This window comes from Gigantopelta aegis, chromosome 14 (assembly GCF_016097555.1).
Source record: "Gigantopelta aegis isolate Gae_Host chromosome 14, Gae_host_genome, whole genome shotgun sequence".
NCBI classification, from domain to species: domain Eukaryota; kingdom Metazoa; phylum Mollusca; class Gastropoda; order Neomphalida; family Peltospiridae; genus Gigantopelta; species Gigantopelta aegis.
The window spans coordinates 7,695,668-7,839,846 of record NC_054712.1 but is presented as its reverse complement, the minus strand read 5'-3'; the positions used below and the strand labels follow the sequence as shown (position 1 = coordinate 7,839,846).

The 144,179-nt window shown below is 37.1% G+C and overlaps 1 protein-coding gene and 1 long non-coding RNA gene across 2 annotated transcripts; one reads left to right on the top strand and one right to left on the bottom strand.

Annotated features, from left to right (window-relative positions):
• Window positions 1-34,037: 34,037 nt before the first annotated feature.
• Window positions 34,038-54,024, bottom strand: LOC121388786. The gene is made up of 3 exons (XR_005960009.1): window positions 53,906-54,024; window positions 36,941-36,991; window positions 34,038-34,721 (listed from the first exon to the last, which is right to left on the bottom strand). It is a non-coding gene; the product is annotated as an uncharacterized LOC121388786 (long non-coding RNA).
• A 6,870-nt stretch (window positions 54,025-60,894) lies between these two features.
• LOC121389463 lies at window positions 60,895-134,954 on the top strand. The gene is made up of 6 exons (XM_041521100.1): window positions 60,895-61,060; window positions 80,429-80,499; window positions 94,214-94,275; window positions 119,417-121,465; window positions 129,719-129,751; window positions 133,315-134,954. The coding sequence occupies exons 4-5, from the start codon at window positions 119,434-119,436 to the stop codon at window positions 129,748-129,750; spliced, it is 2,064 nt and encodes a 687-aa protein (XP_041377034.1). The 5' UTR covers window positions 60,895-61,060; window positions 80,429-80,499; window positions 94,214-94,275; window positions 119,417-119,433; the 3' UTR covers window position 129,751; window positions 133,315-134,954.
• Window positions 134,955-144,179: the final 9,225 nt, after the last annotated feature.

The window sequence follows — 144,179 nt, the reverse complement described above, 5'->3', positions numbered from 1 at the left end:
AATCACGCCGAGGACGAAGTTGCCAGGCAGTACAAAGAGAAGTAAAAACCAATGACGTTAATAAATTAATTAAATGCAGGTCAAGCAGTTATAATTATACAGTACAAACCAGAGCTTGCCTTGAATAAAACAAAAATTTAAAAAGGAGGGGAGCTAATTGTTCCCCTAATGGGAGATTGTGGGGAGCTATTTATGATACTACCATATTGATACCATATAAATTGACATGGTAAGAGAAGCTGAATTTACTCTGCTTGAGTTCGTTTCAGGGGAGCGATGGGGAGTGAGTGATAGCTCCCCTTAAATGGCGAAGTCTGACAGAACTGTTGAAATCATGCATAGACGCAAACATATACACACATGCAGGCACACACACACGCACACAAGCATACAGAAGCAAACACACACGCAAACACAGACACACACACACACACACACACACACACACAGGCACACACACATGCATACAGACAAAAACACATATACATGCACACACAAACACACACACACAGACACTCTCACTGTGTGTGTGTGTGTGTCTCTCTCTCTCTCTCTCTCTCTGTGTCTGTGTCGCTGTGTGTGTCTCTCTTTCTTCTCTCTTTCTTTCTCTCCCTCTTTCTCTCTGTGTGTCTCTCTCTTACACACAAATATGCATATTCACACACATATATATTTTATAAAGAGGAATAATCTTTAAATTTCATATATTAACCATCCTGTTACAAAGAGGAGCACCCTCCATCCCCCCACCCCCACCCCTCCCCATCATACACATCATCATCAATGAAATATCACAGGCAATTAATGTTCAATTTCTTTAAGGGCTGTTCCAGAACTTGGGAAAGGTGGGAGCAGGTCTGCTGCAATTTGTCTCTATGCATACTTTTATACTTTCATACTAGAATTTTATTTTTTGGTTGGTGGGTATATTAAAAAACATATGCCCTAACCCCCGATGCTGTGTTCGGTGAATAATATATATATATATATATATCCCCAATCAATTCTGGACCAGCCTGTGGAATGTGGGTACATATCTTCTTTTTGTTTGTGTTAAATCTCCCCACCCCACCCCTCCCCAATCAATTATGGACCAGCCCTTACAGGTACAAAATTAAATTGAATGTCTTCGACATGTCACGGTGTGTTTTGAGAAGCACAGGAGAAACACAAAGCCATGATCAGACAGACACACACAGGAGCACAGCCATGTGCCAGTGTTTACCAAAACCTTGATGCCAACAGTGTGTACGACAAACCACTTGTACCAGGTTCAACATAGACATAGCACTATACCAAACAGCATCTCAACTCAACATTAATACTGTTGGGGTGGGGTGAGGGTAGGGGAGTGATAGCTCCCCTTAAACAGCAAGAGTGGAGGGTGTATCTCATGCATCCCGCAGATCACTTGAACAATGTGAACACATACAACTCTAGAGCTAGCACTATACCAAACAGTATCTCAACTCAACAGAACATCAATACTGCTGGGGTGGGGTGGGGTGAGGTAGGGGAGTGATAGCTCCCCTTAAACAGCAAGAGTGGAGGGTGTATCTCAGGCATCCCGCAGATCACTTGAACAATGTGAACACATATAACTCTAGAGCTAGCACTATACCAAACAGTATCTCAACTCAACAGAACATCAATACTGCTGGGGTGGGGGGGGGGGGGGTAGGGGAGTGATAGCTCCCCTTAAACAGCAAGAGTGGAGGGTGTATCTCAGGCATCCCGCAGATCACTTGAACAATGTGAACACATACAACTCTAGAGCTAGCACTATACCAAACAGTATCTCAACTCAACAGAACATCAATACTGCTGGGGTGGGGTGGGGTAGGGGAGTGATAGCTCCCCTTAAACAGCAAGAGTGGAGGGTGTATCTCAGGCATCCCGCAGATCACTTGAACAATGTGAACACATACAACTCTAGAGCTAGCACTATACCAAACAGTATCTCAACTCAACAGAACATCAATACTGCTGGGGTGGGGTGGGGTAGGGGAGTGATAGCTCCCCTTAAACAGCAAGAGTGGAGGGTGTATCTCAGGCATCCCGCAGATCACTTGAACAATGTGAACACATACAACTCTAGAGCTAGCACTATACCAAACAGTATCTCAACTCAACAGAACATCAATACTGCTGGGGTGGGGTGGGGTAGGGGAGTGATAGCTCCCCTTAAACAGCAAGAGTGGAGGGTGTATCTCAGGCATCCCGCAGATCACTTGAACAATGTGAACACATACGACTCTAGAGCTAGCACTATACCAAACAGTATCTCAACTCAACATCAATACTGCTAGGGTGGGGTGAGGGTAGGGGAGTGATAGCTCCCTTTAAATGGCAGGGGGGCAGAGTGTAGCTCAGGCGTCCCACAGACGAATTGTACAAAGTTAACAGATTCAATCCTGGAGTAGCACTATACCAAACAGTATCTCAACTCAACAGAACATAAATACTGCTAGGGTGGGGTGGGGTAGGGGAGTGATAGCTCCCTTTAAATGGCAGGGGGGCAGAGTGTAGCTCAGGCGTCCCACAGACGAATTGTACAAAGTTAACAGATTAAATCCAGGAGTAGCACTATACCAAACAGCATCTCAACTCAACAGAACATCAATACTGTTGGTTGGGCCTGGGTAGGGTCAGGTAGGATGGGGTGAGGGTAGGGGAGTTACAGCTCCCCTTAAACGACAAGTGGGTAGGGTATAGCTCAGGTGCCACACAGACAAACTGTAAACAATTAACACATTCAATCATAGAGCAGCATTATACCAAACAGCATCTCACCTCAACAGCACATTAATACTGTCGGGGGTGGGGTGGGGGGTCGAGGTAGGGGAAGGGGAAGGGGAAGAGGGCAGGGTGTAGCTCAGTGGTAGAGTACTCACCTGTCTCACAGACCACTTGTACAATGTTAACACATTCAATCCTAGAGTATCTGGGTTTTTTTAAACCAAATGTCTTACTTAAACAGCACAATGACACTGTCAGGGGGTTGGAGTGGAGAGGTGTTGAGTGGGGCAATTTGTAACTCAGTGACAGAATATACAGCTGTCCCACACAACACTTATAAAACGTGAACACATTCAATTCCAGACAGTCTATTTGTTCTATTCAAACATTAGGGCTGTGAATAGCGCTAGTATTACCATTAAGTTTTAAGATTTAGAACAAACATTCTGTAGTATCTTATATTCATGGATATAACATGCGGTGGCATAAATATTTCCAGGTACACTTAGTTATACTATGACATTTCCCGGCATCTAGAAAGTGAAATGATGCTTAACTTTGGTTCAGGTTTAACAAGTAGCACTCTTTAAACCAGTGGGGGTTGGGGAATGGGAGTATTTAAACAGGTCGGTACAACATTTGTCTGACATGCTTGGGTCATACCCTGATCAAACCTCCTCAATAGACTCACTGGGTCTTTTTCCCATGCCAACCAATGTCCCACAACTGGTATATTAAAGATCAAAAGCTGTGGTATGTGCTGTCCTGTCTTTCGAAAAGTGCATATAAAAATTATTTTGCTACCAAATTGGAAAATAATTCCATGAAATTAAATGCTCGCCTATCATAAACCTTTTTCAGTGATGAACATCCACAGGTGCTAACTATAAACTAAGTTTCATTGAAATAGGACATTCAGTTTGAAAGAAACCAGGAATTTGGGGGAAATTAGCACAAATAAATCATACTTTTTTCTCTTTTTTTCAGGCCACTGAATGATGCAGAACACAACTGCTAAATTAATTTATTAGAACAGACATAATGAAATATATATACATGTGTATTGAGAAGTTTTATCATAGAAATGGGTAAATTTCAGTACCACTTTCTTTTGGGAAGAGGCCTATGTTTGGACCCACAGAACTCTTGGATAAATCACTGGAAACAGATCTAAATCCAAAACATTAACGTTAACCCCACCACCGTTTCCACCATTGCCATTATTGAAAAATTAATACCTATATCTTGCCGCCTTTTTTTGTAAAGGAGAGACACAAATGCTCTAAGTTTCGTTTTAAAACCATGTGTTTCAGAATTACCCAATGTCTGACATCCAACAGCCGATGATTACCTTAATCAATATGCTCTAGGGGTGTCATTAAAACAAACTTGTTTTTTCTTTAATCCAGTGTTAAGTCTACCTCAGACCTGCAAACCCTTTGATGTACAAGTCTGGCAGTGGGCTCTGTCGAGATTTTCTTTTAATAAACATAAATTATGGTGATACTGTTCAGATAACCGTATGGAATTTAGGCAATAAAACACAATCAAAAAATAGTTTATTCCAGCACTACATTGCTACAGGAGCTTAGATTGCCTACCTCTGTGTAACTCCTGGTGCTGTACAATGGTACCACCCATGTTGGGAAAGGAAGGAAAAGAGAGGAATGTTTGTTTAACGACACCTCAGCACATTTTGGAGTACAGCTATTTAGAGCTATTTTATTTTATAGCTCTTTTTATAGTTGGCGGCTCGGAGTGAGAGAAAAGTCAGTGTAGTGGGCCATACACCACTAAACCATTAACACTCGCACTGGATTGAAAAGTCAGTGTAGTGGGCCATACACCACTAAACCATTAACACTCGCACTGGATTGGAACTAGTACTGGGATGTGAGTGAGAGAAAAGTCAGTGTAGTGGGCCATACACCACTAAACCATTAACACTCGCACTGGATTGAAAAGTCAGTGTAGTGGGCCATACACCACTAAACCATTAACACTCGCACTGGATTGAAAAGTCAGTGTAGTGGGCCATACACCACTAAACCATTAACACTCGCACTGGATTGAAAAGTCAGTGTAGTGGGCCATATACCACTAAACCATTAACACTCGCACTGGATTGAAAAGTCAGTGTAGTGGGCCATACACCACTAAACCATTAACACTCGCACTGGATTGAAACTGCTACTGGGATGTGAACCCAGAACCTACTGGTCTCTATTTACGACCAGTAGAAAAGTGCAGTCAATCTAGGATTGATCCCCATCAGTGGATCCATTGGCCTATTTCTTGTTCGAGCCAGTGCTACACAAATTGTTTAACAAAGGTTGTGGTATGTACTATCCTGTCTGTGGGATGCTGCATAAAAAGTTCCTCTTCCTGCTAAATGAATAGAGACTGCTGAGCAGTCCATTGCGTGATAGCAGTGTGTCTACTCTCTGTTACATGTATCTGTGTGGTGTCCTCAGCTATGTCTGATACCATATAACCAACCATAATATAAAAATGTGTTGAGCTCATCATTAAATAAAACCTTTAATTCAACCACTACCTTACTTGGGATGGTGTATACGGAAAAGTTATTTTAAGTGATATATTAGAAAAGAAGAATGTCTATCCTGATTAATTAAAGTGCTGATCATAACTGGATATTTCCATAAAAAAATTAAATAATAAGACTATTTCTGCCATTAAATAAAAACAAAGTATAGGAGAAGTGAAGTTCATTAGGTGTGTTGTGTGTGTGTATGCATGCATGTGTATGTGTGTGCATGCATGCGTATGTGTGTGCATGCATGCAGATGTGTCTGTGTGTGTGCTTGCATGCAGGTGTGTCTGTGTGTGTGTGTGTATGTGCGTGCGTGTACATGCATATCTGTGTGTGTGTGTGTGTGTGTATGTTTGTATGTTGTGTGTGTGTGTGCATGTGTGTTTGTGTGTATGGCAGTATGAAGTTTTGTTTATTCAATATCCCTATTTAACTAACAACACCCCCCCCCCCCCCCCCCCCCCCCCCCCCCCCCCCCGATCCAAACCACACATCCTACATTACCACTCACACATATTCACAACAGTGCTAATATATCAAAGTAATTTTATGTACATAATCTATAAGCCGAAATTTATATACAGTAAAATGAGAAAATATTAAATAACATTGAGAACAAAACTATGGCTATCCTCCATTGAGAATTCATAATGAACCATACACGAACTATGGCAGGTTATTCCAGATTGTAAAAGTAATAAAGTTCAATGGCGTGTGACTTAAGAAGAAATGTGTTGTATTGTCAGTCATGCTCGGTGGTGGACAAAACACCTGTCTAATTACACACGAGGGAACGTCGTCAACAGGTAGGTAAAAGGTGTGCTGCAGTCACCTGAACAGTAACAACAATAGCAGAATGGCCACACTGACAACAGACACACACAAAAAAAAATACCCTCTCTCAGCAATCAGCTTCTCTCGCAGCCCATTTGCTGTTTACAATCAACAGCATAGCGAAACTCCGTTGTGGTGAAGTGAAACAAGCAAATAGCCCAAGCACACTCAAAAGTTTGAATAAAGCAAAGCATTCAACAAGTGTTGAGAGCAAAGAAACAACAGCAAAATGAAACAAAAGTCAGTGAGATAAATCGACACGTCACAGATAGACAGAAGAAAGAAAAGAGAGAGTGATGGTGAGAAAGAGAAAGAAAGAGACTAAGACAGATAAAAGAGAGAGAGAGAGAGAGAGAGAGAGAGAGAGAGAGAGAGAGAGAGAGAGAGAGAGAGAGAGAGAGAGAGAGAGAGAGAGATGGTAAGAGAGGGAAAGAGGGAGACAGGGAGAGGGAGAGACAGAGGAGAGAGAGAGAGAGACAGAGAGAGAGAGAGAGAGAGAGAGAGAGAGAGAGAGAGAGAGAGAGAGAGAGAGAGAGAGAGAGAGAGGGGGAGAGGGAGAGGGAAAGAGACAGAGACAGAGAGAGAGACAAACAAGTATAAGAGAACTGACCGGCTAGACTCATTCACCATGTGATGACTCTGGCAACAGCTTGCGTAACTGGCTCCCGACTGACAAAGTTAATTGTAATGAAATGCACGTCACCTTATCAGAGCGGTGGATCCACCGTTTAATCAAATAGGTCAGACAAACGGTTGACTGGCATCTCATCTGCATATATTAGAAGCTGGTTGTTTGCTGTGGCCAGTGGGAGTCACGGAGAGTGATTGGGAAACACAGAAGCCGTCTTTGTTTTCTCCCATACAATTCTTTTCTATGTGAAAAGAGAAAGTGTTTGGGATCGCCTTTCATCTTTTTTTTCTCTTGCCTGTTAATAATTGTTCTCCCAATTGGACAACAGGGTCTGCTCCTATCTGGGAAATCCTACTGTCAACTAATAAGCATTTATAGCATAGGCTACAATTCGGCATGAGGTGGGACACGATGAATTAATTTCTAACTTAATTTCTTGGGACATTTTTTTCCCCCTTTTTCTTTTTCTCTCCCTCTCTCTGTCTCGAACAATAAGGCGTCAATTCTTAAAGTAATGGAATGTTGCAGGACGTGTCAGCTTATGAGCACCGAGCTGCTATATTTCATATGCATCTGGAAATGCTTAGTTTTCCTAAGGAAGCCCAAAGATTGAAAAACATTGTTAGAAGGATGTGAAGGAAAAAAAGGTCAGAAATGCAGGCATGGGGATATTTTCACGGCTAATGTAATTAATTCCATTTGGATCGAGATGGAAAATCATGTTTCACATTTGAATAAACAGTTGCCCGTCCTTCATGGCAACAATTACCGAGGCATTGTGTTTGGAGGTGAGCTTAGCCTCCCTATCAAATTGCATTTATTATTTACAATTGGTAATGTGTGTGTCGGGAAACAATAATGGTGCATCAATGACGCCAATCCAGTGCCGAAGACGCCGGCCAAATTATATACGACGCATCCGTAATTATGGACATGACACGTTTGCTAATGAAAAAGAGACATGATGGAGAACACTTTTTTCTCTCTCCCCCCCCCCACCCCCATTCCACATCATTATGCAAGCGACAACTAACAAGCAGAAAACTACCCACTTTCTGCCTTTTTAATGTGCATGTAAATATTCCGTCTAAGCTACTTAGGCTGCCATTAATGAAAACTGTGCCAATCGAAAGTTGGGGAGTTTTTTTGGCTAGCAGGTTTTATTAAAGATAATACACCATGGGTGTCATCAGCAAAAGACGAGGCAACTAATAAAAGTGTTATCGCAGATGAAGCAGCCCAAGGGAAATGCTAATAATTAATACACAACAGATAAAAAACACCACCACTGCTCAGAAAGTACTGATAAAAAATTCAAATTTAGCATCGAAAATGTCACTTAATACTTTGGTGATTTCTGGAAGCATTTAGTTTTCACAAATAAGCCAGAGTGCAGATTAGTGGTGGTGTGCTTGCTGTGCTCATATCAACAATATTAGAATGCTATTCTTGGCTAACATTTATGTAATCGGAGAATGACTTAAGAAAGATATACGTTTAAAATTGCAGTTTTTCTGGGGTTTTTTTTTTTTTTTTTAATGACAGCTCTAGTAGATTTAAGTTAGTTTTGTGATCATATGGATATAAATTAAACAATTTTCTTCATGGATATACGTTTAAAATTGTATACAGGTATATATCTTTTTTAAATCATAGCTTGAGTAGATTTAAGTTAGTTTTGTGATCATGAGGATATATGTGTAAAATTGTATACCAGTATATATTTTTTAAAAATCACAGCTCTAGTAGATTTAAGTTAGTTTTGTGATCAAATGGATATAGGTTTAAAATTGTAGACCGGTATATATATATATACATAGAGCTTATTACCAGTGTTTTTCGGTATCGTCAATATCATATATTAGGAATAAAAACTGTATTATGTGAGCCTCTGGCGAGCATAATACATTATTTTTATTCCTAATATATGATATTGATGATACCGAAATACACGAGGGTAATAATCTCTTTATCATATAAGCTCAAGCTTAATATGTGTTTTTGTAAACTGTACACGAAACTTTAATTCCAGTCCGCCATTACTAGATATTTAAATGACGTAAGAATATGTGGCGCGGTGTATTTTTTAATGGAAATGACGTCAAACTCAAATGACGTCATTTTGGATTTCCTTACATCAAAATAAAGTTATGCCTAACGTTTTTTGTTTTCTGAACACTGGACAGCATGCACTGAAAATGTAAGATATTGTATTATGATTATTATTATTTTTTTTTTAAATCGAAGCTCTAGAAGAGTTAAGTTAGTTTCGACTGGTATATCAAAGGCTGTAGTATATGCTATTCTGTCTGTGGGATGGTGCATATAAAAGATCCCTTGCTGCTAATCAGAAAAGAGTAGCCCATGAAGTGGCGACAACAGGTTTCCTCTCTCAAACTCTGTGTGGTCCTTAACCCTATGTTTGATGCCATATAACCATAAATAAAATGTGTTGAGTGTGTCGTTAAATAAAACATGTCCTTCCTGATCATATGTACAGCTGCAATGGACAGAGAAGGAGTTTTTGTTTCAACTACTCAGTACTGGTATATATAGTGACAAACAAAAGAAACACATACACTGTATATTAATTTACTTTTCTTTAATTTATTTTAAATTATTCACTTTGAATCCCTTTAGTTTTTGTGTCCATTAAAAAGAAAAAAAAGTGTTTTATTTAAAGATGCACAAATACATTTTATTTATGGTTAAATAGTATCACATGTGTCGTGTTAAAATTAAATGTCTAGTTGACATTTTAGACCCATTCAGAAAGTCAGTTTACCAAATTAATTGTATCATGAAAAAAATTCAACCCAAATAAAACAAACATATTTTAACATTTTTGCATTTCTTTTGGTTGTTCAGTGTGTTAAACTACTGCTGTTTGCTGTAACATATTATGATTACTTTCATATTTAGTCTATAGATAGTAAAAGAAAAAAACAATACCACCATTTAGGCTACACATATACCAAACAGCAACAAGAGATCTTTTATATATGCACTTTCCCAGACAGGACAGCACATGCCATGACCTTTGGTATGAGGCATGGGTTGAAATGGAATAAACACCTGAAAAGATCCACCAACACTGCACCTCAGGTAAATAATAACGGGTTTCCTCTCTGAGACTGTATGTCTGCATTTCCAAATTTATTTTAAAATTTTCAATTTAACTGGTAGTTGGTTGAGGTAAGTTTCAACAAGGTAACCAAATGCTCGATTACGTCAATTATATTTGCATATCCATTGAGTTACCTAACCCTAACACACTTGTACAATGTTTCTGTAATATATTCACATTTACGTTCCATATTTACATTTCAAATTAACTGAATTATGTTTTTTCAATGACAGTGTTTTGATATAAGCTATTCATCAAATGTCAGGGCTATCTCTGGGTGATCAGAAAAATTCGCCAAATTATCTATTAAACTTTAAAAATTTCAGAAACCATTATTTAAAATTACTTTGTCAAATTAAAGTAAAATTTGCCAGTTATTTGTAAAATTTACCAATTGTGAATTTGGCATGTGTCAGAGGCAGCCCCCTGACTGTCTAAAAATCAGTCAAGAATTATTTGCAGCTTTTATTTATATATTGATGGAAATAAATAAAAGATCACACAGATAACAACAAGAAATAATGACAGCATCAAAAATCAATTCATATTGTCAGAAGTTGACTGGGAACATATAGGCAGCACATTCAACACTACAGACATTCAATCCCATATTACAACTTGGTATGAAATACAGACATTACTACGCTAGTAGTGAATTAAATTTGAATTTGGTCTACAATTCGATGTGTTCCCTTATTTCTTTCTATCAGTATAGAACACAAAAATTCACCATGTAACCATTTGGCGGTTTATATGATTTAAATGTTGTATAACCGACACACAAACAGAACAACAATTGATGTAAAATATTGTGCACCAAGGGGCAGAATGTAGCCCAGTAGTAAAAACACTCACTTGATGTGCGGTCGCTCTAAGATCGATCCCCGTCGGTGGGCCCATTTGGAATATTTCTTTTCCTAGCCAGTACACCACAACTGGTATATCAAAGGGCATGGTATGTGCTATCCTGTGTGGGGAAAATGCATATAAAAGATCCCTTGCTACTAATGAAACATGTACTGGGTTTCCTCTATAAGACGTCTGAATTTCCAAATGTTTGACATCCAATAGCTGATGATTAATAAATCAATGTGCTCTAGTGGTGTCATTAAACAAAATCAAACTTACTGTACCCCAAGATAGCACGATCAGTAAGCCATATTCTAGTCTTACCTACATACATGCAGGCTGTGAATTTAGCATGATGCCAGGTTTCAAGTCAGAAGCATAAGATTATAAACCCTAATTATCTATATATTAAATTATGTTTACAATTATAGTGGAATCCTAAAACCAAATCCTCAGATTCAATACCTGTACATGTACATGTATATGTACAGTGAACTCTGTCTAAACCGGATTTCTGTGTTAACCAGCACAGTTTTAAAGTCCCACCTAGCTACCGTTAATTTATTATGAATAAAACTGCCTAAACTGGATGCCGTCTATTCCAGATTTTGGATTTCTGGATGAAATCTGTCTCCACCAACATTCTGTCTAAAACCAGCATATTTCATCAGTCCCAAGTGAATCTGATTTAGATAGTCCACTGTATATGTATTTGCAAAAATCTTAAAACTCATTAAATACCATGTGTACCTGTTTGTAAAGAACTCGACGTGACGTTAATTACAGCATGAAAAAAAGAGGAACGTTCTGATACTTTTTTTTTCTCTATTGCACAACGGAATATTTCATGAATATATACCAACCAACAGGTGCTATATACTACGTCACTTTGATTTGATAGCCCATTAATGGTGCTTTAGATTAAATGGAGGAAACAAAGCCACAGAAATGAAGTCAAGTGACATGGACTACTGATAACATACTGTCAACTTTTAATGAAATATTTAGGACTGTTCCAAAAATAACCACATGGGGGTGTGGTTGGTGTGGGATAGTTTATTTTGTATTCAATATTTACATGTGTTCAGTAAAATAAACTAGTACCATTTGAAATTATCTAATAATACCTACTTTCCCCCCACTTTAAAAACAAAACAAAAAAAACAACAAGATTTTTAATGTTTTAATTTCATCACCTGCCATCCTATCCCACATCCATGTTCAGACAAAGCCATTATCTATGTTACCGGTGGTAATATACTGTGCAGACAGATGGCAACAGATTACATAAATGCTTATATATGCATTCACAAAAGGCATGCATTACATTAATGCTTGTTCTGTTTAACACCACCATTAGAGCACTTCTGATTTCTCGATCATCAGCTACTGCATGTCACATATTTGATAAATTTCATATAGTCTTACAAAAAACTTACATCTTTCCATTAACAGAAAAGGATCTATTATATGCACTTTCTCATACAGGACAGCACATACAATGACCTTGATACACCATGTCAAACATTTGTTAATTTTGACACATAATAACCAGGGATCTTTTATGTACAAAATCCCACAGACAGAATAGCACATACCATGGCCTTTGATATACCAGTCGTGGTGCACTGGTTAAAACTAAAAGATACCAATGTGCACACTAATGGGGATAATTTGTTTTCCCCAACCAGTGCACCACAATTGGTCAAAGGTCGTGGTATGTGCTTTCCTGTCTGTGGGAAAGTGTATATAAAATATTAAAAGATCCATTGCTGCATTAGGACAAATGTAGTGGGTTTCCTCTGATGACTACATGTCAGAATTACCAAATGTTTGACATCTAATAGCCGATGATTAATTAATCAAAGTGCTCTAGTGGTGGCGTTAAACAAAACAAAAGTTTAAACTTTAACCAACAGGGATCAATTCCAGACAAGCTGTACATCAGGGCCTGGTAACATAAAGCACTCATAACAGTTACATCAGACATAGACCATACTTAGAAAATTAGTTATTTATACTTACCTAGTACTAGCACAACAAATATGTTATACAACCTGAGTCATCTCCTCGACTGCAGAATTGTCTTCCCTTGCTGGATGTATATCCATATCCACGCATGGGCAGACCATCGTTCTCGATTCACTGGATATGGATATACATCTAACAAGGGAAGACAATTCTGCAGTGGAAGAGATGACTCAGGTTGTATAACATAGTTGTTGTGCTAGTACTAGGTAAGTATGAATAATAATGAAAATTAGAAAGTAATTATATAGCATGGTTGTTATGCTAGTACAGTAAGTTGTATAAGACTAATAATGTGTAGTGTACATCTGATGTAAGTGTTATGAGTGCTTGTGTTACCAGGCCCAGACAAGTTCTTTACCACTGAACTACATCCCACCCTTTCTTTTAAGTAAGTAACACAGCACCATCTTCGCCTGGAAAACCTGTGTGTTGTTGTGCCAATGTTAGTTTGGACATCAAGGAAAGGAAGATAATGCATGTTTAATTACACCTCACCATTGTTTAATCAGGGTTTAGTAGGTGTCGAACATGCGGCAACTCCAACACCTGGCCTGGAGCTTTAATAAGAAAAACTTGTCACCACACAGCCTCGGTGGTGTAGTGGTTAAACCATCAGATTAAAGGCTGGTTGGTATTGGGTTCGCATCCCGGTACGGTCCAACCCCTGCAATTCCCACGGCACTTTTTTGCCTTGAATCATATTCAGGTGTTTTTTTAACATGTTTTTTTAAGCCGTGGACATTTTCTTAATTACAGGGGTTGACGGTCTCCCACCCAGAGTGAGTTTAATGACTCAGTGGGTAGGTGTAAGGCCACTATACCGACTTCTCTCTCATTAGCCACTGATCACTAACCCACTGTCCTGGATAGACAGCCCAGCTACACTGAGGTGTGTGCCCAGGACAGCATGCTTGAACCTTAAAAATAAACATGAAGATAACATCTTTGTTCGGTGGCTTCTACATGTTCCCTATAGGGCCTAAATAATTTTCTTATCTCCTAAGTTAAGGGACACAACTCTGTAAAAAATGGGTAAATTACAATGAAAGTCAAACTTGATGTGTATCAGAACATGATAAAGCTATATTTAAGGCTCACAGCATATGTTTATTTACACTTAAATAACATCAGACATATGGTTAAGTTGTGGAGCACTGACTGGAACGAGAAATAGTAGTGGGAAAAATATGTTTTCCATAAATGCCAGTATCATGTTTTTATTGGTGAAAGTGATGAAAAGTTGACAATATTCTGAGGTTCAGACATAAACTTAGCAATTAGTATTAGTACAGTCAAACCTGCTCTAACGGCCACCTGTATAAAGTAACCACCTATGTTAAGAGGCCACATTTTATTGTCCCACAATTATCTAATATAATTTAAACTTTTACATTGATTGGGCATCAAGTGAGTGGTTTACCAGTGGGCCATGTCCTGACATTAGCACATTGTCCATTAATAGCAAGGGATCTTTTATATGCACCATCCCAAAGACAGGATAGCACATACACCATTTGTGGTGCACTGGCTGGAATGAAAGGACCCATTGACAGGGATTGATCTCAGACTGACCACACATCAGGTGAGCACTTTACCACTGGGCTACAACCCGCTCCTAATCTTTCATGAAGTCAGAACAATTTATTGTAAAGAGTTTCCAGCACCAATGAAAGAGCTCTGACTGTGAGCCTATTTTGAGACAATTCCACCTGCAAAACATATAAACACAAATAATTGTTTCTCTCCATTAAAATGGTAAGTAAAACAACTGTTTAACCAGCTCATCAACGGCACAAGTGGCCAACCAATCGGAGGCGATGTCAAACCGTGTCAAGACAAACGTCGAAAACGATTCACCTTATCGCCGGTCAAATTTGCACACAGCGACTGTCCACAGCGGGCGCTTTGAAGAGGCCGTTGGCGATGTTGACAATCATTGTTTTCCCCCAGGTCTCAATAAATAACAAAGTGTAAGGTGTTCGTGTCGTATTTGTCTTTCCTTGGCCAAATCACAAACACTGGTATCCAAGTCTTAACAGACAGCAGAGCTAATCCCGTGTTAAGATGTAAACACTGCTTACCAAAGCCCGCGTGGCTACGACCATTCTGATAACAGCCCGGCCACGGCGGTCCACTTCGGTGTTGATTCAGCTATGTGGGGGATGGGTGTAGTTATTAAAGTTTCCGAATGTCTCAGACTCGGTTGAGGCACGGTGCGATCACGGGGGGGATTTGGCGGATTCCGATGTCCTACAACTGGAGTATTAAGAGACAATGCGAGCAAACAAGCCGGCTGTTGTATAACTTTGCGATGGGACATAAATCGCAACCTTCATGGTGGCTTCGGTAAAGCCAGAGGATTTTGAGTTTAATAATGAAATCTGAAATAAAATTCTGACAAGTTTATGCACCGAGATCTGGCTCCTCGTCAACAAACATTGATCATGGAAGAAGAAACCAAACTCAGATGAGCCATGGGGCCACGTCATCTGCTTTGACACTTGACAGGTACTAATTTTCTAACCAGGCTTCAGTGACGTGGTGGTTAAGCCATCAGCTTTAAAGACAGTAGGTGCCGTGTTCACATCTTGGTGCTGGCTCCAAACCACAGTACATTTGTAACAGCTCTTTTGGGGAAGGAAGGAAGGAAATGTTTTATTTAACAACTCACTCAACACATTTTATTTACGGTTATATGGCGTCAGACATATGGTTAAGGACCACACAGATATAGAAAGGAAACCCACTGTCGCCACTTCATGGGCTACTCTTTTCGATTAGCAGAAAGGATTTTTTATATGCACCATTCTACAAACAGGATAACACATACCACAGCCGTTGATATACCAGTCGTGGTGCACTGGCTGGAACGAGAAATAGCCCACCAACGGGGATCGATCCCAGACTGACCGCACATCAAGCGAATGCTTTACCACTGGGCTACGTTCTTTTGGGGAAATGTAAGACCACTAGAGTGTGGTCATAACAGCTGTTGGTGCAAGGTTCTGTGCTCTGTTAAGAGTGTGCCTTGTGGTCCAATACCTCCCGACTTAAGATTCACGTTTTTTTTGTTTGACTCCCCAATAGCCGTTGTGTATTTCTGTGCTGGGGTGTCGTTAAACATTCATCCATTCACTATAGGTTTGTGTTGGGTTACCTCACCTTTGGTCCATATCAGTCTAGACTCTAGCCATTGACCAATGCAGTTTGGGTGTCCCTAACAAAAGGCGAAGATCCTCGTAAAATAGGTCTCTAAGACATACAAGCAAGCCCATCCACCATGTCAAGGAATGGACCAGGAAGGGGAGGCCACTGCAATAATCTCAAGCAATGAATCATTAAACCATCCATTGAGATAGCCGAGGTGTGCGCCCATGACAGTATGCTTGAGCTCCGTAGCCAGTCAAAAGTTTGTTTTGTTTAATGACACCAATAAAGCACATTCATTTATTAATCATCAGCTATTGGATAAAAAACATTTGGTAATTCTGAGTCTTAAAGTGAGAGAGAGGAAACCTGCTACAAATTTGTCATTAGTAGCAAGCGCTATTTTATATGCACCATCCCACAGACAGGATAGCACATACCACAGCCTTTGATATAACAGTCGTGGTGCAGTCGTGACGTCAATGAAATTTATGTAGTGACGTCAACAAAACATAAATTTTTGACTGGTGATGAGTCACACCATTTTGTTCGCAAATTAAAGATCAACCACTTGCAGGCAACATTAATTAGCCGATCTTGACAGTGGCTTTCATGAAAAAAAACTTCCATTTATCATGAAAATCAAGTAGCTTAGTATGTAGAGATTTGAACTAGTATCACATCATATCATACATGTTATCAAAATGATAGTTAGTTTGCTATAAGATAAAGAAAAAAAAGAAAAGAAAGGTTGAAAGCGACTATACCGTCAGAAAATATTTTGAGGGTATGTAATAAAAACAATGATAAATACCCCTACTATGTAGTTATGGGTTTGATATCATTTGAAATTCAATACTGCATTTCATGTACTATGACAAATTTTAAACAGCCGTTCTCTTACTATAAATTTTGAAGTACATAATTTAACCCACTAACCACCAACCCGGACACACAGCCATTAATTATATAGTGTTCCCAATCCAATGTGCATAAACCTAAATATGGAAACAATTAAGCACAAAAATAATTAAAATGAACAAATCATTTACATTCAGTGCAGCATGAGAAGTCACCCAGTAAGATAATAATTACATCTAACGATCTCGTCTCATAAAATATAGAAATTATTTGCTGAACAAAAAACATGTCCAGATTATCAGACAGATGGATCGACGGACCATAATATAATGCATCTTATCCTATTACTTACGCATAATGTCCATATCATAAACCCATTTGATATTTTGCATTATTAACTCAGTTAATTATGTTTTGCAGTAAATGGGTCATTTGTTTATATATATATATATATATATATATATATATATATATAAAGCCAAGAAGACCTGTATATTCTTGAGCATAATGTTTTCATAAGATTTAGTTAAAAAGTATTCGATGTGAAACTGCATTTGTGCTAATCATGATGACATCATTGGGGTGTGTACCCAGGATAGCATGCTTGAACCATAACTGGATATACCGGTAAGCACGAAAATAAATTTAAATGAATAAAATGAATGAATATATTTTAGCTGAAGCCAATGACTTCTGCCTGAGCCTTTTATTTTTGCAGAAAAATGATCTTGTGAACCACAATGGGATCGATCCTCGTCAGTGGGCCCATTGGGCTATTTCTCATTCCAGCCAGTGCACCACGACTGGTATATCTAAGGCCATGGTATGTACCACCCTGTCTGTGAGATGGTGCATATAAAAGATCCCTTGCTGTTAATCAAAAAGAGTACCCCTTGAAGTGGCGACAGCGGGTTACTCTCTCAATATCTGTGTGGTCCTAAACCATCTGTCCGACGCCATATAACCGTAAATAAAATGTGTTGAGTGTGTTGTTAAATAAAACATTTCTTTTTTATGAACCACAAGTACTGCAAATGCATGCATTAAGCTCAATAATGCTTTTTTTCTTTTCTTAATGACATCAGCAATAAACTATGCCGCACGTAACAAAAGCTGATCCCACATGGACAAAAGACCCTGATCCCTCAGCAAACAAACACACACACGTATTCACACAGTGGAGGTTAATAACTTGATTGTAAGTATTAATGACCACGGCTTTGCGTAAGTGTTTCAATTATGGAAAAAGAAAACGAAGGAACAACTCTTCATCAGAACCGCATAGAGCTTTCGCCCGAGACGAACTAAATCAATTCATTGCCAGGAACATAAATCTGCTAAAGACTATCAAAATTTGGCCAACTCACCCTGTTGCTGGCGACTTTTCATCAACAAGCTAATACCACACTGCCAAGAATGATTTCAAATATTACGACTCATCACCAGCGCACATTAGACCCCAATACCGGAAAACGGTCAGTCAGTTGTTTCAGCTTGTAAAACGTTTAATGAGAAACGTCATTTTAACAAAATCGTTGTGCCAACGACATGCATTTTCACCAGAAAACGTCATAAAAGCAAATTAGGATGTTAATGGCAAAGCTTTATTGGAGTCAGAGGTAATCAGTTTCACGGAATAATCCATACGGACTGAAAAATTAATTAGTTGCACACAACTGTTGTCAGGTCAAACGAAGATGCACTAGTGACATGTTTTTCACTACTTAGAATATGTGCAGTTCTTGGTAGTTTTCGGCTACGCTGGTCCATCTTTTACAAAAATATGGTGGAATGCATAGCACCACATAACTGGTATGTACTGTTCTGTTTTTTGGAAGGTGCATATATAACATTTCTCGCTGGAATGTCAAAGATTGTGATGTAATCCACAGAAGTAAATGTCTTGCCTAACATAAACATTTTCAGTACACTGTCTAGAAAGGTGTAACTATAAACCCAGTTTTCTTGTCCAGTAAGAAACTGATGTAAACAAGAAACTTTAATGTTAAACTTTAACACAAACGTTGATGCCATCATCACCGCCGCCACCACTGTTGCAAAAGTAATACCTACATCTCGCCTTTTATAACTTTTAACTTCATAAAGCCAACACAATAAAATACAAAAAACACAGTGACTAGTAAAAAAGATGGAAATAAATTTAAAATATTGTAAGAGTTACTTACAATAATCTTTCTGCAGCAGCAGATGGCTGTTTTCAGTAACATTGATTTCTCAGTCATTTCACAAACCTTGACTTATTAATACAACAAAAAACTTGTATATATACTCTTCAAAAGAAGAAACGCAAAACCACATTGTCGTAACATTTGGAGAATTGATTTAATTATTGAATGGTGAGTCCGATAATTACCAAATGTTGCAGGATTGTTCACAATTCACTCTAGTCCATTGTGAGTAAGTGATAGGACACACCACCAAGGTCAAGGTCATCTGGAGTCAATACCGGGTGTGGCCTCCGCGTGTGTTGACAACTGCCTGGCACCACCTGCCCATTGAAGCAACCAGAGTACGGATGACGTCCCGGGGGATGGTGGCCCACTCGGCCTGCAAGGCTGCTGCCAGCTCGGGCAGGGTCTGGGGCTGTGGTTGTCGCTGTCGGAGGCGTCGGTCCAACTCGTCCCATAGATGCTCAATTGGGTTCAAATCCGGGGATATCGATGGCCAAGGAAGGACATTAATGTTGTTGTTCTGTAGGAAAGCCGTTGTGAGACGTGCTGTGTGAGGCCTGGCGTTGTCATGTTGGAACACTGCGTTGGCGTTGGCCATAACTGGAACGATGTGTGGCCGGAGGATCTGGTCAATGTAGCCCTGTGCATTCAGGTTGCCCTGCACGTGGACCAGGTCAGTTCTGCCAGTGTGTGAGATGGCTGCCCACACCATGACACTACCCCTGCCGAATCTGTCCACTTCCTGCACGCAGTTTGCCGCATAACGTTCACCATGACGCCTATACACGCGACATCTTCCATCATGACGTCGGAGCAGAAATCGGGACTCGTCACTGAACCACACCTGTCTCCATCGCAGTTGAGGCCATTGTCGATGAATCTGGCACCACTGCAGTCAGAGTCGACGGTGTTGTGGTGTTAAGATGACACCTCGAACTGGACGTCTGGCACGAATTCCTACCTCACGTAGGCGGTTCCGTACGGTCTGGTCGGATATCCTGCGCAAACCTGGTATTGCTGCGGCTGTGGAGGTGGCAGTAGTCAATCGTTCCCGAAGGTGGTGTACCCGGATGTAGCGGTCCTGCCCGGGGGTAGTGACCCGTGGTCGACCGGATCTAGGGAGGTCACGTGTTGATCCATGTTGCTGGTAACGGTCCCACAATCTGGAGATGGTGCTTGGGGACACATGGAATGCCCTGGCAACGGCCGTTCTGGATTCGCCTGCGTCTAGTCGGCCGATGGCATTGTTTCTCTGCAGTTCACTGAGACGTGGCATGTCCTGGATTGTCAACTGTCGGCCAGATACAGAGGCCAGGCAAGCGAACACCCTGCACTTTTATACTGTCGGTGTTCATGTTGCACGTGCAGACAACGCACGTGCAGTGGTGACATGGTTTGCACGTGGCTGCGTTTTTGCGAATATTCACATTTTGGAACTTTATTGTACAGTAGCTGCGTTTTATCGAATGTAACCGTGGGAATGTGTTTGGGACATGCAATGACCTTATATTCACAAAGCATGAACCGGTAGGAAACATAAAATCGGAGTTATAACCCATTTGTACCCTTTTGCGTTTCTTTTTTTGAAGAGTATATATAATTTTAAAATAAACCACTTTAATACACATACCCAGGCCTTCAGATCTTCTCACTAATTTGGGAATAATGTTGGTATTTTTGGTCTATTCATAGCACAGTGAGATCTTTTCATGGCACCATAATAATATTATTAACAGCTGCTGAAGGGTTGTGGACATTCAGAAATGCACTGCAAGTTATTTTAATGTAATTAAAGCTAAACATTTCAGTTGTTTTGAGGTGAAATGTTTCACGGTCAACTTGTTTGTACTTAATTTGGGTACACATATTTTGTGCATACTTATTTTGAGCAGAGTGTTTATCACCTTGACTTTGGTACAGTGAAACCCCTCTAAACCGGACACCCTCTGGGCCAAGTAAAATGTCCGGTTTCAAGAAGTATCTAATTTAGACAGGTTAAGTTCTGTACTGATTTTTTTAAAAGTACTGTGAAACATGTCTGGTATTTTGGGAATTCCGGTTTATAGAGGGTCCGGTTTTGAGAGGTTTTACTGTACAATCTAAAGTTTTGATACTATGAATAGTCCTAAGAATTACCAAATGTTTGACATCCATTAGCTGATGATTAATAAATCAATGTGCTCTAGTAGTGTCGTTAAACAAAACAAGCTATACTTTCCAAAACAAATCACAAAAACAACACACAACAGAAAGTTCCTAAATAAATCACAAAACATTTTAAAACTAACAATAATAACACCCCTTGTAGTTTGAAACAAATTACCAAAATAAGACATTTATTTAATACATACAGACATGTCTTAAGTCTTTTTCGGTTATACTTATTTTCATGCTTATCTCGAATTAAGGTTCAAGCAAGCTGTCCTGGGCACACACTTTAGCTATCTGAGCTTTCTGTCTAGGACAGTGGATTAGTGGTTGTGGTTAGTTGTTAGTGAGAGAAAAGTCAGTTGGTAGTGAGTTGATAGTTGTTAGTGAGAGAAAAGTCAGTTGGTAGTGAGTTGATAGTTGTTAGTGAGAGAAAAGTCAGTTGGTAGTGAGTTGATAGTTGTTAGTGAGAGAAAAGTCAGTTGGTAGTGAGTTGATAGTTGTTAATGAGTCGTTAAACTTGCTCTGGGTTGTGAGCTAGTACCGGTGTTACGGTTTGAGATTGTCCTTTGCTTATTGCAGCAGCGGTTTCGGATTGCCCTTCGATTTTGACGCATGCACAATAAGCAAAGGACAATCTCAAACCGTGACACCGGGATGCAAATCCTGTACCTATCTGCCTTAAGTCGGATAACTTAACCACTACATAATTGAGGCTAGTGTCTCAAGTCTAAACACAATATATCAATACATTTCATCAATATACCAGTGACATCATCAGGAGAAGACAATAAACACAATATATCAATACCTTTCATCAATACACCAGTGACATCATCAGGAGAAGACAATAAACACCATACGGTAATTGTACGGGTTGTAATAACCAACCTTATAAATTAATGCAAAGTAATGCACTTCAAGGCATGTATGGAGAGAAGACATGTGAAGAAGGGGGGGGGGGGGGGGGGGGGGGGGGGAAAAGAAAGAAAAAAGAAGCCCATATCATGCTTGCATCATCATGAAAAGTATCCGACAGAAATCACTGCTAAAGCTCATTCCATAACACCATGAAAACAAAATGCTGTGGAGAGAAATGAAAAATCAATCATTTTGGACCGTCTAATCAGACAAGTTCTAATTGAAATGAAATAACATTTGTTTCGTGACCTTATCTGTGGCAAAATTTGGCTGTAATTTGCCCGCCATCCAAACAGCATTAATTCTCAAGATTGGGAGTGTGAGATTATAGTAAACTAGCAATTTATTAGTGGCCTCTGAGACTTAATGACCAGTAGATGAGACAAACAAATATGGCCAAATCACTGATTAATCTCCAATCCTCTGGGCCAAATATGGGTCAATTCTCGAGGTGGTCAGTTCATTGGCCAGTGGCCAGAATGCTCCCCATAATGACCGGCTGAAGATGCCGGGATTAATTTCATGCTCCTGTTGACATTACCGGTATTGTTAGTTAGGAATTATTCATAGCTGTGCTTGTCCAGTCAAACTTAAAACTGAACTGTCTTTCATCTCGCCAATAAAACAAAGACCATAAAACCCAATCATCGAAATATAATGTTAATATTACACTCATTACAGAAACATTCTTTCTGTTACCAGGGTCACCAACATCTGTTTTTCTATATTATTTTTTTCATATTTTTACTCTTCTGACCTGGAAAGCAATAAACAGCCACAGACTGAGTGTATCAGTATAATTGTATTCTTGGTTTAGTAGTCTTAATTGCATCTGGAGAAAGATATCCATCCTGTAGCACTGCAGACTGCTTCGGTGATTTGTTAGGTTATTTTTCCCCGATGGAAGATCAGTTATTGTTCCACAAGCACCATTCGTTCAACTACTTGGTCATCTGAATGTACAGTTTTTAGATCTGGACAACTGCCTGTCAGAATGTATGAAGTAAAATCAGGAGTCAAAATTGGCTGAATTTCCTACCGGACATTTGGTCTGGCAAACTATAAATTCTCCTGGACAGAATCAAAATCGTCTGGACCAAACATGACCGACTCCAACTAGTGTGTGAAACAACATAATTGCTGGTCCAATGGATGGATGGGATGGATGGATGGGATGTATGGGATGGATGAGATGGATGGGATGGATGGGATGGATGGATGGGGTGGATGGGATGGATGAGATGGATGGATGGGATGGATGGATGAGATGGATGGGATGGATGAGATGGATGGGATGGATGAGATGGATGGGATGGATGGGATGGATGGATGAGATGGATGAGATGGATGAGATGGATGGGGTGGATGGGATGAATGGGATGGATGGATGGGATGGATGGATGAGATGGATGGGATGGATGGATGAGATGGATGGGATGGATGGATGGGGTGGATGGGATGGATGGGATGGATGGATGGGGTGGATGGGATGGATGGGATGGATGGGATGGATGGGATGGATGAGATGGATGGGATGGATGAGATGGATGGGATGGATGGGATGGATGGGATGGATGGGATGGATGGGATGGGATGGATGGGATGGATGGGATGACAGACAAATCAAATATCCAAACCCCTGATGTTGTCCACCAAAAACTAATGGGGGTGGCAGTATTTCAGCCACTGAAAATCCTAACTTGTGTCAGGCAAAACTGCCACAGTTGGAGAAACAAGGATCAGGATTAATTAAGAGCTGGACAGCAAAAATAAAAGACAAGGAATGGTGTCAGTTTTAGGAACAAAATTTTGGCCTACCAATCAAAGAAGAGATTGAAAAATACTTAGTTTCAAACAAATGCAATAAAGGCATTTCTAGTCCAACCATTAGTTCTTTATTTCTGTTAACTAAGTAAAAGAACATTCTGAGGTGCAGAATGACAATGACATTGAATAGTACTAGGTACCAATTTGGATGATGTCAGATATGAAAAATCAATGACCACTTAGCACAAAACCAACTCATAGTACAACTATCCCCATAAAGGAAAAAAAGGTTTGTTTTAGCAATACCACTAGAGCACATTGATTTATTAATCATCGACTATTGTATGTCAAACATCTGGTAATTTTGACATACAATCTAGGAGGGGAAACCTGCTACATTTGTTTCATTCATAACAAGGGATTTTTTATATGCACTACCCCAGACAGGACAACACATACCACAGCCTTTGAAATACCAGTGATGGTGCACTGGCTAGAGCGAGAAATAGCCCAATGATGGGGATCGATCCTAGACAAATTGTGCATCATGGAGCACTTTACCAATGGACTGCATCCAGCCCCGTCCCCATAGATATGCACTTGTAAAAATGTTTTTAGTGAGGATGATTAGAAGTTGAGGTGCAGAATGGTAATGCAATTTAATATTTGGCACACATTTGGATGAACACCTGACATCAGATATCAGATACAACACCACTATCTAGACAGCTACTGGATGTCAAACATTTGGCATATAGTCTTAAAGAGGAAACCCACTACATTATTTTTATTAGCAGCAAGGGATCTTTTATATGCACCATCCCAGACAGGACAGCACATAGCACGGTCTCTGGAAGTAAAAGACAATCCAGTACATAATTAACTCGAAGTATCGGTACCTCTATAGAGAACCATTTGTTGAGACTCTTTTAGTGATGACGAAGACATTTTGAGGTGTAGAATGGTTATGACATGACATCAGATAAAACATCCAGGAAATTCTGTAGGGCTCTCAAAAGTAGATGGTTACTGTCATCTTTTCACCATAGAACGAGAACAGTTAACGGTTTTTGAGTACCGTATATATTCGCCTATAAGTCGAATTTGTTTCACCCAAAAATTATTTTATAACTTGGGGGGTCGACTTATAAGAGGGTAAAAAAAATTCACCAAAAAATATTACTGTTTTGGGGATTATTTTACAAGTTTTATTGTTGAAGTATGCCATGTATTTATACTCAAATATGTTCATTTGACACATTTATTTTTTATAACCTATTTATTTTGGCATTAGAACGGTTTTGGTTATGCAAAAAGGCGTGCGATCTCACTCACATGCCAAGACAACAGTCCACTTAGTTAAATTAACAGTCATCACTAATAGCAAAAATGTAAACAATACTAACTACCTGTTGCCTGAGTTTATTTTGAAATCTGGTCACTGGCATTAATGGTTGTTCAAACAATGTTTTGTCGGTGATTAACTTCATGAATATTACTGAGCTTTCCCTTAAAATAGACTGATCTCTGCAGTTCACTAGCGCAATAGGGATACACATCATTTGGTACAAAAACCAGTGTACTTTCCAGAGTTATCCTCCTTACATGTATTAATATGGCGGCAAAACATGATACTTTCAGTTTTATCGTAGTGATCTGTTGTCAGCGTTTATAAATAAAGTTGTTGTCTGTGCACAAAACCATCTGTACAGTGCCATACAGTAACAGTCAAACAGCTTTCACTCTCTACTAAGGGAATATTTCGTTTTGATGCTATGTAATAATGATAGTTTGATTGGAATAGTCTGATTATATTGCGATGTACAAAACGTGAAAAACCGAAGTTAAAGTTTGTAAAATAATTTTCTTTTGTTCAAATATTGTACATTATTGTTCTCATGTGCTGAAAATAAGAAATATTTCAATATTTATAAGTTGTTTTTCATGGGTCGACTTATAAACGGGTCAATAAAAAAAATAAGTTTTCAGGGCTTGAAATTAGGGACTCGACTTATAGCCGAGATCGACTTACAGGCGAAGATATACGGTAGTACTAAAAATCAAGAATTCTACAAAAATCAGGGTCATTTTTATCTCTGGAAACTGATTTGGATGAACTGATATAATACGACTGTGAAGAATGAAAGGAAACCTCGACTAGAATCAAGAAAACAAGAAATTAAAAAAAACCCTCTTATTGTTAAAGTCACAAAGCCTAGTTTCAACCCGTGAAAATTAACACTATGTCTAGTTAATTTACAAACCTGTAACACACCGGCCTCGGTGGCGCAGTGATTAAGCCATTGGACTACAGGCTGGTAGGTACAGGGTTCGCAGCCCGGTACCAGCTCCAACCCAGAGCGAGTTCTTAAGGGCTCAATGGGTAGGTATAAGGCCACTACACCTTCTCTCTCACTAACCACTAACCAACTAACCAACCCACTGTCTTAGACAGACAGCCCAGATAGCTGAGGTGTGTGCCAAGGACAGCGTGCTTGAACCTTAATTGGATATAAGCACGGAAATAAGTTGAAATGAATGTAACACACTTTGCTAAAGTTACAACAAAGTTAAACACGAGTCTGTGACATTGAATCAAGAAAATACTGTCTAAAAATAGCCTAGAGCTCGTCTCTATAACCATTACTTCTCAGAGGTACATGCATTTTTAAAAATATTAAAGATGCATTTCACTGTATTAGAAACACCAGGATGACCAGAAACACTCTGCATGTACAAAAATGGATAATCTAAACAATAAAATCTATGTAATATCAGATTTCAATTTTTTAAAATAAAAACCCACTCAGGAAGGAAGGAAATGTTTTATTTAACGATGCACTCAACACATTATATTTTCAGTTATATGGCGTCGGACATATTGTTAAGGACCACACAGATATTGAGAGGAAACCCACTCAGGATGACCAGAAATACTTTGGACGTACAGAAATGGCTAATCTAAATAATAAAATCTTCGTAATATCTGATTTCAATCATCAAAAAATGTCTCAGAATAAACAAAAACACTTTGTGTGTACAGAAATGGATAATCTAAACAATAAAATATTCCATAATATCTGATTTCAATTATCAAAAAAAAAAAAACCCCGATTCCAATAGTGAAAAATATGCCATTGTTTTGAAAACCTGGGGTTTGTCACTTTAAACAGAAAAATCATATATTGTGTGTGTAATATTACTCTATCTACAATGAATCTGTTTGTGTGAGTTGTGGTTGTTATGTAAATTGCTTTGTGTTTGACAAGCTGTTGACAGCAGCATCTGTTCTGCATCAACACAGCACTAACTGTATTATTTTACTAGTCTCAGTTTATTAGTTATAGTTACACACTATATTAGTCGTCTTCTGCCACTGTCCCATGTCACTGCCTGGTTTTCACTTGTCATTTGTTTGTACTGATTTATCACGAGCACAACACCTACTGTACTTGGTTTTAGTCTGCAGTGGTGGTCCATCTGCAATTCTAAATGGGCAGCAGTTTATAGCCATCAAATGTCACAAACACAATAAACTTCCAGTTAATTTTCAGGAATGTTGTAAAGTTAGTTTAATTAATAGCTTTTCTCATTAAATTACATGGCTGCCATGGTAACAAATTTGGCATGAAAAAATAAAAGCAACAAAAAACACACACAAAGCAATCATTTCTTATAAGATATTAAACATTCAAAATCTGAATAGAAATAGAATAGAAAAAGTTAACAGACGGACGTACTCAGATGGACTGACATACATGCATACGGACAATGCTATACTATAATATAACCCATCATAGACAGGTGAATTAAAATAGGTTCCATTGATACATGTGTATAAGTAGCAGTATATCAAATAGCATGTCACTGGTTTATAATACATTCATGCTTGCACTGTTCATTTATACATCAAAGAAGAATTGGTTAACTTTTGGCAGTGCTCATTGCATTGGATTGTGTGGCTTTGACATGCAGGTCATCAAAAGTTAAAGTTACAGTTTGTTTTGTTTAATGACACCACTAGAGCACATTGATTTATTAATCATCCTATATCCCGGTCTATTTGTTGATGTGGTGAGGTAGCTTGCATGTCTCACTGACTCATTGCCATCTGGAGCATCAGCTCCTGGTAGGATCACCCAAGCTGGACTGGTCAAAGGGTAGAGACTAGACTAATATGGACCAGACAGACAGAGGACATGAGTCAAGAAAGACAGCTGTCTAGGAGAAGCAAACTCCAAAATCAAAACTGGGCTGGAATGGCTAAGAATCCTAGTAAGGAAACTCTCCTAGGAGAAGGAAAACTCCAAACTGAAACCAAGTCCACTGAAGTCAGAGTACAGAAGCTATGCATAAACATTAGCGTGGAAACCGAAAGGAAATGTCTGTACATGCACCAAGCTTTATGATCATGATCATCATTAATCTTCGGTTATTGGATGTCAAACAATTAGTAATTCTGACATATAGTTTTAGAAAGGAAACCCGCTATATTTTTCCTTTAGTAGCAAGGGATCTTTTATTTGCACCATCCCACAGACAGAATAGCACATATAATGGCCTTTGATACACCAGTCATGGTAAACTAGCTGGAATGAGAAATATCCCAGTGGGGAATGATCCTAGACCGACCGGGGTGGAACGTAGCCCATTGGTAAAGCGCTCGCTCCACAGGCAGGATAGCACATACCACAACCTTTGATATACCAGTCATGGTGCACTGGCTTGAACGAGAAATAGACCAATGGGCTCACCAACAGAGACTTTACTAAAAAGATTCTGTGTTCATACTGAGTTGTCACTGAACATTATATGCCAAAATTATATTATATTAATAATTTATATAGGTTAGGAATGTTAATATTTTTCTTTAAGGGTGTAGCCAAAACTTATTAATCCCAATTTTCCTTTTTTAAAAATACTTTTGGTGTTATTATTCAAAATTTTAAAATTAACCGTATTTTTTAGGTTATTCCTGTCCTGAGTCAGACTCAGGATAGGCGTGTTCGAAACCCTAGTGGTATATGGACACGTTAAACCAGTTACTAAGCTAAACTGAACATTAATTTTTAAAGATTAACTTTATAATCAAATCGTTAACTATGAGCTATATATTGTTTAAATCTATTTTACTGTATACTCTGTATTCCCAATAATGAGTGAAAAGTGTTATTCCTACTTTTGCTTCTATGTAATCATCGTGAAACAGTTTACAAAATAACTATATGTTCCAAAATGTATTCGAAAACAAGGATGACATCATTAGTCATAAATGATGTCATTCTAGATCATTTCAATACATACATTACACAACCACAATCAGGGACAATTGCATGATTATGTCACTATTCAAGGGAGTTAACTCATGCTCATTTTTTCATTTATTGGGTAAAAAGTCATTTTTATTTAGGATTTTCAAGAAATTGTTTTTATATAAAATTGAAATAGCCTTTTCTGGAAATAAAAACATATGTAATGACATCTCCTGATATTTGACTACAACTTGGCGAAACATTTATTCTGGATTTGTTTTAACTTTATTATAAACTTAACCTTTAAAAGCAATTCAACTCTGTTGTATTTAGAGCTATAATAAACACAAAATAACAATTAATAATAATTCAGCTGTAATGCGGGGACAAACGACATTCCAAAACCATATTTCAGACTGTTGTCTTATGTAAGTTTACGGCCAACAAACAATGGAATAAATAGGTAAACTAGCAAAAATAATCAGATCTGGTTAACGATTATTGCAGGGATCAATTGCACAGACTTATCGCAGCAGAAAAATACACATCAATCAATGTCGCGGAGTTGGCTTCTTGCATTAATCTAAGAGAAATCCTCCAAATGTATTTCATCTCGTAATATGACTTGGCAAATAGGTCATTCTACTGGTAGCAAGACATTTCAAATTGACAAAATATCTCTTTGCGCATGGTTGTCGTTAACAACACCAGTAGGTCCGCCATGATGGTACGTTTATAGTTCTGTTGATGATGTTGATGATGTTGATGATGATGATGATGATGATGATGACGTTGATGATAACGATGCTGACAATGATGAAGATAATGATGATGTCATTTATTTCCATGTTCACATCCAATTCAGATTCAATGCAAATTCAGCTGCCTGGAATACATCCAGGATCTAGGTCAATGAGTTCACATTGAAAAAGTAAAAAATTAGTTTTGTTTAACAACAACACTAGAGCATGTGCAATCCCTGCAGTTAAGAAAATGTCTACAGCAAAAAAAACATGGCCTTTGACATACTAGTTGTGGGATACTGGTTGGTATTGGGGGGGGGGGGGGGGGACCCAATCATAGAAGGTTGGATTCGAGACACTGGTTGGGATGGGATGGGGGGGGGGGACCCCACTCATAGAAGGTTGGATTCGAGACACTGGTTGGGATGGGGGGGGGGGGACCCAATCATAGAAGGTTGGATTCGAGACACTGGTTGGGATGGGGGGGGGGACTCAATCATAGAAGGTTGGATTCGAGACACTGGTTGGGATTGGGGGGTACCCAATCATAGAAGGTTGGATTCTATGATGTAAGCACATTAGGCATGTGGTCTACTAACAGAGCAAGATCCTGTTCTCTGGCTGTGGTGTTGCCACATGGGCTAGTCTTAATGTGTGGCAAGATGAGACAGACCTCAACATGAAAAAAAAATGAAAAAAATCTGAGAGGATTAATTAACTTCTCCCTAACTTAAATTATGGGCACCATTTAAGACATTACCATAATTATACCATTATGTATATGTGTCTGTGTCTGTGTCTGTGTGTGTGTCTGTGTGTGTGTGTGTGTGTTCACAATGTCATGTCAGTGGGAGTTAAAAATTACTCTCCTTGAATTAGACTTAGGGGAGTGATGGAGAAATTGGAATAAACATATACATGTACTCTGGTAACCCACGTACAGGGTTACCATAAGTTATGGGCTTGGTAACCTATAGGTTACAACACATTTATCAAGTTTACAATTCCCATTATTAAATAAAAACCTGTGACAGTAACAATCTGATATGCTTTTTATTCATTCACATCGCTCTTCTTGTACCAATTCTTGTACAGATACATATATGTGTATATAGAGGAATCGTCATGAGTGTTTTTTAATATAGAAAACCGACTCTGTGTTAATGGGTATTTATCGAAGATCTGCATTTAAAAAAACTAACCAAGTAGCAAATTCTATTTATCCTGTAACACTTCTAAAACAGCATTTTAATTTGATATTTAGTGAATCAAAGGTCTGGAGTCACTTCACCGGTAATATAACGCCACGCAATTAGAACAAAAGTAGTTTGACGTCATACACTTTAACTAAAATCTCATCAAACAAATTACCCATTGACGGCAAAACATTATTAACCTGGTTAATAACAGAAAATATCAAATGGGTTTATAACATGGATATTATGGGTAAGTTATAGGATAAATTTCAATATTAGACAAATGATCTAAATTTAGGTGGTGTCCATAGTTATTTTTTAATATGATTTTGTAAGGAATAAAAAAAAAAAAAGAAATGTTTTATTTAACGACGCACTCAACACATTTTATTTACGGTTATATGGTGTCAGACATATGGTTAAGGACCACACAGATTTTTGAGAGGAAACCCACTGTCGCCACTACATAGGCTACTCTTCCGATTAGCAGCAAGGGATCTTTTATTTGCGCTTCCCACAAGCAGGATAGCACAAACCATGGCCTTTGTTGAACCAGTTATGGATCACTGGTCGGTGCAAGTGGTTTACACCTACCCATTGAGCCTTGCAGAGCACTCACTCAAGAGTCGGTATCTGGATTAAAAATCCCATGCCTCAACTGGGATCCGAAACCCAGTACCTACCAGCCTGTAGACCGATGGCCTAACCATGATGCCACCGAGGCCGGTTGTAAGGCATGAAGCACCGTTCTCGACTTTATTTGACTTTATTAACCTCCTGGTAACCCAGGGCTTCTAGATTATGGTAGCCCCACTCCCATGGCCAGTGATATTCAATGTTGGGCTAGTAAATAACTACTATTGCCATGCTAGACAGGGCTTCTAGATTATGGGAGCCCCACTCCCATGGCTAGTGATATTCAGTGTTGGGCTAGTAAATAACTACTACTGCCATGCCAGACAGGGCTTCTAGATTATGGTAGCCCCACTCCCATGGCTAGTGATATTCAGTGTTGGGCTAGTAAATAACTACTACTGCCATGCCAGACAGGGCTTCTAGATTATGGTAGCCCCACTCCCATGGCTAGTGATATTCAGTGTTGGGCTAGTAAATAACTACTACTGCCATGCCAGACAGGGCTTCTAGATTATGGTAGCCCCACTCCCATGGCTAGTGATATTCAGTGTTGGGCTAGTAAATAACTACTACTGCCATGCCAGACAGGGCTTCTAGATTATGGTAGCCCCACTCCCATGGCTAGTGATATTCAGTGTTGGGCTAGTAAATAACTACTACTGCCATGCCAGACAGGGCTTCTAGATTATGGTAGCCCCACTCCCATGGCTAGTGATATTCAATGTTGGACTAGTAAATAACTACTACTGCCATGCCAGACAGGGCTTCTAGATTATGGTAGCCCCACTCCCATGGCTAGTGATATTCAATGTTGGACTAGTAAATAACTACTATTGCCATGCCAGACAGGGCTTCTGGATTATGGTAGCCCCACTCTCATGGCTAGTGATATTCAATGTTGGGCTAGTAAATAACTAGTATTGCCATGCCAGACAGGGCTTCTAGATTATGGTAGCCCCACTCTCATGGCTAGTGATATTCAATGTTGGACTAGTAAATAACTACTATTGCCATGCCAGACAGGGCTTCTAGATTATGGTAGCCCCACTCTCATGGCTAGTGATATTCAATGTTGGGCTAGTAAATAACTAGTATTGCCATGCCAGACAGGGCTTCTAGATTATGGTAGCCCCACTCTCATGGCTAGTGATATTCAATGTTGGGCTAGTAAATAACTACTATTGCTATGCTCGACGGTTAGGGATTTTTTTTTTTTGTCAAATGTTGCAGTTGTCTATTTTCTAAATTTGAATGTCCTGCCTTCCCCCCCCAACCCATGTTAGTGTTTTTAAGCTCTATCTCCCTCTTTAAGTGACATATCTGATTATTACTATTATTTAGTAAAATTGTATTACTGAAAGTAAAGTAGGGCTAGTGAAATTTAATCAAAAAAGCAATAAAGAAATGTTTTATTTAACGACGCACTCAACACATTTTATTTACGGTTATATGGCGTCAGACATATGGTTAAGGGACCACACAGATATTCAGAGAGGAAACCCACTGTCGCCACTTCATGGGCTACTCTTTTCGATTAGCAGCAAAGGATCTTTTATATGCACCATCCCACAGACAGGGTAGTACATACCAAGGCTTTTGATACGCCAGTCATGATGCACTGGCTGGAATGAGAAACAGAGCCTAATGGGCCCACCGACAGGGATCAATCTCACATCGACCGCGCATCGAGTGAGTGCTGTACCACTGGGCTACATCCCGCTCCTGAAATTTAATCATGTATAGTAAATGTTTTAAATTACTGATCCCATGGCTAGTGGATTTTATAAACATTCTAGATCACCCCCCTCCCCTCATTAATGACCGGCCTCGGTGGCGTCATGGTAGGCCATCGGACTACAGGCTGGTAGGTACTGGGTTCGGATCCCAGTCGAGGCATGGGATTTTTAATCCAGATACCGACTCCAAACCCTGAGTAAGTGCTCAATGGGTAGGTGTAAACCACTTACACTGACCAGTGATCCATAACTGGTTCAACAAAGGCCATGGTTTGTGCTATCCTGTCTGTGGGATGGTGCATATAAAAGATCCCTTGCTGTTAATCGAAAAGAGTAGCCCATTAAGTGGCAACAGTGGGTTTCCTCTCTCAATATACATGTATGTGTGGTCCTTAACCATATGTCTGACGCCATATAACCGTAAATGAAATGTGTTGAGTGCGTCGTTAAATAAAACATTTCTTTCCTTTGACTTATTTCAATGTATGTGATGAGGAGCGAGAGTGATTGCTCACCATAAATGACGAGGTCTGAGGACACTTACATCATCCCACATGTGTACCTGTTACCACCGGTTATGATTGCAATTGTTTCTTTCAACTTACAATAAAACATGTACAAATGAATGCAAAATAAAACATGAAAGAAAAACAAAAAAACACATACATACAGCTAAACCAATTATTTATTTAATGAAATTCTCTAGTTCATCCGGCATACAATGAGGTCTCACATTACAAATGAATTTTAACAAAACGTGATTACACACAGAATAAAGAAATGCAATTAGCTAGGTAGATTTCGTTGCAATATGTCTGTCATTGTCTGTCCCAAGGCCCCATTCTCTGCTGGGGCATTATTATTTTTATCTAAAGCAATGAAACAGTGAACAATTTTGCTCATTAATATCCGCAGCACTAATTTGCATGGTTGCCATGACGATCTGGCATGTCTAATCATGGTGAGGACGGCCGGATATGAAAGCTGCAACATCATTCATAGAAGGTGAAAATCAATTAATCACAACCATAATTAATAATCTAGCCACTAATGATCACTGATGTTTATTGATTATGTCATAGACCTTTTTTTCTTTCTTTTTTTGCCTTCAGTTTTTTCTCCTGAATCTAGCCATTATATGCATGCAGTTAATTGCGGGATTATCAATAAAATCAGATGTATTTCAGCTCGGTTTCGCTGATCTAGGCATTCATTAATTTTTAATTGATTCTTCTCTGTTCAAGGAATATCTATCTAATGACAGCGTTGAAGACAACAAACTCGCTGATATCCACACCACTCTCTTTGTTTTCTTTTCAACATCTCATGGACGTCATATGAATCGAGCTTTCTTCTACTGAAATATATTCGTTATCAATTTCAATTACCTTTTTTCCCCCCTATCTCCCTTCATAAAAGAAAGCTTTTCTATTATTACTTTTGACATTTTTTTTATCAGCTTATTTCACTTTAAAAATAGTTTTTGTATATCTTAGTTGGTAAACTGAATGTCAGCTAGTAATTATTAATACATATGTCATATTTAATGGAATAAGAAAGAAAGTAGAATGACACCCCAGCACATTGTTAATCAAAAGATACAGGTATTACAGGTAAGGTAATCATGATACCACATAAACTTCTGTTTTTTTCATAGACATTTATTTCACAAAAAAACATTTGATATATTTACAGCTAGCTAGTAAGCTGAATTTCAGGGCTCTACATTATGGCTTGCCCGTGCCAAGTAGTTTTAGGTGTAGGGCAGGATCTAGCCATGGGACAATATTTCAAAATCTTAGGTAACCCGAATACAATTTATGTGATTTTTGCATAGGCAACCAAATTGAACATCTTTTGGCAGACCCGTTTTCTGACTAGGTTTTTCCAATCTCAGCCAGTGTCCCATGACTGTTACATCAAAGGTCATGGCATGTGCTGTCCTGTGTGAAAAAGTGTATATAAATGATCCCTTGCTGCTATTAGAAAAATATAGCAGATTTCCTCTGAGACTATTGTCAAAATTACCAAATGTTTGATATCCAGCAGCATTGTTAGTAAATGTGATCTAGTGGTGTTAAAACAAAACTTCTTTTTTTTTGGGGGGGGGGGGGGGGGGGGGGAGGGGGTAGGACAAGTAAGTTGTTCCAATAACTTGTCTGGACAAATCAACTGAAAATTACAACATACTGACAATATGTTAAACAATATGTTGGAGTGTTATTAAACAATATTCTGGAGTTGTTAAACAATATGTTGGGTGTTGTTTAACAATTTCTGGAGTTGTTACACAATGTGTTAGGGAGTTGTTAAACAATGTTCTAGAGTTGTTAAACAATGTGTTAGTGTGTTGTTAAACAATGTGTTAGTGTTGTTAAACAATGTGTTAATGTGTTGTTAAACAATGTATTGAGGTGTTAAACAATGTGTTAGGGTGTTAACCAATGTTCTGGAGTTGTTAAACAATGTGTTGGGGTGTTGTTAAACAATGTGTTGTGTGTAGTTAAACAATGTGTTGGGGTGTAGTTAAACAATGTGTTTGGGTGTTGTTAAACAATGTGTTGGGGTGTTGGTGTTGTTAAACAATGTGTTGGGGTGTTGTTAAACAATGTGTTGGGGTGTCGTTAAACAATGTGTTTGGGTGTTGTTAAACAATGTGTTGTGTGTAGTTAAACAATGTGTTGGGGTGTAGTTAAACAATGTGTTTGGGTGTTGTTAAACAATGTGTTGGGGTGTTGGTGTTGTTAAACAATGTGTTGGGGTGTTGTTAAACAATGTGTTGGGGTGTCATTAAACAATGTGTTGGGGTGTTGTTAAACAATGTGTTAGTGTGTAGTTAAACAATGTGTTGGGGTGTTAAACAACATGTTAGGGTGTTATTAAACAATGTGTTATGGTGTTGTTAACCAATGTTCTGTAGTTGTTAAACAATGTGTTGGGGTTGTTGTTAAACAATCATCCCCTTGTAAAAACATGTTGACTCTTGCAGGATCATTTTGTCCAAAGGAGTCCGATCTCCCGCACCTACGTCTACAGAAAGTGATTGCATTAGGACATAATTTATTGATCACAAAACAGCGATGTGATTATCAACAAGATTTTATAACCAGATGAGGATTTGGTTTCCATTACTTTTTAACCATCACAATGGCATGCCAGAATAAAAATCAATGTGAAGCCAATTTGTTACCGAGACTCCCCCAATCTCATGTGACCTGAAAATTCCATGGTCATATGATCAACAGTCATCATTTAATTGGTCTGTTTTTAATACAAGAGCATCAAACAGTTCACAATATTATATCCAGTTTCTCAGGGATGCAGAATAATATTATATATGTATCAAAACTTCCATGACAATTAAGTGTTATGTATATTGTTATATAAATAACAGACATTATTTAATTTATATACACCACGACCTTTAATATACTAGTAATGTGAGACTAGTTGGGACAGGGACCGACATAAGTAACTTACATGTAGTTGAAGAGAGTTTACAGGCTATTGTGCTTTACAGAGGTTCTGGTTTTGAGAGGTTTCACTGTAAAAGTAGATAAAGAGCAAACATCTTACCTGTTTAGTAAATCACTGGGAAACAGCAGTAAAAGAAGCACGCAACAGCACCTGTCAAAATTAAAAGATATAAAAGTAAAAAATTTTTTTTAAAAAAAGCAAACATTTTTAAAAAGATTTATTTAATTTTTGTTTGTTGCTGTGAATGACAGACAGATTTTGGATAGTTGCACAACTAATTGGATCCGTTAGTACCCACATGGCTAAAAATATCTTGATTTATATGAAAGTGATGCATCCCACTAGAAAGTGACATGTCCCACTGTAGGTGGTCATGACATCACTCACTAGCATTGGGGTCAGCTCTATGTTCCCTCAGCGTTGGGTCAGCTCTATGTTCCCTCAGCGTTAGGGCAGCTCTATGTTCCCTCAGCGTTAGGGCAGCTCTATGTTCCCTCAGCGTTAGGGCAGCTCTATGTTCCCTCAGCATTAGGGCAGCTCTATGTTCCCTTCGGGTTAGGGTTAGCTGAGGGAACATAGACATGATGCCCTAGCATTAGATTAGAAAATTTACATCGTCAATTTTCATTCCTTTCAATAATTTCACTGGGAAACATTGTGTTTTGTATGTATGATAGTATGAATGAATGAATGAATGAATGAATGAATGAATGAATGAATGTTCAATGACACCCCAGCACATCTGCTATTGGGTGTCAAACAAAGGTAAGGTATGTATGTTTGTATTTCAGGGAACATTTTGTTTTCAAAATCTCGATTATTGATATTTCTAATCAATTGAAAATTGATTAACAACTACTGTTTAATGTTTTAAAATTGTGTAGCGATCTCTGAAACATGTGTAGCGAATCGCGACAATACTGAAAATGTTTCCTCTGTTTGTGAGTGTGAGTTTGTGAGTGTGAGTGTGAGTGTGAGTGTGAGTGTGAGTGTGAGTGTGAGTGTGAGTGTGAGTGTGTGTGTGTGTGTGTGTGTGTGTGTGTGTGTGTGTGTGTGTGTGAGATATTAACATAAAGTTTGCTGTGTTACCCTCAATAAATAAAGCATTCATTATTATTATTACAGTGTTTAAAAACTGATTATCAAGTATTATTTGGGCTAAAATATTCAGGGTATATATATATATATATATATATATATATAAATTGTAGCTGGCCCAGTGTGTGCAACCCACAGACTGAGCAATTTCATTGATATATTGTTGAAACCATTTTTATTAAAAGTAACCAGTTATACAAGACACTATGGATTTCATCAACAACCTGCCAGAAAAGACAACGGAAGAAAGCGTACTGGTAACATTTGATGTAACAAAACTATATTCTAGCATACCACATGACCTTGGAATCACCGCAGTGTCATACTGGTTAACCAAATATCCCGAACTTTTGCCAGAACGAATTTCGAAGTCTTTAATTGTAGAAAGCATAAAATATATATTGGAAAACAATATATTTTACTTTGATGGGAAACATTACAAACAAATTAAAGGGACGGCAATGGGTACCAAAATGGCACCAAGCTATGCCACACTGACTTTAGGTTACCTAGAACAAATATTAGAAACTAAAATTACAAATATATTTGGATCAGACTTTCAGCTATATTTCAAGAAGAACTGGAAACGTTTTCTTGATCATTGTTTCATACTGTGGCCTTTGTCCAAACACTGTTTGGAATTATTTCATGAGTTACTTAACACACTGAATAGTAACATAAACTTTACTATGGAAACAGACGCAAAGAAAATTCCTTTTCTAGACACTTTAGTAATCAAGTGTCGACGCATAATAGAAACTGATATATTTTACAAACCAACTGATAGCAAACAGTACTTTTCTTTCTCATCCTGTCATCCGAGTCATACGAGAAGAAGTATACCATACAACCTAGCACGGCGTATCTGTATGATTGTGTCAAATATACAAACACGTGATCAACGTCTCCGGGAACTCAACATGTATCTTAAAACACGAGGTTATCCAAAACAGCTAATATCAGATAGTATCGAAAAGGCAGTAGTATTAGATAGAAAATATCTTTTAAAACCAAAACAAATCGTTTCAGCGAAAAGGCCGCTGGCATTTGTATCCACCCATAACCCGCAGAACCCCGATATATATAAAAAGATCTTGTCAGAATTGCACATTTTAAAACAAAATGAAAAAATGTCATCCATACTAGACTCTATTTCAATTATAAATAGTAAGAGACAAAGCAAAAACTTGAAACAGATACTGACAAAAGCACGATTTGAATCTACAACAGTAGAACATAAATGCAGTGTCAAAAAGTGTAACGAAGTAACTGTGGTACATGCCAACATATTTTAGAAGGCACACATATAGAATTCAACCACAAAGGTTTATTTTGGGTACACAGGGATATGGATTGTTCGGTTAACAATGTTATTTACGTAATTACATGCCAAGGTTGCAAAGAACAATACATTGGTCATACCACTCAGCTGAGAGCCAGAGTACGCGTACACAAACAGCAAATAAAACAACCTGAAACAAGATGCATACCCTTGAGTTCACATTTAAATATATGTGCGGCACAAAAAGATATTAAATTCACCATTTTCCCATTTTATCACATAGATACCAATGATGAAATGAAAAGAAAGACAAAGGAAATGTATTTTATTAGAAAGTTTTGTCCACTTCTTAATGCTCTTCGTTAGATAAAAGCAACAATGACGTAATTAAATCAATCCCCTTCTACTGCAGTAACGTCATAATATGTATGATGTCATATTAGCAGTTATTTAGTTCCTTTCTGAAGATAAGTAAAGACTGAAACATGTAAAAGGATAATTATTTCTTTAAATTGTTTTTTAAAATACATATATACTGTACACTTGTTTTCTTTTATCATTATATATATATATATATATATATATATATATATATATATATATATATATATATATATATATATATATATATATTTAAATACAATTGCACAGAGTGCAGACTGCTTCTACAGCCACTGATTGGCTGGCTTAAAAAAGACAACGTTTGATTGGTTGCTCGCTATGGCTGAGACTTCACTTTTATTCATATAATGTTTCCATTCATGAGTCAGAATACACACACGTTATACGATCTACAAAGATTTACAGGAACATTTTGATTTGTTTCACGAAAAGGAATGGTATATTTGCATTCATAAGTAACAGCTTTAACAAAAAAAAATTTAAACATTAGTTTTTAATACAATCACAGTTGTATTGTTTTATATTGTAAATATTTGGCTGTAAAAGAAATGCCATTATAGCATATCATTCTATTATGTCATGTATTTACATTTAAGGTTATGTGACGTAATGGCTATGGGATTGTTATATTAAAAAACAACTACAGTTAAAACAGACAATGGGTATAATGATTTCCCTAGAAATTTGGCAAGGCATGGTAGACCAAACACTTTTGGGGCATTTTTACCATTTTCGGGGCACTTGTTTTTCATTAAAAATACATAAAAATTAATTGAAATAAACATTAATGTAATTTATGTGTTTGCTTTAATAAATGAATGGCAAAAGATATAAAAGGTATATTTTATTAAGGCGTATCATAAAATATTGTTTGTTTCCGGTTACCCGACCAACCCTAATTTGAACCTGCCGACCCTAAAACTTTTTTTGTATATCCAAAAATGTTTTTTTTAATATAACAACGATTTCCACGAAAACATTTCAAAACTATCACAAGCACTAATTTGGTGTCATTTAGGGAATAACCCTACTGTATTTTCCGATTTGCGGACGTATATCGGTGGTTTTACTGTCGCAAATTTAGTTTTATTGGCGACCCGTTAGCCACGAAATGTTTTCTTCTAACAATTGATTGATGGAGTTACTTCCCTTCAAATTGAAGTTCGGTTACTTTCGTGAGATATCGGGCGAAGAGTCAGAAAATTGTTTTCAGTAAAATATGCGATCTTTTCCGATTTACTCCACATCTAGCGTAGCGAGGTGTTCCGATTAATAATAATAATAATAATAATAATAACTATATTTAATTATTTACTCCAGCGACAAACTGGCCGTGTAGAAATTTAGTGACCTTCTGATAAACTAGGGGAGGGAATGTTTACCAATACTGATGGAGTTTACTGCCAAATCAAATGATTAAATATGTCAGTAAGATCTCTATGCGTTTCGTGTGTTTGTGTTTGACGTCCAATAGCCGATGATATTAAAGATAAAAATCAATGTGCTCTAGTGATGTCAATAAATAAAACAAACTTTACTTTTCAACATTCGTTTGAGCATTCTGAGCAGTTGTACTGCATTTCTATTCATTGGACCAATTGATTCCTTCAAACCAAGTGTGTACTTTAATACTGGATGCATACAGAATAAAACTAACATTGCAAATTATAAAATTGGTAAGTCTACCATTTGTTAGATACACTAGGAAAGATAATATTCATAACATTTTTTTTAAATGTTATTGTTGGACAGATAAATATAGAACCCTTCTTTTCAGTTTTCATTAAAAGAAATTGTTATAACTTATTTACTGGTTTCTATCCAGTTAAGGTTCAACCAAGTCTGTCCTGGACCAGTACAGAAGTTAAGTGTTAGTATGAGAGTAAACCTTCTGCCTATTATTAAACAGCAAGGGATCTTTTGTATGTACTCTCCCACAGATAGGTTAGCACCATGTTGCCCTCAAAATCAAAATGCATTGCCTTTTATAAATTTATAAGTTGCCCATGTAAAAAGAAGCCTTTAAACACACCTATGTGGATAGTACTACATATTTCCTTTTTTTAATTAATAGATATAGAAAATAAAATGGCCATAAGGTTTTTGTCCTTTTGAAGATTGTATAATGGAGAAAAAAAGCCCTTATATTTAAAACTGCACATAAAATATGTCCCCAAAACGTCACTTTACCATGCCTTACTTCATTTCTAGGGAAAACACTATGATGAATGGTATTGTCGGTTTGCATAATGCATTTCTATACATGCAAAGGTTATTTTGGATACCGGCAGTCAACACCTTTATTTAATATCCATAAATAAAATTATTTTCCAAAATAAAATGTTTTTCCTACCTACCTACCCTATATTTTTCCAGCATGTAATAGGAAACAAGTACAATTTTTTTTCCGGCCTAATTAATACCTTTTTGGTTGTTTTAAAAAGGCAATTTTAGAATTAATTAGTGAAAAAGGCTTGTTTAATCTCAGGGCAGCATGGTGCTGATTAAGGCAAGATGGTGCTAGAATATTGAGGCATGGTGCTGTACCATGCTAAAACAAGCTAGGGAAAAAACTATGGGTAATAAAGTTTGTTTTGTTTAATGACACCACTAGAGCACATTGATTTCATTAATCATCGGCTATTGGATGTGAAACATAGGGTAATTCTGACATAGTCGTAGACAGGAAACCTGATACATTTTTCTATTAGTAGCAAGAGGTCTTTTATAAGCCCCATCCCTCAGGATAGCACATACCACAGCCTTTAACATACCAGTTGTGGTGCACTGGCTGGAACGAGAAATAGCCCAATGGGCCCACTAACGGGTATCAATCACAGACCAACTGCGCATCAAGCGAGTGCTTTTGTCACAGGGCTCCGTCCCACCCCCACAATGGGTAATAAAGACAATAACCAACTGCCTACCAAGAGTTATGAATCATATATCCCTCGTGAAATAATAACTGTACAACAGTATTTCAGTAAGGAGGATAGATTGTTATTTATGCTTTAATTAAAAGTTCATAGGATATATTCAAAAGACTGTTTTGATTATGTTGCCATTCCCAAATAGAATTTACCTCCTTATAATAATTTTTTTATCAGGAAAAAATAAGCATTGGTTTATAAAACTAGGTTTGAGCAACTATAAACAATTCAAACTGCAGCTATTAGGTACTTACCATATGGTTAATTCAAAATTTGGTGCCAAAGTTAGTCTGTTTTTGTCTAATGACACCACTACAGAATATTGATTAATTAATCACCGGCTATTGGATATCAAACATTTGGTAATTTTGACATATAGTCTTAGAAAGGAAACCCACTATATTTGTCCATTATTAGCAAGGGGTCTTTTATATGCACCATCCCACAGACAGGAAAGCATATACCACAGCCTTTGTTGTGGAGCACTTGCTGGAACAAGAAATAGCCCAATGGATCCACCGACAGCGATCGATCCCAGACAGACCACACATATGATGAACGCTTTACCACTGGGCTATATCCGGTCCCCAACATTTGGTCAAGTGAAAATGACAGGAAACCTACCATAATCACAAAGGCTAATTCTACTAAAAAAAAGCAGCAAGGGATTTTCTTTTATATATACATTACTCCCAATTTGCTCCCATGTGTAGAACAATGCAAACCACAGCCTTTGGTGTACCAATTTTCGGGAAAACCCCCACCACTAGAGCACATTGATTAATTAATCATCGGCTATTGGATGTCAAACATTTGGTAATTCTGACACGTAGTCATTAGAGGAAACCCGCTACATTTTTCCTAATACAACAAGCGATCTTTTATATGCACTTTACCACAAACAGGAAAGCACATACCACAGCCTTTGACCAGTTGTGGAATAATGGTTATGATGGGGAACCAGAGTCTATGGATGGGGGTTGATTGCATTTGAAGCAAGCACACTCTGTCACTGAGATGCAGCCCTCCAACCAAATGAATCGACGTATTTCACATGACTAAGTGATAATTTACTTGTTGCAGTTGGCTCATTAAAAATGTGAATTCTTCAATTTGCTTTTTGGTGAATGTAGTATGAAATACATTTAGTAAATTCTATTTAGTATTTATAAATACTATTTAGTTATCTGGCAAAGAATAGCTCCAATGTCAATCTAGACTCATTGGAGCAGAACATCCTGAATGAACTGAAAGAAGAAATTACCAGCCTCGGTGATGTAGTGTATAAGCTATCAGACTTAAGACTGTAAGGTATTGGGTTCACATCTCGGTGCTGGCACCTACACAGAGCGAGTTTTAAAAACTCAATGGACCACTACACTGACTTTACTTTCACTAACCATTAACACGCTAACAACTAATCAACTATCCTGGACAGACAGCCCAGATGGCAGGTTTGCACCCAGGACAGCATGTTTGAACCTTAATAAGCATGAAGATAAGTATAAATAAAAGAATGAATGAAACAAAAATTCAAGTCATTTTTCCATCACGTGGCCAAGTGATAATCTTCTACTAGTTTGCACTTGGCTCATTAAAAATGTGAATTCTTCAATTTGCTTTTTGGTGAATGTTTTATGCATTATCTTTTGTAGGATAAATGAATGAATGAATGAATGAATGAATGAATGAATGAATGAATGAATGAATGAATGAATGAATGAAGAGAAATCAAGTAATTTTTACATCACGTGACCAAGTGATAATCTTCTACTAGTTTGCACTTGGCCAATTTAAAAATGTAAATTCTTCACTCTGCTTTTTGGTGAATATATTATGCAATATCTTTTGCAGTAAAATTCAACCAAACCATAAATGAGCAGCTTGATAAAGGACAACTTAAACCAGTACGCTCCTACGCAAAGCTAGCACACCAGGGAGTAGTGCATCCCAAACATGTTCAGTATTAAAAAATGCACGGCGCAATGATGCTATTAATGCCACATAACTGTGTTAATCCTACCATCCCATATTTATGCAAATGAATGCTGGGCAAAATATTCGTTTATGGGGAATTGTTGAGAGAAATCAATATTAATTCAAGATGCAGATATCTGGTGGTCTGGTCACTTTGTGGAATTGTTCCACTTGTCACCCGAGTTGTCTGCGTTCTTTGGCTACGACAATTACTGAGCGGCTTATGAAGTTTCATACCTCAAAAATGTCTATGAATAAAAGATCTCAACAGCCCTCCATTCATGTAAATCAAAGTAGTGCTCACTAGTTGCATAATGTCTCAGTAGGCAGGACCAGTTTTCCTCAAACGGAATCTCTTTTGACTTCTGCCAAGTTCTTCAAAATCTCTTTAACTTAATTTGTTTTTGTTGTTATAATTTCTTCTTTCTTTTTCATTTTCCTTTAATATATATATATATATATATATTATAAGTTGTAGAAGCATCACGAGGGGTTTATGGATTTTTATACCCTCTGGGTATACAAGCCCATAAACCAGTCCATAAACCCCTATTGTCCATACAGAGGGTATACAAGTCCATAAACCCCTATTGTCCATACAGAGGGTATACAAGTCCATAAACCCCTATTGTCCATACAGAGGGTATAAAAGTCCATAAAACCCTATTGTCCATACAGAGGGTATAAAAGTATATAAAACCCTATTATCCATACAGAGGGTATAATAAAAGTCCATAAATCCCTATTGTCCATACAAAGGGTATAATAAAAGTCCATAAACCCCTAGTGATGCTTCTACAATGAATCTATCTTGCTTGTTTAATTACAAGATTTTCTTCAAACACATCCAGGTGCAATAATAATGTTCAAACAAAAAATATGTACCCAGTTTAGTGTTATTATTGTAAAGAGATGTAAAGTGACGCCATTGGAATACTGATGTCATTCAAATTAAAAATTAGCTGTATTGTTACAATGCTTTGCCACCTTAAAATGCTCAAAGAGATGGACTATAAACTACATCTACTTGTGACTAGCATTATGGACTGACACTCTTCTAGACAGTAAGGGAGAGGGAGAGGAGAGAGGAAGTAGGATGGAAGGGATGAGAGAGATGGGGGAATGCCTAGATTCGTCCTACTAGACAGCAACCACAAACACCTTCCCACTGACAGGACAGGAAAGAGAAGACAGGTAATGGGAGAGAAAGTAGGATGGAAGGGATGAGAGGGATGGAATTCCTAGATTCTTTCTACTGGACAGAAATCACAAACACCTTCCTACAGGACAGGAAAGACAGGTAATAGGAGAGAAAGTAGGATGGAAGGGAGGAGGGGGATGGGGGAATGCCTAGGTTCTAACTACTGGACAGAAATCACAAACACCTTCCTACAGGACAGGAAAGGGAAGACGGGTAATGGGAGAGAAAGTAGGATGGAAGGAATGAGAGGGATGGGGGAATTCCTAGATTCTTCCTACTGGACAGCAACCACAAACACCTTCCCACTGACAGGACAGGAAAGGGAAAAGGGGTAAGGACGGGTAATGGGAGAGATGATGGGATGCCTAGGTTTCTTCTACTGGACAGAAATCACAAACACCTTCCCACTGACAGGACAGGAAAAAGGGGTAAGAATGGGTAATGGGAGAGAAAGCAGGATGGGGGTGCGGAGATGGGAGAGATGATCGGATGCTTAGGTTTCTTCTACTGGATAGAAATCACAAACACCTTCCCACTGACAGGACAGGAAAGGGAAGACGGGTAATGGGAGAGAAAGTAGGATGGAAGGGATGAGAGGGATGGGGGAATTCCTAGGTTCTTCCTATTGGACAGAAATCACAAACACCTTCCTACAGGACAGGAAAGGGAAGACGGGTAATGGGAGAGAAAGTAGGATGGAAGGGATGAGAGGGATAGGGGAATTCCTAGATTCTTCCTATTGGACAGAAATCACAAACACCTTCCCACTGACAGGACAGGAAAGGGAAGACGGGTAATGGGAGAGAAAGTAGGATGGACGGAGAGGGATGGGGGAATTCCTAGGTTCTTCCTATTGGACAGAAATCACAAACACCTTCCTACAGGACAGGAAAGGGAAGACGGGTAATGGGAGAGAAAGTAGGATGGAAGGGATGAGAGGGATAGGGGAATTCCTAGATTCTTCCTATTGGACAGAAATCACAAACACCTTCCCACTGACAGGACAGGAAAGGGAAGACGGGTAATGGGAGAGAAAGTAGGATGGAAGGGATGAGAGGGATGGGGGAATTCCTAGGTTCTTCCTATTGGACAGAAATCACAAACACCTTCCTACAGGACAGGAAAGGGAAGACGGGTAATGGGAGAGAAAGTAGGATGGAAGGGATGAGAGGGATAGGGGAATTCCTAGATTCTTCCTATTGGACAGAAATCACAAACACCTTCCTACAGGACAGGAAAGGGAAGACGGGTAATGGGAGAGAAAGTAGGATGGAAGGGAGAGGGATAGGGGAATTCCTAGATTCTTCCTACAGGACAGAAATCACAAACACCTTCCCACTGACAGGACAGGAAAGGGAAGACGGGTAATGGGAGAGAAAGTAGGATGGGGAGGGGGGGGGGGGAGATGAGGGAATTCTTAGGTTCCTCCTACTGGACAAAAATCACAAACACCTTCCTACAGGACAGGAAAGGGAAGACGTGTAATGGGAGAGAAAGTAGGATGGAAGGGATGAGAGGGATGGAGGAATGCCTAGATTCGTCCTACTGGACAGCAACCACCAACACCTTCCCACTGACAGGACAGGAAAGGGAAAAGGGGTAAGGACGGGTAATGGGAGAGAAAGCAGGATGGGGTTGCGGAGATGGGAGAGATGATGGGATGCCTAGGTTCCTCCTAATGAACAGACATCACAGACCTCTTGTATGCACATTCCCACAGACAGGACAGCAGTATGGCCTTTGGTGTGTTAGCTACGATGGGGAAGGGTGGGTGGGTGGGTGGGGGGTTAGAGATAAGGTCAATCAATTCTCTGATATATATTTTCCCATTCCAACAAGTGTCCCATGTTTGGCATATCAAAGGTAGGTCATGGTATGTGCTGTCCTGTCTGTTAGAAAGTGCATATGCAGGTATCAAGTGCTAATGAAAAAATATAGCAGGTTTCCTTTTAAGACTCCGATATATGTGTCAGAATTTCCAACAGTGAATAATTAATTAATGTATGTGCTCTAGTGGTGCCGTTAAACAAAACAAAGTTTACTTTAATATGTCCTTGTACATATAAATTCATCAGCAGTAGGGGCGTGACGTAGCCCAGTGGTAAAGCACTCGCTTGATGCACTGTCGGTTTGGGATCAATCCCCATCAGTGGGCCCATTGGGCTATTTCTTACTGCAGCCAGTGCACCACGACTGGTACATCAAAGGCTGTGGTATGTGCTATCCTGTCTATGGGATGGTGCATATAAAAGATCCCTTGCTGCTAATCAGAAAGAGTAGTCTATGAAGTTTCCTTTCTCAATATCTATGTCGTCCTTAACCATATGTCCGACGCCATATAACCATAAATAAAATGTGTGGAGTGTGTCGTTAAATAAAACATTTCCTTTCATAAGTAGCAAGTTACATTCCAGTAACAGACCAAACATGTCAAATTCAAGTTAAACAGCTTACCTATACTCATGCTATGTAGATTTTTTCCACACACAACACAGGTAAAAGGTGAATAAAATAAAATCGAATCACATATATGACAAAGGTGACGTGCAGCTAAAGCTTAACCACTACATTCAATTTTTGACACAATATAATTTATAAACTGAAATTTGGTTATTAAATGACATTGATTTATTAATCATCGACTATTGGATCTAAAACATTTGACAGCCAGCGGAAACCCACTACATTTTTTCCATCAGCAGCAAGGGATCTTTTATAAAATTAAACTTTGCTTTGTTTAACGACACCACTAGAGCACACTGATTTGTTAAATCATCAGCTATTGGATATCAAGCATTTGGTAATTTTGACATGTAGTCTTGGAAGAAATCTGCTACATTTTTCCATTAGTAGCAAGAAATCTTTTATATGCACCATCCCACAGACAGGATAGCACCAACTCCTGCAATTAAGAAAATATCCACGGCAAAAAAACATGCCTTTAAAAAAAAGACCTAATATAGTACACAGCAAAAAAAGTGCCGTGGAGAATGAAACAGCCTTTGATATACCAGTCATGGGAATCTTTTATATGCACCATCCCACAGAGAGGATAGCACATACCACAGCCTTTGATATACCAGTCGTGGGAATCTTTTATATGCAGCATCCCAGACAGGATAGCACATACCACAGCCTTTGATATACCAGTCCAGAGGTTATATACGATCCTTTGACCCAAGCACCTCAGGTGAGAGTACTCTACCTGCTCTGCGTGGGATGCAGCCTACTCGTAAAGCACTCGCTTGATGCATGGTCAGTTTGGGATCAGTCCCCGTCAGTGGGCCCACTGGACTATTTCTCGTTCCACCTGGTGCACCACGACTGGTATATCAAAGGCCATGGTATGTGCTATCCTGTCTGTGAGATGGTGCATATAAAAGAAACCTTGCTGCTAATCAAAAAGAGTGGCAACAGCGGGTTTCCTCTCTCAATATCTGTGTGGTCCTTAATCACATGTCAGACGCCATATAACCATAAATAAAATGTGTTGAGTGTATTGTTAAATAAAACATTTCCTTCTACCTACCGTATATACTATATTTATAAATACCACAATACCTCAATCTCAAAATTAATGAATGAAAAGTGGAATAAAGTTGCCCAGTTTACATGCAACAGAAACCATCGTCAACTACTCTAGTTAAAGACAAAAACTCACTCTGATTTCAGTGACAAGCCACACACTAGCGGCATGTTAATACCTGGCACACTGATGCTGGTTCATTACATCATTTACTAGCTACGTTTTATGTCACATATCTCACATATTTAATTTTCTATTGAAGTACAGTGGAACCCCTGTAAATTAGACTAACTAAGGAAAAAGTCTGGATTTAAAGAGGTATTTGGTTTATAAATGTTATGTTCTGTACCGATATTTAAAAGAGGAGCCATGGAAAATGTCCACTTTTGAGAGAATTCTGGTTTACAAAGGGTCTGGTTTTGAGGAGTTTCATTGTATATGTTTACATACCTGGAAGTTATGACATAGGTATACATCATATTAAAAAATATATATTTAATGACACCACTAGAGCATACTGATTTATTAATCATCGGCTGCTGAATGTCAAACATTTGGTGATTTTTGTTCATAGTCTTCGAGAGAAAACCTGCTCAATTTTTAATTAGTAGCAAGGGATCTTTTATATACATGATTCACAGACAGAACAGGACATACCACAGCCTTTGATATGCCACTCATGGTGCACTGGCTGGAATTAAACAGCCCAATGGGATCAATCCTAGATGGAACACACATCAGAAAACCTGCTACATTTTTCATTAGTAGCAATGAATCTTTTATATGCACCATCCCACAGGCAGGATAGCACATACCAACGCCTTTGATATATCAGCCGTTGTGCACTGGCTGGAACGAGAAATAAACCAATGTGCCCACTTTATGGGGAACATGCATCAGGCAAGCAGTTAACCACTGGGCTACATCCCACCCATTTTAATGGATAAGTTAACCTTGTAACCCATCGCACCTCAAACAAGCACTACCACTGAACTACATTGCCCCCATTCCCCACCCCCCACCAACTCGCTACTAAACAAACTGATCTTCCCGTGTTAAACAAAAAGTTTGTTTTGTTTAACGACACCACTAGAGCACATTGATTTATTAATCATCGGCTATTGGATGTCAAACATTTGGTAATTTTGACATATAGTCTAAGAGAGGAAACCCGCTACGTTTTTCCATTAATAGTAAGGAGTCTTTTATATGTACCATCCCACAGACAGGATAACACATACCACAACCTTTGATATACCAGTCGTGGTGCACAGGCTGGAACAAGAAATAACCCAATGGGCCCACTGATGGGGATGGATCCCAAACCGACCGTACATCATTGCCGTGTTACATCACATGATAAGAGGTGAGAAAATGATGGAGTTACAGGCCATCTATAAAATTAATAAAGCATTGTTATGTTATTAATTAATAATGTACGTGGAGACTTGATTAAACTAAGCTGTACTCATTATGGGACACCACAGCTTGTTAGTAACATTAGGGACAGTTTCCACATGCAAGTGCAGTTTTTGTGCACATCGTGAAATGCAGAATGAGAAAACAAATATGCAAGCATTTTATTAGAGTTGGCAGTGTTCGAAGTAAGCATTTGTCCTGAAAGGTGAAAATCAGCTCGGACAAGCAAAATGTGCCTTGGTGGTTGTCCAGTGGACAAGTAAAAATGTTCAATGCAGTTTTATTTTAAGCAATCAAAAACATCATCCTTGTACTTGAATAAAACATACTATTTATTTGGACAAGTGAATATATTGATGGACAAGTAGATTTCTAGATGTACTTGTAAAATATTCTACTTATTTCTTTCACTAGTTGGGTACCATGGGGCAAAACGTACCATGGTATATTATGTGGGTTTTTTTTAATAATACCACAATTTGTAGTGCGATATACCACATTAAATAGTTACATTATCATACTAATCACTACAATTCAGTGATACCATAATTTCTTAACATACAATGTCAAGCCTTTAACTACCTATCCTTATACTTACCAGTGGTGTCAATAATAATAAATCACACTACAAATTTAGCAATGTTTCATTCTGTGCTTCGATCTGCTAAGCCCAGATTTTGGGTGGGAAGTGCAAGATTAAGAGATGGGGAGTCCCAAAATATCTAGTTTATCATACAGGTATGTATAATTTTAACGATTCTGGCGAAATCTTTAAAAATTCCCCAAATTCAATCCCTTAGGCATGGTACTGACCAAAAATGGTTTTCAAGGGGAAATTGTGCCAGTGGTCCAGGTATTTCCTGTAGGTAACCCTACTGAATATGGAATGATTTAAAAAGTATGGGGAGTGTAATTTTGATATTTAAACACCCATTACTGTTACTAATTACTGTATGAAAACTTGCTACCTTGAATGAAAATGTTTGGCCCATAGGTCAAATATTGTTGAAATAGCAACTGTTTCAAAATTGTAAGTTACAAAATGTGACGTCTGATAGAAGAGCAATAAGTGCAATGAGTGTTGCATTGTTTTACTTACAATTTTGAACTGGTTGCTGTTTTTACAATATTTGACCCGTGGGCATAAAGTTTTCAGTGAATGTAGCAAATATCCATGTAGTAATGGGTGTGAAATATCAAAGTTACAGTCCCCATACTTTTTCTCTTCTGTTTTTTTTTTTTACAGAATTCCATATTCAGCAGTGTTGTCATTTATTTTGGACCACCTGATTTAAAGAGACATACCCTAGTTTTTAAACACTAAGACATATTGTTTTACTATTAGAGCCGTTTTTAATAATTGAAATCATACTTTACTTAGATTTTATTGTTTACATTATCCATTTCCGTACATTCGAAGTGTTTCTGGTCATCCTGATATTTTTAATATCACAAAATGCATTTCTCATATTTTTAAAAATACACGTGCGTTTGAGAAGTAACAGCTATGGAGTCCAGTTTTAATCTATTTTAGAGGGTATTTCACCATTTCAAAGTCACAGACTCATGTTTCACTCAATTGTAACTTTATCCAAATGTGTTACAGGTTTGTAGATTAACTAAACTTAGTGTTAATTGTCAAAGGTTGAAACTAGGGTATGTCCCTTTAACATATTTTACCAGGTGTAATAAATGTTGTATATAACACTCAAAATGTAAATATGCATGGCACTTGTATCGTACAAAATTGCATATTATACTTAAAATGTAAATACAAATATCATAAGAAATATTTTACTTCACTTAATTAAAGCAGTAGGTTTGTGGGGTTGTAATTTTTTTTAGATATATAGTAATATTATTTAACATAGGAAGAGAAACTGATAGATGGCGTTAATAACTTAGAAAATTTAATAATGTTACACAAATATATCTATAGATTTGTAGATTTGTAGATATGATGGCAAATTGAAAACATCATGGTATAGATTACAGCAATGACTCTGGTATTATAACAGAACACAAATAGATCACATTGGATTTTGATGATATTAATTCACATTAGCTGAGCACAAGACAATATTAAAATCAATGAAAACACAAACTGATGCCAATCTTGAAACCGTTATTAAGCTTCAAGCCAGCCATTTTGTGCTTAGTGTATCTAATGAGACAAAAATAAAAAAAAGAGAAAGAAAACATGCAAATGAATCGAAACAGTTAAATGCTACCATTCACCATGGCAACAGACAATTATGGACTAAGCAAAATTAATAATTAAACCATCTGGTACACAGCTGAAGTAATTAAATCACATTTATAGTGAACCAAATGCAATATCCTTATTACAACACATTTTGTTTTCCATGTAGAGATCTACAGGTATTATGGGAGAACATGTATAAAGATAAATTATATCACAGACTATAATCTCCACCGAACCCATTTTACTGATTATGTCAGTGGAAGTGTGCATGCTAAGTGTACATAAAATTAAAACAATTAATGCTTGTTTGAATGAGTCAGAGAGAGACAGACAGAGAGAGAGAGAGAGAGAGAGAGAGAGAGAGAGAGAGAGAGAGAGAGAGAGAGAGAGAGAGAGAGAGATATAGAGAGAGAGAGAGACAGTGAAAAGGACAGAGATAGAGGCAGACAATGAGATGAACAGAGAAAAAGATATATTAAGACAGAGAGAGAGAGAGAGAGAGAGAGAGAGAGAGAGAGAGAGAGAGAGAGAGAGAGAGAGAGAGAGAGAGACAGAGGTATACTGAGATACAAAGACTGAGAAAAAGTGAAAGAAAGAAAGAGAGAAGGGAGAGGGAGAGATAGAGGGAGAATGAACCTACTGCCACCACAGACTCCACAGCAAGGGATCTTTTATCGACAGGATAGTACATACCATGGCCATTGATGTACTTGTCAATAGGTACTGGTTTGAGCCAATCGAGGACGACCGATCCTAAAATCTAAGGCATGTGCTCAACACTAAGCTAAATCCTGCCCCGATATTTATAAATCATCTAAAAACTGGAGAAGCTAAAGTCCGTCCCATTCTCCTATAGAAATGTTTTTTTTGTAAATAATTTCGGTTTGGTTTGATATAAGAAGAAAAGTAAAGTGTTTTGAAAATAACAAAAAACCTACCATTTTTGTGTGCAATTAAAAAAATATTGTTTAGAAATAAATAATTCTGTAATACAAACTATAATAGTAAGAAAACGATGCTTACAGGATTATGGCTACCATTTTTTTCCAAGTTGCACCCTCTGCCTAGAAATGTTTTGCATCTGCATCTGTACATTGGCATTCATATAACCATTTGTGTTCAGCAATCCCTCCAATAAAGTACATATTTGTGAATATTTCTGAAAAGGATTTTAATATTAATATCCCAACAATTATGATTAAATCTTAATAAATGAATTAATTTAGATGCAATACGTAGGTGGTAATTGGACATAAAAAAAATAATAATAAACAACTGGCCAAAAATTATGATTGTATCTTATTAATTTAGATGTAATATGTAGATATCAATAGGTCATGCACAAAAAAAGAGTAGCCCATATAGATCTTATTAATTTGCACGTATTTTAATATTATGTATGTATTAAAGGCATTTTCTCACCGTTTCAAAATGTTATATTTTTATTACATACATATAGCTATGAAAAATATAGAGAATAATACATAAGTGGCCGTTAGATACCATTTATCTCACGAGTTGTTTTAAAATGTTTTTAAACAACGAGTTGTGAGATAAATGGTATCTAATGGACACGAATGTATTATTCTATTTCTTACATATCCTCAAAAACCAGGTTTTAAGCAAATTTTTACATATTTTTCGACTAAAAGATATTTACAACCCTTTGTAATTGTAGCTGACTTATGTATCACAGACACATGATTGCCAGATTAACTATACGACACACTGTAATCAATATCCCTCATGTTGTTTTTCATTGGATATATGAAATTAGTGACCTATGTATGTCATATGTCTTGAAATTGTTAACATACGTACATGTATTAACAAATATGTGTTATAAATAACGAATGATGTTCTCACCATCGGGTGTGTAATAAATGTAACTACAGAAGCCATGAATGTGATAGTTGGTGAAAAGTCATATTTTCACTGCAGTTTAGCTTAAAGTAAAAATATAAAAATTTATTATTAATATTTTTATTGTAAGAACCTTTCGGAAATAAAAACAAATTAATATCCAATCATTGAGGTGAGTGGCATACATGTACAGATAATACTAGAGTGACTGTTAAATACCATTTATTAACAAGTTAATTTCAAACTTAAATAACGAGCAAGTGTTGGGCTCACACATTATACTATTAGGCTTACAATACTGACGAACTCACACTTTGTACTAATGCCAGGGCTCAAACTTAATGGCAACAACAAAACCGACGGAAGGAAGGAAATGTTTTATTTAACAGTTCACTCAACACAATTCATTTACGGTCATATGGTGTTAGACATATGGTTATTGACCACACAGATATTGAGACAGGAAACCCGCTAATGCCACTTCATGGCCTATATACTCTTTTCGATTAGCAGCAAAGGATCTTTTATATACACCATCCTACAGACAGGATAGTATATACCATGGCCTTTGTTACACCAGTTGTGGAGTACTGGCTGGAACGAGAAATAGCCCAATGGGCCCACTGATGGGAATTGATCCTAGATCGATCGTGCATCAGGTGAGTGTTGTATCACTGAACTACTTCCTGCCCCAGGAACCGACAGAAGCTGAAATAGTTGCAATATGATTTCCCATAGATCAGGCGCTTGCCAGTGGTAGTTGGGGGGTTTTGGCCAATATAACATTACTGCCATCAGTTGAAGGGATCATTATAGTTTTTTATATTTGTTACAAACGTTGCTGGTTTAAAAATGCTGTACACAGCCTTGAAAATTGCCGGAGTTGAACATTTTGTCTAAACCAAATTCTTAAGTTTGGGCCCAGTTATGGATATGTATGCTCTTTATACTGATAGACTCACACTCTATACTGATGGATATGCTCCTTATACTGATGGATATGCTCCTTATACTGATGGACATGCCCCTTATACTGATGGGCTAACACTTCATACTGATGGACTAACACTTTATACTGATGGACTAACACTTTATACTGACGTGCTAACACTTTATACTGACATGCTAACACTACTGATGGACTAACACTTTATACTGATGGACTAACACTTTATACTGACGTGCTAACACTACTGATGGGCTAACACTTCATACTGATGGGCTAACACTTCATACTGATGGACTAACACTTTATACTGACATTTTGCACTTACATTCTACTAATAATCTATTTGTACTAATAGGCCGACACTACTGATGAACTCACACTATGTACTGATGAACTAACTTTGTATTGATGGACTCATACTATGTACTGATGGACTTGCACTGTCAGGGTTTCTGCCAGAAGGTAAAATGGGTATGGCACCATACCCAAATTTTATTTCTTTAAGTTGACCTTTTGACAAAATTAATAACTCTTCATCATTACTGTATGATTTTCTTAAACCTAACCCTAAACCTATCCCATTTTCTTTCTGGGGGAGGCCACCCATACCCTCTGTCGATTGGTTGCCATTCAGTACACACATTGTAAATATTCAATTCCACAGTGCCATACCCAAAAATTTCTTTCTGGCAGAAACCCTGACTGTGTATTGATGGACTCACACTTTGTATTGATGAACTCACTATAAATGAACTCACACTGTACTGATGGACTCACACTTTGTACTAATGGACTCACACTTTAACTGATACTCACTTTGTACTGATAATCTCACATTTTGTACTGATGGACTCACACCTTTGTACTGATGGACTCACACTTTTGTACTGATGGACTTGCACTTTGTACTGCTGGACTCACACTTTTGTAGATGGACTTGCATTTTGTACTGATGGACTCACTTTTGTACTGCTGGACTCACACTTTTGTACTGATGGACTCACACTTTATACTGATGGACTCACACTTTATACTGATGGACTTGCACTTTGTACTGATGGACTCACACTTTTGTACTGATGGACTCACACTTTTGTACTGATGGCCTCACACTTTGTACTGATGGCCTCACACTGTACTGATGAACTCACACTTTAACTGATAGACTCACTTTGTACTGATGGACTCACACTTTGTACTGATGGACTCACACTTTGTACTGATTGGACTAAAACTTTATACTGATGGACACACACTTTTATACTGATGGACTCACACTTTGTACTGATGAGATTACATTGATGAAAGCTATTTAAGAAGATCATAAAAGTAAAAAAAGGACTAAATCTAAATAATGACCTTCATGTCAGTACTAAAAATATTTCTAACAATGTAGCTTTAATTTGTTAAATGTTTTAATTACAAGCTTTAAGGGGGCCTGGAGGTGATTCTGTTTGTAACAGGTTTTATTGCATGTACATATTGGAACAGGTGCTTCTACTAAATTACTATTAGGTGAAGGTTTTATCCCACATCTTTGTAAACTTAATATTCGCAACCATTCCCTAAGGACATCCAATAGACCGTGGGGTAGGGGCTGGGGGACAGGCAACTCTCTCTACATACCTTACCTATAACATAAAATATTTATATATTAAAAATTCTGGAGACTCACTATCTATGCAATAATCATAAATGATATACTTCAGTGTCTCATTCTGATGGGTATTCAGCTTACATGGGGGGGGGGGGGGGGGGGGGGGGAGAGTGGATTCAGGCAAAAGTCTTTGTTGCATTCTGTTCACTATAAAATATAGAAAAATAATAAAACTGACAAATAACAAATGTGGATAAAATGTTTCCGTTTACAAGCACTTGGATTGAGTATGGGGCATTTTGTCCGTAATCAAACATGTTGACGTTTTGTCAGACTTTGAAATGAAATACAGTCAATATCTTTCCACGATTAAAGATTGTTTTGTTAAATGACACCACTAGAGCACATTGATTAATTGGATGTCAAACATAATTTGGTGATTCTGATAGTTAGGCATCAGAGGAAACCTGCTACATTTTTCCTAATGCAGCAAGGGATCTTTTACAGGCACTTTCCCGCAAACAGGAAGGCACAGCCTTTTACCAGTTGTGGTGCACTGGTTGGAATGAGAGAAAAAAAACAATCAGTTCGATCATGCAACCAAGCACATCAAGCAAGTACTCAACCGACTAAGCTAAATCCCGCTCTTCTTTTCATGTAGCCAAGCTCAAAAATTCATTTGGTTTCTAGAATTATTACAAAATCTACTAGTCATGGGATCAGTGATTTAAAAAAGTTACTAACCTAATTTACTAAACTAGACACCACTAGAGGACATAGCTATAGTTATTTACTAACCTAATTTACTAAACTAGACACCACTAGAGGACACAGCTATAGTTATTTACTAACCTAATTTACTAAACTAGACACCACTAGAGGACATAGCTATAGTTATTTACGAACCTAATTTACTAAACTAGACACCACTAGAGGACATAGCTATAGTTATTTACTAGCCCAACATTGAATATCAGTAATCAAAATCTAGAAACCCTGAGGTTAACAAATTACAACTGAAAAATAACTCCCATGGCATGAGGCCTACAAGTACAAGATGTCAACGAAATAAAGACACCACTAGAGAACACTGATTAATTAATCTTCGGCTATTGTTTGTCAAACATTTGGTAATTCTGACTTGTAGTCAACAGAATAAACCTTAACGTTAACAAATTACAACTGAAAAATAACTCCCATGGCATGAGGCCTATAATTACAAGATGTCAACGAAATAGACACCACTAGAGCACACTGATTAATTAATCTTCACCTATTGTTTGTCAAACATTTGGTAATTCTAACTCAGTCAACAGAGGAAACCTGCTACATTTTTCCTAATTCATGCAGCAAGGGATCTTTTATATGCACTTTCCCAGACATAGAAAGGCACATACCATGGCCTTTGGGACCATTCAGATATTACGTAACGCTCAAGGGGATTCAAACATTATGTAGCGTTACAGGGTGGGTGTATTTAACAGCATTATGAAACACATTTTTTTTCCTTACTAACATCTCTTTTTTTCATACACGCTCTATCACAGCGACGATGTTTAACATAGGTAGTTATAGCTAGGGCTATATACACACAATAAAGATTATCAATCAAATTGAAATGTGTATACATCTGTGCTTTCCCAAATCGTGCCCAGTGGTAAAGCGTTCACTCTATGCGCGGTCGGTCTGGGATTGATCCCTGTTGGTGGGCCCATTGGGCTATTTCTTGTTCCAGCCAGTGCACCATGACTGGCATATCAAAGGCTGTGATATGTACTACCCTGTCTGTGGGATGGTGCATATAAAAGATCCCTTGCTGCTAATCGAAAAGAGTAGCCCATTAAGTGGTGACAGTGGGTTTTCTCTCTCAATATATGTGTGGTCCTTAACCATATGTCTGACACCATATAACTGTAAATAAAATGTGTTGAGTGTGTCATTAAATAAACCATTTCTTTCTTTCCCAAATCGCAGAACAGTACGTTAAAATTATATTATCCCATTGCTCGACTTACTTGGAGGGGACGGGTCTCCAAGCATTACGTAATGTATTGGGGATATATGGTGTGTGGTCTAGTGTTATGGAGTGTTACAGAGGGGGAGGGAGGGTTTCTAATTTTGTGTGAAATAGCATATTATGTAATGTTTGAACGGCCCCTTTGACCAGTTTTGGTGCACTGTTTGGAATGAGAAAAAAACAATTAGTTGAACACAGGGTTGGTAATTATATTCATGATCAATTCAAATGTTTAAAAACTTAAAGTTTGTTTTGTACACATCATCGGCTACTGCATGTCAAACACTTGGTAATGTTTGACATATATAAACCTCAGGGCTTCTAGATTATGATAGCCCCACTCCCATGGCTTGTGATTTTTTTTGGTCAAATGTTGTAGTTAAGTATTTTGTAAATATGAACATCCTGCCCCAAACCCATCCCCCCAGTGTTAGTGTTTCTAAGTTCTATCTCCCTCTATAGGTGACATATCCAATTATTACTATTATTTAGTAAAATTGTATTAACTTTCAGTAAAGTAGGGCTAGTGAATTTTAATCGTGGCTAGTACAAAAATTTAATCACTGATCCCATGGCTAGTGGATTTTATAGAAATTCTAGAAACCCTGAACCTGCTACATTTTTCCATTAATAGCAAGGGATCTTTTATGTGCACTTTACCATACAGGACAGCACATACCATGGTCTTTGATATACCAGTCATGATGCACTGGTTGGGACCGGGAAAAAACAAAATATGAGAATGAGTCCACTAAGGTGATTTGATTCTTCTACTAAGCACCTAAGACAAGCGTTCTACTGACTGTAACATACAACAGTACATTTGGATTTTAAAATAATACAGAAACACTTTTAATTATTATGATACTGACAGAGAAGTTTACAACAAAAAAACACCAATATGATACCATTAATCAGTAACCTACAGTAGCAACACAGGGAAATTAAACATGCCAACCCAAAATTAAAAATAAAATAAAATATAGGTGATGTCCTCACTTTAATTAATTAATGTTGTACAATACTGTGATTTGATTGTTTTCTTGGTTTTGTTCTTGTTTTGTTTTTTCTAACTCATTATTTTAGACTACTAGCCTTGCATTGGTACTGCCCTAGCCGGATAATCATAATAGTTTACACACCGCTACAAATAAAACCGTACTGACAATATTTTTAAAATCTTGGCTATGAAAAAAGATTTCCTTGGCTAGCAGACACATCATGGCGACTAATTACTCAGAGTAATTAGAAAGACACGTCTGCCGTCGGCCAAGCCGAGGAAGTCGAACCATGTAACAAACTTGCCTCCTAAGAAGTCATGCCGTCTTGCGATTCATCTTTGCCGCCGATTACACAAATGTAAACACTGTCATGTCCACCGCTTTTCTTCTTTTTGACACATCATAGGTTCGACACAGATAGTTGACAAAAAGAGACGCCTATAAGTAACAGTAACTGGTGAAAGGGTATTATATTGTGCTAATTAATTATTCAAAAATTAATTAGAGGAATGGGTTGCGCATGCTTTGGTTTCGCAGCTAAAATAGGAAGTGGAATTATGGGAAAAAAATGGCAGCGCTCTAGAGTAAATAACGGAGTGGCCGGTAAAACGGAATTTTACTAAAAAGTAGCATTATTCCTGTTCTACGCGTCTCATCTGTGATGTGTCATTTGAACACCGTTATCGTTAAACTACCGTCTGTTACACTGACTGCTAATTTTACTGACAGTGTAGTAATTGATTGAAAAAAGGTAAAAATAGTTGGTTCTCAAAATCTCGTTAAAACTAAAAATTGATTCTTGAACATTTTATGTTTCTCAGTCATACATTTGTTAAAATATTATGTGTTAGTGGCGGTAGGACTTTCCTTTGGCACTGGGTTAGGGTTAGTGACAGTGCCAAAGGAAAGTCCTTCCTTACAAACAAATAATAGTCGTCCCACATGGAACGCCTTTTTTCATGTTATGGTGGCATTTACTACAAGTTATTTATTTCTGAGCCTGTTGTTTCTAAATTGGACACAAAAATTGTATTTTTTTGTTATTTCCAAAATATTTTTACTTTTCTTCTCATGTCAAACAAAACTGAAATTATATACGAAAAAAACATTTTGTACATGGCATGCTGGATGATGGGACGGACTATAAAGTAAACAATTAGCTTTTAACAAGATGTGGCACCATTAGTTTGGTTTTATATACAATAAATACTGTACTCTGTCACACATTATGAACTGCAGTTTTATCTAAAATTGTTCATGTGAAAACTGAATCTGATGTTTCATCTCACATATCACTATTATTAGTTGTCAATTTGAGAAGAATTGCCGACATACAAGAATTTACAAATATGTTACATCAGGGTTCACACTGTCAGTAGCCATTGGCTAATTGAAGAAAAAAAGGCTAATAAAATTTGCAAGTGGCTAAAATTTGGCTAAGCCATTTTCCATCTTCTGATGTAAACAAATGGTTACATAATATATCAGACACCTCAAAAATAGTAATACCAAATATTCAGTTAGCGATCTCGCGACCCATAACACAAAATGGTGTCATCCAGAATACAGTGTAATGATGTTTGCAGAGTTTAATCATTAGTTATTAATTTTAACGGCATGTGTTCAGCATGTATGAAAGTAATGATATGTAGGCTGTTCTTCTAACTTTGTAAAGTATTTGAACCAAAATAATACAAACTGACTGACAATGCGTGTCAAGTTCAGTACTCATGTATGCTAGTTCAGGGCCGAATAACAAGTAGGCTATCGCAAGCTGTCATGCTTCAGTCACCGGAAACCGCATGTGTCGAGTCATCGTTGCGGATTACACAATACAATTACTCTCACATAAATCTTGATGTAAATTTGTAAAAAAGCCAATAGTTGTTTCCATCAATGAATACTTAACTGCAGTTTTATATACTCTTCAAAAGAAGAAACGCAAAACCACATTGTCGTAACATTTGGAGAATTGATTTAATTATTGAATGGTGAGTCCGATAATTACCAAATGTTGCAGGATTGTTCACAATTCACTCTAGTCCATTGTGAGTAAGTGATAGGACACACCACCAAGGTCAAGGTCATCTGGAGTCAATACCGGGTGTGGCCTCCGCGTGTGTTGACAACTGCCTGGCACCGCCTGCCCATTGAAGCAACCAGAGTACGGATGACGTCCCGGGGGATGGTGGCCCACTCGGCCTGCAAGGCTGCTGCCAGCTCGGGCAGGGTCTGGGGCTGTGGTTGTCGCTGTCGGAGGCGTCGGTCCAACTCGTCCCATAGATGCTCAATTGGGTTCAAATCTGGTGATATCGATGGCCAAGGAAGGACATTAATGTTGTTGTTCTGTAGGAAAGCCGTTGTGAGACGTGCTGTGTGAGGCCTGGCGTTGTCATGTTGGAACACTGCGTTGGCGTTGGCCATAACTGGAACGATGTGTGGCCGGAGGATCTGGTCAATGTAGCCCTGTGCATTCAGGTTGCCCTGCACGTGGACCAGGTCAGTTCTGCCAGTGTGTGAGATGGCTGCCCACACCATGACACTACCCCCGCCGAATCTGTCCACTTCCTGCACGCAGTTTGCCGCATAACGTTCACCACGACGCCTATACACGCGACATCTTCCATCATGACGTCGGAGCAGAAATCGGGACTCGTCACTGAACCACACCTGTCTCCATCACAGTTGAGGCCATTGTCGATGAATCTGGCACCACTGCAGTCGGAGTCGACGGTGTTGTGGTGTTAAGATGACACCTCGAACTGGACGTCTGGCACGAATTCCTACCTCACGTAGGCGGTTCCGTACGGTCTGGTCGGATATCCTGCGCAAACCTGGTATTGCTGCGGCTGTGGAGGTGGCAGTAGTCAATCGTTCCCGAAGGTGGCATACCCGGATGTAGCGGTCCTGCCCGGGGGTAGTGACCCGTGGTCGACCGGATCTAGGGAGGTCACGTGTTGATCCATGTTGCTGGTAACGGTCCCACAGTCTGGAGATGGTGCTTGGGGACACATGGAATGCCCTGGCAACGGCCGTTCTGGATTCGTCTGCGTCTAGTCGGCCGATGGCATTGTTTCTCTGCGGTTCACTGAGACGTGGCATGTCCTGGATTGTCAACTGTCGGCCAGATACAGAGGCCAGGCAAGCGAACACCCTGCACTTTTATACTGTCGGTGTTCATGTTGCACGTGCAGACAACGCACATGCAGTGGTGACATGGTTTGCACGTGGCTGCGTTTTTACGAATATTCACATTTTGGAACTTTATTGTACAGTAGCTGCGTTTTATCGAATGTAACAATGGGAATGTGTTTGGGACATGCAATGAACTTATATTCACAAAGCATGAACCGGTAGGAAACATAAAATCGGAGTTATAACCCATTTGTACCCTTTTGCGTTTCTTTTTTTGAAGAGTATATATTTCCTGTCTTTGTTAATTTCGCACCCATGGTTGAGAACACATGCAGATTGCGATCGCGAGAAATGAACATGCAGTATTTGTACAAATTGCGGTTAAGTGTAAATTGAATAAAATTAGTTTATCATACTCATGTCATTTGCTTAATAAAATATATTTGTAAGACAGTGAAGTGACCTCACAAAAGTTAGCTGAATTTTATAAATGTATTTATACCGTAAATTTCAATTTTATTATCGTTTTATAAAAAACAACAGATATAAATGGAATAGTTGTAATAGCATGTAAAGTCAGTCTTAGCTTAGGTATTTTACAAACTGAAATCAACAACAAACATTTTTAAACAGGACGCTGAAATCAACAACAGCAACAATATGGTACAAATTACAAAATTGTTGGGATGGGGAATTGATGTGTTACTTTTTTTCTTCTTTTTTCTTTTTTGAAGCAAACCAACATAAAGAATGCTATTTTAAAGAAATAATGAGCTCTATTTGGAAAAAAAAGTATCAGCTCATGAATGTCTATTTGGGAAAAAAAGAAGAAATGAAAGAAAAAACAACACCCTCCATAAACATCCACCTACCCCCCATATATTTGTACGTTTTTTATTTATTTAATGCCATAGGCATTAGAATTAGATGTTGGTGGGGGCACTGGCCTCCAACTCTGAAAATAGTATACCCCCCGCCCCCAACCCCACTGAAAAAGAAAAGTAATATATTAACTGCCCCTACCCCCATTGGCATTGCTGTCTTTGATTTTGAACATGGAAGACAGTTTTGTCATTCTGGTTTATTTCAGTTTGTACATAATTAGCTGAATAAGATGCATTTTTATATTCATACAGGTACATTCATACTCTATACAGTACTGTGCAAGACAACTTTTGCTAAAACATTTTCATTATGGCTAAAAAAATAAAAAATCCCATTTGACAAATGTTTTGGCTACAGGTATTTGTAATCTAGGGTGAGCCCTGTTACATGTGAAAAGCTATTTGTAAGTACACTATGTAACAAAAGTATAAATACAATGTAATATACTCTTCAAAAAATGTAGGGGAACCTGAAATATTAATGTTAATATCAACTATTAGACCGAACATACGTTTTGACCACAGACATCCTAGTAAAGAACGTTCAGGTCTGTTTATCAACACACTGAAACACATTCCATAGTTTGCATATGCATCACACAGTTGCCCCGAACACGTGCGTGGGGTGTCATTTTCGATTTTGACCATTTCCAGGATGGTTGATTAATCACTGTGGAACATTATTTCTGTCAATCTTTTTCATTATTTCTGTCAATATTTTTCATTCTGTTGATCATACAGTTGTTATTGTTTTGTTTTTAGTCATTTTTATTGTTTGAATTTGCGATTTACTGATAAAAAGCATCAACTTTCAAATTTCACTTCTGACCCCAATGGTCCTTCCAGATCTTTGGTGGTCATAAAACCTTCTGTAGTACTGAACTACCAGTTGTAATATTTGCCCAAATAATTCACTGGTATACCATATACCTTACAATTTTGGCAATAGTAAATTCTTATTAGAGTTCCCCTACTTTTTTTTGAAGAGTATATTTTGCAACTATACTACAATAGCAAAATGTCTATGATATAGTCGAGACTCCTTTATTTACATAAAGATCATAGTCATTTCGTACCACACTGGCTAGTAATTTTTTCGTACCATGGTCATTTCGTACCATTATGAAAAATCATTTTGTACCCAGATCAAACCTTGTTGGCCCAAACATGATTATATATTTATTATAATTTAAAAATAAATAAATAATATATAAATAAACAAACAAAAGGTCAACTGATATTGTCTTTAAAAAAAGTACAATATACATGCATGACTCAATATGGTAAGTAAAATATGGCCTATTTTTTTTTTTTTAAAGTAGCAGACCGAAAAATATGTCCTGCTAAGAATGAATATGTCCTGCTGGAAATAGGACAGCACAGGATTAGGGGAGGGTTTGAAATGGTGTGTGAAAAATGAGAACCTCTGATATGTATTTTAGAGCAGTTGGACCAGCCTCGGTGGTGTCGTGGTTAGGCCATCGGTCTACAGGCTGGTAGGCACTGGGTTCGGATCCCAGTCGTGGCATGGGAATTTTAATCCAGATAACGACTCCAAACCCTGAGTGAGTGCTCCGCAAGGCTCAATGGGTAGGTGTAAACCACTTGCACCGACCAGTGATCCATAACTGTTTCAACAAAGGCCATGGTTTGTGCTATCCTGCCTGTGGGAAGCGCAAATAAAAGATCCCTTGCTGCTACTCGGAAAGAGTAGCCCATGTAGTGGCGACAGCGGGTTTCCTCTCAAAATCTGTGTGGTCCTTAACCATATGTCTGACGCCATATAATCGTCAATAAAAATGTGTTGAGTGTGTCGTTAAATAAAACATTTCTTTCTTTAGAGCAGTTTGCAGTTAAAATACAGTCAAACTTTGATAACTCGATCTTGAAGGGGATGAGGAAATAGTTTGAGTTTTAATGAGTTCGAAATTAATATATATGAGAGTTAAAATTTGAAACTTCATTGCAGCTGGATGATTTTGCTTAATATTGTAAGAAGCGTATTTTAAATTATTTTAATTATTTTAAATAAGAAAAATCATTAAAAAGCATTAATTATAAAAAATGACCAGCGCTAACAATTATTACAAGTATTCTTTGAAGTTAACCAGACTGTGTCTGTAATTATGTATTTTGTAGCGGGTACCACGTAGCAAGGCTTTCCGCTATGTACGGACACCAACAACCAACCACCGGATTATTTCGTTCCACTTTGCCAGTGGTCTACTATTCTGTAATTATCACCTTAATCCTCAACAACCCAGACCACCTGAGACGGGCGCATTTTGTCTAAATGACCTGATTGACAATTCATTCTTTAAAATACTATTGACAACAGTTTGATCAATCCACACGCTTCGAGTTTTGGAGGTGCATAATCTATTAAATCTTTATAGCGGAACCAAAGAATTAGTTATAGAGATCAAGTTTATTGAGTGTTAGACGTTATTACTAGTTTGTATAGCAATTTGGCTGGAACCATCGATTCAGGTTGAGAGATCGAAGGTGGAGTTATCGAAGTTTGACTGTATGATCAACTATGAGCCAAATAACAGATTTACGAGATAACTATACATAATTTGTAATTCTGTCTAAAATGACATGTGATTGGGAGTGGTGGTTTACCTGCTAGGTCTAAAACAAATGGACTGAGTATCACCATTCATTTTGAACATAAGTTTGACTCTGTTAAATATACCAACGGCCATGGTATGTGTTAACCTATCCATGAGATGGTGCATATATAAAAGATCCACATCGTTGTATCACAATCATGCTGATACTTTATTGTCCCATCACAATCACGCTGATACTTTATCGTTACATCACAATCACGCTGATACTTTATCATCCCATCACAATCACGCTGATACTTTATCGCTACATCACAATCACGCTGATACTTTATCATCCCATCACAATCACGCTGATACTTTATCGCTACATCACAATCACGCTGATACTTTATCGTCACATCACAATCACGCTGATACTTTATCGTCACATCACAATCACGATGATACTTTATCGTTACATCACAATCACGCTGATACTTTATCGTTCCATGACAATCACACAGATACTTATCATTGCATCACAATCACACATATACTTATCGTTTCATCACAATCACACAGATACTTATCGTTGCATCACAATCACACAGATACTTATCGTTGCATCACAATCACACAGATACTTATCATTGCATCACAATCATGCTGATATTTTATCCTCATCACAATCACGCTGATACTTTATCATTGCATCACAATCACACAGATACTTATCATTGCATCACAATCACACAGATACTTATCGTTGCATCACAATAAAACAGATACTTATCGTTGCATCACAATCACACAGATACTTATTGCTTCAGTCACACAGATACTTATCATTGCATCACAGTCACACAGACACTTATCATTGCATCACAGTCACACAGATACTTATCATTGCATCACAATCACACAGATACTTATCATTGCATCACAATCACACAGATACTTATCATTGCATCACAATTACACAGCTACTTATCATTGCATCACAATCACACAGATACTTATCATTGCATCACAAGTACACAGGTACTTATCATTGCATCACAATCACACAGATACTTATCATTGCATCACAATTACACAGATACTTATCATTGCATCACAATCACGCTGATACTTTCATTGCATCACAATCGTGCTGATACTTTATCCTCTCATCACAATCAAGCTGATACTTTATCATTGCATCACAATCATGCTGATACTTTATCATTGCATCACAATCACGCTGATACTTTATCGTTGCATCACAATCACACAGATACTTATCGTTGCATAACAATCACACAGATACTTATTGTTGCATCACAATCACACAGATACTTATTGTTGCATCACAATCACACAGATACTTATTGTTGCATCACAATCACACAGATACTTATTGTTGCATCACAATCACACATATACTTATTGTTGCATCACAATCACACAGATACTTATTGTTGCATCACAATCACACAGATACTTATCATTGCAACACAATCACACAGATACTTATCGTTGCATCACAATCACACAGATACTTTCATTGCATCACAATCGTGCTGATACTTTATCCTCTCATCACAATCGTGCTGATACTTTATCCTCTCATCACAATCGTGCTGATACTTTATCCTCTCATCACAATCAAGCTGATACTTTATCATTGCATCACAATCACACAGATACTTATCGTTGCATCACAATCACACAGATACTTATCGTTGCATCACAATAAAACAGATACTTATCGTTGCATCACAATCACACAGATACTTATTGCATCACAGTCACACAGATACTTATCATTGCATCAGTCACACAGATACTTATCATTGCATCACAATCACACAGGTACTTATCATTGCATCACAATCACACAGGTACTTATCATTGCATCACAATCACACATATACTTATCATTGCATCACAATTACACAGATACTTATCATTGCATCACAATTACACAGATACTTATCATTGCATCACAATCACGCTGATACTTTCATTGCATCACAATCGTGCTGATACTTTATCCTCTCATCACAATCAAGCTGATACTTTATCATTGCATCACAATCATGCTGATACTTTATCATTGCATCACAATCACGCTGATACTTTATCGTTGCATCACAATCACACAGATACTTATCATTGCATCACAATCACACAGATACTTATCGTTGCATAACAATCACACAGATACTTATCGTTGCATCACAATCACACAGATACTTATCGTTGCATCACAATCACACAGATACTTATCGTTGCATCACAATCACACAGATACTTATCGTTGCATCACAATCACACAGATACTTATCGTTGCATCACAATCACACATATACTTATCGTTGCATCACAATCTCACAGATACTTATCGTTGCATCACAATCACACAGATACTTATCGTTGCATCACAATCACACAGATACTTATCATTGCAACACAATCATGATGATACTTTCATTGCATCACAATCATGCTGATACTTTATCCTCTCATCACAATCGTGCTGATACTTTATCCTCTCATCACAATCAAGCTGATACTTTATCCTCTCATCACAATCATGCTGATACTTTATCCTCTCATCACGATCGTGCTGATACTTTATCCTCTCATCACAATCAAGCTGATACTTTATCCTCTCATCACAATCGTGCTGATACTTTATCCTCTCATCACAATCAAGCTGATACTTTATCCTCTCATCATAATCGTGCTGATACTTTATCCTCTCATCACAATCGTGCTGATACTTTATCCTCTCATCACAATCACACAGATACTTATCATTGCATCACAATCACGCTGATACTTTCATTGAATCACAATCGTGCTGATACTTTATCCTCTCATCACAATCACGCTGATACTTTATCATTGCATCATAATCACGCTGATACTTTATTATTGCATCACAATCACGCTGATACTTTATCGTTGCATCACAATCACGCTGATACTTTATCGTCCCACCACTATCACGCTGATACTTTATCGTCCCACCACAATCATGCTGATACTTTATTATTGCATCACAATCACGCTGATACTTTATCATTGCATCACAATCACGCTGATACTTTATCATCCTACCACAATCACGCTAATACTTTATCGTCCCACCACAATCATGCTGATACTTTATCATTGCATCACAATCACACTGATACTTTATCGTCCCATCACAATCATGCTAATACTTTGTGATTCATTCATATCACTTTTCTAGATGGACTGATACTTGTGTGTGTGATTTATATTTAAACAGCACACAGCTGATATTAAAATTTAGGTTATAGTGTTTTTGTTTTAAATTTTTTTATAGAACAAGGAAGGAAATGTTTTATTTAATGACGCACTCAACACATTTTATTTACGGTTATATGGCGTCGGACATGTGGTTAAGGACCACTCACAGATATTGAAAGAGGAAACCTGCAGTCGCCGCTTCATGGGCTACTCTTTTCAGTTAGCAGCAAGGGATCTTTTATATGCACTATCCCACAGACAGGATAGTACATACCACGGCCTTTGTTACACCAGTTATGGAGCACTGGCTGGAACGAGAAATAGCCCAATGGGCCCATCAACGGGAATTGATCCTAGATCGATCGCACATTAGGCAAGCACTGTACCACTGAGCCCCTTTATATGGAACAAAGTTCCATTCTCAAGTTTTTTGACATGTTGTAAGAACCTGGCAACCTGAACAATAACCACTGTCAACATAACTGCCAAATAAAAAAAATATGTGTGGTTCTGGTTACATACCCAAACAAAAATTGCAAGCTTAATAAATAGCTGGTAACAACCTTGCGGCAAGGTAGTAACTACCGCGTTTTGAGCTAGTATTTGGAACCTTTTTACAACCTTGCCGCAAGCTTGCGACGAGCTTCTTGCAAGCTTGCGACGAGCTTCTTGCAACCTTACCGCAAGTTTGTTGCATGCTTGCGACGAGCTTCCTGCAAGCTTATTCAGTTTAAGCTAGTATTTGGAACCTTTTTACAACCTTGCTGCAAGCTTGCTATGAGCTTCCCGCATGCTTGCTATGAGCTTCCCGCAAGCTTGCGACGAGCTACCCGCACGCTTGTGACGAGCTTCCTGCAAGCTTGCAACAAGCTTCCTGCAAGCTTGCGACGATCTACCTACAAGCTTGTATCAGTGGCAGCCATCTTGCATCTTGTATAATTCTTTAAAAAAACTACAATGGTTTTAAAGTGAAAAACATGAACAGTTAAAACAAAAAAATAGGTGCTACATGTTGTCAGATACTTAGGCTACAAAATTAGTTTACCTGTCTGATAGACATGTTCCATTTATGTGGGATAGTCTTGACTAAACTAATATGCTAAAAAGCTCCTGGTCCTATATTCTTCTTCTTGTTTTAGGTTATATTCCTCCACTATCTGGAGATCCACACTGGTGTAAAGTCATTTGTTTGTTTCTTCTTCTTTTCTTTTTTCTCCTGTTCCACCAAGCAGGATTCAACCAAACTTGGTCCAAATGATCCTCTTATAGACCTGACCAAGTGTTGTTATTTTTCAGGCCAATAAAAATAGACATTTTTAACTTTTACTCAAGTTCCACCATGCAAATTTAAACCATATGTATTCCTAATGATCCTTTCATGGCCCTGACCAAGTTTGTTATTTTTTGGGCAGATTTAAAATCAAGATAGCTGCCCTGGCCTCTGATTGACAGAGACATTTTTTTGCTTCTTTTCAAGGTCCACCAGGCAGCTTTGAATCAAACTTAGTCCAAATGATTCTCTCATGACTTACTAAGTGTTGTTATTTTTGTGGCTGATTCAAAATCCAAAATGGTCACCCTGGCCTCTGATTGGCTCAGACATTTTCAACATCTTCTCAAATTCCACCAGGCTAATTTCAACCAAACATGGCCCATGTCATCCTCTCATGGCCATGCATATGTTATTATTTTTGGGGCCAATTGAAAATCCAATTATTACAAGATGATTTTGTTTTAACCATATTGTATTATCATTCGTATGTATTAATATTAATTTTGTTTTAATTATTATTGTAAATACTATCTAAATCTGTAACATGTATGTTTGGTTGTTTAGCCACTGTTCCCACTGAATTTGATAAATCATATGAAAATGATTTGGACTTAGCTTTTTCTCCACAAGTGTAGACATGCTTTCACAGTTGAAGATATACATGCAGCAAGCTTACAAATATGAAAACATGCTTGCGGGAAGCTTGCACAGTTGAAGATATGCATGCAGCAAGCTTGCAAAATGAAAACATGCTTGCGGGAAGCTTGCACAGTTGAAGATATGCTTGCAGCAAGCTAGCAAAAATGAAAACATGCTTGCGGGAAGCTTGCACAGTTGAAGATATGCATGCAGCAAGCTTGCGCATGCTTTCACAAATGAAAACATGCATGCGGCAAGCTTGCAGAAATACTGACTACCTTACGCGAGCTAAATGTTAGCTTGCAAATAGCTTGCATTGCTTGTACTACCTTGTAACAACCTTGTAACTACCTTGCAACAACCTAGCCGCAAGCATGCATATTTGTTTGGGTATGCGGGAAAACATTAGGGTAGGTAGGTTAAATAATGTTTTATCTTTTTTTTTTTGTAATTCCTAAAATCTGTCAAACTGGTCTTGGCAAAGAGCAATAAAGTAACCTTTCAGCAAAATGCTGCATCTCTGTTTTGAAGATCAGTAGGTGGGGAAAAGTTTAGGGTCGACGAAAATGTGTTATAAATAATAAGGGTCTGTAGAGTAACCGGAACCACACACATTTTTTTATTTGGCCATGCTTGTGTTACTTGTATTCCAAACTCTCTAGATTTTGTAGCATGCATCACCTGTAAGTAGTACTAAACCAAATAACTAAATAATAATGGGTCAAAGTTTGAGGTGCACCCAACTTTTGATAGAGAAGTGAACACCACAAGTCTGTGATTGGTGAGAAATGTGAGTGTGTTGGTTGTAAGAAAAAATAGTTTCACCTGGGCAAAAAATGTATGCAATTTTAATTCATGTTTTACCACTGTGTCAAGTAGCCTTGTGCTTGAAATATGTATGGGGTACCTGTTACAATTTTGTGTGGAACTAGGGTAGTCACAGACACTACCCGTTATCTCAGAAATGAGCAGCTTGACCCCCAATTTTTCCTGATTAACTTTTAAGGGTGAGGGGTGGTAGTATTTATATCCGTGGCGTTTATGTTGATTGATACACTTCAGGTAGGAATTTTAGCCACATATGTTACTATTGTTGTTTATTTGATTTGGTAGTATACACTCTGTATGTCTTCAGGCTTTCTGCCAGAAAATACTTGATGGTATGTAATAAAAACAAAACCGACCATAAATGTTCCTATTAGCTTGTTTTAGCTTTGAAATGAGGGGCGAGACGTAGCCCAGTGGTAAAGCAATCGCATGATGCGCGGTCGGTTTGGAATCGATCCCCGTCATTGGGCCCATTGGGCTATTTCTCGCTCTAGCCAATGCACCATGACTGATACATCAAAGGCTGTGGTATGTGCTATCCTGTCTATGGGATGATGCATATAAAAGATCCCTTACTGCTAATTGAAAAAAGTAGCCCATGAAATGGCGACAGCGGGTTTCCTCTCTGAATATCTGTGTGGTCCGACACCATATGTCCGATGCCATATAACCATAAATAAAATGTGTTGAGTGCGTCATTAAATAAAACATTTCCTTTCTGTCGGTGGACCCATTGGAATATTTCTTGTTCCAGCCAGTGCACCACGACTGGTATGTCAAAGGCTATGGTATGTGCTATCCTGTCTGTGTGATGGTGCATATAAAAGATTCCTTGCTACTAATCGAAAAATGTTGCGGGTTTCCTCTCTAAGACTATATGTCAAAATTACCAAATGTTTGACGTCCAATAGCCAGTAATTAATACATCAATGTGCTTTAGTGGTGTCGTTAAACAAAACAAACTTTAGGTTTGAAATGTTATCAAATTGGACATTCTTATTTTATACACTTTGCCTAACATTAAACAGCAGTTCTCTTACTATTGTCTGTCTAAAAATATGTAAAAAATATATCCATTAATTTCCAAGATTTTATATACATGTATATATATGATGTGATTCACAGAAAATTCAAATAGACATCCAAGTACACTTACAGGTTCAAAATCACAACCTCTCTCTTAAAAAAACTACTCAAAATTTCATCTTTAATGTAGCCTAATACACACATATACTTAATCCTGTAGTGAAGCCAGAACAAGTATTTAATCCCCAGCCAGCCTAACCACATGATATTAAAAATAACCAAATACATGTAAACAAGATTCGGTTATTGAGTTTGCTTTTTGGTAAATTAATTACAAAATATATTAGCAAAATTCAACTTCGGTTCATATTTAGCTAATATGACAGCTTAAATCCTAATTAGACAAACATTTCTTTTTGTCCCTGCCATTTCCTTTTACGTACTTCTGTTTGTTCACATGACGGCATTATTATTTAGTAATTTTATCTCTTGATTAACCGACTTAGCAATGTCGACTTGAACTAGTGGTGGGAAATTACTTGCTACCAGATACCGTTAATTGCAGTTACTTTTCTCGGCTTAAAGATGTGCCATCATTAACACAAATGACATGTTTGTTACGGCCATGGCAAAGAAACAGGAAGCTAAGATGTGCACATGAATAGAAATGATGACGTACATAATGCTTAATACAAGTCTCATCAAACAGCTAATCTAGAAACAAAGGGACGTAACTCTAAAACAAATTCCATTGGATGTACTCTGTTCTGCTGAATCTTCCCAAAGGAGATAACATGAGATAGTGACAAAACAGTCTAATAATAAATGAAATTGATTTCTTTTGTTTCATTCCGTATTCATAAGTTTTATGGTGTTTCTTGAATATTGCAAAAGGCTTGGAATATACTTAGCTTGAAAAACAGAGAAAATTTAGTAGGTCCTATTGTTGAAGTTGACCTTTAACAACCTTTCAAATTAAGGCTTCCAGAACTAAGTAGGTGGATGGGTGGGGATGGGGATGGAGGTGGGGTAGAGAAACAGTGATAGTATGCTTCATCTATATGTATATCCTATTCAACGTCAAAATTGATAAAACGCTGATTGTGAAATAATGAAGAATAATACCGGCCTCGGTGGCATCGTGGTTAGGCCATCGGTCAACAGGCTGGTAGGTACTGGGTTTGGATCCCAGTCGAGGCATGGGATTTTTAATCCAGATACCGACTCCAAACCCTGAGTGAGTGCTCTGCAAGGCTCAATGGGTAGGTGTAAACCACTTGCACCAACCAGTGATCCATAACTGGTTCAACAAAGGCCATGGTTTGTGCTATCCTGTTGTGGGATGGTGCATATAAAAGATTCCTTGCTGCTAATCGAAAAGAGTAGCCCATGAAGTGGCGACAGCGGGTTTCCTCTCAAAATCTGTGTGGTCCGTAACCATATGTCTGACGCCATATAACCGTAAATAAAATGTGTTGAGTGCGTCATTAAATAAAACATTTCTTTCTTTCTTTCTTTCTAGTGGTGTCATTAAACAAATCAATCTTTAACTTTAATACACAAGTTTATTAAAACATTGGCTGTGTTTGTATTTTGCATTAGTACAATGATGTTATAATATGGTGATGTACTACATTGTAGGATTGCAACTTTGATGAGTCACTATAACTTTGTGCTTTAATGATTGACTGGACTTGTTACAATGGGTGTATCCATGTCGGTTACTGTACTGTGTTAGAATACTAATAAGTGATTCAGGAAGACCTACTAGTACTAATGTACTAGTTAGAATGCAAGCAGCTGTAGGTACAGGTAGAGTACAGTATTTAACTAGATGTAGCTTGGCTTTATGATATTTTGGTATACTTAATTTACTGCAGGCCTAGTACTAGTAGAATGTACCTTGTAGGTAAGTTTTCCTGCCCCAAGTCAGACCACCGATCTTATCGGAGGCCGGACTCGGGATAGGCGTGCCCGAAACCTGGGATAGGCGTGCCCAAAACCATAGAGGTATATGGGCACGTTAAAAATGTATCTAAGTCTAAGTCTATGTAGGTAAGTGTAATTATTAAAGGGACATTCCTGAGTTTGCTGCAATTTTTAAGATGTTATCGACTAACAGACTTTTTAACGATCGTAAATACATATCAAATACAAATTTTTTTACATAAAATATTAGTGGCTGTTTATTAAATGTGTTTCTGATCATTCTAATATTTGTACTAGGTTAAAGTTCATTTTATTTCCTAATATATATTTTTTTTGTATTTCACATTGAATATACAGACACTGATATTCTAAACAAGAAAATATATTTAACATATAAGAAATATTTTATTAGTCAGAAACATCTTACAATGCAGCAAACTCAGGAATATCCCTTTAAAATAACAGACACTAGTTCTTAAACACTACAACATATTTTTAACTATCGCAACCTTTTTTGATAGTTGAAATCGGACATTGTTTACATTTTATTTTTTAGATGATTTATTTGCAAACATTTGAAGTGTTTCTGGTCATCCTGCTGTTTCTAATACATGTACCATGAAATGCGTTTTTTTATAATTTTAAAAACACATATTCTTCTGAGAAGTAACAGTTATGGAGATGAGTTCTGGTGTTATTTTTAGACGGTATTTTCCCATTTCAGTGTCACAGAATTTCGATTTACTCTAATGTAAATTTATGAAGATGTGTTACAGGTATAGATTAACCATACTTTGTGTCCATTTTCATGGGCTGCAACTTTAATGAGATACTGAACTGAACTGAACAGTTTGGGCGGGACTGATGAAGGCTGTTGGTCATAAAGGCAGGTGTTTAAGCATTATAAATATACTTGTATATGTATACTTGCACAAAAAAGTTCCTGGGTATCAAATTAGATGGTCTCAAAGTTAACTTTTTCTTGTTCGGACCATATCTTGCATACAAGACCATCAAACCTCACATGTAGGAACAACTTGTGATGGCGATGTGTCGCATACTATTACGAGGTCACTGTGACTTACTTTTCATGGTCTACTGCACATAACAGTAAATCCTTGTCCGGACCATATCTTGCATACAGATGCATACAGGACCATCAAACCTCACATGTAGGAACAACTTGGGATAGCAGTGTGTCAGATACTATTACTAGGTCACTGTACTGCACATAACTAAATCCTTGTTCGGATCATATCTTGTATATAGGACCATCAAACCTCACATGTAGGAACAACTTGGGATGACAGTGTGTCACATACTATTACTAGGTCACTGTGACCTACTTTTCACTGTACTGCACATAACTAAATCCTTGTTCGGATCATATCTTGTATACAGGACCATCAAACCTCACGCGTAGGAACAATTTGGGATGGTGGTGTGTCACATACAATTACTAGGTCACTGTTATACAAATAAATCAAATAATTTGTCTATATTCTGAACATCATAGGAAAATCACCTTCTCCAATGGATACAGTATCATCAGTAGCTGGTCCAAAACAAACTGAATTGAATTCAGTCATACCCATAACATATTCATTAATATCTATGGTTTTCCATCAAACTCCTGACGGGCGTACCATGTACTTCACCAGTACTCTTGTTAATATCAACCTTGTCTAATTAATCAGTATTTGTCTCGGCATGAAGTGCCTCAACAAACACTGATTAATATAGTTTCGGCAGAGCCTCGACAAATACCAATTAATATAGACTCAGTTGATATTTTCCATATTAAAAAATACTTGTGAAGAATCCTCTCTCTCTCTCGCTATATATATATATATTATGTAGTTACACATCTGTAAGACGAAAACAGGCTAAAGTTGTAAATTTGGTTCATTTAAGCACTGTCATCAGAATATATTCTGATGATCAGGTATTAATTCTGCCAGAAAATAATTTGAGGGTCTATAAAATTAAATTATAATAAAAACAAATCAGACCATAAGTGGCCCTACTACATGTATAGGTGATGATGAGTTAAAAAAAAAAAATGAAATTGGACACTTCATTTCATACGATTTTAACAATTTATTTAAACAGCTGTTGTCATACTATAAAATCTGTCTAAATGTTACACAAATATATCTATTAATGTCCAAGATTTTAGGGTACTTAATTTTACCCTTTGTACCCTCTGGCAGAAACCCTGATGATTTATGGAATAAAACAAAGAAATTGTAGAATTTTAATCTGCAAGTTAAGTATATTTATAGCACATGAAGTGCCATTTACTATAGTTTGTGTGTTTAACGACACGTCGGCACATTTTAAACTATGGCTTTTTGCTGTCTGACATATGATTATGTGGACATTCGTTGATAGAATGAGAATGAATCCACTGCCACCACAAAGGCTTCTACTAATAAAGCAGCAAGGATCTTTTATATTTACTTCCTCATAGTCAGGACAGTACATGCCATGAACTTCATTCAACTTATTTTCATGCTTATATCCAATTAAGGTTCAAGCAAGCTGTCCTGGGCATACACTTCAGCTATCTGGGCTGTATGTCCAGGACATTGGGTTAGTTGTTGGTGGTTAATGATAGAGAAGAGGGTGTAGTGGTCTTACACCTACCCATCAAGTTGTTAAAACTTGCTCTGGGTGGGAGCCAGTACCGGGCTGCGAACCCTTATGTCTGATAGCTTAACCAGCCTTATGTCTGATGGCTAATAAACCACGGCACCACCAAGGCCGGTTTATACCATGGCCTTTGATGTACCTGTTTTATATGGATCCAAAAATGAGTCCACAGAGGGCATTCGATCCTTTAACACCTTAGATGAGCACTCGGATCTCACCCCTTACTGCAGTTTGAATGAAACCTTCATAAATAGGCCAATACAAATAATGGTTACTGATTGAATTACGTTTGTTTGTTTTGTTTAACAACACCAATGGTCCACTGGAGCACATTGATTTATTAATCACCGGCTATTGGATGTTAAACATTTGGAAATTTTGACATATTGTCTTAAAGGAGAAACCCGCTACATTTTTCCATTAGTAGCGAGGGATCTTTTATATATACCATCCCACAGACAGGATAGCACATACCACTGCCTTTGAAATACCAGTCGTGGTGCACTGGCTGGAATGAAAAATAGCTCAATGGTCCCACTGATGGGGTGTAATAAAAATGATATTTTCGAATGAGAACTGGCGTCACGTCATAATGGCTTTCTTTGTTTTTTTACTACTGGGCTACGATCCACCCACTAGTGGAATTAATAAGTAAGTGCTAATATTTGTGTGATATAATTAATAAATTGAATCACTGTCATTCATAAAATACTGATACCTAAAACAGCTAAAGAAAGGTTCTCATCATAATATATCTTTACCAGAAAAATGTAAGTTTTCATTTATTGAATTAATTTTGTTTTGTTTTGTTATCTTTAAGTTAAAAAACAAAAAACAACAACATGTTCTGTTAACATTTTGTGAACAGAATGTTTGGCAAGGTGATGAAGCATGTCCATGCATGGTTGTTTAATACAGCTCAGTTTCTCATATTGGAAATAAATTATTCAGATGGCCTCTTAAGACAGGTGGCTGTATAATACAATTCAGTTTGTACTACATGTATATTAGTTGATTTCGGAGAATATTGATGTGGTTTGTTAAGACAGGTGGCTGCATAATACAATTCAGTTTGTACTACATGTATATTAGTTGATTTCAGAGAATATTGATGTGGTTTGTTAATACAGGTGGCTGCATAATACAATTCAGTTTGTACTACATGCATACATGTATTAGTTGATTTCAGAGAATATTGATGTGGTTTGTTAAGACAGGTGGCTGCATAATACAATTCAGTTTGTACTACATGTATATTAGTTGATTTCGGAGAATATTAATGTGGTTTGTTAAGACAGGTGGCTGCATAATACAATTCAGTGTATATTAGTTGATTTCAGAGAATATTAATGTGGTTTGTTAAGACAGGTGGCTGCATAATACAGTTCAGTTTGTACTATAATGGATGATTTGGGAGGATAATAAGGTGGCTTAAAAATAGTAAAATAGATGTTTAATAAAACTGATTTGATATACGGTGAAACCTCCCAAAACTGGACCCTTTGTACACTGGAATTCCCTCAAAAGCAGACCTTTTTTCACCGCCCCCTTTTAAATATTAATACAGAACATAACCTTTCTAAACCGGATACCTCTTAAAACCAGACTTCTTACTTAGTCCCGAGGGTGTCCAATTTAGAGGGGTTTCACTGTACACAGATCTACATAGAATATATACTGATGGAAAGAAATGCAGGATCACACAAGTAGAAAGAGCAAATAGTGACCAAAACTCACAGTCCATAGTTACACACAACCCATAGTTACTGGCAGACAGTTCACCATTACTGACATTCAATCCCACATTAAAACTCTGTATGAAATACACACATTATTAGGCTGGTAGTAAATTAAATTTTGTCTTAAATTCCATGTGTTTCATTATATATCTTTCCATCAGTGTACATGTATATGCAATTTATGTCTTTCAGATTGCCTGCATCACTGAATGCGACTGCTTGCAGTAAAACATTGATTACAGTATCATAATCATCATTTTTTGGTGAGTAATTTCTCTGTTCTGAAAACGTTTAGTGAGTCAGTGGTGTACCTAGTGGAGGTCCCATCCACCACCAAATGTTTTTTTGTTTTGTGTTTATAAATGTGTGTCATTTATGTTCAACAAAAAAAACCCATATTACTATGGCCTGGTGCTCCTTAGTACTGACATTCAATCCCACAATGGAAGAAGGAAGGAAATGTTTTATTTAACAACGCACTCAACACATTTTATTTACGGTTATATGGCGTCGGACCATACAGATATATAGAGAGGAAATCCGCTGTTGCCACTTCATGGACTACTCTTTTCGATTAGCAGCAAGGGATCTTTTATATGCACCATCCCACAGACAGGATAGTACGTACCATGACCTTTGTTACAACCAGTCGTGGAGCACTGGCTGGAACAAGAAATAGCCCAATGGGGCCACCGATGGGGATCAAACTTAAACCAACCGTGCATCAAGTGAGCACTCTACCACTGGGCTACGTCTCTCACCCCTCCCACAACGGTGACATTGCATGTCTCTGTTTTATGAAGGCATCACTTCTGTAACAGTGAATTCAATTTGGTCTCAAATATTCTGTGTTCTCTTATTTCTGTTCATCAGTATATGTGAAGAGGTATAGTGACATAATGTAATAAACTGTTCACTTCAAAGAATCACCCAGTAAAACTAAAAACATACCAAGATCATCTTTTTTTTATTGCTGAAGCACGCCTCATGGAATTCCCCATATGTCCTGAGCAGGATAAATCTGATAACCTGTGTCATTAATCAGTTATTATCTTTATCCTATATTCAGTTTAAAATAATGGAGAAATCATATTTATTCCAAAGTTTTCGCATACAAATATTGTACGATCAATTTATGCATGCAAGTCTTGGTGAAATAAACATCATAGTTCTTGTATACCCAGTATTTATAATTGAAAAACAAAAATTAAAAAGTTTGTTTTGTTTAATGACACCACTAGAGCACATTGGTTAGTTAATCATAGGCTATTGGATGTCAAACATTTAGTAATTTTGACATATAGTCTTAGAAAGGAAACCTGCTACATTTTTCTTAATGCAGCAAGGGATCTTTTATATGCACATTCCCATAGACAGGAAAGCACATACCACAGCCATTGATCAGTTGTGGTGCACTAGTTGGAATGAGAAAAAACACAATCAGTTGAATGAATCCACTGAAGTGGTTCGATCCTGTGATGCAAGCATCTCAAGCGAGCATTACTCGACCGATTGAGCTAAATCCCGCCCCATAATTAAAAAGAAAGTTTACTGTATGTCTACGAGCTTCATTGATGTGGTGCTTAAGGCTGGTAGGAGATGGGTTCACATCCTGGTTTTGACTCTCACCCAGAGCAACTCATTGGTCATTGGATAAAGTGTAAGGCCGTTATACAGATTACTCTCTAATACTGACCCACTGTCCTTGACAGTGAACAGACAGCCCATGTAGAAGCACAGAAATAAGTAAAAAATCTAATGAATTTTATGACTATATCAGTGTTAGACAAATGTTTGAGAAAGTCACTAGCTATCACAGAAGCTTTGGCTAGTGCCATTTATATTTATAGTAATACAGTTGATACTTTTCACTAGCTGGGACTAAGGGCTAGTGGACTTGTCGAACTCTGTCACTATATTCTAATTATATAGGCTTTTTTTACTTTTATATGTTTATTGCTTTTGGTTGTTTCTGGGGTTTGGTTTTTTTTTTTTCTTTAATGTTTTTTTTTTTTTAGAGACTGTTAATGTGTGATCCAAGAATATTAAATTAACTTTACAGTATTTTGAAGTGTCATTCAAATTCAAATGTATTTTAAAACACCTGCAGCATACACACACAATCTCACCAATCTAGACGCACTATTTCTCAACTATATCACTGTGAAAATTCTATATAAACGGATACTTACAAAGTGATATAAAACTTTCTTCGTATTACAGTTTACCGTGGAATTGCCTGATAAAGAGACAAACGAGGTACTGTCAACATCAACTTATTAAAAAAAAAAATCTCCGATGGGAGAAAATATAAAATATAGAAATATTTACACTCTACTTAAGATTGGCGTGTCCCATTTTAATCTATTTGCTAATGATTTACAATTGTGTAAACAGGCAATCGGAGAGTGTGTTTGTTCACTCATTTCACATATCTGATTGCTCAGTGCGTTGAATAGGGGGTGAAAAACAAGCCCGTTTTTCAAGAGATGTAGCCTGTGATAATTACCAGCACCTCCTAGTGAGGTATTCTGGAATGTGTTGTGCACACCAACGCAAATTCAGTGTGGAAATTTAATCTTATAATTTTCATTTAGAATATTGCCATATATACTCAACAAAATTAATTAAGGGCCAGAAAGCCTTTTTTTTTTTTTTTTTTTTTTTTTTTTTTTATTATTTATTATTATTACTATTTTTTTTTTATCCCACTGCCCACTTTTCTTTTACTCCTTTGAATTCCATCTCATTTCTTCCCAATCTGGAAGCTTCTATCTTTCAACTTCTTTTGCTGTCCACCTCCACATTTCAGTCCTAGTCTCTCCAACCATGACAGGTGCTTGTCTCTTGTAGCTATCAGAACCATACACCTACCATTTCCTTCAGCTTTTAGCTGTGAACTTAGTCTGACCAGGGGCCCATTGAGCTGTTGTTCGTTCCAGCCAGTGCACCACTTTAATATATCAAAGGTCGTATGTGCTATCCTGTCTCTGGGATGGTGCATATAAAAGATCCTTTGCTATTAATGAAAAAATATATATGTCAAAATTACCATATGTTTGACCTCCTATAGCCGATAATTAATAAATCAATGTGCTCTAGTGGTGTTGTTAAACAAAACAAACATTTAGTCTGACCACTGAGAGCGTTCAGCAGTTACTTCTGGTATTGTTAAGAGGTACCTGCTACACCACCCTATAATACTGGCCATGCAGTAGCCCTTTTGGTAAATTTTGCTAGTTTCATATTATTTTAGCAAATTATGATCACAGATGACTTTCAGTAAAATACAGTCTAATTAAAATTAGCTCCACTATTACATGTGGATCTAACACCAGCCCGTTGGAGCTCATGTCCACCAATCAAAACCTTACTTGCAGAATCCTGCCAGTGATTTAAAAATAATTTGAAAACATTTCGAATTATCCTGAGGGTATACGACATGTTTCGTGTGAATTACGAATGCCTTAAAACATGTTTTATTTTATAAAATAAATAATTTGTAATGTAAAACTGATGACTGATTTAGTTTTTTTTTTATATAAATAAATAAATAATTTTTAATGTAAAATTGAAGACTGATAACCCACCCCCTACGTATTGGTATGGTTCGCTGTACTGCGGCCACTAAAATAGACTCGCCCGATATTTTTAGAATTTGTATGCTCCCAAATAACGTTATAAAAGGCGAAGTGTGATTGGTCAATATTTAAATATTTTAATGTTACCTGGACATTGGGGACTACGCAGTGTTGTTAGTTTTAAATCACTGGCAGGATTCTGTAAGTAAGGTTTTGATTGGTGGACATGAGCTCCAGCTGGCTGGTGTTAGATCCACATGTAATAGTGGAGCTAATTTTAATTAGATTGAGTAAAATAAGGCTTGTCATACATGCAAAATCTTGCACATGGAGGGATTTCATGCATTTACAAAAACTGCCGAAATGTGCATTTGCCTAGGATTTGTTATATATTGGTTTGTAACCTTACGTGATAGTTTGTTCACTATAAATTGTTTAAATCATCAAGTTTATATCAGGGCTTCTAGAATTTTTACAAAATTTACTAGCCATGGGATCAGTGATTTTTTTTTTTTTACTAGCCATGATTAAAAATTCACTAGCCCTACTTTACTTTAAGTTAATAGAATTTTACTAATAGTAATAATCAGATCATTATGTCACCCAAAGAGGGAGATAGACCTTAAAAACACTAAGATTGGGTTTTTTCACTAGCCATCGGGCATGGTGATAGTAGTTGTTTAGTAGTCCAACATTGAATATCTCTAGCCATGGGAGTGGGGCTACCATAATCTAGAAGCTCTGTTTATATGCATGCTACAATGTAGACACCTATTTTTAAAACAAATTATGAAAATATTTATTGCCTAGCCCTTAATTAATTTGTTGAGTATATTATGCATGTATATTACCACTAATTTTACAACACATGTGATATAAAATCTTAATTGTTCAATATTCTGCATATTATTCAAGCAGAATATTGCTATACAGATATATTATGTAGATAATACTCTTTATGACATTATAAGTACAGACCAGCCTCGGTGGCGTCATGGTTAGGCCATCGGTCAACAGGCTGGTAGGTACTGGGTTCGGATCCCAGTCAAGGCATGGGATTTTTAATCCAAATACCGACTCCAAAACCTGAGTGAGTGCTCCGCAAGGTTCAGTGGATAGCTGTAAACCACTTGCACCGACCAGTGATCCATAACTGGTTCAACAAAGACCATGGTTTGTGCTATCCTGCCTGTGGGAAACACAAATAAAAGATCCCTTGCTGCTAATCGGAAAGAGTAGGCCATGAAGTGGCGACAGCGGGTTTCCTCTCAAAATCTGTGTGGTCCGTAACCATATGTCTGACGCCATATAACCGTAAATAAAATGTGTTGAGTGCATTAAATAAAACATTTCCTTCTTTATAAGTACATGTATTTGTGAGACAATTTAATCTCATGTTTGTAAAGTTGAAGGGTATATTGCTATACAGATATATTATGTAGATAATACTCTTTATGACATTATAAGTATATGTATTTGTGAGACAATTTAATTTCATATTTCTGAAGTTGAAGGGGATGGGACAAAGTGCTTGCCTCATTCATGCTGGGTCTAGAATCGATCCAAGTCACTGGGTCCATTGGGCTATTTCTCGTTCCAGCTAGGGCTCCACTGTTGGTTTAACAGAGGCTGTCATATGCACTATCATGTCTGTGAGATGGTGAATATGAAAGATATCTCACTGCTGATTTAAAAAACCTGGATGGAGGAGCTGGCTGAGCCGGCACCTGCACCCAGGACAGGCGTGCGCTACAACAGTTTGTTCTGAATGTGCACATAAAACCCCATGACATGACTGAAAAGAGTAGTCAGTGGTGTGTAGGCAGCAAGTTTCCTTTCTAATTATCTCCACATGTGTTACTTACCGATATGTCCAAAACCATACAGCCATAATTAAAATATGTTATGTGCATCATTAAATACATTTATACAGCAACCACTGTTTCTATTGACAGATTATGATGACCGATTAAAACAAAGTCATAAACGTACACTAGCAGATTATGACTTTGACGTCACTCATATGACGTCACAAGCATAGCTACGTTACAAAATTGCTCATTTGACCTCTAGGTCATCGTACAATGTGGCAGAAATAACAGAAATAATAGCTTTTCCCCTTAATTTTTATGGTCTGCAGGATAAAGATAATAATTAGTTAATGACGTCGGATATCTGCTTTATCCTGTTCAGGCCGAATGAGAAATTCCATTCTTACCTTCACAGGATAGAGCAGATATCCGACGTCATTAACTAGTTATTCTCTATGTAAAATGTTTCTTTCTTAATTTTAATACCATCATATACGTGTACATGTATACATTAGGATTTATATTTAAGGCTTCTATTTTAATTAACATTTTTTGGTTCACATGCATTTTTATTTTTATGAATGTCTTATTTTTCAGTGGGAAATTGAGCAGAGATGTTTTAAATAAACACTAATTATTTTGTCTCCCTAAACTTGCATCCTGTTTGGTCTTGCTCCCTATTGCTCCCCTGAAATGTAAATTTATATGGTATCAGTATGGTCATAGAAACAGCTCCCCATAACCTAAGTTAAGGGAGCAATTAATCATTCCACTCATGATTTTTATTTCGCCTTCGAGGTCTGTTATAATGAAAACCCAGAAATCTGTGGTGTCCTTGTTGATTGCATCAGTGAAGATGGTCAAGGTTGCCATTCTCTGGTGATGACTTTTGATTGGGAACTTGTCTCGGTGGTAGCGCCAACATATCCAGTCCTTAGCTCGATTGTCTGCATATAATGCAAGCTAAAGATGTTGGTGCTAATGCTATTTACCAACAGTTATCACGATTAATCAAGTATTAATGATTTAATGGACTTTATTATTGTCTTCATTAGCAGTATTTTTGCAGTGTGTTGTGCCAGGCATTTTAGTATGGTTAATTAAGATAGCAATATACAGTTAGCGCCACTGTCTACCCTGTTGCAAAAAATAAAGTCACTTGATGTTTTTGCATAGATTTATGTTTGAATTCTAATTATTTGGAATATGAAAATTAACACAATTCTGTGTTTTCAAAGAATCCCAGATTAAGATTATTCGATGGAATCCCAAAATATCTATATTAAATCATGTTTATGATAGTCAAGGATTTATTTTTAAAAATTAAATTAGGTTTTTTTTTTAAACCAATAGTAAAATGTGTTTGGCTGTAATGCTGTTCAGTACATTCATGCACTGGGTTTCATTTGTGAAAAAAAGTGAGGTGTGACCAATTTGTGTAATTTTCATACAAGTTGAGTTTGTGAAAAAGTTAAAAAAAACTGAATAGCTAAATGTTTATTCAAATGATGATTTCTGAAATTTGTGTTTTAATGTATGTTTTTATATCTTGGGTGTGATTTGTGCATGTATGGATATGAAGATTATCCAAAATATATTTTTTTAAATGTCCATAAACATCTTACACATGTTGGAATTTTGGGCATATTATCATTGAAGTAACACAAACAAATGTCATAAAAGACTTCTTGCCAGTTTGGTGGAAGCAAAGCAATTTTTGTGTTTTCCTTAACCAATTACATATATACCATGTATTGGGACACCAAATGGCCATATACGTTCAAAATGCAATGAGGTGCCAATAATCAAATCTTCCTTTCTTTTGCCACTGTGGAGATTGCAATGGTGCATGAGTTGCCGTCCCATGAGTGCACCAAAGAAGACCTGATTATGCTGCAATACGTTGAAGTGTTGTTAACCAGACATTCCTTTCCTTTCTTCAGCATTCACAAATCTTGCTTATTTACACTAGACTAACAGAGTTTGAGATTAAATAATCTTAAGAGAGTCTGGAGGAATTAGTGATCTAAAAAGGTCCTGTTCACTGTAAGTGGCTCCTAATGAGCTATTGGCAGGATGTAGCCCAGTGGTAAAGCACTCGCTTGATGCACGGTTGGTCTAGGATTGATCCCCATTGGTTGGCCCATTGGGCTATTTCTCATTCCAGTCATTGCACTACGACTTGTACATCAAAGGCTGTGGTATGTGCTATCCTGTATGGGATGATGCATATAAAAGATCCCTTGCTGCTAATAGGAAAGAGTAGCCCATTGCGTGGCGACAGCAGGTTTTCTCCATCAATATCTGTGTAGTCTGATGCGATATAACCGTAAATAAAATGTGTTGAGTGCGTCGTTAAATAAAACATTTCCATTCCAGCCAGTGCTCCATGACTGGTCTAACAAAGGCTGTGGTATGTACATGTACTATCCCATCTCTGGGATAGTACATATACAAGATCCCTTGCTGCTAATTAATCGAAAAGAGAGTCCATAGAGTGGCAGCAGCAGCAGGTTTCCTCTCTAATTATGTTTGTGGTCCTTAACCATATGTCTGATGCCATATAACCATTGTTAAATATGTTGTGCATCGTTTTAAAATAAAACATTTCTTCCTTCCTTCCGAATGAGCTACATCGTTTTAGAGTCACAGTATCCATTCCGGGGTCATCATGTTATATATATATATAGTTCTGTCGCAGAGCAATTATCTGAGGTGAGATATGTTATAGGATTGATCACCTTCAAAGTCTGTGGTATGTATTGCTTTGTTGTGTGGCAAATTATATGTGAAAGACACATACATGTAGCTGTTATTTGACAGCAGGAGCATATGATAAAATTCTGTTTAACAAACGTGCTAATGATATTTTCTCTAACAGGTCTGCTGTGAAAGTTCTTTATTCACAGCCCTGCTGTAAAAAGTTTCTTGCAAGTCAGCTATGAAAATTCTTTGACTGCTATGAAAATGAAGGAAGGAAGGAAATCTTCTTACAGACATAAAATGAAAAGTGTCTTATGAAATTCTCTCTGAGAGGCCTACTGTGAAAGTCTCTAACAGGCCTGCTGTGAAATTTGTTTTGACAGGCCTACTATGAAAATCTCACTCTAACACTAGTGACAACCCTGGTGTAAAAGTTCTGCCAGACCTGTTGTGAACATGTCTGCTACATACAAACATTGGCATTTAATATTTAATACTTTCTCCCAAAGTATGACGTCCAGTTGATAAGACTTTATTAAGAGAGGACAAGACTTTCTCGAGACGGTCTCTCGCGTGGGACTGTGAGGGGAAAAGAATTATGCATGGCAGATAATTATATCAGTAAACGTGACCTTTTTTGTTGACAGGCTCACCCCCAAGATGGATTATCGCCATTGAAAATTATGGCATGGTAATTATCTATATTTCATCAGGGAGAGTGTGAGAACTGCGCGCCCGTCATTAGTCGGCTTCTCAAGACCTCGCGTCTTAAGCCCTTGTAGGAGAATCGGCTTTGTAAGTTCATACACTGGCAATTATTTGTCGTGATCCTGTACGCTTGTTAATTGCCACTATTCATATTCCCCGAAAAGACATCACCCGCAACGAAGAGGTCGCACAAACGAACTGGCTGTATTATTACATTAAGTGACTCGGGTTTGTTTCAAGAGTTATGGACTGGATTCCTCATTAGCCCGAAGGCCATCAAAAGTGTCTTTTCTATCGAGCCCCCAAGAAAATGAAGCCTGCCCTCTGATATAGATGAATTTAATATTGCATCTGCGTAATGAAAATGAACAGGCCATCCTCGTGCCCTGAAATTATTCATCAAAAGCTGCTGTAATGACCGGCCCTGTCAAATTTCGTTACCGTGAACCGGTATGCGTGGCTAAATTTGCCTGGATTAATAAGAACTCTCCAATCACCCTAATGGCATACCCAGAGCGGTTGCGTCAGTCTGTGCGCAAGTCGTATGTATCGCACTCTGCAATCTTTATATTAATGATCAGTCAGAACGACTCGTTGTGTGTGCTTTGTCCACAAAGTTTTTGTCTAAGAGAGGTGTCATTTGCCACCAAATTGAAGCATTCTGAGTAAACAAATATTTTTGCATCCGGGATCCCATGACATTAATTCCTACGAGGTCCTGGCGAGGTCGCGCTGGGTCGTCCATCATTTCATAATGATTATTTCATGTCAAAGAAATGCCACACAATCAGAATTGCGAAACGAAAATGAATAACGGGTATGACAACACATCTTGTGATGAACTCCTGTTAAATATTGTTTCTGATTTGTCACAAAAAAGTTCGTATTCTCAAAGTTTTATTCGAGACATACAGAATGATGGTATTGATCCTGGCAAATATAGTTAAGACTGCAGATGACTTTGCCGAAAATATCATCAATTTGTGCACAGAAAAAAAAAATTAATGGAATTGCATGAATTCATATTTGTGAAAGTTTCCATTAGCATTTATTTTAACTGTAAAAGCTGCCAAACCTCCTGCATTGCTTCCACTCGTAATTAAAACAAGTTTGATGAAAAAATGAATCAGAAACATTATTTATTGGCCCATGTTGACAAGCACATTTAGAAATGTTGTTCACTTCTAGATATTGAAGTATTTGTAATTGCATCATTTATGACTAAGAAAAAGAATGCCAAGAACATTTTCTGTACCACATATTCTGAGATTTTTTTGGGCAAATGTTCTTAATAGCACTGATCTTACTACAAGAGATTAAGAGTTCTTGCTTCAGATTTGGATGGCTGTGGTTCAGTCTTTTTCAGAAGATAATGAATGCATGATGTAGCCCACTGGTATAGTGCTCACCTGATGCTCAGTTGGTTCAGGATCGGTCCCTGTCGGAGGCCCATTTGGACTTATTTTGTGTTCCAGCTAGTGCTCCGCAACTGGTGTAACAAAGGCCATGGTATATACTGTCTGTCAAAAGATCCCTCACTGCTAATCACAACAATCAAGTGCTGAAAGTTGAATTTAAATTTGAACATACAGTAGTGACTTATTACTTTACATATTTCAAAGGAGATATGCAATGTTCAACTTAAAGGGAGAGTAAACTAAAACATGAGCCTTATGTGTTGGAAAGATGCTAACCCGGACCACCAACACATACTGACACTTTAACAAATGAAAAACATGTAATTTTAGAGTTAATAAAAAAACCGTGGCTATTCCTGCTAATTGGGGGCAGCCATTTTCTTTCTTTGGGGCGAAGTGACGTCAGCTCCTGACCAACTCCTGTATGCATAGTGTAAACAAAAGCAATAATTTACCACACGGTGCTTCTCTTTGATCAACCTGACTTGTAAAACAACATAAATGACATGATAATATAATAAACTATTTAACTAAATATATTTCAAGTTGCATTAACGGAACGAAATGGAGTTATAGTATTTTTCACTGTTAAATACTCCAAAGGAAAAATGTACGCTATTAGGCCTATTGGTATGCTACATTGGAGCAAAAACGACAGCCCACGATACCCATGTGATAATTTTCTTTTCTTTGAGACTATGTAATTGGTCAGTTCTGTTATTTTAGATGGGAAAGTCTACTTGATCAATAGTTTTACAGAACTATTTACAGTAATAAACCATGTCCATTACCGTTTTAGGGGCAACAGGTAATATTACACAATACCGGTATGTATTTTTGTGTCTAGACAGCGTCAATTAATTGGCTCATCAGGTTACCAATCAAATACACACTTGCCGATCAGGAATCACAGGTAGAGTCAACAGAATAGACCAATGAACTAAGAAAACACTCTGTGTATCATTTCAGTACGTAGGTTAATGCATGGACAAAATATGGTATAAATATTTCAACTTGTTGTGTAGCCAATTTGACAATGGTGGTTTATTTTGTATCGAAAAATGATATATACTTATTGCTGGCTTACTGGGATGTATATTATTACAGAATATTGCAATGCATGACTATTTTATCATCCTGCAAAAACCAGGTAGATTTGTTTCTCTAATGCTAAGTCTCATTCCTGACGTTATGCGATAAGTATTACTTAACCACCAGGGGCCTAATTCACAAAGTTCTCTTAGGCTCTGTTAGACAACAAAGCATTCTCTTTGCAAGTCTTTTAGTATTGTTAGTTGATAGATTAGTTTAGCAGAAAAAGACAAAGATGTGCACCCCTTCACCCCCCCCCCCCAATTTTTTTTTTTTAACAAACAAATTGGGCCTTTAACATATCGTTATTTTGGCACAAGAGACAGAGAGATGGGGAAAGCCTGCTACTTCCACATAGGCTGTTCCTACTAAAGAGCAGCAAGGAATCTTTTATGTGTAGTTTAGCATGGTCTTTTAGTATTGCATTGCGAGATCGCAAAGTTGCGAGAATTTAGTGAATTAGGCCCCAGCTCGCCATGGATCAAAATGGCTGCGCCCATTATATACAATAGCCGTCACATTTAACCGTTCTATTAATTAAATTTATAAATATACTTGTTGATATTAAGCAATAGTGTGCATTATATATAGTTGAATATGCATACCAGTCCAAAAGCCTTGCTTAAGCATTCCTTTAAAGAATTTTTAAAATAAGTGATAGGGTATGCTATTGAGTAGTTTTAATAGCATAAATTACACTTGTTAGTTGATAGATTAGTTTAGCAGAAAAAGAAAAAAATGTGCACCCCTACACACACACACACCAAAAAAATTGGCCCTTTAACATATCGTTATTTTGGCACAAGAGACAGACAGACTGGCAGAGATGGAGAAAGCCTGCTACTTCCACATAGGCTGTTCCTACTAAAGAGCAGCAAGGATTCTTTTATGTGTAGTTTAGCATGGACAACATGGCACATATCTCCAATTTTAGATGTATTACATTGTCTTTTTTCTTTTCTAAAACATTATTTAATTATTAAACCTTGTTACTGGTCTGTTCTAACTGAAATTTTGTACTTAATATAAACTGAAATAGTATTGTAATAGTAGTTACCACATCACATCGTCCAGGTGATGTTTATGGGCAATAAAACATCTGACCTTTATGTTAGTTGAAGGTGAATATACCTAATACTAACTAGTTTAACTATGGTGATGTGAGATAACATTGTTTTAGTATCAGGGAAGGTATTAAATGTATTGTTCATCTGTTAACAGTCGGTTTTACTGACTCCAGAGTAAGAAGTATCTGTTTGTATGCATATTTTCAGGGTTTAAGTTGTTACGTAGTTGGCAAATGGCTGAATACTAATTGAAACTGAATTTAGAAATTTGCAAGAAAAACCATTTTGAGAGTTAACATGTTTATTGTCAGGATGAGCCTTTATTTTCTGGTGGAGTAATTGTATTTGACTACATTTTTGACTATAACATTTTCTGAATGCTTTAAGAGAAAAAATAGCTGGTTTGGAAAGAGAAGTGCAAAGCTTTGATAATGGCGACATAGAGAATTACAGGTATATGTATATGAGTGGCTGTTGAATACCATTTATCTTATTGGTATAGTTTCAAAATGTATATTCAATACATTTTTAACCCATGTTTAACAATAAGTTGTATGGTGAATGGTATCCCACAGACATATTAATCATATCATATTCAAAAGAAAACAATTCATAAAAGTCTTCAAACTAGGTTATTTACTGCTCTGGTGCTATATGCAGTTAACTTTGACATCATTAGTAGCAGTCAGTATCTGTAATGTTAATTTCATTGGACAGTTTGGATATTGACATATCAGTCATTATCACTGAGCAGCCAGTGAAATGTCTCGAAATTGAACTTTAATATGTTGGATATTACTGTGTGATATAAATCTCCCAAAGTGTTTTCTCACATAGGTGTACGTGTATAATTTTTAAAAGAAAGAAAGAAATGTTTTATTTAACAACGCACTCAACACATTTTATTTACGGTTATATGGTGTCAGACATATGGTTAAGGACCACACAGATTTTGAGAGGAAACCCGCTGTCGCCACTACATGGACTACTCTTTCCGATTAGTAGCAAGGGATCTTTTATTTGCGCTTCTCACAGGCAGGATAGCACAAACCATGGCCTTTGTTCAACCAGTTATGGATCACTGGTCGGTGCAAGTGGTTTACTCACTCAGGGTTTGGAGTCTGTATCTGGATTAAAAATCCCATGCCTCGACTGGGATCCGAACCCTGTACCTACCAGCCTGTAGACCGATGACCTAACCACGACGCCACCGAGGCCGGTAATTTTTCAAAAGTTATGATATTATAAGAAGAGATCCAAATTAAAATAATGTGATATTTCTGGTATAAATTATGGTGTTGACAGTGTGTACATATATGCATGTTTACAACATTGGGCACATGTCTTATCTTATAATATCTATTTTTAACCATGTTTTTTTTATATATATATTCATTGCAGATATGGCTATTTGTGTATATATGTACTATGCTTAGATTTCATGTCTGGACTTGAATTTTATTAATCTATTTTGTTTTTGTTTTGTTTTGGATTTTAAAAAAATTTATACATGTGTATTTTATTCTGACCTTGATTTATGAGAAGAGTTACAATTTTTGTGATGATTGCTAATGTTTTTTTTGGTTTTTTCCTCCAGTCATATCTTGGTTTGAATTTGAATAACTGCAATTGAATATTGGTGGATCTGAGCATTATAAAGTAAGTTTTTTCTTATATCTGTATATATTATTTTGAATGTAACACTTTTGTTTCAAATGGTTGATATTTATGACTCTGTGATTCATTTAGATAAAAGCAAAAAGAAAATTTGGTTGTTTTTTTACTGAAGATTACAGCATGCCAATAGCCCGTAGACGCTCATCGCGTTGCATATGCCACATCGCAAATTCAAACAATAAAAATGACTGAAACAAAACAATAACAACTATATGATCAACAGAATTAAAAAGATTAACAGAAATAATGTTCCACAGTGATTAATCGACCATCCTGGAAATTGTCAAAATCCAGAATGACACCCCCACACTCATGTACGGGGCAACTGCTTGATGCATGTGCAAACTATGGAGTTTGTTTCAGTGTGTTCATAAACAGACCTGAACGTTCATTACTAGGATGTCTGTGGTCAAAACGTATGGTTGGTCTAATACTTGATATTCACATTAATATTTCAGGTTCCCCTACTTTTTTGGAAGAGTATATATATATATATATATTTTTTTTTTAATGAATAATAAGTGGTGTGTGTGTGTGTGTGTCTGTGTCTCTGTGTGTGTGTGTGTGTGTGCGTGCGTGTGTGCATCTGTGCGTGTGTGTGTGTGTGATTAAGCAAACATTCCTTTTCTTTCCAAATAGCCATAGTTTAAAATGCACTGATGTGTCGTTAAACAAACATTCTTTTCCTTTCCACATAGCCATAGTTTAAAATGTGTTGAGGTGTCTTCAACAAACATTCCTTTCCTTTCCAAATAGCCATAGTTTAAAATGTGTTGAGGTGTCTTCAACAAACATTACTTTCCTTTCCACATAGCCATAGTTTAAAATATATTGATGTGTCTTTAACAAACATTCCTTTCCTTTCCACATAGCCATAGTTTAAAATGTGGTGTTGTTAAAGAAATATTCTTTGCATCCTCTGCCTTCTCATTGCACTAAATAACCCCCATTAAAAAATGATTATCAATATAGAAAGCATTATTATTAAAATGTTGAGTCATCAATGTTATCCTTGTAGTATAGTCCCAGATGAATTCACACAAAAGACAGAAGGACAAAAAAAAAAGAAGGAAGAAAACGTGGTGCACTTTATTGTCCCTCATTAACATATTGCCCGAAGATAAAACATTAATGTGAACTTTGATTACAGCTGGGTACCTCACCGGGGCACTTGACGAATTATAAATTACGACATATAATAATTTACTGGGTTCTTTTATTGGCACTGTTTGCTTTATGGCGATCAGAGAAGTTTCAAGTGCAGGCCAGGACATAATTAAAACAGCAGCCAGTGAAAAGACACAACTGTTTGTGACTTAAGTGCACAGGTATTCGGCGGCCCCGAGATGCCTTGTGTAATTGGAGGCAACTGTGAAATCTAGGTGTGTTTGCTCATAATAAGTCTATGTTCCCAGCTTTGTAATTAGTAGCATAGACGCCAGCCTTTTCACTGAGGCATTCTTTTCAAGTGGCCGGCATAGCTATAGAAACCTGTTTTCACACAAAGAGGTTCTGTTAGGTTTTTCCAACAGATGTGGATTAACTATAATACTGTCTGTATTGAAACGGTGTTGATTGAAAAATGGCTTCACAGCCGTCATGAAAAGCAAATTGACAGTATTGGTGTAAATTAAAATTTATATATAAAAAAAATTGTATTAAGAAATGCATGGCTAAAAATGAAGAGAAAAGAAAAGTAATTATCAAGTGTTGATTGGAAACTAAAGCAGATTAAGCAATGTGTTTTTTTAATATGGTTTTAGGTGTGGAGAAAGCTTATGGAAAGTCATTCCACTCGAAATCTTTGATAATTCTTTTTTTGGAATTTATTTCCTTTTTATCTTCACATAAAATAAATCCCCTTAAGAATAAAACCTCAAAAGTTTTATGGATATGCAGTGATTTGTTGGCAAGGGGTGCCCGGGGATCTCAATTGTAAAACAAGTCCTTGGATTAATATTTGTAAACCCCACTGATGGTGGTCTAATACTTTTGCAAACATTTAATACTGTTGGCAGCACAACATGTTATCCTTTAAGTGAAGTTATTATTTTAGAATATTAAAAAGATGGTCCTGAATTTTCAGCTTTTGTAAGATGTTTTTTTTCAACTAGCAGAGCCTTTTTAAATGACTCAAATTATATATTAAAGATATTTTCTTGTGTAGAATATCGGTCTTTTTTATTCATTGTTTCTTGACATCTTAATGTTTGTAGAAGCCCATGTTGGATTTTACCTCCCAATAATTATATGCATACAAAACAATGTTAACATTTTACAATATTACTCTCTCAGAAATATTGTTATCCTGATTGCATCACTGTGAAGTTATGGTGTACAATCAGTAGTGTTGTTAAAAAAGGGGCAAATCTCACGAAACACCAACTTGATCTGTACCTCTATGTGTAAAGGCTATACATTTGTTTGTTGGGGTTTTTTTGTGGGGGGGTTTTTCTGACACGGATAGTTATAATATGTCCCTAAGTTCAAGCGTGATAACTCTATTAAAAAAACGGGGAAATCCCCATGAAATTCAAACTTGATCTGTAAACCATACACACAAAATTTCTGTTCAAGATAGTGAAATATGGCACTTGGAACTATGATAAAAGACTGTTAAATATGATATAGTATTTGATGGTTTTACATATATCTAATTACGGTTCAAGTATCTTGTCCTGGACATGCAGTTCAAGTGAAACTGACAGGTTATGTAAGAGCATATTCCACTGTCTTTGATATTATTCCACTTGTTGAACAATGACAACACTCAAGAATACAATTCTCCCCCCCCCCCCCCCCCCCCCCCAATGCCAGACTATTTTTTCTGATAGTTAGAACTATATTCATTAAACATTTTGACTTAGTTTGCAATGTATTTAATGAATTCGAGAGGTAAGTGTAGTAGGCGATGAATACATACTCTGAAGTTATCTTGGGGGGGCTTAGGCCGGAGAAGGTTTAAAAGGTTCTGATGAACTTCCCTAAACAGTGCAATATTAGACTATTCGCATAGGTGTCCAGGGAAAATGTAGATGAAAGGGTATGTTAGATCCATATTTGACCCATCCTCCCCCAACACACACCACCAGCCCATTCCATACCATACTACACCCCTAAATGTGTTGCCCATGAATCCATGAGAGGATGTTATCTGTCTTAGACACGTTTTCTATAACTCTCAGAACAGGTGCCCAAGACAGACATGCTTGAACCTTCAGTGGATGTGACAGTATGTCAAATGGTTGATCTATTGATTGATTGCTTTCTTACCTGTAAATGTACAGCATTTCAATAAACCACTACCATAACCAGGTGCAGTACTTCACGGTTGTTTGTGAGGACTCAGTGCATGTAGAGTATTTGCTTCATTGGTTTGATCCTACTATTCCCAATACATGTACTTGACATATCGATGGGTGAAAATCCAGTTATTACAATTCTACAAACATACTTTTTTATTTGGTAAACATGAGATGCTGTCAATACATGTATTAAATTGGTAATAATATCAGTATGTATTTGTGCACAGATCTTCATAAATATTTAGAGAATAACTAACGAGCGATGAGGAATTACAGATTATCTATCCTGATTGAAGGAATGTTGTAAACCCGAGTTTGTATATCATTATTTCATGAGGAACAGATAATCGTAACACCTCATATAGTGAGTTGGTTATTGTCTTTATTACCTGTTGAGGGGTGGGATGTAGTCCAGTGGTAAAGTGCTCCCCTGATGCGAGGTTGGTCTGGGATCGATCCCTGTCAATGGACCCATTTGGCTATTTCTTGCTCCAATCCAGTGCACCACAAAAAAGCCATGATATGTGCTATCATGTCTGTGGGATGGTGCATATAAAAGATCTCTTGCTACTAATGGAAAAATGTAGCAGGTTTCCTCTCTAAAACTATATGTCAAAATTACTAGATGTTTGACATCCAATAGCCAATGATTAATAAAATCATTGTGCTCTAGTGGTGTCATTAAACAAAACAAATGTTTTATTACCTGTTGTCACTTTTATCTGTTTTGAATATCAAAATCCCTCTGCTATCTAAAGCAATTCGATCGCTCATTACTTCACATATCTGTATGCATATTTGTGACTGTACACCACAGTGTAATAAAAGTGACGTATTCAAATGAAAACTGGTGTTGTGGCATATGATAGCTTTCTTTCTTCTTTTTTTCTTTCTTTTTTTCTTATTGTGCACAATACAAAATAATACAACTGTGATTGTACTGCTTATAAAAATAAACCATTTCATGTTTATTTAAAACGAATATCTGTAGATAGTGGATTATACTGTATGTTTGACAAATTGAATATCTGTAGATAGTGGATTATACTGTATGTTTGACAAATTGAATATCTGTAGATAGTGGATTATACTGTATGTTTGACAAATTGACAAATGAATGGTAACATGTAATAAACGAAAGTGAAGTTTGTAAACATGTTGACAGGGCAGTAAACATGTTGACAGGGCAGTACATACTATTAGTCTTCTCTTGGAAAGGCAAGTGATCATACCCTCTACACTTGTCTGGAAGTATATATATGTTAAAAAGTCCATGACATCAAGCTGGAGGCACGGACATTATAACTGGGGGATACAAGAAAGTTTGTTTTGTTTAACAACACCACAGGAGCACATTCATTTGTTAATCATCCGCTATTGGATGTAAAAGCATTTGGTAATTTTGACATATAGTCAGTTTTACAGAGAAAACCTGCTACATTTTTCCATTAGAAGCAAGGGATCTTTTATATGTCCCATCCCGTAGACAGGATAGCATATACCACGACTTTTGAAATACCAGTCATGGTGCATTGCTGGAATGAGAAATAGCCCAATCGGCCCACCGACAGGGATCGATCCTAAACCAACGGGGATCGATCCTAAACCAACGGGGACTGATCCTAAACTAACAGGGATCGATCCTAAACTAACAGGGATCGATCCTAAACCAATGGGGATCGATCCTAAACCAACGGGGACTGATCCTAAACTAACAGGGATCGATCCTAAACTGACAGGGATCGATCCTAAACCAACGGGGACTGATCCTAAACTGACAGGGATCGATCCTAAACCAACGGGGACTGATCCTAAACCAATGGGGACTGATGCTAACCAACAGGGACTGATCCTAAACCAACAGGGATCGATCCTAAGCCAACGGGGATTGATCCTAAACCAACGGGGACTGATGCTAAACCAACAGGGATCGATCCTAAACCAACGGGGATTGATCCTAAACCAATGGGGACTGATCCTAAACCAACGGGGATTGATTCTAAACCAACGGGGACTGATGCTAAACCAACAGGGACTGATCCTAAACCAACAGGGATCGATCCTAAACCAACGGGGATTGATCCTAAACCGACCGCAAGAGCCTTACTACTGGGCCCCTCAATGCTGTTATATGTTTGGACAGTTTTGTTTTAACTGAGTCGATATTTTGCTGACTAATGAGAAACGACTTAAATATTGCTCAGGGGTGGGATCTAGTGGTGTCGTTAAACAAAACAAACTTCCTTGTATCCCCCAGTCACAATTTCTGTGCCTCTATTAACCCAACTTCCAGCTTGATGTTATAGACTTTTTAAGAGCCCCTAATTAATATCATCATAAATTAATTAATGGCTTGCACCAAGGATTGTCTTATTTTCTGTTCTTAGATCATTAATGGAGATACTATTGTAACCAGGTGATCAATCTAAAAACTGATTGTAGCTTTCATTTCCTCGTCAGAGATGTCACACAGCATTCATATCCCACGGAACATAGTCCATAGTGGTAAAGCACTTTCTTGATGCACTGGTCAGTTTAGAATCGATCCCTTTTGGTGGACCCATTGGGCTATTTCTCATTCCAGCCAGTGCACCACAACTGGTATATCAAAGGCCCTGGTATGTGTTATTCTGTCTGTGGGATGATACATATAAAAGATCCCTTGCTATTAAAGAAAAAATGTAGCGGATTTCCTTTCTAAGACTATATTTCAGAATTACTGAATGGTTCACATCCAATAGCCAATGATTAATAAATCAATGGGCTCTAGAGGTGTCATTAAACAAAATAAACTTTAGCTTTAATTAATGGCTTGTACCAAGGATTTTCATATTTTCTATAAAAATTTAAATCATTAATAGAGATACTATTGCAGCCAGGTGATCAATCTAAAAACCAATTGTAGCTTTCATTCTCTTGTCAGAGATATCACACAGCATTCATATCCACCACTGAATCAAAGCACTAGGGGAAGAAGAAGAAAAAAAATAAAAATGGGTTAATCAACCACGCCACCCTAATTGGGCCCCTCAAATACCTGTACAGCTCTCCGATTGTCCCAGCATTGCGAAAAGCCAGACACACCTCTTTTGATTGGACTAATCACCTTCGGAGGTCTTTGTGTAATTATCTGTAGGGGTCAGTCAGGGTTACGGCACCTTGCCGCTGACCTACTTACGGCCTATTCAGGTCTTTCTCCCTGGGAAAGGAGTCTAATGGGTGCGCATGTAATTAGCTAGTATCTGCCAGTACAATGGAACGGATGTGAATTTGATATTAGCTTTTCTGATGACAGTTTGGCTAACACTGAAACTTAAGATCATTAAACACGTACCTGGCCGTGTGCAGCACAATATGTTTGCATAAAGGGTTAAGTATGTATATAAAAAACGTGTTATTAAAAAGCCAGCCCGATCATCCACATGTGTGCTACTGTTCTCTGGTTTTCTTCTGGGTTTTTTTTCCTTTTTATTTCCTTTTTTTTCCAAGTGCTTTTGTGAGAATTTTATCTCAAACTGTAAGCATACATGTTGGTATTTGAGTAAAGTTATATATATTTTTTTATCAGTTTGGTGATAACTGCATTTATTTATTTATTAATTGGGAGGGGTGTGTGTGTGTGTCAGGGATGATGTCATCAACTTGTAAAGTTGCATAGAGATGTGTTTATCAGTTAAGTAAACTGCAATAATAAAATTGAGTTAACTAAAAAAAAAAAAAATTAACTTATTCATAAAGTTGAATATATTTTACTAATCATCGTTAAAATATTTTTTAGCCAGGTTGATGATACCTTGATAATTTAGGTGGTTTAGGGGTTTGTTGGGGTCTTTTGGGGATGGGGGCATGGGGGTTGGTTTTGGCATGTATTTTTGGTGGGTTTGGTTTTTGGGGGGGGGCATATCATTAACTTTAATTGAATTGAATAAAAAGTTTTGTGTAAATTCAGAAAGTAATAAAGTATTCCATTTTTAGTCTGTCTATCCTTCTGTCTAACCTTTGGGGTTTTTTTTTTATGTGTGTGTGTGTGTGTGTGTCTGTCTGTGTGTGTATGTGTGTGGCTGTGTCTATCATTATGTGTGTGTCTGTCTGTGTGTGTGTGTGTGTCTGTGTTTGTGTCTGTGTGTGTGTGTGTCTGTGTGTGTGTGTGTGTGTATGTGTGTGTGTCTGTCTGTATGTGTGTGTGTGTGTGTGTGTGTGTGTGTGTCTGTGTGTCTGTCTGTGTGTGTGTGTGTGTCTGTGTGTGTGTCTGTGTCTGTGTGTCTGTGTCTGTGTCTGTATCTGTGTGTGTGTGTGTGTGTCTGTGTGTGTGTGTGTGTGTGTGTGTGATTAGTGCGAGGGGTTGGAGATGGTATGTAGCTCAGTAGTAGAGTATTCACATGAATTAAGTTTTTGTCCCCATTCCTGCCAGTGCCCGATGCAGGGTACATCATAGTTTGGTGGAGGGTTTTTTTTTTTTTTTTCAAGAGGCAGTTGTGGGTTTCCTCGATTTCTTTTTCTGAACCAAATATCAAAATAATCTATCATATATTGGAAGGAAGGAAGGAAATGTTTTGTTTTATTTAACGACACACACTCAACACATTTTATTTACGGTTATATGGCATCAAACATATGGTTAAGGACCACACATATATTGAGAGAGAAAACCTGCTGTCGCCACTTCATGGGCTATTCTTTTCGATTAGCAGCAAGGGATCTTGTATGTGCTCCATCCCACAGACAGGATAGCACATACCATGACCTTTGATGTACCAGTCGTGGTGCATTGGCTGGAGCGATCCTATATTGGACACCAAATGAACTGTTTACAGTGTGTCACGGTGTCACTAAACAGATAGTACTTTCCTTTCTCTTCATTTTTAAACAGGATTTAGAACTGAAGTGAGATTTGAGCCCAGTACCTGTCGGTCTGCAAGTGAGCCCCAGTACCTGTCTGTCTGCAAGCTGTTGGCTTAAGCACCATGCCCTACTATTAAATATAGATGAGACTTTTAAGAAGCCTTCAGATTTATATAGCTTTTGATTGGACAGCAGAAACAGAGGACCTTGATTGCCATGTGATCTCAATTAACGAGACCAAAACAAAATAATGGTAGTAATTTAAGTGAGAAAATAAGCCACTTCCCGAGAAGGGGTTCACGTGGCCCGCGTTGGCCGCAGTGATTAAATACGTCTTGAAGATCTCCGCATTCGTTCAGCTCGTGGGTGACATTTCATCTGACGCACTATTGTTCCAGCACCAGGCCATTGTTTGCAAGACGTTGCGACAATTAAAGCCCGTTTTGACAGTAACTGATTTGACATTGTAGGAATTAATGCCTTCTGCGTTCTCTTTTCCAAAAACTGTCTCATTAACAAAACATGGTGAGATAATTGTTGTCATAGACTTTCCTCGGTGTGGGTAAAACATGGAGAGACAGTCAGTTACTGATGAAAGGAAAGAAATAGCTGGAAAGGGTGGGTGGGTGGATTATTGGGTGGATGGATGGATGGATGGATGAGTGGGTGGATTTTGAGTGGGTGGATAGATTTTAGGTGGGTGGGTGGATGGATTTTGACTGGATGGTTTGATGGAAGCAAATATTGATGAATGGCTGGATGGTTAGATGGATGAAAGCAAGCAAGGATAGATGGGTGAAAGCAAGCATGGATGGATGGAAGTAAAGATAAATGAATGGATGAAAGCAAGGATGGATGATATTAGGTGGAAGGGAGAATGAAAGTGTGGTATGATGGGTGGATGGAAGCAAGGATGAATGGATGGATTGACTTTAAAGGGATGCTCGTGCAAGGCTTTTGGACTGGTAGGCATATTCAACAATATATCATGCACATTATTGCTTAATATCAACAAGTATAATCTTATAGTTAATTAATAAAACGGTTAAATGGGTGCAACCATTTTGTACCATCCCAGTGAATACGCCCTCTGGCGAGCCGGTGGTTACGTAATACTTAACATGTAACATCAGGAATTAGTCTTAGAACTAGAGAAATAAATGTACCTGGTTTTTGTGGGATGATAAAATAGGCATGCATTGCAATGTTCTGTAATAATAACCATCCCAGTAAGCCAGCAATAAGTATATATTATTTTTCAGTACAAAATAAACCACCATTGTCAAAGTGGCTATACAACAAGTTGAAAAAAGTACCATGTTTTGTCCATGCATTAACCTACATACTAAAATAATACACGAATTGTTTTCTTAGTAAATTGGTCTATTCTGTGATTCCTGATTGGCAGGTGTGTATTTGATAGGTAATCCGACGAGCCAATTAATTACCATTGTCTAGACACAAAAATACATACCGGTATTGTGTAATAACCTGTTGCCCCTAAAATGGTAATGGACATGGTTTATTACTGTAAATAGTTCTGTAAAACTATTGATTAAATAGACTTTCCCATCTAAAATGCACAGAACAGTCCACAGTCCCAAAGAAAAGAAAAGTATCACTTTGGTATCGTGGGTTGTCGTTTTTTCTCCAATGTAGCATACCAATAGGCCTAATAGTGTACATTTTTCTTTTGGATTATTTAACAGAGAAAAATATTATAACCCCGTTTCGTTCTGTTAATGCAACTTGAAATACATTTAGTTCAATAGTTTATTATATTATCACGTCATTTATGTTGTTTTACAAGTCAGGTTGATCAAAAAGAAGCGCCTTGTCGTAAATTACTGCTTTTATTTACACTGTGCATATAGGAGTTGGTCGGAACTGACGTCATTTTACCCCAAGCTAGAGTACCGGATGCCTCGAAAACAAAAGAAAATGGCTGCCCCCAGTTAGCAGGAATAATCACGTTTTTTTATTAACACTAAAATTACATGTTTTTCATTTCTTTAAGTGTCAGTATGTGTTGATGGTCCGGGTATGCATCTTTCCAACATGCTCATGTTTGAGTTTACTCTCCCTTTAACTGGTTGATATTAGGTGGAAGGGAGAAAGAAAGCATGGATGGATGGATGGATGGATGGATGGATGGATGGATGGATGGATGGATGGATGGATGGATGGATGGATGGATGGATGGATGGATGGATGGAAGCAAGAATAAAATTAATTGGTCATCACTTTTAAAAAAAGGATTTTGCAGTCTTTCAACATTTTACTGTTAACTCAAATGTTTTGAGGTTCTGTTTATGAATGACATTGTCCAAGTTCGATATAGCCATATTACTGTCATGGGTAATTATGGGTAATAACATAAGTGGTATTGGTGGCACAGTCCAGAAATATACGGCTGCTGGAATTCTGCTTTTTTTTTTTCTTCTAGATATTTGTTAATATTTGAATGACTGTCTTGACTCCTGTGGAAGCAATTTTAAAATACTAAGTAAAATTTGCTTTTTTTTAACAACACCATTAGAGCACACTAATTAAGTGAATGTCAATTTTTTTATGGTTCTGGGACCTAATTCACTAAACTCTCGCAACTTTGCGATCTCGCAGTGCAATGCTAAAAGACTTACAAAGAGGATGCTTTGTTGTCTAGCAGAGCCTAAGAGACCTTTGTGAATTAGGACCCTGGTCTGTAGTTTTCAGGAAAAAACTGCTATACATTTTTCCATGGTTTATATGCATTTTCTATGGCACATACCACAGCCTTTGATATACCAGTCATGGGCACTGAGTGGTTCAGTACTAAACCCCAAGCTGGATCCCACCCCATATTGAAATGAAGCAAGAAATTAAAAATGTAAATTTGTTCATTCCTTTAAGGCACAACCCATGCTTCAGATCAGTGTGAATGCATTGCTAATTGGAATTTCCCGTCCCGATCAGTGCCATATGACAAGAATATCAAAGGCTGTGGTAAATGCTGTCCTGTCTCTGGGATCTTTTATGTGCATTTTCACATAGACAGGGTAGCACATGCCTTTGATATACCAGTTGTGGGTGCATTTATTGGAATGGGATGAGGTATATTTGCAAAGTAATATGACATAAATGATGCACTAAATGTTGGTCTGTGTTATGTGATCACATGATCATTTAGTCAGTGATCACATGATCATTTGGTCAGTGATCACGTGATCATTTGGTCAGTGATCATGTGATCCTTTGGGCATTGATTATGTGATCATTTGGTCAGTGATTATGTGATCATTTGGTCAGTGATCATGTGATCATTTGGTCAGTGATCATATGATCATTTGGTCAGTGATCACGTGATCATTTGGTCAGTGGATGAGAAAAAAGATATCTGGTGAGGTTTTTTTAATGAATTGTTTACAGTGTTTAATATATAATTCTTTGTGTGCAGAGACATTCTGTGATATAATGCTATGTTCTTTTGTAAGAGTAGAGGGTCAAATGAAGGAAACATGACTATTTTATCTTCTTGGTAATCAATAATAATGGGTTAGCGAGTTTAGAAGAGGGAAGTAATTCTATAATTAAAATGCATAGGATAGAACAGCATAGTATTATATATGTAATACATAAATATTTTTATGTAACCCGTCACTGAAGTGCACCTTGACATTTTATGCAAGAATATTAGGCTCGGTAATCAATAATTAGTTGGTCAGTTAAAAAGGGGGAGATAACTAATTAAAATTCATAAATCTGTCTTTGTAAACTGTCACTGCTTCAGTGCTCTTTGTTATTTTACACTTGAGCACCAAGTCAGAAAAGGGAAATGTGGCCATTTATCTTCTTGTTAATCAATAATTATAACAAGTTGGTCTGTCGAGAAGGAGAAGATAACTCGGTATTGTAATTAAAAGAATAGAACAATCATAGTACATAATATACATCTGTAGTTCTTTCTGGTAAGCTATCTCTGAGTACTCCTTGTTATTTTACGCTGGAGCAATGGGCCAGCTAAAGACAGTGGCTATTTTGTCATCTTGGTAATCAATAACTATAAATTGGTCAGTTGATAAAGGGGAGATAACTCACAATTGTAATTAAAATGACAGAACAGTATAGTACATAATATATAATATATCTGTCAAAATACACTGTAATAAGCTGGTCAGTGAAGAACGGGGAAATAACCATGTTTTATTGTTAAAATCATGCAGTATAAACAATACTTTGAATATAGGAAAACCTGCATAATACATTTTAGAGTAATTCAGCAAGAAAAAAGTCAGTTTGTTTTGTTCAATGACACCACCAGAGCATATTGATTAATTAATCATCAGCTATTACATGTAGATGTCAACGATTTTGTCATTTTGACATGTAGTATGTAGAGAAAAACCTGCATTTTTATATTAGCAGTAAGGGTTCTTTTATATGCACTTTCCCACAGACAGGACAGCACATACCATGACCTTTAATATACCAGTCACGGGGCACTGAAAAAACCCAATGGGGAGATTCAGTCGTTTGACCCAGCAAACCAGCAACAAAATCAACTGCATGTAGGCAAAGGCTGTGGAATGTGCTATCCTGTCAATGGGATGATGTATATGAAAGATCCATTGCTAATAATGAAAAAAATGTAACAGGTTTTCTCTCTTAAGACGATACATATATATATCAGAATTAACAAATGTTTGACATCCAATAGCCAATTATTAATAAGTCAATGTGCTCTAGTGGTGTCGTTAAACAAAATAAACTTCAGTTGCTGGATAGAAGATTTTGAGCATGATGATGCCAATGTGCATTGTATCACCACAGTAAAATGTATATGTACTGTCCAACCTCGTTATGTCAGGTGATCTAGGAGAAGTTTAGAAATATTCTTTCTTACTTTTTATTTCAGCATTGTGTCAGATAAAGAGAGTAGCCATTTTTTCTCCATATAATTACTGAAATAGGTTGGTCAGTAGAGTAGGAGCAAGTAACTCTGTTTTGAAGGGAGACAAATTGATCAGATAAGACAACGTGTAATATATCATTCTTTGTGTGTAGATTTTATTTAACTAACATCTTATTTTATGTTTGAAGACTAGAACAGATAGGGACTGTCTTGCAAACAATTATTGTGTACTAATAACTTGGTCATTGGAGGAGGGGGAGGTAACTCTTTTTTTCTTTTTCTTTTTTTTTTCAATTTAAGTCACACATTTGGTGGGTAATTTCAGATACAGTTTTTTGAGAACAAAAGATACATTATTTTTTATGTTACTTTTTATTATTATTTTTTAAATTATTATTATTTATTTATTTATTTTATTTTGTTATTATTATTATTATTATTATTATTATTATTATTACATATTATTATTATTATTATTATTTTTTTTTTTTTTTAAATTCTGTCTAAATGTATTAAGAAGCACTAATCCATTTCCCGGGATAATACATACATGTAATTTCTGAAATATTTTACTTTTATCCACAGACATCTATGCAAATAATAGGGTTTTCAAAAGACATGTTTAATTAAAAGATGAATTGCAATAGCTACTTTGCCAAGTGGGGTGAGACTTAGCCCAGTGTTGAAGAGCTCACCTGGTAGGTGATGGATCTAGAATCGATCTCCGCTGGTGGACTGTTTGGGCAGTTTGTCATTCCAGCCAGTGCTCCACAACTTGTGTAATAAAGCCTGTGCTATCTACTATCCTGCCTGTGGGATGATGCATATAAAAGATTTATTGCTACTAATTAAACAGCATTTTTTTTTTTTTTGCAGACCGTTAAAAAAATCCTGTCCATATTCCTTCATTCTAACTGTGCAATCCTATGGCACTTTCAAAATCCCATAGCACTAAACCTACCAACACCACCACCCCCACCACCCCCACCTGCTACCGACCCTGGTCAGGCTGCTGGTGCTCTCTTGCACTTGCCAGTGCAGGCAGTCCCCTCCATCACCCACCCCAACCCCTTTCCTGTTCTGGACACAGGAGCCAGCCAAGGCTGACACCTGTGCCCATAACAGGTGTGCACTACAACAGCTTGCTTTGAATGTGCATGTAAAACCCTCTGACCTAATTGTACTGAGTAGTCAATGGAGTGTCGGCAGTGGGTTTTCTCTCATTATCTGTGTGCTTCTTAACCACATGTCTGGCACAGTAATTAAAAACAAAATGTGTTCACCATTTAAATTCTTCTTTAATTCTACGCAATGAAAGGTTTTTTAAAAAGCATGTTTTGTTAAGAGGACATATTACAAATAGCTACTTTGCCAAGTTTTAGTATATTCATGATCTGAACAAATATGTTTAACTAATCTTGTTTGACACATCTTGAAAGTTTTTATAGTTTAATAACCACAAAGACATCTTCTTTTATACCATGTGTACTTGTTAACTGTGTAAGCCGAATTCTCATTAAAAATACAAGTGGGATTGATTTGAAGTTGTCGTTGTGCGAATAAGAAAGCAGTAAACAGCTTGAATCTCACGGTATAATTTCATTTTGCATCCATCACTGAGCAGCTTTAAATATTGTTTTTAGCTGCTCCATCATGCCACGGAATGTTTGATAATGGAAACCGTGACACCTGCGACCCCACACTACGTCCCATCATTCCCATTGAAAACACAAAGCCCCAGAAAACATGGTTCGTATTTAAAATCAACAGAGTGCAAAAACTGTCAGTGTAGTTATTGTATTAAAAAGTTTGTCATTACGTTTCAAAGTCAGGTTTTTCTTTTGTGATATATCTCATCTACTGGAAAGGAATGGGGTTTTCTACATTCCTTTGTGTTACCTGCTTCCTTGTTGTAAAGATCATGTTTGAAAAAAGAAGAACAGAATCTACATCTTGTTTATCATGCTGGTGGTTTTTAATAGAAGGGATTTTTTTTTAATTCTTTTTTTTAATGCGGTTGACTGCTGTCTAGCAATTATTATTAATTTGTGTATGGTGTTTACAGATGTTTTGAAGGTGACTATTTAGATGATACATGTTCAAATGTGCACCTGCATGTCTATCAGAAGTTAACATAAAATCATTTGATCATTACCAAAATGGATTTTAAAAACCCCAAACCTTTTATGTTGTGTTATCTTAGGTGAAGTGCACCTGTCATGGCTTATGCTTTATTAAGTATATGCTTCAAATTCACCCAGATGTCAGACTGGAACAGAAAAGTTAAAAGTTAAAGTTTGTTTTGTTTAACGACACCACTAGAGCACATTGATTTCATTAATCATCGGCTATTGGATATGAAACATATGGTAATTCTGACATAGTTGTAGACAGGAAACCTGATATATTTTTCCATTAGTAGCAAGGTGTCTTTTATGTGCACCATGCCACAGACAGGATAGCATGTAGCATGGCCTTTGATATACCAGTCATGGTTCACTGGCTGGAACGAGAAATAACCCATTGGAGATCGATCCTAGACCAACCATGCATCAAGCAGGCGCTTTACCACAGGGCTACGTGCCACTCTGAACAGAAAAGAGGAGATTGTTTAATGACACCTCTGCACAAGTTAAGTACAGCTACATGTCTATTTGGTGTCCAACATGGTTATACCAATACTTGGTCCAGAGAGGAGAGAGAGAGAAAACCTGCTGTCGACCACATAGGCTACTCCTGCAGAACAGCACCAAATGATCTTTTTATAATATATGCACTTTCCCACAGTAGGAGAGAACACCCCACAGTCTTTGGTATACAAATAATGGCTTGGGTGGGCGGGGCGTAGCCCAGTGGTATCGTGTCCGCTTGATGCGCGGTCGGTGTGGGATCGATCCCCGTTGGTGGGCCCCATTGGACTATTTCTCGTTCCAGCCAGTGCATCATGACTGGTACCTCAAAGGCCGTGGTATGTGCTATCCTGTCTGTGGGATGGTGCATATTAAAGATCCCTTGCTGCTAATCGAAATGAGTAGCCCATGAAGTGGCGACAGCGGGTTTCCTCCCTCAATATCTGTGTGGTCCTTAACCATATGTCCAACGCCATATAACTGTAAATAAAATGTGTTGAGTGCGTCGTTAAATAAAACATTTCCTGCAAAAAATTGCTGGGATCCAGCTCAGTCAGTAGAGCGCTCACCTGTGGCGATTGGGACATACATTTATTTTTGGATCAAACCTCCTTGGCAGACCTATTGGGGTTGTTTTTTTGGGGGGGTTTTACATCCTAACCAGCATCCAACAACTGGTATATGAAAGGCCATGGTATGTGCTGTTTTGTCTTTGAGAAAGTGCATGTAAAAAGTCCTTTGTCTACAACATTTGTTTTGGGTTGCTTCTGAAGAATACATGTCTAAATGACCAAATGTTTGACATCCAATAGCCGATGATTATTTAATCAATGTGATCTAGTGGTATCATGAAACAAAACAAACTTCGATAAACTAGTCATAAACAAATTAGTTGGAATGGGAAATAATCCAGTGGGTCGGCTGAATGGGAATGACGTCTTCGGACCGAAGACACATTAGATGAGCACTCTGCCAGTGAGCCATGTCACAATCCTTTGTTTTAGACAGCCACGTCTCTGAATGTCATTTTGTTTCCAGGGATTATGTATGCCAGGCATTTTTGATGATCATAACAGATGATTGCATCTTTGAAAAAATCCATGAATATTATTTTGTCACTGGTATGGGAACGCTGTGGTCTGGCTGCTTCATTTGGGATTCATTATTGCCAAAGTTTAAACATCTAACCCTTCTTAAGCAACATATTTCCGTTAATGTTTCCATCGGGTAATGAGGCTGTGAATTAGAGAGTGCATGCAATATCGGTATCAAGACTTGGAAATCTCGCAGTTTTAAGTTGGATCATATACATCCACAACAATAACAAATTTACTATTTTGCATATACTATCAACGTGATGTATGAAGGATATATTTATTTGATATACATATTCTGTTTCTCATGTTAGGTGTTGCCATGGTAATAATAATGTTTTGTTTAACTACACCACTAGAGCACATTGATATTAATTACGTGTAATTGTCAGCCATAGGATATCAAACTTTTGAGAATTCAGACACATTCTTCAATGGAAACTCACACCATTTGTCTATTAGCAGCAAGGAATCAATTGTATGCACTTTCCCACAGACGGAACAGCACATACTTCAGTCTTTGATATATTAGTCATGGGGTATTAGCTGGAACCAGAAGAAACCCTATGGGTCTGTCAAGGGGTTCAATCCTACGACCCACACAGCAATAGTGAACACTTTACCAACTACAAGTAGTTAGGATGTGGGAACTCATTATATGGTGGCTTAAGGGACCACTAGGAAGATCTTGTTATGGATCTCCTAGGACTGGCAGTCCTCCTGAGAACGAGCACCTGATAGTGGATCATGACATTGTCTAACATCCTATCGACTATGCCTTATACAGGTAACATTTTGTTCAGTATCGCGTCGCGATTCACTACACAAATTTCAGAGATCGCTGCACAATTTTTAAAACATTAAGCAGTAATTGCTAATCAACTTTCAGTCAACTAGAAATATCGCTAATCAAGATTTTGAACACAATATGTTGCCTCTTGTGCAGAGATATGATTTTGATCATGGATTACAGTTTTGTCATTCGGATACCTAAGGCTTAAATTGTAATCTGGAAGCGAATGTTAGAAACTGAGAATCACTTCGCAAAATTAGTCGCGAGAATCGACTCCTTATGCAAGACACAGTATGTAATGTGAACCATCGTTAGTTTTGAGACTAGACTCCTCATGCAAGACACAGTATTTAATGTGAACCATCGTTAGTCTTGAGACTAGACTCCTCATGCAAGACACAGTATTTAATGTGAACCATCGTTAGTCTTGAGACTAGACTCCTCATGCAAGACATAGTATTTAATGTGAACCATCGTTAGTCTTGAGACTAGACTTCTCATGCAAGACACAGTATTTAATGTGAACCATCGTTAGTCTTGAGACTAGACTTCTCATGCAAGACACAGTATTTAATGTGAACCATCGTTAGTCTTGAGACTAGACTCCTCATGCAAGACACAGTATTTAATGTGAACCATCGTTAGTCTTGAGACTAGACTCCTCATGCAAGACACAGTATTTAATGTGAACCATCGTTAGTCTTGAGACTAGACTCCTCATGCAAGACACAGTATTTAATGTGAACCATCGTTAGTCTTGAGACTAGACTCCTCATGCAAGACACAGTATTTAATGTGAACCATCGTTAGTCTTGAGACTAGACTCCTCATGCAAGACACAGTATTTAATGTGAACCATCGTTAGTCTTGAGACTAGACTCCTCATGCAAGACACAGTATTTAATGTGAACCATCGTTAGTCTTGAGACTAGACTCCTTATGCAAGGCACAGTATTTAATGTGAACCAGTAGTTTTAAGACTAGACTACTTATGTATTTAAGAACCATCGTTAGTCTTAGTCTTGAACCATCGTTACCAGACTCCTTATGCAAGGCACAGTATTTAATGTGAACCATCGTTAGTCTTAAAACCAGACTCCTTATGCAAGGCACAGTATTTAATGAGAACCATCATTAGTCTTGAGACTAGACTCCTTATGCAAGGCACAGTATTTAATGTGAACCATCGTTAGTCTTGAGACTAGACTCCTTATGCAAGGCACAGTATTTAATGTGAACCATCATTAGTCTTAAAACCAGACTCCTTATGCAAGGCACAATATTTAATGAGAACCATCATTAGTCTTAAAACCAGACTCCTTATGCAAGGCACAGTATTTAATGAGAACCATCATTAGTCTTGAGACTAGACTCCTTATGCAAGGCACAGTATTTAATGAGAACCATCATTAGTCTTGAGACTAGACTCCTTATGCAAGGCACAGTATTTAATGAGAACCATCATTAGTCTTAAAACCAGACTCCTTATGCAAGGCACAGTATTTAATGAGAACCATCATTAGTCTTGAGACTAGACTCCTTATGCAAGGCACAGTATTTAATGTGAACCATCATTAGTCTTAAAACCAGACTCCTTATGCAAGGCACAGTATTTAATGAGAACCATCATTAGTCTTGAGACTAGACTCCTTATGCAAGGCACAGTATTTAATGTGAACCATCATTAGTCTTGAGACTAGACTCCTCATGCAAGACACAGTATTTAATGTGAACCATCGTTAGTCTTGAGACTAGACTTCTCATGCAAGACACAGTATTTAATGAGAACCATCATTAGTCTTAAAACCAGACTCCTTATGCAAGGCACAGTATTTAATGTGAACCATCATTAGTCTTGAGACTAGACTCCTTATGCAAGGCACAGTATTTAATGAGAACCATCATTAGTTTTAAGACTAGACTCCTTATGCAAGGCACAGTATTTAATGAGAACCATCGTTAGTTTTAAGACTAGACTACTTATGCAATGCACAGTATTTAATGAGAACCATCGTTAGTCTTAAAACCAGACTCCTTATGCAAGGCACAGTATTTAATGAGAACCATCGTTAGTCTTAAAACCAGACTCCTTATGCAAGACACAGTATTTAATGTGAACCATCGTTAGTCTTGAGACTAGACTCCTTATGCAAGACACAGTATTTAATGTGAACCATCGTTGGTTTTAAAACCAGACTCCTTATGCAAGGCACAGTATTTAATGTCAACCATCATTGGTCTTAAAACTAGACTACTTATGCAAGGCACAGTATTTAATGTGAACCATCGTTGGTCTTAAAACCAGACTCCTTATGCAAGGCACAGTATTTAATGAGAACCATCGTTAGTCTTAAAACCAGACTCCTTATGCAATGCACAGTATTTAATGAGAACCATCGTTAGTCTTAAAACCAGACTCCTTATGCAAGGCACAGTATTTAATGTCAACCATCATTGGTCTTAAAACTAGACTACTTATGCAATGCACAGTATTTAATGTAAACCATCGTTGGTCTTAAAACTAGACTACTTATGCAATGCACAGTATTTAATGTAAACCATCGTTGGTATTAAAACTAGACTACTTATGCAATGCACAGTATTTAATGTAAACCATCATTGGTCTTAAAACTAGACTACTTATGCAATGCACAGTATTTAATGTAAACCATCATTGGTCTTAAAACTAGACTACTTATGCAATGCACAGTATTTAATGTCAACCATCATTGGTCTTAAAATTAGACTACTTATGCAATGCACAGTATTTAATGTCAACCATCATTGGTCTTAAAACTAGACTACTTATGCAATGCACAGTATTTAATGTCAACCATCATTGGTCTTAAAACTAGACTACTTATGCAATGCACAGTATTTAATGTGAACCATTATTATTTATTTTTTCAAAATTCTAATAGTAAATTTAGTTATTATGATGCGTTAAAACAATAAAAATCTTTTGCTTCTAATTCAAATTGTAAATTCCATAGCCTGATTACCCTACCAAACCCACCCCCCACCCCCAGTCTTGGACACACCTACCGGGGAACTCAGAGAATGTGCCCAAGACAGTCGTGCTTGAACCTTCAGTGGATGCAAGCACAAGTCAAATGGTTGACTGATTGATTGATAGTCATTTACGTGGTGGACCATTATGTGCTAAAATATGTAAATATCAGTTACCTAGGTGAAAATCGTGTGAACCCAGTTCGGGTTAGATAAGATTTTGAAATATTTTCTTCTGCTTATGAGTCTCATAACATAACCTTTATAACAATAATGTGGAAGGTTAGAGACAAACATGGATAAAAGCTTACAATTTTCATTATCACTCGTAAAAATTTAAGGTTTTTTTTATTTAATGACATCAGTAGAGACATTGATTTATTAATCATCAGCTATTGAATGTCAAACATTTGGTACTTTTGCCATATAAGTCTTTAAGAGAGAAAATCCTATTTATTTTTCCATTAGTAACAAGGGATCTTTTATAAGGACCATTCCACAGACAGGATAGCATATATTATAGTCTTTTATTGATCGATTGATTTTGATAGAAAACATCTTTTATTGTACATATATATATATATATATATATATATATATATATATATATATATATATATATATATATATATATATATATACATAGGTTATTACCAGAGTGTTTTTCGGTATCGTCAATATCATATATTAGGAATAAAAATTGTATTATGCGAGCCTCTGGTGAGCATAATACATTATTTTTATTCCTAATATATGATATTGACGATACCAAAATACACGAGGGTAATAATCTCTTTATCATTTTAGATGTCCTTACATCAAAATAAAGTTATGCGTAACGTTTTTTTTGTTTTTTTGAACGCTGGATAGCTTTTAGTGTCAAATTGCCATTGAAATGTTTTTATTTGATGACTATGAATGCATACGTTAATCATGGAGTGTCACCCAAGTACGTTTGCTTAAATGTCAATAAACCTAGTGCCGAGACCGAGACTAATTTACATCTAATTTGCAAAGTTATCAAATTCTTAAAGTATGTGATCTGAAAAATATCACATACTTTGATTGCACTGAAAATGTAAGATATTATATGATAAATATATATATATATATATATACACACACACACACACACACACACACACACACACACACACACACACACACACACACACACACACAAAAGGATTGGGTACAAGTTATCCAACTTAGGAACCCTTTTCCTTTGATATACGAGTTGTGGTGCACTGGCTGGAATGAGAAATAGCTATATCCTGCCCCATCTTACAAATGAGGAATTCTGGATACATGAGCAATACTCTAAACAGAAATATAGGATGTTTGTAAAACTGATTATCAGGAAGCATTCTCTTCATTTTGAGCAGCATAGGCGGTGTAGTGGTTAAGCCATTAGGCTACAGGCTGGTAAGTACTGGGTTCATGTCCTGGTACCGGCTCCCACCCAGAGCTAGTTTTAATTTTCATTTCATTTCAACTTATTTTCATACTTGTATCCAATTAAGGTTCAAGCACGCTGTCCTGGGCACACACCTCAGCTATCTGGGCTGTCTGTCCGGGACAGTGGTTTAGTTGTTAGTTGGTTAGTGATTCGTGAGAGAGAAGAGGGTGTAGTGGCCTTACACCTACACATTGAGCTCTTAAGAACTCGCTCTGGGTTGGAACCGGTAACGAGCTGAGAACCCAGTACCTACCAGCCTGTAGTCTGATGGCTTAACCACTGCGCAACCGAGGCCGGTCTAGTTTTAATGCCTCAATGGGTTAATGCCTCAATGGGTTAATGCCTCAATGGGTAGGTGGAAGGCTATAAAACAGACTTCTCTCTCAGTAACCATTAACAACTAACACACTGTCCTAGACAGACAGCCTAGATAGCCAAGGTGTATGTGCCCAGGACAGTGTGCTTGAGACTTAACTGGATATAAACAGTCTAGATAGCCGAGGTGTGTGTGTGCTCAGGACAGTGTGCTTGAACCTTAATTAGATTGAAGCACGAAAATAAATATGAATGAATGGATGCAACCTCTTGAGCCTTGCATCACACTTCATGTGGTAACCTTAAAACTGAGCCTCATTCTGTTTGTGGGATCATCAAGTGCTTAGTCCGCCTTCTACACCCGAGTAAACTGACGTGTGTGTAAAAAATATCTATATATTAAAATGATAATTACATCCGTTTGACAATAAAGTGATGTTCACGTGACTGAACAATATCTCCACACAGACAATTTAAAAGCAATTTTACACGATTTCATCTGGGGTCATCTGAGGCAAACAGACTCTTTGGAAACGCGGGTGCTCTCGCCGAGCTTGTTATTAGCCTTTCTACCTGTTGTAGCCAGCCAGATAAAAATCACAGCATATACATAATTGCAAACATTTTGCCAATTAAAAATCTTGGTGGAGAGCTATCATGGCCAAACAAAGAGGCCACTGTTCCATAATTGTACCTTTCACCGGTGTCTTTCATCGGCAGAACAAAGGGTCGTCACTGGCTGATGTGAAAAGATCTTTTCTTTCTCGGCACTGACAATTAAGGATTCGTACTTCATTGCGCCTATTTGATCACTAATGTCAAAAGAATGTCACCTTCTCAGCAGTGTTTTGTTTGTGCGAGCAGGCTTCGGATATCCAGTTTACAAAGTCGGGGGAACAACTAATAGGACATTTCTAAAGAGCTTTATTGCCCCAGCAGTTGTTCCATGGAGTCCCTAGGCCTGCTTAATGAATTTTTTTTCTTTTTCTGAAGGGATCAATCCACTGGTCAGCATTTTTACGATGAGGGTGCCAGTCTAATTTTCATTCTCTCACATCACCGAGGCACAGTTTCACCAGCTTGCATTCCTTCACAACACCCCGGTCCCAATTACCATATTTAGTGTTAATTTATTTTTATATTCTTTTTTCACACACGTGGGTTCTTTTTGTCCCATTCCCACGGATGAACAGTGGGTCGCAGACACCTTTACAGTGACAGATAATGAGATGTTTTGTGGAAACTTAACAATTTTTTTTTCAGTAATTAGAAAATGCATTGCCAAAACATTTATTTTCTTTCATCTATTGTCGTTTTAAACTGAACTCATGTGTGTCTCTTGTTATATATTAATACTTTTTTTCTTTAGTAATGCGAATAGACCTTTATATTTTTAATTGGTATTTTTTGAGAAAGAGAAAACGCTTTTAAATCTGAGTATTGACCACGGTGACCGGGTTTTTTAATTTTGTTTTATTTTTCATTATTCTGCCTCAGTCACCCAAAGAAAATCAGTTATGAGAAATGCATCAACATTTTCCGGTATACGTATACATTTGTTAAAATTCATAAACATTCAATATTCAGTGCTTAAAAGTTCAGTAATAATTTCTGTATATACTTACAAGTACATTTATGTATTAAAAATTATTTAAAATTGGATTTTATTATTAAATCATTAAAAAGCTCCTTCCAAAATAATTTATAAGCAATCCTTTAAAAAGCTTTACATGACATAAGTGTCTGAACTCTGAAGGTAACCCCCAGCTGAAAATCATATTAATATGTAACTGCTCCCCCCCCCCCTCCCGCTCCCCCCAGTTTATTTGTTTTCCAATGCTTATGCATTATACATATAAGCTATTATATTGTTGATAGCTCATCTCAACATAATTACCTGAAGTTATCATACTATATGTATATAGGGCCACCTTAAAAATAATATAGTCTAGAAGTAGAATATTTTGTTATCTTTCATATCTGTATGGTAATGATACATGTAGTTATCAGTCTCCCAAGCAGTACAAAACATTGTATGCCTCCAAACTGGACTCTCACTCTACATGTATGTATCAGTATTCTCTCTGGATATTTATCGGTCGTGGAAATAACATGTTGAAGTGTTAAATTTATGACTTTATTATGAAGACCTCTATAGTATTTTATGAGCTGTGGTCAGCAACAGTTCCAGTTGGAATGGTCAGTTGCCAGTTGTGCCAAACCAGCATCAAGCACTGGGCAGAAGCCAGGACCCAGTTAGTCAAAATATGGTCAAATTAACCATGCATTGATCTAATTGCCTTTTAATTAATTTTACAAAACAACTTTTAGTTAGATTGGACTGTGCAATAAAAAAAAAGTGTTATACTTACAGAACATTCTGTCTACATGTACTAAGTTCATGTGTGACCAGTACTTTGAGGACTGTATATAGTAAAGAACAAATTGTATTGTAGGAAAAGAGGGAAACCGCAACAACAACAAATGAAGTAAATCAGTATCTTCTCAGATTACTTATTATGGTTGTTATGGGATGAAAACATTCTCGATTTTTCAGCAATGCCAGATTTTATTGCCGCTTAAAAAGTGTTCCTGCCCTTGTCCTTTGAAAAAAAAGAAGCTTGGAACAGAGACCGGACCCGTGACAGACATGCTCGAAACTCTAGTGGTATATAGAACAATACTTGTTTTTGAAAAATATGTACAGATTTATAAAACTTGCTTTCCAACATTTACATTTTAGGATGTTGTCATTAAATTTTAACTTCCTTGTTTACATTTTCAGGTTTCTGACCATTCAACATGGCTGATTCCTACACCGACAGATCTGAGCAGTTCATTTCAAGCCCTGCCAAGATCCTCCTCCACAGTGGCGAAACCTCTGCTGATATCAGATCCAGCGAGACAGAAGAACCAAAGAGTCCAGTTCCTGGTGATACTCCAGCAAGTCCTGTGAGGGTCTCCACGACAACGTGGCAGGTGAAGAAGACAGCAGACATCACAAGCAGCAAACACGTCACAGAGGTGACCCACCACCCTAGGAGTGTGTCCACAGCTGAGATCCAGATCAATGAGAAAAAACACAGTGTGGACAGAACAGAAAATAAACACACTGTAGAGACAGAAACTAAACATATAAACGGTAGTATGAACAAGAAAGAATCTGTAGATGGTGTGGAAAAGAGACATGGTCTAGATAGTGCTGAAAATGACAGTTGTTTTGTTGCCCGAGTCGAATCTGTGTTGGAAGAGAAGAGTGTGAATGTTTCACTGTCAACATCTGAGAATTCATTTGAGGAGTTTTCCATCAGTAAAGCAGCAGACACTGCTCTGGATGTTGCAGGGATACCCATCTCCGACGAGAACAAGGTTTACAGCAAAACAAACATCAGCGGTCAAGGTGTCTTTTCACCATCCTTTGGAGTAAAGGACAGTACACAAGTGAAACCTGTTTCTGATGATGTAGGTCGGAGAAAGGACAACAATGAGACGAGCATTCAGAGGATCACATACACGCCCGGTTTGTCCATTCGTGATTTCACTCTACAAGAAATCAAGGACAAGAAGCACAAATCCTCAGAATCGAAACAGGCTGTAAAATCTGATGCTGAAGCAGAAGCTTCCTTTGATATCGGAAGATCTCTGTCATCACTACAGGCATCGAGCATGTCCTGGACAACGGCAAACCAAACAGAAGACGACATGCTTCTCAGTGAACAGGACTTGGTTCAGCCTCCAATGGTTGGCGAACTGTTACATATGTTTGTCTGCAAGGGCGATAATATTGAGAAGAAATTCCCGCTTCCCATGTCTCCCGAAGGTGAGCTAGACTCTCCAGAGTTCTATCCCAGTCAGCAGGACAAGCATCTTGAGATGATAGATCAGCTGTCGGTAGATGATGTCCTCGGGATGTTAGATGAAGCTGCTGGTGGTGTTGATGATGTTTCTAATGAGGTCATCAGCTTAAATGAAGCTCATCCGGTCAAGACCGAGGACAAGGCATTGAGTAGTCTTCAGGGAACAGATATCTCAGTGAAGAAGAATTCAGCTGTACAGGTGAGCACAGAGTTTCTGGACAGAACTATCAGTTTGGTGACTTCCATAACCACTGAACAGAATGTTGAAGAAAGGTCGCAGATGGAGATAAAAACAGAGATGACGTCTTTGACAGAGCAAACAGTAAGGCTTGGACAGTCTTCTGATAGTCAGGATGAGGTTGGCCGAACAATTAATCTGAAGGAGGTTAGCAGACATAGAGACATCTCAAAGTCTGAAGTCTCCACTAGCCAGACCAACGTGGTGGTGGTAGTGAAGAGCGAACCGATTGAGATTGAACGGAAGTTTAACATCACTGCCGACACGGAGCAGAAGCTGATCAACATTGGTGCTACTCTCTTGAAAACCAAGTCATTCACTGACGTGTATTACGATAATCTTGATTACACTCTGACTCTCGCTGACTGCTGGCTACGAAAGAGGAAGGACGAATGGCAGTTGAAGGACAGTGTTGTAGGAAACCAAGCCAACAGTTCTGACATTACGATGCAATGTGTTGAACTTACCAAAGAGTCAGACATCATTAACACCCTCCTACAGAAGCTGAAGCTTGGTGTGCCTGTAACACCATCTTCTGTTCTTGATGTTATCAAGGCTGGGGAATTGACGGAATTTGCAACCATCACTACAACAAGAAAAACATACAAGCTCCCGAACTGCAGTATCGACCTTGACCTTGCAGACAATGGGTTCATGGTTGGCGAAATTGATGTGATGACTACCACAGACAAGATTCCTTCAGCTTTAAGAACAATGGAAGACATAGCACAGCAGCTTGGTATGTATGCTTGAAGACGTAATATGGCCTGATTTCTCTTATGTTATCATTTAAGTTTGGAGATCTGACTGTAGGAAAGGTTACGGTCAAAGACATGCAAAATTGAATATCCTTGGTTTTTACAAGTATGCAGCAACAGACTTTCTGCCAGAGAATAATTTGATGTACGTAAGAAAAACAAACCCGATCATAAGTTCCCCAGGGTGGTTATGGGTTTGAAATCTTTTGAAAGTGAACATTACATTCCATGTACTTTGACAATTTTTAAACAGCAGTTCTCTTACTATACATTTTTTGAAAAGTATTAAAAATGTATTCTTAAATTTTCAAAATATTACGGTACATAATTTTACACTTCATACCCTCTGGCAGAAACCCTGATCAAGTTGACAGAATTACACCCAAGTTCAAGGTCTAGATTATCTAATGGTTGATCTGTATAATATGCATGTAGGTCAAGGTCAAATTTGGTTGATCAGTATTATTATTATACATGTAGGTCAAGGTCGAGTTATCTAATAGCCAATTGAGACTTTGTGTTTTTAAATATTAATTAATAGTTAATCCCCAAACAGTGAGTTCTTGTTGATTGTTTTTATCCTCATAAATTAAAATATTTCAACCTCTTGATAGAAGCCATAGAATATAAAAAACATACTATCATCATCTGTAACAGACACCTTGATTTACCATCACTTTTTAAAAAAGGCACTTGAAATAATCTATAAAGCCCATGTAAGGGTGGCCATAATAGACAGTTTGGGCTGTATTTTAATTGTCCTTTGGTGACATTTCAAATATTGAGTTTAATATATTCCAGGGAGAATTTTGTTCAGTATCACATTGTTTTAGAGATCACTATGCATTTTAAACATTAACTGGTACTTGTTAATCAATTTTTAATCACTTAACAACTGTCGCTAATCACAATTTTGAAAACAAAATAATCCCAACATTCAATTACCTATTTTGTAGTTTTTACACTCAAAAGACATTTTCATGTATTTATTTTCAGTTTTACTTATTTTCAGTTTTAAAGCTTTTAGTTTCAATTTTCTTTTCAAGTATTCGCACCACGGACATTGTTTTCGTTATAAAACAAATGTCGGCAATCCCAGCCCTTTCTGTGATGTGTTTATCTAAAATAAATGGAGTTTAATTCATTAACCACCATGGGCAAATCAAGACTGTCTTAATTTAGAACGATTTTATGTCCATGGGTTCTGCGTTCGCAAAAGCTAATAACTCGATGTACAGAGTGAAATAATATGTAAATGGCATTGCACAGGCCCTCATGAGTGGACCTAATAGAATTTGCGGAAATTATGAGAACGTCCAATATTGTTGAATAGGACCTATTTGAGCTGTACACACGATGATATGGAAATAGTGTGCAAAATTAAGCAGAGTTTTCAGGTAGGCTTTATTTGCTTTGTGAATATAGATGAAATGTTACCATATTTCTCGGCATCACAAGATGAGAAAATGCCACAATCAATCATAATTACTGAAGCAATTGAAACAGAATTTCCCCGCCAAATGTGTATTGGGCACTGCATTTTATGGGCCGGGATTTAATTATGCAAATGTAAATCTGAATTACGGCTCCAATGAAGGGATCATCATTGCTTGCTCGTGACGGACGCTAACAAGTGGAATACAGCGAACTCGCAATAATTAATATCGAGTGATTGGCGCAGGCACATTCCTCGGCAGTACCGGGCAATCTCCATGCAAATTCATGTCCCTAAAAACTGGGTCATATGTAATCACATCAGCCATATGCCAAACCGGCTTGGATTTAGTTGATGGGCTTGCTTAGTACGACCCTGCAGTTCCATAATTATCGCAGATACTGCCTGCAGCTCTGCGACCAGGAGGCGAAACCCAGGAATATTTTAAAATTGTGTAATCGCTGAAAAGATCACTAATTGAATAAATTTCTTGGACAGAAATTGCTTGACAGGCTGATGTAGAATTTTTGTGAGGAGCCACGGCTGCAAGCCATGTGCTTAATGTAAAGCCGTGGTCACCTCAAAGGAACTGGTAATTTGGTGTCAGCTGTTTTTGCGACTCTGACTCTTCCATGCGATGACGACTCTAAGCAAATAAAGAGCATAAAATGTCAAGTTCGGTGGAGGTTTTTTGCTAATTTTTTTGTCAAGGAAAATATAGAAAAATAAAGAAGAAGTACAAGCAAAATAGAGTTAAGTTGGTGACTAATAGTAATAGGAGATGTGTTAAAATCATACACTTAAAAACTAGTGTAAAAAAATAGAGAAAAATAAGGAAGAAATACAAGCAAAATAGAGTTAAAGAGGTGACTAATATTAATACATGTATGAGATGTGTTAAAGGGACATGCAGACTCTAGTTTTTAAACACTAAGGCATATTTTTCATCCAGACTCTAGTTTCAACCCGTAAAAATGGACACTTTAGTTTGGTTAATTTACAAACCTGTAACAAATTTGGATACAACAGAGTGAAACAAGAGTCTGTGATGTTGAAATACCCTTAAAAATAGACTAAACTGTGACTTCATCTCCATTACTTCTCAGATGCACATGCATTTTTAAAAATATGAAAAATGTGTTTTGTGGTATTAGAAACAGCAGGATGCCCAGAAACACTTTGTTTGTACAGAAGTGGTTAATCTAAACAATAAAATATAAGTAGTGTTTGATTTCAGTGATCAAAAACGGCTCTAATAGTGAAAAATATGCCTTAGTGTTTAAAACTTAAGGTCTGTCCCCTTAAAATCATACATATAAAAACTAATGTACAAAATAATTTCACTGTGATACAGAAAATAAAGTGGGGAATAAAGGCTGTTTTTAGGTTTGGTGTGTGTAAGGGTGTGTGTGTGTTGCTGAGATGTATCTGTCCATCACTAAATTACAAAACATCTACATATATTGACATACATGTAGAGTCTTGTTTGTAACATCATAGATCATTAACGGTTACTCTGCCCTAAACAGACTTTTGTTTCTTCTAAGTGCAGTGAATTGTATGTTTAACTCAGCCTTGACTGTAAGCATGTTAAATGGGTGGTAGGGGTGACAGCACTGGTCACTGCAAATGGGAACCTACCACCTATCAATGAACATTGAGACTGGGAGGACTGGTTGAAATGTGAATAATCCAAAGACTCTACAGCCCATCAAACTGTACCACTGTACTATTGGAAATGGCAACCCATCTCACTGTACCACTGTACTATTGAAAATGTAAACCCATCAAACTGTACCACTGTACTATTGGAAATGGCAACCCATCACATTGGACCACTGTACTGTTGAAAATGGCAACCCATAACACTGTACCATTGAAAATGGCAACCCATCACACTGTACCATTAAACATGGCAACCCATAACATTGTACCATTGAAAATGGCAACCCATCACACTGTAGCACTGTACCATTAAACATGGCAACCCATAACATTGTACCATTGAAAATGGCAACCCATCACATTGTACCATTAAACATGGCAACCCATCACACTACCATTGAAAATGGCAACCCATCACACTGTACCATTGAAAATGACAACCCATCACACTACCACTGTACCATTGAAAATGTAGATGGCCTGTATGTTTTGCCTTGTCTGGCCTTGACCTTGCTTTGTCTCTTACCTATTCCTATGTCCATGTCTTTACCTTTCCTCTTGCTGTTGGTCTGTTTCCATACCACTGTCCTTTGTTGTTCTCATAATTACCCTTTCTCTTGTTCTCTTTCTCTTGCCTTTGTATTTTCACTTTTTCTTGTCATTGCCTTTTCTCTTTCCTTGCCATTGCTTTTTCTCTTTCTCTTGCCTTTGTATTTTCTCTTTCTCTTGTCATTGCCTTTTTGTCTTGCTCACCATTGCCTTGTCTCTTGCCCGTGTCCGTTTCCTTGCCATTGCCTTGCCTCTTGCCCGTGTCCGTTTCCTTGCCATTGCCTTGCCTCGTGCCCATGTCCGTTTCCTTGCCATTGCCTTGCCTCTTGCCCATGTCCGTTTCCTTGCCATTGTCTTGCCTCTTTCCCATATCCGTTTCCTTGCCATTGCCTTGTCTCTTGCCCGTGTCCGTTTCCTTGCCATTGCCTTGTCTCTTGTCCGTGTCCGCTTCCTTGCCATTGCCTTGTCTCTTGCCCATGTCCGTTTCCTTGCCATTGGCTTGACTCTTTCTTATAATTGCTTTTTCTCTTTCTATTGTCATTGTATTTTTGTTGCCTTTGCCGTTGCCTTTTCTCTGTCTCAAATTGTGCTACATGTATAGGACATGTGCCTCACCATTTTTACTTGTCACATCTCAAATGTGCTTGTCCCACATTTTTGTTTTAATAATAAAGCCATATAAAAGGTGGGTGGGTGGGATGTAACCCAGTGTTAAAACGTTTGCTTGATGTACGGTAGTTCTAGGATCGATCCCTGTCGCTGGACCCATTGGGCTATTTCTTACTCCAGCCAGTGCTCCACAACTGGTGTAACTATCCTGTCTGTGGGATGGTGCATATAAAAGATCCCTTGCTGCTAATCAAAAAGAGTAGCCTATGAAATGGTGACAGCAGGTTTCTTCTTTCAATATCTGTGTGGTCCTTAAACATATGTCTGATGCCATATAACCATAAATAAAATGTGTTGAGTGCATTGTTAAATAAAACATTTCTTTCTTTCTTTATAAAAGTAATTTTTTAGTTGACTACCCAGTAGTTCTGTCAGACATGTTGTTAGAACAGTTTTTGTGTCTGTTAAATATTTTAGGATCATTTTGACAGTCTTTTCACTGAATTTATATTTGTTAAATATATACATGTGAATTAAAATATTTTCATTTCTTGGATTTTTCAAGATATATGCGTTTTTATGCTAACAGTAGGTTCCTTTTCTAATTCTAAACAAAATGACACTAAACAATGTGAAGAGGACAGTCAAACAAGCATTCCTTTTCTTTTCATTTCATTTCATTTCCAATATCGACAGTGTTGTACTGTACAAGACGGTTTCTGCCAGGTATTGATTTGATCCAGGTGAAAGGCAGATGTGTTTAAAGGGATGCAACTCTTGTCAGATGGGTGTACTAGCTCTGTAAACAGTGTGCAGTGTTATCTCATATTGTGCGATCATCATTTTATTCATATTAATGTTTTGCAGATGTGTGTTTAGTCCATGTTCAATGCTCCAGCTGTGGGGTGGGGTGGGGGTTTTGGAGGTGGAGATTGTTTTTTTATTTATTTGGAATTTGTTTTGGGTTTTATGGGGTGTTTTTTTATTGTGTGTTGTTTTTTGGTTGTTGGTTGTCTTTTTTGGAGGGGGTGGGTGGTTGTGCATTTGTTGGTTGTTTTTTTATCTTCTTCTTCTTGTTCTTTTTATTCACTTATATGTAGATAATAAACAATCCAATTTTTATATATTTGCAGAATATTTTGAATCAATTTTTAAATTTAATGACAAAAATGGAATGGAGTGATTGTTAAATGACAATTCGGCAGATTTTAAGTTATTGGTGTGTAACATGTTTTTTATTATACTTGTAGTCTCGAGACATTGATAAAAACAACACTGTCACCACTTAAGCTACTCATGTCAGATCGGATCAAGGGATATTTTTATGTCCTTTCCCCTTCAATTTAAAAAAACCAAACTTTATTAATTTTGTTTTATTAAAATATTTTATTTTAAGTTATTTTTATTTTTTATTATTATTGATATTTTAAAATTTATTTATTTATTTATTTATTATCTTCCGGTGGTATTGATAAACTATCACACTTATCCTGTCTGTGTCAATGAATTTTCCAAATAACATTCGAAAGTCATCACATGAACACTAAACCAAAATTAGTCACTGAAAACTATGGTAAAAATAAACTGTTTCATGAGACCAAGAATCTACCATTATCTGCATTTTGTGTGTATGTCTGTGAACATGTGTGTTTGTTAGAGTGCACATGTGTACATGTACGTTATGTTTGTGTGTATGTCGGTCCACTTTTCAAATTTCACGTGGAATTACCAAAAGAATTAACTGTGAACAATACGGTGGCGTGAGACCTGTCGTCATGGCGTTGTCCCCGGAGTGACATCCATCTTGTGCATCTCGCCCCACTGACCCGCGGACAATCGAGGACACTGGGTGCGCGGTGATAAATTACTGTGTCAGCGCCTCATGCAATGATTCCTTCCTCGTTTATTGTTCCACTCGCGCTTTGATTACCGTTTTGATTACCACACGGAATCATCATAGACTAACCATTTTCTTCTCTACTCTTCTCACTCGCTAATGTACACAGACACAGTATTTAGTTGGGGTTTTTTTCTTTTTTTCCGAAATTTAAATTTTGTTTGGTTTTTCTTTTTTTTTCTTTTTTTCTTTTTTTAATGCTGGGTTTAAAATGTTAAAAATAGTGTAAAGAAAGTATTATAAGTGTTTATTTCTTCTCTTTGAAGTTAATGATGTTCATTTTGCTGTTTCTACTTTGAAATATTTATTGTAGGAATGCCACATGTACTTTCATTTGAAGTCGGGAAATCCCATCTTAATAATTATTTGACAGTGTGACAGACTAACTGCTAGTTAGTTATTTTCCGTTTTATATAATTAACCATTCTTTGTCAAACCTTTGCTTTAAAGGGACATTCCTGAGTGTCATTGTAAGATGTTTTCAACTAATAAACGATTAAACTTGAATATTATATATATTTTCTTGTTTAGAATATCAGTGTCTGTATAATCAATGTGTTTCTGGTCATCTCAATATTTGTAAGAAGCCCAAGCTGGATTTTGTCTTCAAATAATTTTGTAGGTATGAAAAAATAGTTTTTAGGAAATAAATGAAATTTAACCTAGTACAAATATTAGAACAGTCAGAAACACGTTTAATATACAGCCACCAATATTTTATGGAGAAAAATATATTTGATACGTAATTACAATCGTTAAAAAGTCTCTGTTAGTTGATAACATCTTAAAAATTGCAGCAAACTCAGGAATGACCGGCCTCAGTGGCGTTGTGGTTAGGCCATCAGTCTACAGGCTGGTAGGTACCAGGTTCGGATCCCAGTCGAGGCATGGGATTTTTAATCCAGATACCGACTCCAAACCCTGAGTGATTGTTCTGCAAGGCTCAATGGGTAGGTGTAAACCGCTTGCACCGACCAGTAATCCATAACTGGTTTAACAAAGGCCATGGTTTGTGCTATCCTGCCTGTGGGAAGCACAAATAAAAGATCCCTGCTGCTAATCAAAATCTGTGTGGTCCTTAACCATATGTCTGATGCCATATAACCATAAATAAAATGTGTTGAGTGCATCGTTAAATAAAACATTTCTTTCTTTCAAACTCAGGAATGTCCCTTTAAGACCATGTATCTTAGGTGTATCTCTTCTCTTTGCCAATATATATATTTTTTTTTTTAACTAAACAAAGCTAATGTTTAATGAGTAAATTACTTCCCTAGAAGATTAATGATCAGCTATTTGGTGATAGCCCTGGTAATTATACTATGTAGAATACAATGTAGCTCAAGGGTTCTAAAGGTTGCATGTTCAATCCCCATCAGTGGAGTCTTTCATTTATATTCCACCGTGTGCTTCACACATGGTTTATCAACGGCTGTGGAGAAGTTCTCATAAAAGAAATCCTATGTTGCTAATTAAAAGGAGTATCCTATGTGGCAGCAGGTTTCTTTTCTAAATTTACAGACCAAATGTCACAACAGCCATACAGTTGTAAGTAATACACAAACCTGGAAATTAAGAAACTGGCCACCACTAAAAAAAAAATGCTGTTGAAAAAAATTAATCTCCATGGCATTTTCCATCCCAGTTTTGTGGTTAACATGAAAGAGGGGAGTTTAATTTATCAGTATTACAATAAAACAAATAATTGATTGAGAAAAGTGATATAATAAATTGAATACAGTATCGTATTCTCCACTGCATTGCTCACTGCCATGGTTAATTGCCAAGGTACACCACAACTGGTCAAAGGCTGTGGTATGTGCTTTCCTGTCTGTGGGCAAATGCTTATAAAAGATCCCTTGTTGCATTAGGAAAATGGAGCTGGTTTTCTCTGTGTCAGAATTACTAAATATTTTACATCCAATAGCTGAAGATGAATTAATCAGTGTGCTCTAGTGGTGTCGTTAAACATAACAAACTAACAAACTTTAATTATAAAAGTAAGATAAACATTACAATAAAATGATTTTTCATGTGTTATATGTGTTTGATAATGTTTGAATTGTGTTTGTTTTTCAGGGATATCGCTGCTTCAGATGCCACAGTGCTGAGGTAGGAGCATGCCTTGTGCATCTTAATATACTAGTGTGTATGTAGAGCTTGCATGGCATTTATTTACGCTATTAAATATTTTATAGTTGCAGAGTCTAGTTTCAATTTGTGAAAATGAACACTATGTTTGGTTAATCTGCAGACCTGTAACACATTGGGATAAATTTACAATAGCATGAAACAAGACTGTGATGCTGAATCTGGGATAAATTTACAATAGCATGAAACAAGAGTCAGTGATGCTGAATCTGGGAAGTAGCCTTAAAAATAGACTAGAACTCATCTAGCTGCAGTACCATTACTTCTCAAAGGTACATGCACATGCATTTAAAAAAATATGAAAAATGCTTTTTCTGCTATTAAAAACACTCGAATAACCATGCAGAAACACTGTGGATGTAAACAACATGAACAATCTAAACAATAAAATCTAAGTAATGTCCCAGTTCAATTCTCGTAAATGGCTGTAATAATAATGAAAAATACAGCTTAGTGTTTAAAAACTAGGGTCTGTCACTTTAAGGCTTGTCGGACGGGATGTAGCCTAGTGGTAAAGCGCTCACTAGATGCACGGTTGGTTTAGGATCGATCCCTGTTGGTGGGCCCATTGGGCTATTTCTCGTTCTAGCCAGTGCACCGTAACTGGTATATCAAAGGTCATGGTAAGTGCTATCCTGTGCATATAAAAGATCCCTTGCTACTCATGGAAAAATGTAGCAGGTTTCCTCAAAATTACCAAATGTTTGACATCCAGTAACTGATGATTAATAAATCAATGTGCTCTAGTGGTGTCGTTAAACAAAACAAACTTTACTTTAAGACTTGTCAACCCTTTAGCTTCTTTAGAACTGATGTCCTAGAAACAGTAAATGTAGGTTGGTTGCATGGTGTTTTAACTATTCAGCTAGTACTCGTCTTTAGTCATGTGTCTACATCACTTGATATATGGTACAGAGGTAGGGACATTTGTTTGGTTTAGAAATAAATACTAAGGTCAATGGTTTTTTTTATTGCTACTGATTAAACTGGGTAGTGACATATCACCAAGCATTCCTTTGTTTTTATTTCTTACTTTGAAGCCATTAATTAAGGGGACGGTAATTACAGAGTCTTCTCTCTCCTTTTGTTTTTTTACCTGCATGTCTGTTCCATGTCCTAAAAAAAACATGCATAATGCAAGCATTTTGCACATGATATTTATCTTCACCTGTCTAAACAGGCATTGTTGTAATTGCACACATCCTGCCAAGCCTTGCAACACTGGCTGGGCTGTGTGGAAGATTCTTTTAATTGAGGAAATAGCATATATTTTACAATTCTCTCGATAACAACTCTGACACTCACTAAAGGTCAGCCTGGGCTGATAGACTAATTAATATCACTTGTATAAATAGCCCGTTTCCACTGCTTCCTTTGTTCCTCATTAGAATCAAAGGCAAAATATACATGCCTGCACTCGATGATACATTCCTCAGATATGAGTTCTTCACATTTCCATTGCGTTTAGCGCCTGTTTACAAGTTGGGCCAGATCTGTTTCAGCTACAAATGTCAGTTATCGACCACAAGCACAGGGTGTTCAGTCAGGAAAGTGACAAAATTCATTAGGAATACAGACAGAATTAACAACTCATCACACCTGCATTTTTAAGATGTCTCCGATGTGATGAAATTCTAGCCCGGTTTTCATTCAGGTTTTTTTGTGGGTTTTTTAAGTGTGTGTGTCTGTGTGTCAGAATGTTCGGGCTGAATAATTTATTAAGTTGTAAAGATGGGACAGAGACAGAGACAGAGAGGCAGGCTTCTTGTAGCCACACTTTCGAAAATTAACCAATACAGTAGAGAGACAATTAAGTCTTGGCTAATTGCCCGAAAAATGTTCAATCTCTGCTGTAAAAAAAACAAAATCAAAAAAAGAAAATCAATGGGAAGTGAATATCCATAGCAACACATTATTACCATAGGCTCTTTGAACACCTCGGTTAATTAATGAGCCAAAGTGACGAATGCGTACTTAGCACGTTTGTCAGGTTAATTAGCTGGAAATTGAAATTGGAAAAACGTCAGTCTTGCAAATGAATTTTTGTGGAATCCATCTGGGCACCAAGTGCTCTCTCTCTCTTCTTGCCTGTTGGTCGTTTGCGAAGTGCTCAAAACATCTGGAAGTGAGTCAATTTCACAATTAATTTTTTCGCATTGATCAACTGTTTCGCAATTTTTTTTCCTATGGGGCTGTCTAGCAATGGCCTTTGTTAATGTGTTGATTTGACCTACGTTAAATGTGGCGTGCACGCTGACTTCACCTGTTAATTTACAGTGCAGAGGGTAATTCCACGGGGGATTTGGTATTCTTTTTGCACCAGATGCAAAATGTATGCAGTTCTCTTTGCAAAGAAATGTGTGTGTCAATTGTAAATAACTTAATTTAAAATAAAAAAAATTCTATCTAGAGAGAAATTTTTTAAACACATGACATCATTCTTGGGCTATTAACCAAAATGGGTCATAATTAATTGTTGTAACCTTGGGATATTAGCAAAAATGGGTAAAAATTCATTGTAATCTTGGGCTATTAACCAAAATGGTAAAAATATTGTTGTAACCTTGGGCTATTAACAAAAATGGGGAAAAATTCATTGTTGTAATTGTGGGCTATTAACCAAAATCGGGAAAAATTCATTGTAATCTTGGGCTATTAACCAAAATGGTAAAAATATTGTTGTAACCTTGGGCTATTAACAAAAATGGGTAATAGTTTATTGTTGTAATTGTGGGCTAATAACCAAAATGGGGAAAACTTCATTGTTGTAATCTTGGGCTATTAATCAAAATGGGTTATAATTCATTGTAATCTCGGCCTCGGTGGTGTAGTGGTTAGGCCATCGGTCTACAGGCTGGTAGGTGCTGGGTTCAGATCCCAGTCGAGGCATGGGATTTTTAATCCAGATATCGACTCCAAATCCTGAGTGAGTGCTTTGCAAGGCTCAATGGGTAGGTGTAAACCACTTGCACCGACCAGTGATCCATAACTGGTTCAACAAAGACCATGGTTTGTGCTATCCTGCCTGTGGGAAGCGCAAATAAAAGATCCCTTGCTGCTAATCGGAAAGAGTAGCCCATGTAGTGGCGACAGTGGGTTTCCTCTCTATATATCTGTGTGGTCCTTAACCATATGTCTGACGCCATATAACCATAAATAAAATGTGTTGAGTGCGGTTAAATAAAACATTTCTTTCTCTCTTTCTTTCATTGTAATCTTGGGCTATTAACAGAATAAGTGCAAGAAATATTGAAGACATCTTGTATGTGTCTCTACATGTATGTACACAGGGTTTCTGCCAGAGGGTAAATTAGGTATGGTGCCATACCCAGATTTGTTTGCATGACTGGTATAGCTGCTAGTAAACTTACGATGTTTAGTGAAATAGGCCCCAGAATTACCAAATATTTGACATCTAGTAGCCGATTATGTAAATCAGTATGCTCTAGTGGTGTCATAAACAAAAAACTACACCTTTTTTTTTTACCTATGTACTAATTTTACCTATCTTTTATTTATTTTAGACATCCCTTCAACCATTGTTACTGGAGAGAAGTATCGGCTATTTAAACCAGACACGCAGTGCACCAGTGACTAAGAAAACTATCCCACCTACCAACACTGCAACTTTAGCAGCTACAACAGTTGCAGCTACAACTACAACAACTGTAACTATACAGCAACAACAACAATTGCAATTACAACTACAACTACTATACAACAGCTACAATTGCAACTACAACAATTTGCTATGAATAGTTCAGACAGTAACTTGTATGGTTGTGGTGCTTTGAATTACTTTATTGAACAATACCAAAGGGAAGCAAAACAAAATAAGCCAAACAGTGATGCAACTAGTCTTCATATGGGGGGGGGGGGGGTGTTAAGAGAAAGTGGGTGTTCAGATAGCACAAGCATAGCCCTGCATCATTCAGGATTGTCAAAAATTTTGATCAAGTTACATAACTAGAATTCATAAAAGTAAGAAAAATACCTCTGATCTGATGGTGGTATTAAAAATAACAAATGTGCTTTGAAACATCAGTGTCATGAACCAGTTAGCTCGTATTGTGAACTGTCAATTAATTTTTCTTTTTAATTTTTCTTCTTTTTTAAAAATATAGACATATTCCTTATTTTTTCTATGATTTCTGTGTTATAACACAAGAATTCAATTACGTTTATTTCTTCATCAAAATATCAGATGTGTTTTTCCATTGTAGTGGCACATTTTGATGAAATTGTAACTGAAGTTTTAAAGCAGCAGATTGTTTGGCCTGTAAATGATCATACTACAGTTAGAGACACTAAACTCAGTACTAAAATTACATTTTTCTGACCACGGAATTAAGAGTTTATAGCGTAAGGCGCTTATGGTATACAGAGGGTCAGCTCTGTCGGGACGTGTCTAGACTGGAATCTTCGCAAGCCCAGGTAACATTCCATGAAGTATACGGCATAGTTACCTGCATAAACCAACCCGGAATTGGCCTCATTTCATTGGTTCTCTGTAGGAAAATATGGGCTAATCGTATAGCTTGTTACATTTTTCTTTGCTACTATAAACAAATATGGCTGTTTTCATGGAAATGTGCTGTTTGTCACGATATTGTGACCAAAAGACAATGTAGATCAATATTTATCTGCACATTCTCCGTAATTACACAGTTATCGGAGGTATGAGGTTACATTTTAAACCATGTAGATGGGGGAAGCTATATTTCTATCTTGTCCAATGTTAAACACATTGTAATTGGTCAGTGATGACATCATCTAAGGGACATAATTGTTGTTTAAATTTATTTTCTATAGAATATTCTAATATTGTGTGTAGGTTTATGTGGCCAAGGTATGAAATGCAGTATACCATATGGAATGACACCTTGGCTTGCAAAGATGCTTCACTGGGAAATGAACAAGATTATTCCACTAGGTGGCAGTTTTCTGGGAGATAACCCATGACAAATTTGATAGAATATTGTTCAACCTTGGATGTTTTGTTGTGATAAACAATGGTAATATCAATTTAAGTGATAATTATACGTGATTTTTTAAAAATAATAATATACTTTTTTGTTTGTTTTAATTTTGTTATTGTTTGATATTGATGTAACTTTTTATTATATATCGTTAATGAGTTGGGTTGTTTTTGTGGGCTTTGTTTAGTCAAAGGCATACTGTCACGGATTTAATTGATTGAATGTTTGTTTAACGACACCCCAGCACAAAAATACATATCGGCTATTGGGTGTCACAAATGGTAAGTATATGAACATATTTATATACACTCATGTAAAACCACAGTGTAAGGAGCTGTGGGGGGGGGGGGGGGGGGGGAAGTATAATACAATATATAAAATCAAGTTAAGTATATCTTAAAATTTTGTATAGAAGTCAAAGTGTTTTAAAAACTCCACAATTAACATTGGATGGAATTTAAATGATTCCAAAACATTTCTGTTGCCAAATATATCATTTCTTGTCGGCTTGAGATGATCACACTCCACCAAAATGTGCCGCACAGTCAGTGTACACTGACAGTGTTCACACTGAGGAGGAGGGTCCTTCTTTAAAATAAATGAATGCGTCAAATATGACATTATTTCTCTAAAAATGGATAATAAATAAAAATTACATTAATTGTTGGAAACCAAATCTAGCTATCGCATCACCTTAACTGAACCATGATGGAGTAAAAATCCATATCAACCCTTTTGGCAGTTTTAGTTTTTGAATTATGGACCATTGTTATAATTCAATTATTTTTACAAAATTTCATTAATAAATGGAGTATGGTGGTTACGAACATGGTTGAATAAAGTACATTTAGGGACAAATCAAATTATTTTTGTTCAGGTAATACTTTGTTAGACCATTAAATAGGTCAGTGGTTTGTGACAGTATGCCTTTAATGGATATATTATTATACTATCAGACACACAGACTCAACAGATAGAAAGACAGGTTAGGTAACCAAGACTTGAAATTAATTTTATGGAATGGGAAGCAATATTTGCTTCTCAGATTTTAAGCTGGAAGCAAATGCTACAAAGTGAGAAGCTGTTCTAGAAGTTAGTCTCACAATTATAAGTGAGAACCTGTTCTAGAAATTAGTATCACAATTATAAGTGAGAAGCTGTTTTAGAAATTAGTCTTACAATTATAAGTGAGAACCTGTTCTAGAAATTAGTATCACAATTATAAGTGAGAAGCTGTTTTAAAAATTAGTCTTACAATTATAAGTGAGAAGCTGTTCTAGAAATTAGTATCACAATTATAAGTGAGAAGCTGTTTTAGAAATTAGTCTTACAATTATAAGTGAGAAGCTGTTCTAGAAATTAGTCTCACAGTTAGAATTGAGAAGCTGTTCTAGAAATTAGTCTTACAATTATAAGTGAGAAGCTGTTCTAAAAATTAGTCTCACAGTTAGAATTGAGAAGCTGTTCTAGAAATTAGTCTCACAATTATAAGTGAGAAGCTTTTCTAGATATTAGTCTCACAGTTAGACTGCTATATTTAGATTTGTTGTGTACCTTTCTACAGCAATGCAGAAGATTTGAGACAAACATAGATAAAGATTATGACTTATATTATTGCTCTTGAACTGAGACCTGTATATCGCTGTATAAAAATAAGAGGGAAACAACCCTTGAAATTCAGGTCATCTTAGTACAGAAGATAACAGGTATCCTCAAGTTACTGTAGAAAACCGTATTGAAAACATGTTATATGTAATATATCAAGGTCATGTTGACCGCCTGTCCTTTATATTCACCCTGGTTGGGGACAGGTCTTACTGTAACAGGGTTTCTGTGAATAAAAAAATAAATTTAAAAAAAAAAAAAAAAAAAATAATAAATAAAAACAATAAAAAAAAGATAACAAGTAAAGACCCAATGATACTAATAATGCCGTCACAGATTAATTTTGTAAAAACATTTTGCAGCAGCACTGCTGGCTGCTGTTACGAATTTCAAGGGTCGTGGGAAGTAAAAGCAACTAGTGACGGGCACAATCAAAAAACATATGGTTTATTTTGAGCTACATTTGCTGTCTGCTTTCTAGCAGTTTTGAGTTTTGGTAACCAAAGAGACATTCGAAAATCAGAATTCATTGATATTACTATGACCTGACCAAGTGCAGTTTGTCTTTGTTCATTTTGTCAAGAGTTCTGTGTGTATGTATTGTTTTTGTATGTAATAATTAATTAATTTAGTTTTGGTTGTACTGAGGGTAGCTTAGTGTTACAAAACATCTTTAATCTGGAAAAGTTGGTTCTTTTGTGACGACTTTGGTGTGAAAAATGAAAGTGCGATAAGAAAACTGTTTGTAATTTGTAGTACCATACACATTAGAAGTTGCGATTTTGGGATGAAAAATGAAAGTGCCATAAGAAGATGCTGTTTTCAGTTTGTAGTACATGTATTAGATGCCGAGTACGGTCTTGCTGGTGTACCATTTTTGGACATTACATTTTATATAATGTGCCATTTTAAAAGTAAGCATAGATGAAAATGAAAGTTCTACCATTAATAAATATAATAAACTAATTTTGTGTAAAATTTCAAAGTTCTGCATAGCATACCTTTTTCTGTTATTGAACTTCAAAAACTGTGGCGGTTATATATTGGGTTTTTTTGTTTTTTGTTCTTTGTTGTTTTGGGTTTTGTTAGGATTTTTGTTTTGTTTTTTTAAATCACCTTATACCTGTATATCCAATCCCAGCTTTACATTTACCCAAGTGGGTCTTTTCATAGCTTAATATTATAATATTATATATGTATTAATATGCTATATATACCCCGGTATATATATTTGCTTTGAAATTTTTGTCAACATTTGTGATTCAGTTGGTGCTTCTGAAACTGTTTTTGTGTTTTTAATATCCCAGATGAATCTGACAGAACTTTATTTACAGTGTAGCGCAATCCATCTCAACTTTTTTTCTTTTTTTTAATAGGTACATGTATGTTGTTGATATTCAAGTAATGGTTTCAAAGGTGTTAGATAATGAGGGACCATTGAGGCCTTGGTTTGTTGATGGGTTTTTTAGTTTTTTTGGCACAGAAGATTATGAATTCTTGATCCAAAAAAAAAAATAATAATAATAATTTATAGATTTTTGTTACGTTTGCTGTTTATATAACACTAAACCTGTTTATTGTAGGCAAGACCTTCAGTTCTAGTGTTTGTGTGTGCGAGTTTTTTGTAGACAAGACCTTCAGTTCTAGTGTTTCTGTGTGTGAGTTTTTTGTAGACAAGACCCTTATTTCATCATGCAGTATAATTATTTTTAATGTTAAAATACCAGCTAAGATACAGAGTTAGGTTATAGTTCTGTACAAGAAGGGTTGCTCTCATTAAGGATGTCATAAACCAGGGCTCGAACTTAACAGCGAAACCGGCGGCAATTGCCGTAGGTAGCAAGCATCACCAATGGCACTTTTGTGCCTTCGATAAAGCTCCTCAACAATAGTGAAATGTATACACCTAGTGTACATTATCTGCCAATATTTAATATTTGCACATTTAAAAGATGTCTACATATAACAAGATAGCCTTTCGGTCAGGTTTATTTGCTGCAAATGTCACTTTTAAAACAATTGTCATAGGCAGGCTCAAAATTGCCATCTGTGGACTGTTTCACCCATGGCAATTCTTTTAAAAATTGCTGTGGGAGACCAATTCTTAATTTCGAGTCCTGGTAAAACTACAGTGTACACTGTACATGGTACATATATACGTAAGTGTACACATATTATATTTATATTTGTATTATTTTCTATATATCTGATAATTTCTTTTTTCATTCCAGGACATTTTTTGTTAACCAGCTAAAATTATGTTCAAATGTTCTGTATATCATTTATAATGTGATCTTGGAAACTGTAACTTGCTATTGTTTCATATCTTGACAGTGTTAATCGGTTTATGTCTAACACTATTGCCTTATCACAGATCTGAATCATATCAACTTTTATTATTCTATATATAAGCCCAGAAACTAAACTCATGTGATATTGCTTTTATATTTTAATTACTGTTACATATTAAAAAACTGTTTGAAATTACCGTAAATCCTTGAATATAGTCTGCAGTATGTGTCGGAGATACTTTAATTACAGTTACATATTAAGAAACTGAACATTCATAAATCCTTCAATATAGTCTGTAGTATGTGTCATTAAGATCTATACATTAATGTACCCGTTATAATTTATTAGGTAATATAAAGTCATTTTATATTTGGGCTACCAAATAATTACATTGGTCATGCCCAAGGGCAAGTAATTTGATGCCCTGATCATAATTCTTAGTGATCCACTGCCCCATTTGTTTCCCACCGAGATAACTAAAAAAAAAAAAGAAGAAAAAGAAAAGAAAAAAGGGGACCAGATTAATTCCTTGCAAACATATCAAAGCAGGAGAATTTAGTCCGAACTTCAGACTAAATCAGGAAATCATAAACAGGGTATTATTTTCAACTTTATTGACATATTGTGATCCTGACCTTGACCTTGCCCTAAAGGTCATTTCATTAATTTTGTTATTTATATTCTATTCTAAACTTATTTTTGATGCCTAGTGAAAATGATACAAGAAGTCCATTAAATTCATTGTTTATTATTTTTTAATTATTACTATTGCATGTTTCTATATAATATGGTAACAGGTTATAATGGTAATTATAAGTATGTAATAAATATTCAGTATATACTATATAGTGATGTGTACCCGGCATTTGGCTGATGTTTTTCAAATATATGTATATATATATATTGGTTACCGGTGTGATGTTTTTCTTGTTGTAACATGGAAGTCCCACCACTCCCACAAAAGAAATTTAATTCCCATTGCAACATCATATGGTATTTCTGGCAAACAAAGTAAAAACATTTTTATTAATTTCTTCTTATCTGGTAGTGTGAAATTTATTTCTTAGTGCATGTAATGCATGTCTGGCATTTTTAAAAATCTTTTTTTTTTAAATGTCATCTGTTATATTTTGTTTCAAGAGAATCAGTGCTTCATTCAGATATGGAACAGAAATCATTTTAATATTAATATTGTAAAATATTTGCCAGAAAATGAAGTTATATTTCTTTCAAGCATCAGTATACCTGTACTTATTGCTATAACAAAATTCATAAAATGCATCCTGTGAAAATGTTTCTTGTTTTTGATGTCACCAAGCAATGACACTGATATGATGATGAAGACATTTCTTAACTTACTGAACAACAGAATTTAATCTCATTGATAATTATTTCTCAAAATGTTTTGTAAATTAATATAATATTAATTAATAGAATATAGATCTGAATGAAGCACTGATTCATTTCTAGTGATTTAATATGAAAAGTCATTTGAGTAAATTGCCTTAAAATTGTTAAATTTCATTGAATTGCGAGTACATGTACAGGTCAGGTCATAAGGTTTAACATGCACATTCAGAGCAAGCTGTTGTAGTGTACGCCTGTCCTGGGCGAAGGTGTTGACCTTTGTTGACTCCGCCACTGAGGACAGAAAACAGTTCATGTACCGTATATACCTCGTATTCATTAGCATTAGTGTTCAGTCATTTTGTCTATGTAGTTTAGGTTTTTTAAATCATACTTTTTGTGTTGACTTCTTTCATCATTCTCTTCCAGCTTTAATCGGTGCCCTACATATCCTGAAATAAGTGGGTGTGGGATAGCAGGTGAGGTGTTGGGGGGGGGGGGGGGGGGGGTGGCAACAAAGAAAAGAATGAAGGTGGTCTAGTAATATAGGGCCTACTCCAGATCAACAAGGACATGTTTAAAAAAAAAACATTTGACACCTCCCCCTCCCGCTCCCCCCCCCACCCAAAGCTAGATACAGCCCTGTTAATTTTACTCTGATGTAACTGCTGTTCAAGTTAACAGCAAATGTATTGGATGATGTTATTGTCCTCTGTTTGAGTAAATTATATGAGTCTATATTAATTGCCAAGACCCGTAAGACATGAGTTAGAAATAGATTTAAAATAATGTTTAGTCAGTATGTTTGCCAAAGTTCATTATTGTATTTAACATGTATTAGTGCTAGTCTATTAAACTGCAGTTTTATCTACATGTGAAGTAACCAGTCATTCAGTATTTTCGTATTCTTACAGAGCATACTCTTTCTGTTGACCCCTGTTTCTCTAACCCCCGACCCGTCCTGTCTGTCCTGTAAGAAATGTCACTCCAGACTTGTGTATCTTTTAATGAAGGTTTTACGAATGTAGAGTTCAAATTTTGCCATGGTTGCCCTCTATACTCGCCATTTTGCTCTGAAAATCTGATGTTGTCATCAGCGAAGAAAATTATTGTTGTTGTTCCCTACTTGGTTTGCCACCATGCCCTTGTCATTTGGTCCATGTTATAAATTGTAAAATTATCATTCATAAAAGTAAAAGGCATCTGTGTCCAACACATATATTAAAACCCAAGGCCACAGGGTGAAATTATTTTTGTCTGGAAAAACTTGATAGAAAGTATGGTAAGTTGCCTTAGTGCCCTAATTTCTGTTATTGAACCAAAGTCAACACTTGCCATGTCTCAAAAAATTAAAATTGGACTCATGAAAATTTCAGATCATTATGTTTTTCATTTTGTATTTAATCTGTGGGGCTGGTAGCATCAGAAATTCCAGTATCTGTATGTATAAAAAAATGCTGAATATTTTCCGTCATCAGTAAGATTTAGTACATTGTAAAGGATACATTTTCTATATCATGGATCTCTACTTATCTGTGATGTTTATATATTTAACTGCTCTGTACAACAGCCGGTATATTATTTGACTGTGTTTTCTGCTTTGAATGCTTAATAAATGCTTATTAATGTATATGAAATGTATTGTTCGGTTGTCATAATGCTTTTGTTTTCTTGCAATTTGTTTTTGGGGTGTGGTGGGCTTTATCAGTCCATAGAGTGCTTTCCTGAGGTGCTTAGGTCATAGGGTAGAACATCCTCAGCTGACACATTGTTGCCATGATATACTAAACCACTTTTTTAAAGATGAAAGTATATAATGTGGAAAAGTAAAGCATTCCTGCACAACGGCACAACCATTTTCATCACCAAGGCCACACCTAGCATGGGGGATGGACATTTGCCCACCCCCAGAAAGATGAAGAATTTTTTTTATTTCTTTATTTTAAAGTGCCCGTTTTGCTACATGGAGAAGGACTTAAATTATTGTGATTTTATTATTTTTTTACTAGTCCTCCCCACCCCTCCCATCCATCTTAGCTGCTTTAAGGTACCGTAGGTATGGCCCTGACATCAGTAATTTCTGAAAAGGTAACCAAAGATGGAATGAAAAAGTTTTACTTATTTATTAATATAGTTTTAAAGAAAGCAAAAAAAAATAAAAGGTTAGACACAAAACTATTCAAGCATTATGAAAGACCCATTAGTAATTTAGTTGCCGCCAAAATCACACAATGTCTTCGATAGGAATACATTGGATGGGCATTACACCGATGGTTCTATCTACTGTGATTAGAGACTCATTAATTAATAAGATGAGAAAGTCCATCGCTATGTGTAGACGAACCATTTCTCTTAGCAATAACACTATTCACGAGGTGTCAGCTGACGTTACCAGTGCATCTGGATTAACTGTGAGTTGCCAATAACCTGATTGTGCATTGGAAATCTGTTAATAAAACACTTTTGTGATGTCATGAGCATTTTGTTAGCAAGGTCATATCTAACTGAAAGTGAAAAGGGCGTCAGGGCACAGTAATATTAGTCTTGACCATGGGCGCTGTTAGACAAGAAGGGCTCCTTTTTATTTAGCACTGTAGGGGCCTACCCCTACTCGACGCTAGATATGGCCCTAGTATATGTTTGAATGCTACCGAGACGGAGGTGATCTGCCATGCACATCACAAATCTGTAGGCCTACATAAGCAATTATGTGATTGTCCGACATATATTTTAAGCTATAGTTCTTATGAGATGGAAGTGATCTGCCATGCACATCACAAATCTGTAGGCCTTCATAAGCAATTGTGTGAGCAAGGGACTGGACCCCCCCCCCCCGCTAAAATTGCCTGATACTACCTGAAACATGTCTCGGTTGTTATTCGACTCCCACCAGTTAGTGCGAGTGCGAATCATTTTTACATGCTCATATACCACTAGAGTTTCGAGCACGTCCGTCCCGGGGCCTGTCTCTGGATTGCCAGTGACTTGCTCTGGGACAGAAAAAAAAAAATTAAGAGGACAATTTTGAAATTTACATCCAAAAGTGGGCCTTTAAAATTTTGATGTGCATCTCTAATTAATAAAGAAAATTCTACTCATTAAATTTGGTCGCTAGATTAGATCGGGCGGTCAAAAAGAAAATAGATAGATAGATAACTAGTTTAACATGTTTTATATACCACTAGGGCTCCGAACGCGGGGGGGTGTTGAAAATGGACAGAATTTTTGAAATTAGCAATTAGTAAAAGAAATTAGTAGGATTCAAAACAAAACAAAACAAAATTACAAGCCAAAAATAAAATGAATTGACTGCTCGAACACCCTGAATGGACATAGAACATGACGAACCCTTTCCAAACGCTTTCCGAACCCTTGCGGAAAGAGTTCGGTCCATTCTAGGTTGATTCGCCGTGTTCGGAAAGCATACGGAAAGCGTTCGGAAAGGAAACCTTTCGAAGTCAACATGCGGGAAGTATTCGGTCTATTCTGAAAGCATTCGGAAAACATTCGGAAAACAAACGGAAAGCATTCGGTGATACATTGGAGAAAATACATTCGGAGGGACATTCGGCCAGTTTAAAAAATCACACCAATTTCGTATACGGAAAACAAACGGAAGCTCATTCGGGCCAGTGTGATCGCCCCATAAGACAAATAGAGAGAGAGACACACACACACACACAGAGACAGAGAGAGAGAGAGAGACAGACACAGAGAGAGAGAGAGAGAGAGAGAGAGAGATAGAGATAAAAAGTTTGTTTTGTTGTTTAACGACGCCACTAAAGCACATTGATTATTAATCATTGGCTATTGGATGTCAAACGTATGGTCATTTTGACAGTCAAAGAGAGAAAATCCGCTACATTTTTTTTTTCCATTAGTAGCAAGGGATCTTTTTTTATGCACTATCCCACAGACAGAATAACACATATCAGGGTCCGGTTTAGGCAGGTTTCAACATTATATATGTGTTGAAACCTGTCTAAACTGGACCCTGAATAAACTTGAATCCTGTCAAAACGGCTAAGTTTCATGGACCCGAATGTCTAAATCTAAAACACGACCTTCCAAACGCCGGGTCTAGTTTAAACCGGATATAGATATATATACATAATTATATATATATACTCTTCAAAAAAAGAAACGCAAAAGGGTACAAATGGGTT

Coding starts and splice junctions, on each gene's coding strand:
- LOC121389463 (XM_041521100.1), top strand. CDS start 119,434: ATGGCTGATTCCTACACCGACAGATCTGAGCAGTTCATTTCAAGCCCT. Junction 121,466..129,718: donor AGACATAGCACAGCAGCTTG/GTATGTATGCTT, acceptor TTTGTTTTTCAG/GGATATCGCTGCTTCAGATG.